We start from the raw sequence: 138,025 nt of genomic DNA, 5'->3' as shown, positions 1-138,025 counted from the left end.
TGCAATCTCGGATCATGTATGATCTGATGATCATGCCAAATTTATACCATGTCGGATTATGCTGTGATTCTGAAGTGCGCGTACTTCCTTAGTAAATCGGTCAACATCCCTGCGTACGATGCTGTGTGTTCCGCTACAGCTAATCGCCCCGCTCATCCTACGTACGGGTCTTTGCAGGGCTGTGGTGAGCGGGGCGATTAGCTGTAGCGGAACACACAGCATCGTAGGAAGGGCTAGGTCAACATAAGCATGCACACACTCAGACTGTCTTTAGCGATCGGAGTCAACAATGATGTCAAAATCAATGCACAACTGTCGAAATTACCCAAAATAAGCAACAGAAAACTAAAAGTTATCGCTATGTCGAAAGGACAGTACATCAACATAAAACGACGCTAGTTTGTTATGACATGGAGGTAGAAGGACAGAGCGTTCCCTCGCTCTCACCCAGCTATTAGTACGGGCCGCCGTTGGGATTGCCTCGCTGAAGCAATGGTACTGGGGTCCAGTGGGGAGTACCGAGTACGGAGGCCACCATTCTTCAGTCTATCGAAGGAGCGTTTCGTGCCAAAAAATACATGACAGCAACAAAAGTACCATCACTGTGAACTTCATATTTACAAAACAGAATCAAATACACGCTAAAAACCCAAAAAAACGTCAAGATTCGCACCAGACGCGAGAAACAAGATGGCGTCGGTTTGATTTTTAAAAACAATGCTAACTTGTTATATGCGCATGCGCATATTAAGGGGAGACCCATTTGATTTGGGGGGGGGGTATGCAGGAACTTTTTTTTGTCAGAGAGACAGCATTTTTTTATTTCTACTGTCAGACCTGCATCAATTTTTTTTTCAAATGGAGTAGCAGTGAATTTTCAAATTTCAGCCACTGTTTCATATATCACAGGATGGTTTTATGTATTCATTTTACATTCCAACAAATGAAAAGAAAATGGAAAGTCTAGAAGTCTAGAATATATACAACTTTCAATTGTAGAACACTTTTTTGGCAAATCAACTGTGATCAGTACTATACCTGCTTTTCTTTAAAATAGTCAATTCCTTTTAAGTTCTCGGGGGGGGGGATGTTATCTTTTGTGGTCAGAGAAACAAGGCTCACACATTGTATTTCTTTATATTTGTTGTTCCTCAATTTTTCATTGTCAACTTGTAATCTTTCTAACATATTTATATTGAGAGAATAATGTATTGGTTTTAACACTAGTTTATTGACTCCTGTCTTGTGTTTTAAATTTTCACAATTTACAGAAGTCAAATAGTCCCATCTAGATATTGCCTATACCATTGAGATATTGCAACGGAAATCCTGAAATATGATTTCTTGGGTCAGAAAAGGGAAGGGAAACATTGAGTGCACTGAGGTGTAAAGTAGTGAATGCATATATCGTAAGCGCTGAAAAAAAAAACAAAACATAAGAATTGCTTGTGCTGCCTATGGCAGCATGCCAGCAAAGAATACATGAGGATGAAGTTTCCAAAATTTTGCTCATTTCAACTGCATTGTGACAATTCCTTTTTTATTTCTGTCTGTTATGAGAATTTTTTTTTCTCAAGCCATTAACAGGCTTAATTTTTTTCTTTTATTTGACCTGGTGACATTTTTTTTTCTCAAAATCCTCCATACCCCCCGGAAATCATGTGGTTTTCCCCTAAGTGAGCCCCTGACCTATACGGGCCAGTGGATTGCTTCCTCAGTAGAGCTGATATGCCTGCCGGTACCGGTGTTTATCGCCTACGGAGGCCATCATTCTTCAGTTGATCAAAGGCGCCTTTCGTACCAAAAAATACACGACAGCCGCAAAAGTGCATCACTGTCAACCTCATAACTATAGAACATATTGAAACACACAGTGAAACGTTCACGACGTAAAAAATGTACCCACACCAAGAAACAAGATGGCGTCCGATTCGATTCTTCAACTCAGAATTGTCCTAGAATTGTGCGCATGCGCAGACGGTAGCTTTAACGAAAGCGAGGCAAAATCAAGTAAATATAAAATAAAAATGGATAAAAATATTGTTTAAAAATAATACAAGGCATGTATCACCAAATTTTGAACATTTCTGACGGCATTGCAACTATACGAACACCCATGCCAAATATCACAATAATCAAATCAGTGGTTTTGAGGAAAAATTGAAAATAGTGGTTTCAGAAAAAAGCTAAAAAAGTGACTTTAAAATGATTCAATCAAAAAAGAAAAAAGACCGTTTGAGATACGTGCCCAAGTGACCACTAGACCAAATTTCAGAAAAAGTTACTGAAGCGTTTCTGAGATACCTGCGTCCACAGCATACGGCCCAATGTATGCAACAACAGAGGCCGCGTCATCACATTAGTACTTTGTGCCTACAGGGCACAAAGGACTAAAAACCAAATGCCGAAAACACACTATCTCTTCACTTATTAACCCTTTGCACCCTATAACCCCCCTGGTACTCTGTGACGTCATCGGACATTTCTGTCTGAGCCGGGTTCAAAGGGTTAAAATTACATGTTTTGACCAAATGATAAATGGCCATATGATTTATATATTGGTAAATCAACATACTGGTATCTCAACAATAATCTAATTTCCAATTGGATTTTTACACTTGCATTTTTGGTTTATCACTATATATACTGATGTATCAGTATCCCATATGATGATTGACATATTGGACATTCTTGGTCATCATGTGTTTCTAATTTGCAAACCAAACTCCATAAAGCTAATTTTCAGAATTAACAGCATGTACAGTACCATAAATTCTTGCAGCAATCAAATTATTTGAATATGAAACCTGATAATTCTTATTTTAAGTAATCTTGGAAATGTGATTCAGTAAACAGCAAACAACTGAAACATACCTTTGTGTTCCTATATATTCTGAAATTCTATGTAAGGTAGTATGCGCCTTGAGAGTAAAAGACTTAAACTTTTGCTAAAATTCCTGAAGGAATATGTTAACCATTCTCTCTTCAAAATCAAGAATAAAAATCAGGGGGCACCGTGCAATGTTTGGGGCTTGAGAGACAATTTAACCAAGATTTACCAATATTCTAAATTCAAAATGGTCACCATCCTTGTGTTACCTCTATGGAAAAAAACACAATTTTCAATTTTCAAAAAACTAAGACAGTGGCGTTTTCTTACGCCAAGAGCTTATAATGAACCATCACAAGTGGTAGATCAGAAAAGAATTGTAAAAGTTTGAGAGTCAGAATATCTGTCCCGAAAGCACATTCTACCTTAAAGTGTTTTTATTATGATATTTTGCATAATTGACATTGTATATAGCATAAACACAAACTCGTATATTTTAAAGAGACACTCCCACTTGGTAACATTTTTAAAACACATGTTTTTAATGCCAACGGTCGATATTTGACATGGCGGCTGTGCACGGATCGGGAGATATCGATGAAAATATGTCATTTCCCGAGCGTATTTTTAACATCCCAAAGTTTCTGATTTTGACCCGAAGCTGAATAACTTTAGGTGGGCCACCGGAATTCAAACTTTTACTTGTTTGAGGACATGTTTTTATCAATATCTCGCGATCCGCACACAGTTGCCACATCAAATATTGACCGTTGGTATTAAAAAATGTTTTTTTAAAATGTTACCAAGTGGGAGTGCCACTTTAAGACAGAAATATGTTCATATAACAGTAAGAAATGCGGTCTGTCAAAACAATGTAAGTTAATACTTAGCTTTGCTCTTTTGTAGATGACTGCTGCAAACTTGAATACCATTGATGAGTTAGTCAGATTCTTGCTAACCTAGTTCCAGCCTAAAGAATGCAAACAAGTGGATTTTGTCACTGTCAATTAGCAATAAAAGTGCTTTGTGTTGAACTGTGGTTATACTTGGAGGAGGTGTTGACAACAAAGTCAATTGTAACCGTCAGCAAAGCCATGATTGCAATTACTTAAAAAATCAACTCTGTGTAATTTGCAACATTTTTATGGATGATATTAGGCTAAACAAGTCATCGCTGATGACACAGTCCCCGCTCGCACCATTAGTTGATATGCACATGCACACAACAATACAATGTTTGTGTGCTAAGTTTGAATGAAATCTGTGCAGGGATAGTTAAGTTGTTATTCAAAGACATGAAAAAATCGCAACAAAATGGCTGCCCAGCAACATATTGGATTGTATCGGAAAATAAATTAAGGTGCATATGTATGCCACAGTACTTTATTGGTGTACCATCATTGAATGAAATGGGTTCAGGGAGAGTTGAGTTATGGTTCAAAACCATGAAAAAAATCGCAACAAAATGGCTGCCTGGCGGCCATGTTGGATGGTATCACAAGATAAGTTGACGTGCATATGTATGGCATAGTACTTTATCTGTGTACCAACATTGAACAAAATCAGTTCAGGGATAGTTGAGTTATGGTTCAAAAAAGTGAAAAAATTTCAACAAAATGCAAACTTGATAGCACTTACACAAGTGATGACATGAGTAAAATTGCAGTTCAAAAGGTGTTTTGGTTCTGGATCTTAAGATTTTTGTAGATTAAATTGGATTTTATGAAAAATCCAATATGGCGGCCATGTGACTCATTTTTAGCCTTTCGCAAAAAATGATAGTACTGGTACTCACTGTAGTGATGACATGAGCAACGAAATTTCAGTTCAAATGGTGTGTAGGTTCAAGAGCTTAAGATTAAATTTGAATTTACAAAAAAATCCAATATGGCGGCCAAACCACTTGACCCATCCAAAAGCCTTTCGCAAACTTGATAGTACTCACTTATATAATGACATGTTTAAAATTTCAATTCAAAAGGTCTGTCGGTTCTGGAGTTCAAGATTTGTAAAGATGAAGTTGGTATTTTTTGAAAATCAAATATGGTAGCCAAGTTCACGTGACTGCTAAAAATTTTATTTGCAAATTGTCAAAAAGAGAGGGCATTCTTGCTACATACCAAATTTCAAATTGACAAAACCCCTAGGTTACCAGGGATAGCCACTTTTAGGTTTTCATAAATCCAATATTACCACCGGGTAAGGTGACTAATAAAAAATTCAGGGGTTAGGTGCACCACTTCTTGTTGGCCCTGATTACTGTACCAAGTTTGAGAAGTGAACATGCAGTGGTTTTTCAGATATTGGCTGGCACAGAATTGACAGAAGAAGAAGAAAGAAGAGAGAAGAAGCAGCAAAACCACAATAAAACAAACAGGGGCCCAGTTAATAAGCTTGGGCCCCTAATGACCCCAATGAAAAATAATAGGGGCCCAGCTGATATGCTTGGACCCTAAATACCCCAATGAAACCTATAAGGGCCCAATCAGAGGTTAAAGTACAAGTTTAGGACAAGAGAACAAAATTTACCAAGATTTACCAATATTCTAGATTCAAAATGGCCACCATCCCTGTGTTAACTCAATGGAGAAAATAAAATTTTCAATTTTCAAAAAAACTAAGATAGTGCAGTTTTCTTATGCCAGAGTTTTAAAATGATCCCCCATAAGTGGTAGATCAGAAAAGAATTGTAAAAGCTTGAGAGTCAGAATATCTTTCCCCAAAGCACATTCTTGTCCTTAAATTGTTTTTATTATGATATTTTGCATAATTGCCATTTTGTAAACACAATCCAATATATATTTTTAGACAGAAATATGTTAATATAACAGTAAGAAATGCAGTCTGTCAAAACAATGTAAGTATATTTAATACTTAGCTTGGCTCTTTTGTAGAAGAATGCCGTACCTTTGAAGACCATGGATGAGTCAGTCTGCCTGTTGCTTGTTAGATTGTTGCTATCCTAGTCTCCCACCTAGAAAAATGCAAAAAATGGATTTTGTCACTGTCAATTTGCAATAAAAGTGTTTTGGGTTGAACTTTGGTTACACTGGAAGAGGTGTTGAAAACAAAGTAAATTGTGATCGTCAGCAGAGCCCTGATTGCAATCATTTAAAAAAATCAAGTCTGTGCAAGTTGTAATATTGTGTGCATGATATTAGGTGAAAAAACCAAATGCCGAAAACACACTATCTCTTCACTTATTAACCCTTTGCACCCTATAACCCCCTGGTACTCTGTGACGTCATCGGACATTTCTGTCTGAGCCGGGTTCAAAGGGTTAAAATTACATGTTTTGACCAAATGATAAATGGCCATATGATTTATATATTGGTAAATCAACATACTGGTATCTCAGCAATAATCTAATTTCCAATTGGATTTTTACACTTGCATTTTTGGTTTATCACTATATATACTGATGTATCAGTATCCCGTATGATGATTGACATATTGGACATTCTTGGTCATCATGTGTTTCTAATTTGCAAACCAAACTCCATTAAGCTAATTTTCAGAATTAACAGCATGTACAGTACCATAAATTCTTGCAGCAATCAAATTATTTGAATATGAAACCTGATAATTCTTATTTTAAGTAATCTTGGAAATGTGATTCAGTAAACAGCAAACAACTGAAACATCCCTTACGGAAAATTGAGATCTACATCTAGTCCACATTAGATCTACAGTAGACTTTATTTTAATTGGGCAGTAGATGAACTGCTTCATCTACTTTTGTGCATACTAATGAGGTCATAGTTCAGAGAGTAGATGAAATGTAGACAAAATGTGGATGAAAAATTAGATGAAATGTAGATCTCAGGTAGATGACATGTAGACAAGATGTAGATCTATTGCTTCGTCTACTTTTGTGCATATTAATCATCAGGTCATAGTTTAGAGAGTAGATAAAATGTAGATGAAAGGCAGACAAGATGTAGATGGAATAAATTACGTATAAGATGTAGCTAAGACAAAGAACAAGAAATTAGTGAGGCATGGAGATCTTGCAAAAGTGTTGAAAATGAAAATGTAAGTATGTTAACATGTCAATCAATTTTTAGACTTTAAAAATTGACCAATGGTCATGGTGTAGCACAGGCTAGGGCTGCAGTTCATGATGAGTATCACAATATTGCATATCACAACAACATCCTCTTGATGTAATTTGGTGGCAACTTCACTGAGCACCATGGTATCGATGGACCTTTGCATAAGATATCTCACGCTGGAAAAATCAATCATTAAATGACCGATCATGAGTGGTTCAGGTCGAAATAGAGAGTAGAACATTGTGCATGCTTAGGCCTACTCAAATTTTTCAAAATCTTTCTCAACTGTACATACATCATTACATGATTAACAGAATAAACTGCATACAAAGCATTTCAGTACATTCAACGACGCTTTATTAAAAAATTTAGAACTGAAATATTCTACATGTTACACAATCAAAATTCATATGGTCGTGGTATTAAAACAGGCGATCAACAAACCTTGCCTACCTCAAGCTCACGGGCCTACCTTACAAGTTGCATTACAATTACCGCAGTACCAGTACAGCTGCTGGCAGTGTAGAGGCACTGCCATCGTCAAGTTATCGATGCCAACCTATGTCTCAACCCGATGTAATTCTCGATCGGAACACTTTCTATGCATATCAGAATTGATGTCACATTGTTTCCAAGGTGTACAGATGACGAAAATGTGCTTGAAAAATAAGATTTGTTGAAGTACGAATGGTGAGCAGGCTGGCTTCTCTCCCTATATGCATTGATATGATGAACCTTGAAAACATGGCGCCTTCTGATTGCGCATGCGCATAAGGTCAACTCTCACAGTTGACCCGGAAATCGAAGCCAGTTACAAGGTCATTTGCTCTAAAAGAGCAAGAGGTGGAGGCTGAAAGGTGGTGGGGAGATCAGTCCATGCGCGAACTCTTCATGAAAATGCAAGAAAATACGTCGCTCAGGTGAAGAAATTACTTAAAGCAGTACTGGTAATTTTAAAGCTGACTCGTGTTATGCATGTGTATTGAAATGCCATTGCCAAAATAACACTGTAACGTAGTCTTATCTGTTACGTGGCAATGATAACAATGTCAATACAATTATTTTTAAGTTGACAGAGAGATAGGGCCGTGGCTGCTGATTTTCACACGATTCAGAAGTGACTTAATGATACTCAGAAAGTTTTATACGAGGATAGTTTGATTTTATTTTTACAATTAAAAGCAGCTGGGATATCAAACAGGTTCGTTTGATTGTTTGTTGGATATGAAGCCGAGGAAATAAAGTTGCAGTTAACAAATAACTCACTTGCATATTTATGAAGTTTTGTAATAGTCACATAACTAAAAAAAACAACTTATGAATTAGATCAGGGTCGGCCCATGGTTAGATGCTACTGTATTGACCAATCTGAGGAAAGTATCAATGAAAACATTGATTTTTTTTATTCTTTTTATTGTGATTCACTTTAAAGTCACTTTTTCAAAAATTAATTACTGGATAATCTTTACATTTTTAACTTTACCACAAAATTGTAGTTTGATCCCTGTGATATTTTGCATTTGTGTTTCTCGAGTTAAACAGGAGTGCCTTAGGATGAAATGAAAATTAATTCACTAATTTCTTCTCTCTATTGTTGTACAGTATATATTCAAATCACTAGGTAAAATGTCTTGTCTTTTACTCATGCCTTCTCGCATGGAGCCTGCAGTTTGCCAATCATAGAATTTGAAGAGATTGGATTGTTGGACATAGTATACAGCAAGAAACAATACATTAGATTAAATGTAGACAAGATGGTGATTTTTGAATTAGAAGTAGATGAGTCTTTGTTTGCCTAAGTGAATTTTGTAGATGAAACTCCCTTAGATTGGATGGTAGATCAGTGTAGATCAAGCGTAGACGAAGTTAGTGCGAAATGTAGACATAGTCATGTCTGGTGTGGACAATATCTGTAGACAAAGCTTCATGTAGACAAACTTCTGTGGCTGTTCATCTACAAAACCCTGATGTAGATCTACATAAAGTCTACTGCAGACGGTCCGTAGATCTACTCTCATCTACTGTGGACATAGGTTTTCCGTAAGGGATACCTTTGTGTTCCTATATATTCTGAAATTCTATGTAAGGTAGTATGCGCCTTGAGAGTAAAAGACTTAAACTTTTGCTAAAATTCCTGAAGGAATATGTTAACCATTCTCTCTTCAAAATCAAGAATAAAAATCAGGGGGCACCGTGCAATGTTTGGGGCTTGAGAGACAATTTAACCAAGATTTACCAATATTCTAAATTCAAAATGGTCACCATCCTTGTGTTACCTCTATGGAAAAAAACACAATTTTCAATTTTCAAAAAACTAAGACAGTGGCGTTTTCTTACGCCAAGAGCTTTATAATGAACCATCACAAGTGGTAGATCAGAAAAGAATTGTAAAAGTTTGAGAGTCAGAATATCTGTCCCGAAAGCACATTCTACCTTAAAGTGTTCTTATTATGATATTTTGCATAATTGACATTGTATATAGCATAAACACAAACTCGTATATTTTAAAGAGACACTCCCACTTGGTAACATTTTTAAAACACATGTTTTAATGCCAACGGTCGATATTTGACATGGCGGCTGCGCACGGATCGGGAGATATCGATGAAAATATGTCATTTCCCGAGCGTATTTTAACATCCCAAAGTTTCTGATTTTGACCCGAAGCTGAATAAATTTAGGTGGGCCACCGGAATTCAGACTTTTACTTGTTTGAGGATATGTTTTTATCAATATCACGCGATCCGCGCACAGTTGCCACATCAAATATTGACCGTGGTATTAAAAAATGTTTTTTTTAAAATGTTACCAAGTGGGAGTGCCACTTTAAGACAGAAATATGTTCATATAACAGTAAGAAATGCGGTCTGTCAAAACAATGTAAGTTAATACTTAGCTTGCTCTTTTGTAGATGACTGCTGCAAACTTGAATACCATTGATGAGTTAGTCAGATTCTTGCTAACCTAGTTCCAGCCTAAAAGAATGCAAACAAGTGGATTTTGTCACTGTCAATTAGCAATAAAAGTGCTTTGTGTTGAACTGTGGTTATACTTGGAGGAGGTGTTGACAACAAAGTCAATTGTAACCGTCAGCAAAGCCATGATTGCAATTACTTAAAAAATCAACTCTGTGTAATTTGCAACATTTTTATGGATGATATTAGGCTAAACAAGTCATCGCTGATGACACAGTCCCCGCTCACACCATAGTTGATATGCACATGCACACAACAATACAATGTTTGTGTGCTAAGTTTGAATGAAATCTGTGCAGGGATAGTTAAGTTGTTATTCAAAGACATGAAAAAATTGCAACAAAATGGCTGCCCAGCAACCATATTGGATTGTATCGGAAAATAAATTAAGGTGCATATGTATGCCACAGTACTTTATTGGTGTACCATCATTGAATGAAATGGGTTCAGGGAGAGTTGAGTTATGGTTCAAAACCATGAAAAAAATCGCAACAAAATGGCTGCCTGGCGGCCATGTTGGATGGTATCACAAGATAAGTTGACGTGCATATGTATGGCATAGTACTTTATCTGTGTACCAACATTGAACAAAATCAGTTCAGGGATAGTTGAGTTATGGTTCAAAAAAGTGAAAAAATTTCAACAAAATGCAAACTTGATAGCACTTACACAAGTGATGACATGAGTAAAATTGCAGTTCAAAAGGTGTTTTGGTTCTGGATCTTAAGATTTTTGTAGATTAAATTGGATTTTATGAAAAATCCAATATGGCGGCCATGTGACTCATTTTTTAGCCTTTCGCAAAAAATGATAGTACTGGTACTCACTGTAGTGATGACATGAGCAACGAAATTTCAGTTCAAATGGTGTGTAGGTTCAAGAGCTTAAGATTTAAATTTGAATTTACAAAAAAATCCAATATGGCGGCCAAACCACTTGACCCATCCAAAAGCCTTTCGCAAACTTGATAGTACTCACTTATATAATGACATGTTTGAAATTTCAATTCAAAAGGTCTGTCGGTTCTGGAGTTCAAGATTTGTGAAGATGAAGTTGGTATTTTTTGAAAATCAAATATGGTAGCCAAGTTCACATGACTGCTAAAAATTTTATTTGCAAATTGTCAAAAGAGAGGGCATTCTTGCTACATACCAAATTTCAAATTGACAAAACCCCCAGGTTACCAGGGATAGCCACTTTAGGTTTTCATAAATCCAATATTACCACGGGTAAGGTGACTAATAAAAAATTCAGGGGTTAGGTGCACCACTTCTTGTTGGCCCTGATTACTGTACCAAGTTTGAGAAGTGAACATGCAGTGGTTTTTCAGATATTGGCTGGCACAGAATTGACAGAAGAAGAAGAAAGAAGAGAGAAGGAGCAGCAAAACCACAATAAAACAAACAGGGGCCCAGTTAATAAGCTTGGGCCCCTTATGACCCCAATGAAAAATAATAGGGGCCCAGCTGATATGCTTGGACCCTAAATACCCCAATGAAACCTATAAGGGCCCAATCAGAGGTTAAAGTACAAGTTTAGGACGAGAGAAACAAAATTTACCAAGATTTACCAATATTCTAGATTCAAAATGGCCACCATCCCTGTGTTAACTCAATGGAGAAAATAAAATTTTCAATTTTCAAAAAAAACTAAGATAGTGCAGTTTTCTTATGCCAGAGTTTTAAAATGATCCCCCATAAGTGGTAGATCAGAAAAGAATTGTAAAAGCTTGAGAGTCAGAATATCTTTCCCCAAAGCACATTCTTGTCCTTAAATTGTTTTTATTATGATATTTTGCATAATTGCCATTTTGTAAACACAATCCAATATATATTTTTAGACAGAAATATGTTAATATAACAGTAAGAAATGCAGTCTGTCAAAACAATGTAAGTATATTTAATACTTAGCTTGGCTCTTTGTAGAAGAATGCCGTACCTTTGAAGACCATGGATGAGTCAGTCTGCCTGTTGCTTGTTAGATTGTTGCTATCCTAGTCTCCCACCTAGAAAAATGCAAAAAATGGACTTTGTCACTGTCAATTTGCAATAAAAGTGTTTTGGGTTGAACTTTGGTTACACTGGAAAAGGTGTTGAAAACAAAGTAAATGGTGATCGTCAGCAGAGCCCTGATTGCAATCATTTAAAAAAATCAAGTCTGTGCAAGTTGTAATATTGTGTGCATGATATTAGGTGAAAAAACCAAATACCGAAAACACACTATCTCTTCACTTATTAACCCTTTGCACCCTATAACCCCCCTGGTACTCTGTGACGTCATCGGACATTTCTGTCTGAGCCGGGTTCAAAGGGTTAAAATTACATGTTTTGACCAAATGATAAATGGCCATATGATTTATATATTGGTAAATCAACATACTGGTATCTCAGCAATAATCTAATTTCCAATTGGATTTTTACACTTGCATTTTTGGTTTATCACTATATATACTGATGTATCAGTATCCCATATGATGATTGACATATTGGACATTCTTGGTCATCATGTGTTTCTAATTTGCAAACCAAACTCCATAAAGCTAATTTTCAGAATTAACAGCATGTACAGTACCATAAATTCTTGCAGCAATCAAATATTTGAATATGAAACCTGATAATTCTTATTTTAAGTAATCTTGGAAATGTGATTCACTAAACAGCAAACAACTGAAACATACCTTTGTGTTCCTATATATTCTGAAATTCTATGTAAGGTAGTATGCGCCTTGAGAGTAAAAGACTTAAACTTTTGCTAAATTCCTGAAGGAATATGTTAACCATTCTCTCTTCAAAATCAAGAATAAAAATCAGGGGGCACCGTGCAATGTTGGGGCTTGAGAGACAATTTAACCAAGATTTACCAATATTCTAAATTCAAAATGGTCACCATCCTTGTGTTACCTCTATGGAAAAAACACAATTTTCAATTTTCAAAAAAACTAAGACAGTGGCGTTTTCTTACGCCAAGAGCTTTATAATGAACCATCACAAGTGGTAGATCAGAAAAAGAATTGTAAAAGTTTGAGAGTCAGAATATCTGTCCCGAAAGCACATTCTACCTTAAAGTGTTTTTATTATGATATTTTGCATAATTGACATTGTATATAGCATAAACACAAACTCGTATATTTTAAAGAGACACTCCCACTTGGTGACATTTTTAAAACACATGTTTTTAATGCCAACGGTCGATATTTGACATGGCGGCAGTGCACGGATCGGGAGATATCGATGAAAATATGTCATTTCCCGAGCGTATTTTTAACATCCCAAAGTTTCTGATTTTGACCCGAAGCTGAATAAATTTAGATGGGCCACCGGAATTCAAATTTTTACTTGTTTGAGGACATGTTTTTATCAATATCTCGCGATCCGCGCACAGTTGCCACATCAAATATTGACCGTGGTATTAAAAAATGTTTTTTTTAAAATGTTACCAAGTGGGAGTGCCACTTTAAGACAGAAATATGTTCATATAACAGTAAGAAATGCGGTCTGTCAAAACAATGTAAGTTAATACTTAGCTTTGCTCTTTTGTAGATGACTGCTGCAAACTTGAATACCATTGATGAGTTAGTCAGATTCTTGCTAACCTAGTTCCAACCTAAAAGAATGCAAACAAGTGGATTTTGTCACTGTCAATTAGCAATAAAAGTGCTTTGTGTTGAACTGTGGTTATACTTGGAGGAGGTGTTGACAACAAAGTCAATTGTAACCGTCAGCAAAGCCATGATTGCAATTACTTAAAAAATCAACTCTGTGTAATTTGCAACATTTTATGGATGATATTAGGCTAAACAAGTCATCGCTGATGACACAGTCCCCGCTCGCACCATTAGTTGATATGCACATGCACACAACAATACAATGTTTGTGTGCTAAGTTTGAATGAAATCTGTGCAGGGATAGTTAAGTTGTTATTCAAAGACATGAAAAAATCGCAACAAAATGGCTGCCCAGCAACCATATTGGATTGTATCGGAAAATAAATTAAGGTGCATATGTATGCCACAGTACTTTATTGGTGTACCATCATTGAATGAAATGGGTTCAGGGAGAGTTGAGTTATGGTTCAAAACCATGAAAAAAATCGCAACAAAATGGCCGCCTGGCGGCCATGTTGGATGGTATCACAAGATAAGTTGACGTGCATATGTATGGCATAGTACTTTATCTGTGTACCAACATTGAACAAAATCAGTTCAGGGATAGTTGAGTTATGGTTCAAAAAAGTGAAAAAATTTCAACAAAATGCAAACTTGATAGCACTTACACAAGTGATGACATGAGTAAATTGCAGTTCAAAAGGTGTTTGGTTCTGGATCTTAAGATTTTGTAGATTAAATTGGATTTTATGAAAAATCCAATATGGCGGCCATGTGACTCATTTTTTAGCCTTTCGCAAAAAATGATAGTACTGGTACTCACTGTAGTGATGACATGAGCAACGAAATTTCAGTTCAAATGGTGTGTAGGTTCAAGAGCTTAAGATTTAAAATTTGAATTTACAAAAAAATCCAATATGGCGGCCAAACCACTTGACCCATCCAAAAGCCTTTCGCAAACTTGATAGTACTCACTTATATAATGACATGTTTAAAATTTCAATTCAAAAGGTCTGTCGGTTCTGGAGTTCAAGATTTGTAAAGATGAAGTTGGTATTTTTTGAAAATCAAATATGGTAGCCAAGTTCACGTGACTGCTAAAAATTTTATTTGCAAATTGTCAAAAAGAGAGGGCATTCTTGCTACATACCAAATTTCAAATTGACAAAACCCCCAGGTTACCAGGGATAGCCACTTTTAGGTTTTCATAAATCCAATATTACCACCGGGTAAGGTGACTAATAAAAAATTCAAGGGTTAGGTGCACCACTTCTTGTTGGCCCTGATTACTGTACCAAGTTTGAGAAGTGAACATGCAGTGGTTTTTCAGATATTGGCTGGCACAGAATTGACAGAAGAAGAAGCAGCAAAACCACAATAAAACAAACAGGGGCCCAGTTAATAAGCTTGGGCCCCTAATGACCCCAATGAAAAATAATAGGGGCCCAGCTGATATGCTTGGACCCTAAATACCCCAATGAAACCTATAAGGGCCCAATCAGAGGTTAAAGTACAAGTTTAGGACAAGAGAACAAAATTTACCAAGATTTACCAATATTCTAGATTCAAAATGGCACCATCCCTGTGTTAACTCAATGGAGAAAATAAAATTTTCAATTTTCAAAAAAACTAAGATAGTGCAGTTTTCTTATGCCAGAGTTTTAAAAATGATCCCCCATAAGTGGTAGATCAGAAAAGAATTGTAAAAGCTTGAGAGTCAGAATATCTTTCCCCAAAGCACATTCTTGTCCTTAAATTGTTTTTATTATGATATTTTGCATAATTGCCATTTTGTAAACACAATCCAATATATATTTTTAGACAGAAATATGTTAATATAACAGTAAGAAATGCAGTCTGTCAAAACAATGTAAGTATATTAATACTTAGCTTGGCTCTTTTGTAGAAGAATGCCGTACCTTTGAAGACCATGGATGAGTCAGTCTGCCTGTTGCTTGTTAGATTGTTGCTATACTAGTCTCCCACCTAGAAAAATGCAAAAAATGGATTTTGTCACTGTCAATTTGCAATAAAAGTGTTTTGGGTTGAACTTTGGTTACACTGGAAGAGGTGTTGAAAACAAAGTAAATTGTGATCGTCAGCAGAGCCCTGATTGCAATCATTTAAAAAAATCAAGTCTGTGCAAGTTGTAATATTGTGTGCATGATATTAGGTGAAAAACCAAATGCCGAAAAACACACTATCTCTTCACTTATTAACCCTTTGCACCCTATAACCCCCCTGGTACTCTGTGACGTCATCGGACATTTCTGTCTGAGCCGGGTTCAAAGGGTTAAAATTACATGTTTTGACCAAATGATAAATGGCCATATGATTTATATATTGGTAAATCAACATACTGGTATCTCAGCAATAATCTAATTTCCAATTGGATTTTTACACTTGCATTTTTGGTTTATCACTATATATACTGATGTATCAGTATCCCATATGATGATTGACATATTGGACATTCTTGGTCATCATGTGTTTCTAATTTGCAAACCAAACTCCATAAAGCTAATTTTCAGAATTAACAGCATGTACAGTACCATAAATTCTTGCAGCAATCAAATTATTTGAATATGAAACCTGATAATTCTTATTTTAAGTAATCTTGGAAATGTGATTCAGTAAACAGCAAACAACTGAAACATACCTTTGTGTTCCTATATATTCTGAAATTCTATGTAAGGTAGTATGCGCCTTGAGAGTAAAGACTTAAACTTTTGCTAAAATTCCTGAAGGAATATGTTAACCATTCTCTCTTCAAAATCAAGAATAAATCAGGGGGCACCGTGCAATGTTTGGGGCTTGAGAGACAATTTAACCAAGATTTACCAATATTCTAAATTCAAAATGGTCACCATCCTTGTGTTACCTCTATGGAAAAAACACAATTTTCAATTTTCAAAAAACTAAGACAGTGGCGTTTTCTTACGCCAAGAGCTTTATCATGAACCATCACAAGTGGTAGATCAGAAAAGAATTGTAAAAGTTTGAGAGTCAGAATATCTGTCCCGAAAGCACATTCTACCTTAAAGTGTTTTTATTATGATATTTTGCATAATTGACATTGTATATAGCATAAACACAAACTCGTATATTTTAAAGAGACACTCCCACTTGGTGACATTTTTAAAACACATGTTTTTAATGCCAACGGTCGATATTTGACATGGCGGCAGTGCACGGATCGGGAGATATCGATGAAAATATGTCATTTCCCGAGCGTATTTTTAACATCCCAAAGTTTCTGATTTTGACCCGAAGCTGAATAAATTTAGGTGGGCCACCGGAATTCAAATTTTTACTTGTTTGAGGACATGTTTTTATCAATATCTCGCGATCCGCGCACAGTTGCCACATCAAATATTGACCGTTGGTATTAAAAAATGTTTTTTTTAAAATGTTACCAAGTGGGAGTGCCACTTTAAGACAGAAATATGTTCATATAACAGTAAGAAATGCGGTCTGTCAAAACAATGTAAGTTAATACTTAGCTTTGCTCTTTTGTAGATGACTGCTGCAAACTTGAATACCATTGATGAGTTAGTCAGATTCTTGCTAACCTAGTTCCAACCTAAAAGAATGCAAACAAGTGGATTTTGTCACTGTCAATTAGCAATAAAAGTGCTTTGTGTTGAACTGTGGTTATACTTGGAGGTGTTGACAACAAAGTCAATTGTAACCGTCAGCAAGCCATGATTGCAATTACTTAAAAAATCAACTCTGTGTAATTTGCAACATTTTTATGGATGATATTAGGCTAAACAAGTCATCGCTGATGACACAGTCCCCGCTCGCACCATTAGTTGATATGCACATGCACACAACAATACAATGTTTGTGTGCTAAGTTTGAATGAAATCTGTGCAGGGATAGTTAAGTTGTTATTCAAAGACATGAAAAAATCGCAACAAAATGGCTGCCCAGCAACCATATTGGATTGTATCGGAAAATAAATTAAGGTGCATATGTATGCCACAGTACTTATTGGTGTACCATCATTGAATGAAATGGGTTCAGGAGAGTTGAGTTATGGTTCAAAACCATGAAAAAAATCGCAACAAAATGGCTGCCTGGCGGCCATGTTGGATGGTATCACAAGATAAGTTGACGTGCATATGTATGGCATAGTACTTTATCTGTGTACCAACATTGAACAAAATCAGTTCAGGGATAGTTGAGTTATGGTTCAAAAAAGTGAAAAAATTTCAACAAAATGCAAACTTGATAGCACTTACACAAGTGATGACATGAGTAAAATTGCAGTTCAAAAGGTGTTTTGGTTCTGGATCTTAAGATTTTTGTAGATTAAATTGGATTTTATGAAAAATCCAATATGGCGGCCATGTGACTCATTTTTTAGCCTTTCGCAAAAAATGATAGTACTGGTACTCACTGTAGTGATGACATGAGCAACGAAATTTCAGTTCGAATGGTGTGTTGGTTCAAGAGTTAAGATTTCTGTAAATTTCAATTTACAAAAAATCCAATATGGCGGCCAAACCACTTGACCCATCCAAAAGCCTTTCGCAAACTTGATAGTACTCACTTATATAATGACATGTTTAAAATTTCAATTCAAAAGGTCTGTCGGTTCTGGAGTTCAAGATTTGTAAAGATGAAGTTGGTATTTTTTGAAAATCAAATATGGTAGCCAAGTTCACGTGACTGCTAAAAATTTTATTTGCAAATTGTCAAAAAGAGAGGGCATTCTTGCTACATACCAAATTTCAAATTGACAAAACCCCCAGGTTACCAGGGATAGCCACTTTTAGGTTTTCATAAATCCAATATTACCACCGGGTAAGGTGACTAATAAAAAATTCAAGGGTTAGGTGCACCACTTCTTGTTGGCCCTGATTACTGTACCAAGTTTGAGAAGTGAACATGCAGTGGTTTTTCAGATATTGGCTGGCACAGAATTGACAGAAGAAGAAGCAGCAAAACCACAATAAAACAAACAGGGGCCCAGTTAATAAGCTTGGGCCCCTAATGACCCCAATGAAAAATAATAGGGGCCCAGCTGATATGCTTGGACCCTAAATACCCCAATGAAACCTATAAGGGCCCAATCAGAGGTTAAAGTACAAGTTTAGGACAAGAGAACAAAATTTACCAAGATTTACCAATATTCTAGATTCAAAATGGCCACCATCCCTGTGTTAACTCAATGGAGAAAATAAAATTTTCAATTTTCAAAAAAACTAAGATAGTGCAGTTTTCTTATGCCAGAGTTTTAAAATGATCCCCCATAAGTGGTAGATCAGAAAAGAATTGTAAAAGCTTGAGAGTCAGAATATCTTTCCCCAAAGCACATTCTTGTCCTTAAATTGTTTTTATTATGATATTTTGCATAATTGCCATTTTGTAAACACAATCCAATATATATTTTTAGACAGAAATATGTTAATATAACAGTAAGAAATGCAGTCTGTCAAAACAATGTAAGTATATTTAATACTTAGCTTGGCTCTTTTGTAGAAGAATGCCGTACCTTTGAAGACCATGGATGAGTCAGTCTGCCTGTTGCTTGTTAGATTGTTGCTATCCTAGTCTCCCACCTAGAAAAATGCAAAAAATGGATTTTGTCACTGTCAATTTGCAATAAAAGTGTTTTGGGTTGAACTTTGGTTACACTGGAAGAGGTGTTGAAAACAAAGTAAATTGTGATCGTCAGCAGAGCCCTGATTGCAATCATTTAAAAAAATCAAGTCTGTGCAAGTTGTAATATTGTGTGCATGATATTAGGTGAAAAAACCAAATGCCGAAAACACACTATCTCTTCACTTATTAACCCTTTGCACCCTATAACCCCCCTGGTACTCTGTGACGTCATCGGACATTTCTGTCTGAGCCGGGTTCAAAGGGTTAAAATTACATGTTTTGACCAAATGATAAATGGCCATATGATTTATATATTGGTAAATCAACATACTGGTATCTCAGCAATAATCTAATTTCCAATTGGATTTTTACACTTGCATTTTTGGTTTACCACTATATATACTGATGTATCAGTATCCCATATGATGATTGACATATTGGACATTCTTGGTCATCATGTGTTTCTAATTTGCAAACCAAACTCCATAAAGCTAATTTTCAGAATTAACAGCATGTACAGTACCATAAATTCTTGCAGCAATCAAATTATTTGAATATGAAACCTGATAATTCTTATTTTAAGTAATCTTGGAAATGTGATTCAGTAAACAGCAAACAACTGAAACATACCTTTGTGTTCCTATATATTCTGAAATTCTATGTAAGGTAGTATGCGCCTTGAGAGTAAAAGACTTAAACTTTTGCTAAAATTCCTGAAGGAATATGTTAACCATTCTCTCTTCAAAATCAAGAATAAAAATCAGGGGGCACCGTGCAATGTTTGGGGCTTGAGAGACAATTTAACCAAGATTTACCAATATTCTAAATTCAAAATGGTCACCATCCTTGTGTTACCTCTATGGAAAAAACACAATTTTCAATTTTCAAAAAACTAAGACAGTGGCGTTTTCTTACGCCAAGAGCTTTATAATGAACCATCACAAGTGGTAGATCAGAAAAGAATTGTAAAAGTTTGAGAGTCAGAATATCTGTCCCGAAAGCACATTCTACCTTAAAGTGTTTTTATTATGATATTTTGCATAATTGACATTGTATATAGCATAAACACAAACTCGTATATTTTAAAGAGACACTCCCACTTGGTAACATTTTTAAAACACATGTTTTTAATGCCAACGGTCGATATTTGACATGGCGGCAGTGCACGGATCGGGACATATCGATGAAAATATGTCATTTCCCGAGCGTATTTTTTAACATCCCAAAGTTTCTGATTTTGACCCGAAGCTGAATAAATTTAGGTGGGCCACCGGAATTCAAATTTTTACTTGTTTGAGGACATGTTTTTATCAATATCTCGCGATCCGCGCACAGTTGCCACATCAAATATTGACCGTTGGTATTAAAAAATGTTTTTTTTAAAATGTTACCAAGTGGGAGTGCCACTTTAAGACAGAAATATGTTCATATAACAGTAAGAAATGCGGTCTGTCAAAACAATGTAAGTTAATACTTAGCTTTGCTCTTTTGTAGATGACTGCTGCAAACTTGAATACCATTGATGAGTTAGTCAGATTCTTGCTAACCTAGTTCCAACCTAAAAGAATGCAAACAAGTGGATTTTGTCACTGTCAATTAGCAATAAAAGTGCTTTGTGTTGAACTGTGGTTATACTTGGAGGTGTTGACAACAAAGTCAATTGTAACCGTCAGCAAAGCCATGATTGCAATTACTTAAAAAATCAACTCTGTGTAATTTGCAACATTTTTATGGATGATATTAGGCTAAACAAGTCATCGCTGATGACACAGTCCCCGCTCGCACCATTAGTTGATATGCACATGCACACAACAATACATTGTTTGTGTGCTAAGTTTGAATGAAATCTGTGCAGGGATAGTTAAAGCCCCCACTCAATTATCAGATTTATCTAATGTAAATATTATTTACTTGATAAAACATTCAATGGAAAACAAAAGAATGACAAACTGTTAATGGGCTGTTGACACATTTGCTAATGCGAGAACCTGGGATTGAGAAGGGCGCCTTTAAGTTGTTATTCAAAGACATGAAAAAATTGCAACAAAATGGCTGCCCAGCAACCATATTGGATTGTATCGGAAAATAAATTAAGGTGCATATGTATGCCACAGTACTTTATTGGTGTACCATCATTGAATGAGATGGGTTCAGGGAGAGTTGAGTTATGGTTCAAAACCATGAAAAAAATCGCAACAAAATGGCCGCCTGGCGGCCATGTTGGATGGTATCACAAGATAAGTTGATGTGCATATGTATGGCATAGTACTTTATCTGTGTACCAACATTGAACAAAATCAGTTCAGGGATAGTTGAGTTATGGTTCAAAAAAGTGAAAAAATTTCAACAAAATGGCCGCCTGGCGGCCATATTGGATGGTATCACAAGAAAAGTTGACGTGTATATGTATGGCTTACCTGTGTACCAACATTGGATGAAATGGGTTCAGTGATAGTTGAGCTATGGTTCAAAAAAGTGAAAAAATTGCAACAAAATGGCCGCCCGGCCGCCATATTGGATCGTATCACATGATAAGTTGATGTGCGTATGTATGGCATAGTACTTTATCTGTGTACCGACACTGAACAAAATCAATTCAGGGATAGTTGAGTTATGGTTCAAAAAACATGATTTGATTGTATCACAAAACAAATCAATGTGGATATGCATGACATAGGTCAATGTCCTTGTACCAAATTTGAATAAAATCGGTTGAGACGTGCCTGAGTTATGGCTAAGGACATGAAGAAACAGTATCAAAATGGCTGCCAATGGCCATATTGGATCACATCTTGAAACAAATTTCATGCATATGTATGATATAGGTCAATATCCTTGTACCAACTTTGAATGAATCTGTTGAGCTGTGCCTGAGGTATGGCTCTGAAAAAAATGAAACAAAATGGCCGCCATGCAGCCATATTGGATCATATCGTGAAACAAATTGACATGCATATGTATGATATAGGTCAATGCCTTTGTACCAACTTTGAATAAAATCGGTTGAGATGTGCCTGAGTTATGGCTCCCTACATGAAAAAATCGTAACAAAATGGCCGCATGGCGGCCATATTGGATTGTACCACAAAAGAAATCGGCGTGCATATATGACATTTGAAGTAATCCTTGTACCAAGTTTGAATGAAATTGCTTCAGGCATTTCTGAGATATCTGCGTGAACAGACGGACGGACGGACGGAAGGACACACGGACATGACCAAACCTATAAGTCCCCAGACGGTGTCCATGGGGACCAAAAATCAACTCTGTGCAAGTTGCAACATTTGTGGATGATATTGAAAGAGGTAAAGTAAATGAAAACAAAACAATTTCATATGCACCCGCTCACTTGCCCTGTCCAAAATGCATTCACCAGTTACAAAGTTAAAACATATTTTTGACATGGGCTTTAAACTTGACAATTTTGTAAATGTTGCACAAAACCCATACACACAAGCATACACATGCATTGATAGTAAATAGGATTGAAGAGTGTGAGTGTTTTCTGACTGTGGGTGTGAATATTTCCCTGGCTGTGAGATGTGAATGTTCTCTGGCTGTAAGGTGTGATGACTGTACCCTGACAGTGAGGTATGAGTGTATTTTGAGAAGAAGGAATGAGTGTACTTAGAGAGGAATATTTGATTCTACTCAGTGAGATGTTAGTGTATACTTGGAGGGTAAGATGTGAGTGTTGACTTACATCACTACCTTGCTGATGGTTACACCTGATAGTGTTGTTATCTCCTCATTTAAGTCATAATACATTAAGTTCATGGTATATCCACACAGTTCAGCACAAAACACTGAATTTCAATATACAGTTATGATATAGTAAAAATAAAGCACTTCAGCAACAGATAATTACAACTTGACCACTTCACTTCACACATGCACTTGCTATCACTCATGCATATATGTTGTGAACTTGTCGTAATCTTAGGGTATACCATTGCAGGGTGTGGTTTAAAGGAGAAAAAGTGGCATCTTGTAATCCCAATTGATTCAATAGTCTACTTGTACTCTTCTGCAAAGGAATGTCAGAAAGTGTTGTTGGCAGCAGATCAAGGAAATCTGCACACTGTTTATGATGGGATTATAAAACTACATAAGAAAGACTTTCAATCAATAAGGACTAGCCTATAGCTAGTTGTGACTCTAACTGTGAGCTACCTTGGTCTAAAATCCTAAAATTAAGTCTCAACAGAGAGTTTGCGAGGAGACAGTAAGAGCAATAATTGTGACTCTGTCTATTGTAACTGCCACGCTCTAATATGAAATGCAATCTGGATCTTAAATGAAGGATGACAATATTACATAATATAATGGAAGAATCAGTCTGCTTCCTATCAGAATTAATTGATCTAAGAGTGTATTTGGTGATATTATCACATCATCAACTTCTGGTACACATCAAAGCAGTATTTATCACATACTCAGAAATGAGATGCAGAAAACTTAACACAGTTTTGGAAAGACTTGTCCTTGTTCAACGAATTTCTGCTGAAGGTCACAGGAACATGAACCACACTATACATTAAAGATGAAAACACCTATCAGTATTGGAAGTAACGGATATTAACATTTTAATAAGCATAAATGCATGGCCAAAATAGGTTCTGATTTACTTATGTGACAGCTCAAATAGATACTTTAAATAAAATTAAATGTCTTTGACAATAATTATCACAAAGCAATAATTATAACCAGAAATTGAAGAAATTGTATTTTGAACAGCAACACTTTGGAAGAAAGATGATTGATGAGAACAGATTTTTTAGTTTTCCTATGACAATTTATTACTTTCACCACACTGTATTTATATTATATCCTTTTCTACTTTTCAAGCATTATCAACTACTGTAGCCCCAAAGGAGGCAGTCTGTGTATCCCTAAAATGATTAAATATGTAAATACAATTCTCCAAGATGGGCACCCCAGTCAAGCAAACTTATCCTGTACCATTATTAGCAATATTTAAGCCCGGTTAAGCACACTTACCATGTACCCTTTCTTCTCACTACTATTATCTATTTCTTTATTTATTTATCTATTTATCTATTTAGTATTTTTATTATTAACAATAATATCCAAACTAAGCTGTCCTAGAGAAAGTTGGAATCTGTAGCATGTACACCTTGCTTAAACAGAGATTTATGCATTGGCAGAGTCATGACATGGGAATGGCCCGATCTCCAAGGATCTTCTTTATGGAGAACTTGTACAAGGAAAACTTTCTGCAGGCAGGTAATAAGATGTCTACACAAAAGAGACCTGATGTCCATTGGCATTTATCTGAACACCTAGGAAGCTATACCTCCAGAACAATTGGCTTGGAGATAAACGGTGCAAAAAGGTCTTTCGAAATTTGAAGAGAAACTTGCTCAACAAACTGAGGCAACAAGACTGAGGAGAAAGGCCCAAAGACCAGACAGACAGACCAAGTTAGCCTTCAACTGCACTGAATATTGATGCTGGTGAAGGATAATCAGGATTTCAAGGTAGTAGCATAAAACAAATTATTTTGTTATGAGTCAGATTGGAAGGAGGGGGGGGGGGGTAAAAGGGAATACTTCCAACAGATCATTGATCACAATAAGTTACTGTATTTTGACCACTTTTTCATATGAGACTGCAACACTTTTGGAGAAAAAAAATTGTCAAGGGTCATGTTAAAAGACATCATAGAAAGGGCAACAGATTGACTCAAGGAGTGGCTGGACTATCTCCTGAAGAAGCTAAGTGTCTTGCTTAGGATAGCTGACGCTGGAATGACAACTTTAATGGATCACAAACAAGAAAGACATGACTTACAGGTCAACAAGTCATCGTTGATGACACAGTCCCCCACTTGTTAATGGGTATTTTGATTACAGGTCCTCAGAGAGGATAGAGTCCTCTTCATTAGGTCTATGATAAAAATACTTTGAATGAATTCGCTTGATACATGTCTGAGTTATGGTTCAAAATGGTCGCACAGTGGCCATATTGGATTGCATCACAAAACAAATTGATGTGCATAGCTATGACATAGGTCAATGTCCTTGTACCAACTTTGAATAAAATCGGTTGAGATATGCCTGAGTTATGGCTCTGTACATGAAAAAATCGTAATAAATGGCCGTCTGGCGGCCATATTGGATAGTATCACAAAACAGATTGACGTGCATATGTATGACATAGGTCAATGTCCTTGTACCAACTTTGAATAAAATCGGTTGAGATATGCCTGAGTTATGGCTCTGTACATGAAAAAATCGTAATAAAATGGCCACACAGCGGCCATTTTGGATCGTATCACAAACAAATTGCCGTGCACAGCTATGTCATTTGTCAATAAGCTTGTACCAACTTTGAATAAAATCGGTTGAAACGTGCCTGAGTAATGGCTCTTTACATGAAAAAATCGTAATAAAATGGCCGCCTGGCGGCCATATTGGATCGTATCACAAAACAAATTGACGTGCATATCTATGACATTGGTCAATGTCCTTGAACCAACTCTGAATAAAATCGGTCGAAACATGCCTGAGTAATGGCTCTGTACATATAAAAATCGTAATAAAATGGCCGCCTGGCAGCCATATTGGATCGTATCACAAAAAAAATTGACGTGCATAGCTATGACATTGGTCGATGTCCTTGTACCAACTTTGAATAAAACCGGTTGGAACATGCCTGAGTTATGGCTCTGTACATGAAAAAATCGTAATAAAATGGCCGCCTGGCGGCCATATTGGATCGTATCACAAAACAAATTGACGTGCATATCTATGACATTGGTCGATGTCCTTGTATCAACTTTGAATAAAATCGGTTGGAACATGCCTGAGTTGTGGCTCTGTACATGAAAAAATCGTAATAAAATGGCCGCCTGGCGGCCATATTGGATCATATCACAAAACAAATTGACGTGCATCTGTATGACATATGAAGTAATCCTTGTACCAAGTTTGAATGAAATCACTCCAGGCATCTCAGAGATATCTGCGTGAACGGACGGACGCACGCACGGACGCACGCACGGACGCACGCACGCACGGACATGACCAAACCTATAAGTCCCCGGACGGTGTCCGTGGGGACTAAAAACATATAATTAATGTTATCTTTATATTTCATATTATCATTATTGTTAGCTATTATTATATTATATTCATAAGAGCTATTATTATTATTATTATTATTATTATTATTATTATTAAGGTGCAAAGACTTCATCTTGACATGACACAAAATATACAGGCACAAGGAGGATGTGAAATGGACAATGTTACTACACTCTATTACACAGTCAAATGTGGCAGTAAGGGTATATTATAGCAACGCATAATATATTTGAATGTCAATTTGTATCAAAATAAATGCCCAGGATCATAATATAGAAACGTCTCAACTGATTATCTTTGTTCAAACTTTACATAAGTATACACATGTGAATGACTAGAGTACAGATATTGCTAAGGCAACACAATGAGAACATTAAAAAAGTAAAAATTAGTTTAAAATTTTCACTACAAAGAAATACTGACAGCTTGCATACACATTATACAAACATGTAATAAAAAACAAAAACCTGAACAAGAATAACTGATAGATTATGAAGAAACTAAATATATTGGTATATGTGTTTCACATATTCTTTTAAGGTGTCCCCACTTAAGAATAGTCTGTCATCCAATATTAGCTTTAAGGTCATCCAAGCAGCACAAGCCCTAGAAGAGTTTTTTGAAGTGTGATAGTTTAGTAAGAATCCTGGAATTTTAAAGTCAACTTAAGTTTACAATCTTGATTGTTTTTACACAAAAGGTGAAGAGCCTTTGCTATCATCGAATGCCTGAAAATCACTAAAATCCTTCATTGAAGGGACTTTGAATGTTTTCTGTACATTATGCTATACAAGGGAGTTGACAAATTTCTGCAGGGCTGTAGCCCATCTTAAATAATCGTACATTATTTATCTACATTTCCTAACCCTTCTTTAGTACATTTTGAGAATGCAACTAGTCTGTAGAGTTTCTATCAGATTCACATTTACCACCCATGGTAATATTAGTCAGAAAGTACAGCAAAGTTCTTTGTACTTCAGGGATGACTGGAGTTACAAGGTAACTGAGTTGTGACTCTGACTAGGACAGAATCAACATTAGGACAGAATCAACATTCAAAAGCCGTTACACCAACCACAGGTACTCATTCAACCACAAGAGACACGCTCACAGCACCGAAATTTCAAAGCACATATGGAAGCTAAAACAAGGAGGACGACCATTCACTATCAGCTGGTCCATCGTCACCAGGGCAACCGCATATACCAACGAAAAAAACGCTGCAACTTGTGCCTCGCAGAAAAACTCTGCATAATCAACGCGGACAAGAACAGTCTACTCAACAAAAGGTCAGAACTTGTCTCCAAATGTCGTCATGAAAAACAAATTTTACTTAATGAACTATTCCTGTAATCCAACCTAGAAAATGGAACTGCCAACAACATATCAACACCTTCGAATTCGTCACCTGCAAGCCAACGAACTTATGTACGCCAGGAGCTATAGGATTGTTCAGTTGTCTGATGACCACATAGAGCGTGAAACTCAGAGTCACAACTCCGTTACCTTGTCACTCCAGTCAACCCTGAAGTGTGTATATATATATATATATATATATATATATATATATATATATATATATATATATATATATATATATATATATATATATACACACACACACACACACACACACACACACACACATCCAAAGTATACAGTATGTCAATAAAATAAAAGCTTTACTGTCCACAGTTGAACATCTAAAAAAGAATGGAATTTATTCTCCTTGAACAATGCTTTAAGGTAAAGGGCGACGAATTCGGACGCGCACATGCTTTAGAACGTTTCTGCGCAGAGTTAACTCTAGCCTGCCGCAAATGGGTTATTTTGTAGCACATATATTTAACATCACCTGTCATTGTTGAAATTTGCGCTTTTACCTAATTTTTTGACCCAGTGTCTTAGAAATACATGTGACCTATAACCTTGTCATATTTTGACCCCCTAGGAAGCTGGTTTTTATTCAATATGAGCGAAAAATTAACATTTCTCTCCCATTTAAGAGGCGCAAATTACCCATTCACCTGGAGATATTGTAAAAAGTAGCCTGGTGACACCCTTTTATTAAAGTGTAAACTAAATGGTATTATGTCAGGAGTTTATTCGCCAAGTTTGGTCAAAATGACACCATTCAGAGCGACAGGAAGAAAGTTCGAAAATTATGTAGTGATATAATTTCGATATCGTCATTTTGTAATCGATAGTTATGTTAAAATTTCTTCACAAACATCATGAAAACTATACCGGTACATTCGATAGATATGGATCTTAAGTCTTGGTATTTATTAAAATTAACTCATTTGCTAAGCGTTTTATAATTGCTTTCTTTAGTTTAAGTGAATTATATCATTTTTATTTATTTCTAACCATGCCATTTTAACGTCTGTTTCCATGGAAACAAGCATGGTGACCCCCTTTTTTTATTTCATTTTTGCACTTGCACAACTTCCAAAAATATTTGTGCAAAGTTTCAAGAAAATGACACCACAACTTAGTTTTGACGTAATTCGTAGTACTTCACCTTAAGCTTTATTGTATTTTGTATGGAATCAATCATATATTGCTTTGGAACTGCATGCCAATTTTGACACTGATCTACAGAGATCCCGTGAGGAGTACGGTGCCCAGAGTATCAGAAATTCGCTATGCAGTTAACATTATGTCCCCATGCTGGCAGAATATTGATAGAGAAATACACTTAACTGAGTTTTAGTTTTCAGGAATTTTTTTTTACTTTTTTTTTTCGAGAATTTTATCCTAATTACTATCAAACTAAATTTAATGGACAAGTCCTGCTTACAATATATTGTTATGCTGGTGAAAGCAAGTTGTAATTGGCATTTTGGTTTAAATATCTCTCCTACTGAAAATGACTTTGAATGACTTCTTTTAGTAGAAAATTCAAACAAAATAATAGCCAGATATGACATTATTTCACTGACATGGTGACATTGTGCAGCGTGGGGACTTTGAGATACAGCAGGTAGTATATACATTGGAAAGACAGTGGTTGATGTCTGAAAATGTTTTTTCTAAAAAACCTCATGTCAGTTTCTACCATTTGTGAACACATCTTAAACAAGGATGATGCCAAAGTACTTTTACTGTGAAGAATTGAAATGGAGTCTATATAAGACTTAAACTGATCCAGGAGTGGACAGTTCAAACATAATAACTGAATAACAGTATCTATGTGTAATTAAAATAACAAGTTGTGTAAATGAAAAACATTTGACTTGTTATTGAATCAATTATATTAAGGATTTCATTTGTCAATCTGTAACCCTAATTCAGCATGATTTAAAGTTGGTAAAACCAGTATCGCCTCTGAAAACACTTCTTATAATGAACTGTACAATTAACAGTAGTAGTACAGTAACGTTCCTTTTCTACACTGTAATATGACTTTCAACTGGTCCAATAATCATTTCCATTTACGGTAATATGCTTATGGTCAGCAAATGTTAGTCAATTGTTCTGGTAATTATTGCAGTAAAAAAATCAATATTTTTAATGAGAAAAAGACAGTGTGTATGTTAATTCAACCTTGTATTTGGAAACTCAAATCAGCTCCAATTTATCTAAATGGTAGATTACTGACTTATGTTAATGTTTACAAATACCTTGGTCACTTAATATCTTGTGAACATAAAGATAATGACGATATTCTGGCACAGACCCGATTCTTATACGCTGAAGTAATGCTATCATTCCCGATTTTAAATTTGCTTCTTTGTTGGTTAAGTGTCATTTATTTTCTGTTTTTTGTGATATTCCGTACAGTTCTCACAGTACTTATAGTGTAATTTTTCTATAAAAATGTTTAATAATGCTGGGAGAGCATATTCTCAGATATTTTGTAAACTAACGAGTTTCAATATAATAGACATGTTCAAAGTAATACTCTTTTACTTGTTAATCTCGATGTTTTAACCTTTGATGAAATACTTAGGAACAAGTACAGTTTTCTGAGCAGATTGCATCTCTCTAGTAATGTGATTGTGTCCTCTGTGCTGATGTCAATTTTTTTCAGATAGTTTGTTATGATATGTTTGGCGTCAAAGACTATTATAACTTGTAGCTTTTTTTTTCCTTACATGCTATGGATTATTTTTTATCCAAAATAAACAATGATAATAATAACATATTACCAGGTCCATGGGACGTTTGTGATTAACAAAGTTAAGTAGGACCATCCTGAACCACAAACAGTTACATGTAGTGGTGGTACCTGGGGCATTTCTCTAGTAATGTGATTGTGTCTTCTGTACTCATGTCAATTTTTTTCAAATAGTTTGTTATGGAATGTTTGGTGTCAAAGACTATTATAACTTGTAGCTTTTTTTCCCCTTACATACTATGGATTATTTATATCCAAAACAAACAATGATAATAATAATATATTACCAGGTCCACGGGACGTTTGTGATTAACAGAGTTAAGTAGTACCATCCTGAACCACTAACAGTTAGTGGTGGTACCTAGGGCCCACCATGGGTAAGTCCAACCTGATAGCATTTTATACCCATCAGAATTGATCCCAAAATGTCTAAATCAGCTGCAATGATACAGTATAAGAATAACTATGATAAGTCAAAGTTTTATGGCACTTTCAAAGGTTTAAAAATAACACTTGCTGTATCTTTATGAAATTTACTATTGTCATTAAAACAACATGCTTCAAGATTTGTCCAATTTACTTAACATTATGTCTGTAAGGATGGTATACTGTTTCTTCTCATGTCGAGACTGCCTGTACACCAAGTGGCATGGATGAGTTGCAAATTCAACATTATACTTCTGCCAGGTCTATCACGTACCCGTTTGATATATACATTGAATATTAAGACTTAAACTCATCCAGGTGTGGACACTTCAAATATAATAACTGAATAACAGTAACTTTGTGTTATTGAAATAATACGTTGTGCAAATGAAAAATATTTGACTAATTATTGAATCGATGATATCCACGATTTCATTTGACAATCTCTAACCCTTATTCTGTAATGGTAATTTATCACCATGATTTAAAGTTTGTTAAGCCAGTATGGCCTCTGAAAACATACTTCTTATGATTCTTATTCAAAATGTATAAAAATAGCTTTTGCCGTTTCCTTATAAAACTTTACCGTGGTTGAAAAGATCCTGCATCAAGGTTGCCTAATTTACATAACGTTATGTCGGTGAGCATGGCATTCTGTTTCTTCTGTTATCAAGATTTCCAATATACATAATTATGAAATGTTACTTCTTCACAAAGACAATTTTCACTGAAATTACATGAAGTTATATATGTTAAAGCTGTACAGCAATATGCTGTTGTAACTAAGACCAATTAATCTACCAAATCCAGAGACAAAGTAGGCTTGTGCACTGTAACCGTATGTTGTTGTTTATGGTTTCAATAACACACAAAGCATCTCTCGTCATACAAAGACAAACTTTGTTGAAGTATGTATCACACTCATACATTTTTATATAATTACAACATACAGACGTCTTTCACAATGTCATCAATAATTTGTAGCCATTTATAAGAGATACAAAACACACATACACACAAAAACGAACTGTTAAGAGTTAAAATCTTTAAACACAGACATACACTGGCTACATAATTTAATCAATGACATTGCAATGCATACTCATACTCACAGACTCACCCAAAACATACATCCACACAGTAGTGTGTCCATTCATTGCAAAAACATGCAAGTTTATGTAAACTTTTGCACTCTATAGCATACAAACTCATCTTACACACTTCTATCAAAGAAGCACACTTCCCCTCATCAACACCTTGGAGACAGACACAGACTCACAAAGGCACAGAAACATACATACATACATACATACATACATACATACATACACACTGAGATTCAAGTTACTTTACAAAGCATCCAGCAAAGAAAACATTTGTTTTTCACATTCAGCTAGGAAATGCCACATACACGTCAGACACACCAAGCAAAGATGTCAGTTCATTGTAACACTTACACACTCATGAGCAATCTCACTTTTACAAACACCTCTTCTCTTCTCTTTGGCAAACATATTTTACACACAGTCAAATACACAACCCACACACACTTGTATGTTAAAGCACATACTCACAACCCACACACACTAATATATTGTTCAAACACATGCAGATATTACACTAAGAGAAATACTTGTTGAAAAGGACTTGCAAAAAGTTAGTTTGAATATGATCTATGGGGACAAATATGTCCCAAAAACAATGCTGAATATGGCAGAACATATTGGTATCAAGATAATTATTATTAAGTATATTCTTTTGCCTTATTCAAAATGTACTTCAAATTTTAAGTCCAGCTGTATGTGAGTTTCTACCCTAAACCAGTGTTCTCCCTGAATAAGGTAACAGGGGCGTGGCGCCCTCTTGTAAATTCCGAGCGCCCCCTTGCCAGAAATGAAAAAGATTTATTTTTTTTTTGAAAAATAAAACAATAAAATGTACGGGAAAAAAGTTGACAGTGATTTACAAGCAAAATGCAAGCGTGATCGTCGATCCTGCAGGCTGCAAACGTAATTCTCATCGATCTTGCAAATCTCACGAGTTTGTGATGTCATCCGAGATCATAAGCCCATGTGCAACTCATCGATTGCAGCCATGTTTGCATGGCTCAGGCCGTAACGTATCGTTTATAGCCACGGTCCCTCCATAGGGACCGTGCATTAGGTAACCGACTTTATAGCTGAGTAAACATGCCCAGGAGCTTGAGCCGAACCAAGGACAGCAGAGTACACTGAAGTTTTTTTAGGAGGTTAGAATTTCGCTTGTTTATTCCTTCCCAAAGCAAAACGACCTATTTTTAGGCTCCGCCGGAGGATGAGAACACGTGAGTGCTATGGTGATAAGAATAAATGTATGTCTGTCGCTAAGCTTATGTTTTCGTTTTCAAAAAATGTAATCTTCATTGAAATCACTGAACTGGAATAAAAGTTGTGGAACACCGTCTTAGATTTCTTTTCCTTTGAGTTTTTTATACGAAAAAAATCTGAAATAAATACTCTCCAAGTGCCATCAAATAACACCATTTTAATCTCTGTTTTTCAAAAGCTCCAACGGTGCTTCGCACCACGTCTTCGCCCTCTTGTCAAAAAATCCTAGGGAGAACACTGCTAAACAATATCTGTAGGTGAAACAGGTAGAAGTGAACTACGTTTATCAAGGCAAATTGTCATCAATATGAAGTATCATCTTGAGGAATTGTTGGCAACAATCAATATCTATTATGACAAAAGATGTCAATTAACCTGGCTTATGTTGAAACTTTCTTATGGATTTAAGCCAGGTTAACTTGACCACTTTTTTTTATTTTTTTTTATTTTTTTTTTATTTTTTTTAAGGGATCCCTGTGAAATCTAGGACCCATATTTCTTTTAAATTGCAGCAGTCATCTCTGACGTTCATGAAGCTGTATGAGAAATTTGACAGCAATATCTGTACATAGCAACAGGAGTCACTACCACAGACAAAGCTCTGATTAAATTTTTATCCTTCAAATTTAGAGGTAATTTTGTATCATATCTGACATAGCTCGCAGTCCTTATTTGCTCTGGCTCAGACACATTACAACAGAAGTATGCATCTCTGTGATCATTCTTCTCCATTGGGACTGGAGCAATATACGTTGTATCCTTCCTCTGTTAAAGGCGTCCTGCTATCAAGAACATATACAGCTGGTTTCATTGTCAGAATATTTCTTGTAATTTGTTGAGCTTAATCAGTACACTCAGCAGTGCATACTGGTTACTGGGCCCCAGCAGAAGATTGGTACTCAGCACATAATGGTGCAGGACTTTTCAAGGAAAGTCAACTGATTGACTTAATGCATTCTAAGTCAGTCTCCTCAAAGAAGTTGCCAATGCTTGTTTTAAACATAATACAAGCTCTTCAGATCTTCTTGTTAACATAATCAACTAGTGTTCTCTCCTTTGTCCAATTTGGTTTCAGCAGTTCAAGCACATGTGTCCACAGGTTGGAAATACATTCCGGTGTCCTGCATATGCTGCATGCATATCCTGTCCACTTGGTTGGTTTCTTGATATGCTCCAATTGAATAGTCTCACTGGTTTGACTTCATATCTTTTGGATGATAGTAATTCCATGGGTTTCATCACGATTTTGTGTTTCACAGTTATATCATTTTGTAATGTTGGTGAAATGAAGACGTCAGATATTCAAACATTATGTTGTTAGCCAATTCCATTACCAATGTAAATAGCCTAATCGCCCAGATATTGCACTTGTAGTCTTTAGACGTCATTGTGTCATCACAGGGTCATGTTTCTGTACTTCATACAACTGTAATTTTAACGTTTGATTTTAGGCTTGTCCAAGCTGTGACCATTTGGTTCTAACTTACATTGCTGATATCCATTACGATACATGTTCTCTTGATAAAGCTCATCAAATCTGCGGTGAACTCAGTCCATTCTAGGGATTGATATAATCGACTTCAGTGTCACTGCAATGTGTATTTTTCTTCATACCATTTCTAAGGTTTTTTGATTACTCATAGATATTGGCAACAAGAGCTGGAAACCCGTTGTTATCACAGTAGATGCTTTACCTCTGCTGCCATCACAAATACAGGAGCCGGTACACCATCTGGCAGAATATCTCCATGATGAGTCATGTTGACCTTGTACTTGAGCTATGTCAGATTTTTTGTGGCCTTTAAAGCACAATTTGTTGTAACCAGATCTAAGGCAAAGCGATTTTTTGGTAAATTTCAAAGGTTTTCATGAATTACTCAGAGAGCTGCTTGATACATTCAGCGGAGGCCATAATAAGCATCCATACAATTCCTTACACACAAACACATACATGTACCGTACATGCATACACAAACAACAGACACATACATATATCATAGGCATATATATAACACAGACACATACACACCTACATACACACATATATTAGTACATATATTTATGCATGCATGCATGCATACACACACATACATACTTACATACACACATACATGCAAATGTGCACACATGCACATATAAATACACACACATACACATATTCACACAAGTACATGCATACCTGAACATACACTTCCTATCTATGCACAACAGATATATAGCAAAAAATAAAATTATGCATAGAGTTGCCCATTCATACAATCCAATAACATACAAAAATACACTCATAGATTGTAGATTGAAACACATACACAAAAATATAGATACACACACATACTGACGTATGGTCCACACATATAAAACCCCACACACACACAGTTCCATAGGATACAAATGCACAAGTAAACCCATGCTTGTCTCTGAATTGGTAAACTGAACATCCACATAGTAAGCCAATTAGAGGCCAGCATATCATATTTTGAATTTGTTATTTTCAGCCTGGCATATAAATTATGGTAATCCTGATGCTTCATGATTTCTAATCTACTGATGTAGAAAAAGACTGAATGGTATCAAAGATTCCATGTAGAAAATGTTTAACACTTGTTAAAGCACAGGTCATGTGTCACCAAGAGGGCAAGTTGGTTAAATTATTGTGGCATAGCATCTACTATAATGACAGAACCCCATGACCTGTGAGTGCAAGAGCGCCGTACTAGCGGTAATTGCATGAGTGCTGAGGTGTATTCGGCAGCAGTCCTTTCACGAGCGAAGCTCATGAAAGGACAGCCAAATACCGCTAGTACGGCAAGCTTGCACTCACAGGTCACGGGGTTCTGTTATTTTTACATATGTTATATCTTTTACTTGCATCATTCATCGAGAGAATTGACAATTTGTTGTGCGTACTACTTGTCTGTCAAAGCTCTAGCTTGACCCTGTGGAGTTATATAACATTGACATCACTGTAATGAGGCATCAAATCAGCTTTCACTTTTCATTGGTCAACGCAGCCACATCCTCTATTTTGATTGGCTTAACTATTGTTTACTTGTTTATCAAGGATGACGTCAAAGGAACGTCGGAGAGCTTGAACTCTGCTTGTGATTGCTCACACATTTGTGATTGTTCAAACAAAGAGAACTTTGAAAATTGAACGCTTTTATTACATTTTGAGCTTGAAATTCTTCTAAATGGTCGATACAAATAACATTTCAAAGATTTTTACGGGAATTGGAAGGGTAAGATACGGCAAACGTAACTAGTCAAATGATCACACAGTTGCGTGTGGTTCGATACATGATGGCCGCTGCGGCCGTGCATGGCCATGGCGGCCACCGTGTATCGAACCACACGTAACTATGGCTTTGCCGACATTGCCCGTTGTTAATGTTTTTGCTTTGCTGACCAAAAACTGCTCTTCCAGATAACAAAATTCATCCTCACACTACGGTAAGTACATTCAATTTTCTTGGTCGTAGTTTTTTATCGGTACATGTCATCCATTTTACAAATAACTAGCATTGAACCGAAGTGAAATGAATTCTTGTAGACCACAATTTTGTGTTTACAAACAAAAATAATTCCGGGTCAAAATTGGTAAATATTTAAAGTAAAGAAGTGGCATAATGTTTTTGGTATTGCACTGCAGTGCAAATACAAGTAGTACGCTCGCATTGATGCAAGTAAACTGTGGTACATATGTAAATGTTATCATACCATACCAAGTAGGCAAAAATATTCATAAATCTTGGCTGCATACCACTTTTACTAACTTTGCATATAGTAAGCAAAAGACGTGGCAGTAAAAGGTTGAAATTGCAACTCCTCCTAGAATTTAAGAAGAGTAAGCGTACAGGCAATTTTCTTATGAGAGAAATAATATGACATGTTGTAAATAACATAGCTATCACAGACATTGTTAAGGATCAACGATGCCAAATCCTTCATTATTTTTAGCAAAGAGTGAAGCAAACCAGGATGTAATGATGCAAATGTTCCCTCTACTACTTTGTAATGGTAAAAATTGAGTGAAGTCCTTTTGCAGCTATTGAGTTCATGATAAGAATGACGTGATCTGTGAAATGTTTTATAAAACTGCAATCGAATCAATCTATGTTCAGTATACATTGAGGGTAACCTTTTTCTTTTATGACCTGATAGTGGTTATGTTATTTGTTAATGACATGATACACAGTACCAACTCCTGTACAAACCTTTACATGAAGATACTGTCAATCAACAGTGTAACTTGAATTCCAGATTTTGTTTTAAGTGATTACCCAATTAAAACAACTTGTGAATAGTGTAAATAAATGAGTTTGCACTCAAGAATTTCAGCATAACTACACTAGGAGTGGTCATAGTTCCAACAAAGTCTTATCAAACTTTTGAATCCCCTTTTGATAAAATCACCGCATAAGTGTACAAAGGTTGTAACTGCCATTTTGGTTGGACTCTATACTCAAAATGACCTAGAATGACTTGTTAAAGTGGTAAATTTGAACACAAGAAAAGGCAGATTACATATTATTACACAAAAGCAATGACATTGTGCTGCCTGGAGAATTAGGTATGGCAAGTAGTAGTCTTTTGTAAAAAAGTGGTTGATTTCTGAACAGACATGATATGAAATTATGTTAAAGCTTTATCAATTCACTCAACGATATAGCCTATTGTTACAGGACTAAGGCAAGAGAAAGTCTAGTGGACTTGATTTGCATATCATGTAATAATTTTGCAATGTGATGTGGCTTTAAATGAAAAGTCAAATAATTAGTGAGTTGATGGTATGAACAGATGGGTACAAGATAAAAGGAATCCTACACCATTCTGTAATTACCACATAAGCATGTCTTTCTGATAAATCTTCGGAAAGCTAGGAACAATACATTTGTTAGAAATTACTTAAACGATGTCATTATTAAAGTGTAATTAATTTGCCATTTCTGCATACTGTGGCAAACAACTTTTAAATCAATTAGTGCATTTTCTGCTATGTGTGTAGACATTCTATTCTATTATTTTCTATTCTATTCTATTCTATTGAAAGTTTTCAATACAATATAAAATTTAATGTTGGCATGAACTTTGATAAGAACTGAGTGACATATAGTTGGTTTCAATATGGAAAAGTCAGTGACATTTACCTAAGAAGAATTATCACATTCTCGTATACCCCATCTCAAAAGCTATAATTTTATTTAGACACATATGCCGTGACTATAAACAGCTGGACCAAGACTCTCAAGTGAGCTGACCTTTGTGTACACTAGAGGTAATAACAAATGCAACGTAACTTCCTCGGTTTGAGCAGAACATGTGGAAATGACATGGAGATTTTGTCGATTTGGACAATCAAAATATTGTTTGGAACTTCATTCTCAAAGAAACTGTCGACACGGAATGCCAAATTTGAAACGTCAATGGTGAGGAGGTGAACGCAAGGATTCAACAGCAGCCCGGAGCCAACGTCACGTAAGACAGCTGCAGAATGAGCGATCCGATTGCAGCAGAGTGGAATGTAAACAAATCATGTAAACAAAATAAACGCTACGAAATTTCCAAACTCAGAAGGAAACAAAATGTTAAAGTACCTCACTAATGTATAAAAGACATGTTTTGTCCATTTAGTTCAAAATGAATACACTGCATTTGACTTTCAAGGTGTAAAAGAGTCTAAACTTCACATTAGCTGGTGGTCGTTTGCGAACTAAGGATCATCCATTATTACGCATTCATCGGATCGTACCTATCGAAAACAATTATCAGTGTCTCATTTCGTGTAACATTTAGATTGCTCAAAATCAAAAAACCACACTTTTGTGACTGCTTTCAAACAACTGTCACAAGTTTGCATACCGGTACTTATTTAACTATAGGACATTTATTGACGAGGTTAAGTTCAGGAGGTACTGCTCACGATAGCCGCCATCTTGACTCCAAACATTAATTACTAGTTCGAAAAAAACACTCGATATTTTAAGCGGCATTATGATATGTAGTCACCAAAAACCTGCCCACCAATTAAAAGCAGGTTTAAGCCATACAATGAGGATAGTAGTAATTTTAGTCTTTAAACGTACATCAAGAAAAGAGTCTAAAAATCGAATACTTTTTGATCACCATACAGGCAAAGGAGATCAAACACGAACGCAAAAATCATTGCAAATGCTACAAGGAAATGCTGCTAACTATAAGGCAACACTCACCCGAGACAATGTACATTTCTGCTCACTGTAAGATGATTCGGACTCAAAAGGTTTGCTGATTTTACAAGAAAATGGCTAATAACTGGCTATAAACACACAGGGCTCGAAAATTCTCGCCGCCCGACGCCCGTGACAAGTGAATTTTGAGTCCGGGCAAGTGAAAACAACATTCTCCCAGCCCGACGGACAAGTGAATTTCAATGAGGCCACTGTACGTATGCGCTGCCACTCTCTAGTTCTTTGAGTGTAACGCTTTCGATATGGCCTGCCGATAAAAAAACTCTGTTCTGCTTGGTTACAAAATGGCAAAATATTGACGTATTTGCATGATCTTATGTTTTTTTCTTCTCATGAAATCATGTCACACGATGCCTCCTCAACAGAAAACTACAGCGTACAATAAAATGTTGTAAGGCGTTGAAACAATTTACCCTCCTTCCTACAAAGTTACAATGTCTTGAAACACTTTACTCTCCTTTCTACAAAGTTGCAAATTCCCTGGTACGTGAAGCAAACATTGTTGCTGTTCGATATGGCAATCACGGTCCCTCTCAGTCCCTCATGGACAGACCGTGCTACAATACATCATGGACGACCATGAATACACTGAGGCCTGGCTTTGCCTTTGTGAGTCCCACGTACCGGTCGTCCTTTTTAGTCCAAGTTTTACCTACTTTGCTTGAATCAAAATTTGGCCTGCAATTACTCAGTTTTATAGTAAAAACGATTATTTCCAAGGAAACTTTCACAAACAGAGTCAGAATACAAGGGAAAAGGAGAAAAACTTGAGGTTTTCTGAAAGGTCAAATCTGGGTCATCTTTGTGATGTCATGAATGACCCTTTAAGTACACAATTATGGTTCAAAAGAAACCACCTAGGGAGGTCTAATAGGTACAATCTTATGATAAAAGGTAATTTCTTGGTGCTTTCCAATTTAATGGCATTTAGCTTGACTGTCAGTGTTAAATTAAATTTTATTACCAGTTATGGCAAGGGAATTGTCAATAGTAGTTGCAGTAAGCATATCCATTTCAAATCATCACATTAATATTTCTGCAGATTCCTCCAGTTTAATGAAGTAATGATCATCACCAGACATTTCTTGATGATATCAAAATATCAAATGAAAATGTTCCTTGGCTTCAATGTTATCATTATCACTAAAACTATTATTACTCTTTAAAACATTGGGAAATGAATTGAACAATATCATTGTGTCTTGTTTTAAAGGATTTTGACCTGACCCTTTTTGTCTCAAGAAAAATACTTATGCTAAAGATGCTATTGAGCCTGCTAGATCACAACTACGACACAACACACAATACTTGTATCTACACTGTCACTATGCTACCGAATGCTTTCTCCTCCATGGAAAATTTGTATTTGTGTGGCTAACAAAACCACATAAGGAGCTTGTAGTGTATATGTATGATAAGTTTTCATATTGTCAACACTGACTCAATGCTGCAGAAGTATTCTGTATCTGTGGTAATATACACTTCACATTGCTACCTGATTTTTAGAATTGCCACCTAATTATTTCTTTTGGCACAAGTTTACCACTAGAAATGAAAAGTATTTCAATCCCTTCAATGTCATAAAAACACAGATAATTAATGTAATAAAAACTAAAATATTTCTTTGATGTTAAAACTGTCATGAACAACATACAAAACATCTTGATTTGTAAATTAGGAACTCCTAAATGCTGAGAAAGCTGTTGCTACACTTGAGATCATAAACTGTTTAAAGGTTGCTCAAAGTGGCTACAAGATTTTTGATTTGGCTAATGAGTTGGCTAATCATTTTGGTGACTTTAATAGGGGAACCCTGCAGTTTATGCACATACCATGAGGTAGCAGTAAACTAAAGTTTCACATGGGCATAATTTGACACAACACCGGTGACCTATTATATACTTACCCTTAGTGCACCTACCTGACTTAACACAAGGTACCAGGTCATGATGACACAATGACAATGTACCGGTGTTGTTTTATTGAAATACACTACATGTCCCCCCAAAATTTAATTTGTCCCCATTAAGACCTACTATGGGTCACTGTGTCCCCATGCTAGCAAAAGCTGGCTGAAACACTGTGCATGTATACATTACATAAGATATTATTTTGGATACACAGAATAAGGACACAAATTTATCAGTAAGTTACAGCTACAGACTTTCTTTACAATGACATGAATAAAACCATACACATTTACTCCTTAAATCATCTGAAATTCAGGGCAAGTGAATTTTTCTTAGGGACAAGTGAAATTGAAAATTCACTTGCCCTATGGCAAGTGAATTTTAAAAAAAATTTTCGAGCCCTGACTTAACAGAGCACTGCATTCGAAAATGGCGCAAAACGCTCAGCTGATCGCGTCGCTATGGACTGACCCAATCGTCACGGTGATTCACACCTTTGACAATGGAAATTAATATGTGCTGCCAGACCGGTGATAGAGGGACCGTGGTTGTATAAAGAGTTGCTGTCTGCTAAAGTCTATAATGTTGAAATGTCACTTTGTAAGCAGGTGCATATGTTCTATTTTTGTCCTGCATTGAACCAAGTTCAGGCAATATTATGCCCGCCAAGTACATCCGTGTCGTGGGGGCAGTATTTCTCAATGCGTATTAGTTTATGCAGTTGTGATTTTTTTGCGTATTTCAGAACAATTTTGCGCAAAATACGCAGGATTTTGCGTTAACAGAAACACTGTTTAAATTTTGTAGTCCCTGTATGTTGCATCAATATTTCTGTTTTGATGAATTGTTAATCTTAATTCCTTTAGAAATAAACTATATGCTTTAAAATTTACTTGTTTTGTAAGTTGACTGACTGTTTGTGAGTTTTGCAGTTAATACATTGCATTGGAACCTAAGGTAATATCATAACCATTCACATGTATTCCTTACTTAATAAATGTTTAACACAATGTTATCATACTTTCTAAGAAGTTGAACTTGTGCAAGGTAAGCAAACTTCGGCACCATTTTACAAGTGGTATAGCCACAAACTGATGACATCAAACTGCAGTACACAATACACAGTGCTGTAATTACAAGAAATTCTATGGCGATTCTATATCACTTTATTGAATTTGTGATCAATTTCAATAGAATTTCTACAGAAAATTTTCATAAGGTAGACAATGCCAAATACATCTGAGTTAGAACCTGGACATGTAAAATTTGGTAAAAAGCCAAGTACATGTAGCCGCCATATTTGATGACATTGTAAAAATCTATAAAAAATAATTATGTGTCTTTAAGAACACCATCCTCTTTTAACTTTTGCGTATAGAATTATGCATACTTTAATATAAACAAATGTATATATTTACATACATACAGATTTATATGAATACATATTCACATATTTACATACATACATATTCACATTTTACATACATACATATTCACATATTTACATAGATTTACATAAATACATATTTACATATTTATATACATACATATTTACATATATACATACATGTACAAATACGTTGAATATATACAAATCAATAACAGATAAAAATATTTGTTTATAGATGGATCAAAAAAGCGAAGAAGATGGCTGGACACAGACAACCTTACAAAACCATTGCCTAAGTAGATAAAGAAATCATCCAAAGGAAGAGAAAAGCTTCCTGTCACAAGCTGCCCCTCCATTATACCATGCTAAATGTTCATCTCTGAAGCTGTCTTTTCGTGTACTAAATTGGACATCACAGTCACTGAAATGGATGGCCCCATTATCAAATGTTCAAGATTGCTGGCAAAACTGTTCAGAAATTTATTACTGCATATACATTGATGAATTAGTCATCCATAGTATGAAGAAAAACCACTGACATCTTCCCTTAATGACAATTTACAAAACTCAGAAAGTCTGTGGCAGATGTCTAATTTTGACCAACATTACAAATCCTGAACAAACGAAGCCAATGAAGAATTTATGATAACCAGCAACCTCTACAGACCGTTTATGTGTGAACAGAATGTCCCTTGAGAATATACAATTAACCATTTGTCACATCTGTGCTAGAAGGTGACTTGCCATCTGATGCTGAGTTAGTATAACCAAATTAATGGGTTCATACAACACAATTAACGTGAACATTAAGGCTGCAATTATTATAATTTCAATAATTTTCTGACACACCTGTCCAATATAAAAATTTCCGTGTGACCTTATTATGCAGATATGGTGAATTGTTGAAATGAAGATTAAATATTCACCCTTGAGGATGTATATTTAAGGCTCTTTTTTTACATAAAAGCAATCTTCCTGAAAAAGTTTACAAGATTACTGTATGTGTGGGCCAAAAGAATGACTATATTAGGTTTTCTGCAAATCAGGGCTACATTAGATGTTAGTATTCTTAATGTTCTATGTCCCTTTTTATACAATATTATTCTATGACACTCTCTCAAAAGTTGAAGGAAGTAATGTTTAACAATAAGTTTTTTCTCCAAAGTGCTGCTGTTCAAAACCTGCAGGGTAAATAAATTTGACATGGATCTCTGCATCCTTGTGAAGTGGATTATTCTAACAATTTTTAACTAGACCAGATGTGATGTTAATGTGTTCCCATGATTTGAAACAAGGGTCATTATCTGAGGTATTATCTGAAGGGGAAATTCGATCATTTCTTTTATTTGGACAACACTGTACATAGTGTTTTACGCAGCACCTATCAGAGTTTAGTCAGCAGACAGGCTCTTTAGTCTAATGAAACCATACAGAGTAAAACCATTTTGTAATGACACAGCTTTGGTATGTATATACAATAAAACTTGTGTTCTGACTCCGCTAGTTTTTGACAACACTTGTAATTAGGTAAAGACAGGCCAAAAACTCACCAAAAACACAGCCCTGACAGCTCATTATTCCACAATGGAAAGAAGGTCATAAGTGTCCTTTGTTATACAATACATAACCCATAGCTACTTGAGTTAATGACTATATCTATGGGAGGTCAATGGAGATACCAGTACACTAAACAGTTGGCAACAATAGCCCTTCTTACTATGACTTGGCAGATGGGAAATTGACACTGTCTGGCAGGAAAATGGTAAACCACAAACTGACTGATTGAGTCAGCTACCACAAATGAGAATCAGTTGTTGATCTTGGTTTAACGACATATGGTAGAGGACTATTGCCAGCGGAAAAAAATATTGTCTTTGATTGCATCAGGTGACAAATATTAGTTAATATGGTGAATTCATCGTTTTGTTATGACATTCAACATTTGAAAATAGAGTAAGATTTTGATGTCGATAATCATGGAAATTTTACCCTCTAAATGTGAAAGTTATCTCAGCCAGGAATTGTGGATTTGTGAATAATTAATGACTGATGTATAAAACATAACCCATAGCTACTCTTGTTAATGACTATCTAGGGGAGGTCAATGGAGATATACTGAACAGTGGGCAAAACTCAACGTACAGAATACAGGGGACATTATTTTTTCCTTATGAGAACTCAAAAAAAAAATTTGGCGGTAGTTTGCAATGATACTTTAAGATATCCAACAAGTAGCAGTAAGGAGTTTACTTTGTATTGGGACAAAGGGGCGCAGAATATTTAAATTGGGGTGATCTTTGACCACCGAGTTTTTTTTTCAAATGGACATGAGATTCAGAAAAGGTAGTCTTTAAGTGCAAACAAGGGCAAATACAGTTTTCACATTGGGATGTTGAAGTAAATTTAGGAAAGTGATGTTTAATAGGTAACGGCAAATTTTTCCTGCATGTAACAGACCAAGTCAAGTGGATGAAAATATACATGCGGTTAAGAGGGCTAAATTGCCTTTTTTTACTATGACTTGGCAGATGGAAAATTGACACTGTCTGGCAGGAAAATGGTTAACCACAAAACTGACTGGATGAATAATTCACCACAATCGAGGGTCAGTTGTTGATCTTACTGTCAAGACACATGGTAGTGGACAATGGCTGACGGAAATCAAATTATTCTCTTTGATTGTGTCATAACAGATGACAAATTCCAGCTCATATGGTGAATTCATCGGTTTGTTGTAACATAACATTTTACAGTGAAATAAGGTTTTGAAGTGGGAATAATTTAATATCTTGTAGGGCAATTTTAAATGCAAATAACATGTTCACACTTAACCAAAATAAACCATGATAAACCAAAAAACTGACTGGATGAATAAACCACCACAAACAAGAATCAGTCGTTTATCTTAGTATCAGGACATATGATAGAGGGCTATGGATGGCAGAAATCAAAATATTCTTGTTTGATTGTGACAGGTGAAAAATAACAGCCCGAGTAATACCGGTATGGTGAATTCATTGTTTTGATATGACATCCAACATACTGCAATAGAGTAAGATTTTAATGTGGGTAGTCATAGGAAGTTGTATCCGTTGAACGCAAAAACAATCTCAGCCAGGAATTGTGGATAATTTAATGACTGGTACATAAAAACAACACAATCCATAGCTACTTGAGTTTATGACTATCAAGGGGAGGCCAATAGAGATACACTGAACAGTAGGTGACACCCAATATACCGTATAGAATACAGGGGATAATAGGCGAAGTTGCCGTGAGTGTGTGGGGTTCGAATCCCGTTTGGGTTATAGTAAAATTTATATTTGTTTTCTTATGAGAACTCAAAAATAAAAAGGGCATTGTTTGCAATGACACTTTAAGGTATCCAACTAGTAGCGGGAATAAAGGTTTTTATTTTGTATTGGGACTGAGGGGCGAAGAATATTTAAATTGGGGAGATCTTTGACCAGATAATTTATTTTGTGGAATCGGACATCTGCAGATTCAGATTATGTTCAAACAAGAGCAAATAGAGTTTTCATATTTTAATGTTGATGTCAAGGAGAGTAATATGTTGAATAGTGAACGGCAAATTCTTCCTGCATATAACAGACCTAGTCAAGTGGGAGAAAATAGTAGTAAATCATGCTCAAAATTTGTTGACTATGAAGTAGGGTTTCAAGACCACGATTGTAGAAAACAATATTAGCTGCAGAAAGGGTAGCTGAAAGTTAATTGACACAAGCGCCATTAGCCAGTTTTCTTGTTCAAATGTTCTACTCTGCTGTAACAGACTTAACCCCTTACGTGCCAGACAATATCACTTCCCCATCTGCCAAGTCAGTAAAAACCAGTATTGAGACAAAACACATGTTTACCCACTTCACTTGGTATGTTATGACATTTTTAGTCTGTAAATATCATGTTTATTGTATTTATGCTTAGGGGCCTTCAAATGTTCTATATTTTGTAATATGAACCATATGGGACATGTTTGCTTCACTGGTTTTCACCAACTTTACCTGATGATGAAATATGAACTTGGCAGGAAAAGTGTTAAAAAAGCTTTGTGGGTTAAAACACATGTAACTTTGTCTCAATACTGCTTTTACTGATTTAGCAGATGGGAAAGTGATACTGTCTGACAGGAAAAGAATTAACCTCAAAACTGACCGGTTGAATAAGTCACCAAAAACGAGGGACAGTTGTTGATCTCAGTGTCACAACTGATGGTAGTGGACAATGGCTGGCGCAAATCAAATTTATTATTCTCTTTGATTGTGTCAGATGACAAATCCAAGTTCATATGGTAAATTCATTGTTTGCTATGACATCCAACGTTTTGCAATTGAGTAACATTTTGATGTGGGGAGTCCATTTTACATCTTGCAGGGCAATTTAGAATGCAAATAACATGCAAACATGTACAGTTAAGTTCATTTGCGTTACGAAGTAGGGTTTTGAGACCTAGATGAGGACAACAATGCAGAGAGGGTAGCTGAAAGTTGAAACAAGCACCATTCGAGAGTTTTTATGACTATCAAGGGAGGCCAATAGAGATACACTGAACATTTGGTGACACCAAATATATAGAATACAGGGGACAATATTTGTTTTCTTATGAGAACTCAAAAATAAAAAGGGCAGTTGTTTGCAATGACACTTTAAGGTATCCAACAAGGAGCAGGAATTAAAGGTTTTTATTTTGTATTGGGACTGAGGGGCGAAGAATATTTTAAATTGGGGAGATCTTTGACCAGATAGTTTATTTTGTTGAATCGGACATCAGATTCAGATTATGTTCAAACAAGAGCAAATAGAGTTTTCATATTTTAATGTTGATGTCAAGGAAAGTAATATGTTGAATAGTGAACGGCAAATTCTTCCTGCATGTAACAGACCTAGTCAAGTGGGTGAAAATAGTAGTAAATCATGCTCAAAATTTGTTGCTATGAAGTAGGGTTTCAAGACCACGATTGTAGAAAACAATATTAGCTGCAGAAAGGGTAGCTGAAAGTTAATTGACACAAGCGCCATTAGCCAGTTTTCTTGTTCAAATGTTCTACTCTGCTGTAACAGACTTAACCCCTTACGTGCCAGACAATATCACTTCCCCATCTGCCAAGTCAGTAAAAACCAGTATTGAGACAAAACACATGTATTTTTACCCACTTCACTTGGTATGTTATGACATTTTTAGTCTGTAAATATCATGTTTATTGTATCTATGCTTAGGAGCCTTCAAATGTTCTATATTTTGTAATATGAACCATATGGGACATCTTTTGCTTCACTGGTTTTCACCAACTTTACCTGATGATGAAATATGAACTTGGCAGGAAAAGTGTTAAAAAGCTTTGTGGGTTAAAACACATGTAACTTTGTCTCAATACTGCTTTTACTGATTTAGCAGATGGGAAAGTGATACTGTCTGACAGGAAAAGAATTAACCTCAAAACTGACCGGTTGAATAAGTCACCAAAAATGAGGGACAGTTGTTGATCTTAGTGTCACAACTGATGGTAGTGGACAATGGCTGGCGCAAATCAATTATTCTCTTTGATTGTGTCAGATGACAAATCCCAGTTCATATGGTAAATTCATTGTTTGTTATGACTTCTAACATTTTGCAATTGAGTAACATTTTGATGCGGGGAGTCATTTTATATCTTGCAGGGCAATTTAGAATGCAAATACTATGCAAACATGTACAGTTAAGTTCATTTGTGTTACGAAGTAGGGTTTTGAGACCTAGATTGTGAATTAGGACAACAATGCAGAGAGGGTAGCTGAAAGTTGAAACAAGCACCATTCGAGAGTTCTCATGATGGCATGTTGATCTCAGGAAAGTACTTACGTTTTGTAGTCAATGGGAAAATCTTCCTGCACAAACCAGAGCAAGCCAAGTGTGGGTAAAAAAACCAAGTGGTAAATTGGCTTATTACCATTAATGGTTTGGCTTATCCGAAGTTGATACAGGAAAATAATTAACCACAAAACTGACTGATTGAGTCAGCTACCACAAACGAGAATCAGTTGCTGATCTTGGTTTAACAACATACGGTAGAGGACTATTGCCAGCGGAAAAAAAAATATTGTCTTTGATTGCATCAGGTGACAAATATTAGTTAATATGGTGAATTCATTGTTTTGTTATGACATTCAACATTTTGCAATAGAGTAAGATTTTGATGTGGGTAATCATGGAAAGTTTTATCCTCTAAATGTGAAAGTTATCTCAGCCAGGAATTGTGGATTTGTGAATAATTAATGACTGATGTATAAAACATAACCCATAGCTACTCTTGTTAATGACTATCTAGGGGAGGTCAATGGAGATATACTGAACAGTGGGCAAAACTCAACATAGAATACAGGGGATATTATTTTTTCCTTATGAGAACTCAAAAATGAATTGGAAGGTAGTTTGCAATGACACTTTAAGATATCCAACAAGTAGAAGTAAGGAGTTTACTTTGTATTGTGACTAAGGGGCGCAGAATATTTATTGGGGTAATCTTTGACCACCGAGGTTATTTTTTTGGAAATGGACATGAGATTCAGAAAAGGTAGTCTTTAAGTGCAAACAAGGGCAAATACAGTTTTCACATTGGGATGTTCAAGTAAAGGAAAGTGATGTTTAATAGGTAACGGCAAATTTTTTCTGCATATTACAGACCAAGTCAAGTGGATGAAAATACATGCGGTTAAATGGGCTAAATTGCCTTTTTTAACTATGACTTGGCAGATGGAAAATTGACACTGTCTGGCAGGAAAATGGTTAACCACAAAACTGACTGGATGAATAATTCACCACAATCGAGGGTAAGTTGTTGATCTTACTGTCAAGACACGTGGTAGTGGACAATGGCCGACGGAAATCAAATTATTCTCTTTGATTGTGTCAGATGACAAATTCCAGCTCATATGGTGAATTCATCGGTTTGTTGTAACATAACATTTTACAGTGGAATAAGGTTTTGAAGTGGGAATCATTTAATATCTTGTAGGGTAATTTTAAATGCAAATAACATGTTCACAGTTAACTCATTTGTGTTACCATGATTAAGGAATAGGACATAAGATGCAGAAAGACTTAGCTGTAAGTAGAAACAAGGGCCAGCCATTTGAGAGTTTTCATGTCAGAACATTGAAGTCAACAAAAATAATCGTGTTTGGGAGTCAATGGTAAATTCTCCTTGCACATAACAGACCAACCAAGTGGGTGAAAAAAAAAGTTCTTACAATTGGCTCAATACCGCTTTATACTGACTTGGCTGATGGGAAATTGATACTGTCTGGCAGGGAAAATGATAAACCAAAAAACTGACTGGATGAATAAACCACCACAAACAAGAATCAGTCGTTAATCTTAGTATCAGGACATATGATAGAGGGCTATGGCCGGCAGAAATCAAAATACTCTTGTTTGATTGTGTCAGGTGACAAATACCAGTCTATGTAATATGGTGAATTCATGGTTTTGATATGACATCCAACATACTGCAATAGAGTAAGATTTTAATGAGGGTAGCCATAGGAAGTTGTATCCTTTGAATGCAAAAACAATCTCAGCCAGGAATTGTGGATAATTTAATGACTGGTATATAAAAATAACACAATCCATAGCTACTTGAGTTTATGACTATCAAGGGGAGCCAATAGAGATACACTGAACAGTAGGTGACACCAAATATATAGAATACAGGGGATAATATTTTCTTATGAGAACTCAAAAATAAAAAGGGCAGTTGTTTGCAATGACACTTTAAGGTATCCAACAAGGAGCAGGAATTAAAGTTTTTTATTTTGTATTGGGACTGAGGGGCGAAGAATATTTTAAATTGGGGAGATCTTTGACCAGATAGTTTATTTTGTTGAATCGGACATCTGCAGATTCAGATTATGTTCAAACAAGAGCAAATAGAGTTTTCATATTTTAATGTTGATGTCAAGGAGAGTAATATGTTGAATAGTGAACGGCAAATTCTTCCTGCATATAACAGACCTAGTCAAGTGGGAGAAAAATAGTAGTAAATCATGCTCAAAATTGTCGACTATGAAGTAGGGTTTCAAGACCACGATTGTAGAAAACAATATTAGCTGCAGAAAGGGTAGCTGAAAGTTAATTGACACAAGCGCCATTAGCCAGTTTTCCTTGTTCAAATGTTCTACTCTTCTGTAACAGACTTAACCCCTTACGTGCCAGACAATATCACTTCCCCATCTGCCAAGTCAGTAAAAACCAGTATTGAGACAAAACACATGTTTACCCACTTCACTTGGTATGTTATGACATTTTTAGTCTGTAAATATCATGTTTATTGTATCTATGCTTAGGGGCCTTCAAATGTTCTATATTTTGTAATATGAACCATATGGGACATGTTTTGCTTCACTGGTTTTCACCAACTTTACCTGATGATGAAATATGAACTTGGCAGGAAAAGTGTTAAAAAGCTTTGTGAGTTAAGACACATGTAACTTTGTCTCAGTACCCGCTTTTACTGATTTAGCAGATGGGAAAGTGATACTGTCTGACAGGAAAAGAATTAACCTCAAAACTGACCGTTGAATAAGTCACCAAAAACGAGGGACAGTTGTTGATCTCAGTGTCACAACTGATGGTAGTGGACAATGGCTGGCGCAAATCAAATTTATTATTCTCTTTGATTGTGTCAGATGACAAATCCAAGTTCATATGGTAAATTCATTGTTTGCTATGACATCCAACGTTTTGCAATTGAGTAACATTTTGATGTGGGGAGTCATTTTACATCTTGCAGGGCAATTTAGAATGCAAATAACATGCAAACATGTACAGTTAAGTTCATTTGCGTTACGAAGTAGGGTTTTGAGACCTAGATTGTGAATTAGGACAACAATGCAGAGAGGGTAGCTGAAAGTTGAAACAAGCACCATTCGAGAGTTTTTATGACTATCAAGGGGAGGCCAATAGAGATACACTGAACATTTGGTGACACCAAATATATAGAATACAGGGGACAATATTGTTTTCTTATGAGAACTCAAAAATAAAAAGGGCAGTTGTTTGCAATGACACTTTAAGGTATCCAACAAGGAGCAGGAATTAAAGGTTTTTATTTTGTATTGGGACTGAGGGGCGAAGAATATTTTAAATTGGGGAGATCTTTGACCAGATAGTTTATTTTGTTGAATCGGACATCTGCAGATTCAGATTATGTTCAAACAAGAGCAAATAGAGTTTTCATATTTTAATGTTGATGTCAAGGAAAGTAATATGTTGAATAGTGAACGGCAAATTCTTCCTGCATGTAACAGACCTAGTCAAGTGGGAGAAAATAGTAGTAAATCATGCTCAAAATTTGTCGACTATGAAGTAGGGTTTCAAGACCACGATTGTAGAAAACAATATTAGCTGCAGAAAGGGTAGCTGAAAGTTAATGACACAAGCGCCATTAGCCAGTTTTCTTGTTCAAATGTTCTACTCTGCTGTAACAGACTTAACCCCTTACGTGCCAGACAATATCACTTCCCCATCTGCCAAGTCAGTAAAAACCAGTATTGAGACAAAACACATGTATTTTTACCCACTTCACTTGGTATGTTATGACATTTTTAGTCTGTAAATATCATGTTTATTGTATCTATGCTTAGGGGCCTTCAAATGTTCTATATTTTGTAATATGAACCATATGGGACATGTTTTGCTTCACTGGTTTTCACCAACTTTACCTGATGATGAAATATGAACTTGGCAGGAAAAGTGTTAAAAAGCTTTGTGGGTTAAAACACATGTAACTTTGTCTCAATACTGCTTTTACTGATTTAGCAGATGGGAAAGTGATACTGTCTGACAGGAAAAGAATTAACCTCAAAACTGACCGGTTGAATAAGTCACCAAAAATGAGGGACAGTTGTTGATCTTAGTGTCACAACTGATGGTAGTGGACAATGGCTGGCGCAAATCAAATTATTCTCTTTGATTGTGTCAGATGACAAATCCCAGTTCATATGGTAAATTCATTGTTTGTTATGACTTCTAACATTTTGCAATTGAGTAACATTTTGATGCGGGGAGTCATTTTATATCTTGCAGGGCAATTTAGAATGCAAATACTATGCAAACATGTACAGTTAAGTTCATTTGTGTTACGAAGTAGGGTTTTGAGACCTAGATTGTGAATTAGGACAACAATGCAGAGAGGGTAGCTGAAAGTTGAAACAAGCACCATTCGAGAGTTCTCATGATGGCATGTTGATCTCAGGAAAGTACTTACGTTTGTAGTCAATGGGAAATCTTCCTGCACAAACCAGAGTAAGCCAAGTGTGGGTAAAAAAACCAAGTGGTAAATTGGCTTATTACCATTAATGGTTTGGCTTATCCGAAGTTGATACAGGAAAATAATTAACCACAAAACTGACTGATTGAGTCAGCTACCACAAACGAGAATCAGTTGCTGATCTTGGTTTAACAACATACGGTAGAGGACTATTGCCAGCGGAAAAAAATATTGTCTTTGATTGCATCAGGTGACAAATATTAGTTAATATGGTGAATTCATCGTTTTGTTATGACATTCAACATTTTGCAATAGAGTAAGATTTTGATGTGGGTAATCATGGAAAGTTTTATCCTCTAAATGTGAAAGTTATCTCAGCCAGGAATTGTGGATTTGTGAATAATTAATGACTGATGTATAAAACATAACCCATAGCTACTCTTGTTAATGACTATCTAGGGGAGGTCAATGGAGATATACTGAACAGTGGGCAAAACTCAACATAGAATACAGGGGATATTATTTTTTCCTTATGAGAACTCAAAAATGAATTGGAAGGTAGTTTGCAATGACACTTTAAGATATCCAACAAGTAGAAGTAAGGAGTTTACTTTGTATTGTGACTAAGGGGCGCAGAATATTTAATTGGGGTAATCTTTGACCACCGAGGTTATTTTTTTGGAAATGGACATGAGATTCAGAAAAGGTAGTCTTTAAGTGCAAACAAGGGCAAATACAGTTTTCACATTGGGATGTTCAAGTAAAGGAAAGTGATGTTTAATAGGTAACGGCAAATTTTTTCTGCATATTACAGACCAAGTCAAGTGGATGAAAATACATGCGGTTAAATGGGCTAAATTGCCTTTTTTAACTATGACTTGGCAGATGGAAAATTGACACTGTCTGGCAGGAAAATGGTTAACCACAAAACTGACTGGATGAATAATTCACCACAATCGAGGGTAAGTTGTTGATCTTACTGTCAAGACACGTGGTAGTGGACAATGGCCGACGGAAATCAAATTATTCTCTTTGATTGTGTCAGATGACAAATTCCAGCTCATATGGTGAATTCATCGGTTTGTTGTAACATAACATTTTACAGTGGAATAAGGTTTTGAAGTGGGAATCATTTAATATCTTGTAGGGTAATTTTAAATGCAAATAACATGTTCACAGTTAACTCATTTGTGTTACCATGATTAAGGAATAGGACATAAGATGCAGAAAGACTTAGCTGTAAGTAGAAACAAGGGCCAGCCATTTGAGAGTTTTCATGTCAGAACATTGAAGTCAACAAAAATAATCGTGTTTGGGAGTCAATGGTAAATTCTCCTTGCACATAACAGACCAACCAAGTGGGTGAAAAAAAAAGTTCTTACAATTGGCTCAATACCGCTTTATACTGACTTGGCTGATGGGAAATTGATACTGTCTGGCAGGGAAAATGATAAACCAAAAAACTGACTGGATGAATAAACCACCACAAACAAGAATCAGTCGTTAATCTTAGTATCAGGACATATGATAGAGGGCTATGGCCGGCAGAAATCAAAATACTCTTGTTTGATTGTGTCAGGTGACAAATACCAGTCTATGTAATATGGTGAATTCATTGTTTTGATATGACATCCAACATACTGCAATAGAGTAAGATTTTAATGAGGGTAGCCATAGGAAGTTGTATCCTTTGAATGCAAAAACAATCTCAGCCAGGAATTGTGGATAATTTAATGACTGGTATATAAAAATAACACAATCATAGCTACTTGAGTTTATGACTATCAAGGGGAGGCCAATAGAGATACACTGAACAGTAGGTGACACCAAATATATAGAATACAGGGGATAATATTTGTTTTCTTATGAGAACTCAAAAATAAAAAGGGCAGTTGTTTGCAATGACACTTTAAGGTATCCAACAAGGAGCAGGAATTAAAGGTTTTTATTTTGTATTGGGACTGAGGGGCGAAGAATATTTTAAATTGGGGAGATCTTTGACCAGATAGTTTATTTTGTTGAATCGGACATCTGCAGATTCAGATTATGTTCAAACAAGAGCAAATAGAGTTTTCATATTTTAATGTTGATGTCAAGGAGAGTAATATGTTGAATAGTGAACGGCAAATTCTTCCTGCATATAACAGACCTAGTCAAGTGGGAGAAAATAGTAGTAAATCATGCTCAAAATTTGTCGACTATGAAGTAGGGTTTCAAGACCACGATTGTAGAAAACAATATTAGCTGCAGAAAGGGTAGCTGAAAGTTAATTGACACAAGCGCCATTAGCCAGTTTTCTTGTTCAAATGTTCTACTCTGCTGTAACAGACTTAACCCCTTACGTGCCAGACAATATCACTTCCCCATCTGCCAAGTCAGTAAAAACCAGTATTGAGACAAAACACATGTTTACCCACTTCACTTGGTATGTTATGACATTTTTAGTCTGTAAATATCATGTTTATTGTATCTATGCTTAGGGGCCTTCAAATGTTCTATATTTTGTAATATGAACCATATGGGACATGTTTTGCTTCACTGGTTTTCACCAACTTTACCTGATGATGAAATATGAACTTGGCAGGAAAAGTGTTAAAAAGCTTTGTGAGTTAAGACACATGTAACTTTGTCTCAGTACCGCTTTTACTGATTTAGCAGATGGGAAAGTGATACTGTCTGACAGGAAAAGATTAACCTCAAAACTGACCGGTTGAATAAGTCACCAAAAACGAGGGACAGTTGTTGATCTCAGTGTCACAACTGATGGTAGTGGACAATGGCTGGCGCAAATCAAATTTATTATTCTCTTTGATTGTGTCAGATGACAAATCCAAGTTCATATGGTAAATTCATTGTTTGCTATGACATCCAACGTTTTGCAATTGAGTAACATTTTGATGTGGGGAGTCATTTTACATCTTGCAGGGCATTTAGAATGCAAATAACATGCAAACATGTACAGTTAAGTTCATTTGCGTTACGAAGTAGGGTTTTGAGACCTAGATTGTGAATTAGGACAACAATGCAGAGAGGGTAGCTGAAAGTTGAAACAAGCACCATTCGAGAGTTTTTATGACTATCAAGGGGAGGCCAATAGAGATACACTGAACATTTGGTGACACCAAATATATAGAATACAGGGGACAATATTTGTTTTCTTATGAGAACTCAAAAATAAAAAGGGCAGTTGTTTGCAATGACACTTTAAGGTATCCAACAAGGAGCAGGAATTAAAGGTTTTTATTTTGTATGGGACTGAGGGGCGAAGAATATTTTAAATTGGGGAGATCTTTGACCAGATAGTTTATTTTGTTGAATCGGACATCTGCAGATTCAGATTATGTTCAAACAAGAGCAAATAGAGTTTTCATATTTTAATGTTGATGTCAAGGAAAGTAATATGTTGAATAGTGGAACGGCAAATTCTTCCTGCATGTAACAGACCTAGTCAAGTGGGTGAAAATAGTAGTAAATCATGCTCAAAATTTGTCGACTATGAAGTAGGGTTTCAAGACCACGATTGTAGAAAACAATATTAGCTGCAGAAAGGGTAGCTGAAAGTTAATTGACACAAGCGCCATTAGCCAGTTTTCTTGTTCAAATGTTCTACTCTGCTGTAACAGACTTAACCCCTTACGTGCCAGAACAATATCACTTCCCCATCTGCCAAGTCAGTAAAAACCAGTATTGAGACAAAACACATGTATTTTTACCCACTTCACTTGGTATGTTATGACATTTTTAGTCTGTAAATATCATGTTTATTGTATCTATGCTTAGGGGCCTTCAAATGTTCTATATTTTGTAATATGAACCATATGGGACATCTTTTGCTTCACTGGTTTTCACCAACTTTACCTGATGATGAAATATGAACTTGGCAGGAAAGTGTTAAAAAGCTTTGTGGGTTAAAACACATGTAACTTTGTCTCAATACTGCTTTTACTGATTTAGCAGATGGGAAAGTGATACTGTCTGACAGGAAAAGAATTAACCTCAAAACTGACCGGTTGAATAAGTCACCAAAAATGAGGGACAGTTGTTGATCTTAGTGTCACAACTGATGGTAGTGGACAATGGCTGGCGCAAATCAAATTATTCTCTTTGATTGTGTCAGATGACAAATCCCAGTTCATATGGTAAATTCATTGTTTGTTATGACTTCTAACATTTTGCAATTGAGTAACATTTTGATGCGGGGAGTCATTTTATATCTTGCAGGGCAATTTAGAATGCAAATACTATGCAAACATGTACAGTTAAGTTCATTTGTGTTTACGAAGTAGGGTTTTGAGACCTAGATTGTGAATTAGGACAACAATGCAGAGAGGGTAGCTGAAAGTTGAAACAAGCACCATTCGAGAGTTCTCATGATGGAATGTTGATCTCAGGAAAGTACTTACGTTTTGTAGTCAATGGGAAAATCTTCCTGCACAAACCAGAGCAAGCCAAGTGTGGGTAAAAAAACCAAGTGGTAAATTGGCTTATTACCATTAATGGTTTGGCTTATCCGAAGTTGATACAGGAAAATAATTAACCACAAAACTGACTGATTGAGTCAGCTACCACAAACGAGAATCAGTTGCTGATCTTGGTTTAACAACATACGGTAGAGGACTATTGCCAGCGGAAAAAAAATATTGTCTTTGATTGCATCAGGTGACAAATATTAGTTAATATGGTGAATTCATTGGTTTGTTATGACATTCAACATTTTGCAATAGAGTAAGATTTTGATGTGGGTAATCATGGAAAGTTTTATCCTCTAAATGTGAAAGTTATCTCAGCCAGGAATTGTGGATTTGTGAATAATTAATGACTGATGTATAAAACATAACCCATAGCTACTCTTGTTAATGACTATCTAGGGGAGGTCAATGGAGATATACTGAACAGTGGGCAAAACTCAACATAGAATACAGGGGATATTATTTTTTCCTTATGAGAACTCAAAAATGAATTGGAAGGTAGTTTGCAATGACACTTTAAGATATCCAACAAGTAGAAGTAAGGAGTTTACTTTGTATTGTGACTAAGGGGCGCAGAATATTTAATTGGGGTAATCTTTGACCACCGAGGTTATTTTTTTGGAAATGGACATGAGATTCAGAAAAGGTAGTCTTTAAGTGCAAACAAGGGCAAATACAGTTTTCACATTGGGATGTTCAAGTAAAGGAAAGTGATGTTTAATAGGTAACGGCAAATTTTTTCTGCATATTACAGACCAAGTCAAGTGGATGAAAATACATGCGGTTAAATGGGCTAAATTGCCTTTTTTAACTATGACTTGGCAGATGGAAAATTGACACTGTCTGGCAGGAAAATGGTTAACCACAAAACTGACTGGATGAATAATTCACCACAATCGAGGGTAAGTTGTTGATCTTACTGTCAAGACACGTGGTAGTGGACAATGGCTGACGGAAATCAAATTATTCTCTTTGATTGTGTCATAACAGATGACAAATTCCAGCTCATATGGTGAATTCATCGGTTTGTTGTAACATAACATTTTACAGTGAAATAAGGTTTTGAGGGGAATAATTTAATATCTTGTAGGGCAATTTTAAATGCAAATAACATGTTCACACTTAACCAAAATAAACCATGATAAACCAAAAAACTGACTGGATGAATAAACCACCACAAACAAGAATCAGTCGTTTATCTTAGTATCAGGACATATGATAGAGGGCTATGGATGGCAGAAATCAAAATATTCTTGTTTGATTGTGACAGGTGAAAAATAACAGCCCGAGTAATACCGGTATGGTGAATTCATTGTTTTGATATGACATCCAACATACTGCAATAGAGTAAGATTTTAATGTGGGTAGTCATAGGAAGTTGTATCCGTTGAACGCAAAAACAATCTCAGCCAGGAATTGTGGATAATTTAATGACTGGTACATAAAAACAACACAATCCATAGCTACTTGAGTTTATGACTATCAAGGGGAGGCCAATAGAGATACACTGAACAGTAGGTGACACCCAATATACCGTATAGAATACAGGGGATAATAGGCGAAGTTGCCGTGAGTGTGTGGGGGTTCGAATCCCGTTTGGGTTATAGTAAAATTTATATTTGTTTTCTTATGAGAACTCAAAAATAAAAAGGGCAGTTGTTTGCAATGACACTTTAAGGTATCCAACTAGTAGCAGGAATTAAAGGTTTTTATTTTGTATTGGGACTGAGGGGCGAAGAATATTTAAATTGGGGAGATCTTTGACCAGATAATTTATTTTGTGGAATCGGACATCTGCAGATTCAGATTATGTTCAAACAAGAGCAAATAGAGTTTTCATATTTTAATGTTGATGTCAAGGAGAGTAATATGTTGAATAGTGAACGGCAAATTCTTCCTGCATATAACAGACCTAGTCAAGTGGGAGAAAATAGTAGTAAATCATGCTCAAAATTTGTTGACTATGAAGTAGGGTTTCAAGACCACGATTGTAGAAAACAATATTAGCTGCAGAAAGGGTAGCTGAAAGTTAATTGACACAAGCGCCATTAGCCAGTTTTCTTGTTCAAATGTTCTACTCTGCTGTAACAGACTTAACCCCTTACGTGCCAGACAATATCACTTCCCCATCTGCCAAGTCAGTAAAAACCAGTATTGAGACAAAACACATGTTTACCCACTTCACTTGGTATGTTATGACATTTTTAGTCTGTAAATATCATGTTTATTGTATTTATGCTTAGGGGCCTTCAAATGTTCTATATTTTGTAATATGAACCATATGGGACATGTTTTGCTTCACTGGTTTTCACCAACTTTACCTGATGATGAAATATGAACTTGGCAGGAAAAGTGTTAAAAAAGCTTTGTGGGTTAAAACACATGTAACTTTGTCTCAATACTGCTTTTACTGATTTAGCAGATGGGAAAGTGATACTGTCTGACAGGAAAAGAATTAACCTCAAAACTGACCGGTTGAATAAGTCACCAAAAACGAGGGACAGTTGTTGATCTCAGTGTCACAACTGATGGTAGTGGACAATGGCTGGCGCAAATCAAATTTATTATTCTCTTTGATTGTGTCAGATGACAAATCCAAGTTCATATGGTAAATTCATTGTTTGCTATGACATCCAACGTTTTGCAATTGAGTAACATTTTGATGTGGGGAGTCATTTTACATCTTGCAGGGCAATTTAGAATGCAAATAACATGCAAACATGTACAGTTAAGTTCATTTGCGTTACGAAGTAGGGTTTTGAGACCTAGATGAGGACAACAATGCAGAGAGGGTAGCTGAAAGTTGAAACAAGCACCATTCGAGAGTTTTTATGACTATCAAGGGGAGGCCAATAGAGATACACTGAACATTTGGTGACACCAAATATATAGAATACAGGGGACAATATTTGTTTTCTTATGAGAACTCAAAAATAAAAAGGGCAGTTGTTTGCAATGACACTTTAAGGTATCCAACAAGGAGCAGGAATTAAAGGTTTTTATTTTGTATTGGGACTGAGGGGCGAAGAATATTTTAAATTGGGGAGATCTTTGACCAGATAGTTTATTTTGTTGAATCGGACATCAGATTCAGATTATGTTCAAACAAGAGCAAATAGAGTTTTCATATTTTAATGTTGATGTCAAGGAAAGTAATATGTTGAATAGTGAACGGCAAATTCTTCCTGCATGTAACAGACCTAGTCAAGTGGGTGAAAATAGTAGTAAATCATGCTCAAAATTTGTTGCTATGAAGTAGGGTTTCAAGACCACGATTGTAGAAAACAATATTAGCTGCAGAAAGGGTAGCTGAAAGTTAATTGACACAAGCGCCATTAGCCAGTTTTCTTGTTCAAATGTTCTACTCTGCTGTAACAGACTTAACCCCTTACGTGCCAGACAATATCACTTCCCCATCTGCCAAGTCAGTAAAAACCAGTATTGAGACAAAAACACATGTATTTTTACCCACTTCACTTGGTATGTTATGACATTTTTAGTCTGTAAATATCATGTTTATTGTATCTATGCTTAGGGGCCTTCAAATGTTCTATATTTTGTAATATGAACCATATGGGACATGTTTTGCTTCACTGGTTTTCACCAACTTTACCTGATGATGAAATATGAACTTGGCAGGAAAAGTGTTAAAAAGCTTTGTGGGTTAAAACACATGTAACTTTGTCTCAATACTGCTTTTACTGATTTAGCAGATGGGAAAGTGATACTGTCTGACAGGAAAAGAATTAACCTCAAAACTGACCGGTTGAATAAGTCACCAAAAATGAGGGACAGTTGTTGATCTTAGTGTCACAACTGATGGTAGTGGACAATGGCTGGCGCAAATCAAATTATTCTCTTTGATTGTGTCAGATGACAAATCCCAGTTCATATGGTAAATTCATTGTTTGTTATGACTTCTAACATTTTGCAATTGAGTAACATTTTGATGCGGGGAGTCATTTTATATCTTGCAGGGCAATTTAGAATGCAAATACTATGCAAACATGTACAGTTAAGTTCATTTGTGTTACGAAGTAGGGTTTTGAGACCTAGATTGTGAATTAGGACAACAATGCAGAGAGGGTAGCTGAAAGTTGAAACAAGCACCATTCGAGAGTTCTCATGATGGCATGTTGATCTCAGGAAAGTACTTACGTTTTGTAGTCAATGGGAAAATCTTCCTGCACAAACCAGAGCAAGCCAAGTGTGGGTAAAAAAACCAAGTGGTAAATTGGCTTATTACCATTAATGGTTTGGCTTATCCGAAGTTGATACAGGAAAATAATTAACCACAAAACTGACTGATTGAGTCAGCTACCACAAACGAGAATCAGTTGCTGATCTTGGTTTAACAACATACGGTAGAGGACTATTGCCAGCGGAAAAAAAATATTGTCTTTGATTGCATCAGGTGACAAATATTAGTTAATATGGTGAATTCATTGTTTTGTTATGACATTCAACATTTTGCAATAGAGTAAGATTTTGATGTGGGTAATCATGGAAAGTTTTATCCTCTAAATGTGAAAGTTATCTCAGCCAGGAATTGTGGATTTGTGAATAATTAATGACTGATGTATAAAACATAACCCATAGCTACTCTTGTTAATGACTATCTAGGGGAGGTCAATGGAGATATACTGAACAGTGGGCAAAACTCAACATAGAATACAGGGGATATTATTTTTTCCTTATGAGAACTCAAAAATGAATTGGAAGGTAGTTTGCAATGACACTTTAAGATATCCAACAAGTAGAAGTAAGGAGTTTACTTTGTATTGTGACTAAGGGGCGCAGAATATTTAATTGGGGTAATCTTTGACCACCGAGGTTATTTTTTTGGAAATGGACATGAGATTCAGAAAAGTAGTCTTTAAGTGCAAACAAGGGCAAATACAGTTTTCACATTGGGATGTTCAAGTAAGGAAAGTGATGTTAATAGGTAACGGCAAATTTTTTCTGCATATTACAGACCAAGTCAAGTGGATGAAAATACATGCGGTTAAATGGGCTAAATTGCCTTTTTTAACTATGACTTGGCAGATGGAAAATTGACACTGTCTGGCAGGAAAATGGTTAACCACAAAACTGACTGGATGAATAATTCACCACAATCGAGGGTAAGTTGTTGATCCTACTGTCAAGACACGTGGTAGTGGACAATGGCCGACGGAAATCAAATTATTCTCTTTGATTGTGTCAGATGACAAATTCCAGCTCATATGGTGAATTCATCGGTTTGTTGTAACATAACATTTTACAGTGGAATAAGGTTTTGAAGTGGGAATCATTTAATATCTTGTAGGGTAATTTTAAATGCAAATAACATGTTCACAGTTAACTCATTTGTGTTACCATGATTAAGGAATAGGACATAAGATGCAGAAAGACTTAGCTGTAAGTAGAAACAAGGGCCAGCCATTTGAGAGTTTTCATGTCAGAACATTGAAGTCAACAAAAATAATCGTGTTTGGGAGTCAATGGTAAATTCTCCTTGCACATAACAGACCAACCAAGTGGGTGAAAAAAAAGTTCTTACAATTGGCTCAATACCGCTTTATACTGACTTGGCTGATGGGAAATTGATACTGTCTGGCAGGGAAAATGATAAACCAAAAACTGACTGGATGAATAAACCACCACAAACAAGAATCAGTCGTTTATCTTAGTATCAGGACATATGATAGAGGGCTATGGCCGGCAGAAATCAAAATACTCTTGTTTGATTGTGTCAGGTGACAAATACCAGTCTATGTAATATGGTGAATTCATTGTTTTGATATGACATCCAACATACTGCAATAGAGTAAGATTTTAATGTGGGTAGCCATAGGAAGTTGTATCCTTTGAATGCAAAAACAATCTCAGCCAGGAATTGTGGATAATTTAATGACTGGTATATAAAAATAACACAATCCATAGCTACTTGAGTTTATGACTATCAAGGGGAGGCCAATAGAGATACACTGAACAGTAGGTGACACCAAATATATAGAATACAGGGGATAATATTTGTTTTCTTATGAGAACTCAAAAATAAAAAGGGCAGTTGTTTGCAATGACACTTTAAGGTATCCAACAAGGAGCAGGAATTAAAGGTTTTTATTTTGTATTGGGACTGAGGGGCGAAGAATATTTTAAATTGGGGAGATCTTTGACCAGATAGTTTATTTTGTTGAATCGGACATCTGCAGATTCAGATTATGTTCAAACAAGAGCAAATAGAGTTTTCATATTTTAATGTTGATGTCAAGGAGAGTAATATGTTGAATAGTGAACGGCAAATTCTTCCTGCATATAACAGACCTAGTCAAGTGGGAGAAAATAGTAGTAAATCATGCTCAAAATTTGTCGACTATGAAGTAGGGTTTCAAGACCACGATTGTAGAAAACAATATTAGCTGCAGAAAGGGTAGCTGAAAGTTAATTGACACAAGCGCCATTAGCCAGTTTTCTTGTTCAAATGTTCTACTCTTCTGTAACAGACTTAACCCCTTACGTGACAGACAATATCACTTCCCCATCTGCCAAGTCAGTAAAAACCAGTATTGAGACAAAACACATGTATTTTTACCCACTTCACTTGGTATGTTATGACATTTTTAGTCTGTAAATATCATGTTTATTGTATCTATGCTTAGGGGCCTTCAAATGTTCTATATTTTGTAATATGAACCATATGGGACATGTTTTGCTTCACTGGTTTTCACCAACTTTACCTGATGATGAAATATGAACTTGGCAGGAAAAGTGTTAAAAAGCTTTGTGAGTTAAGACACATGTAACTTTGTCTCAGTACCGCTTTTACTGATTTAGCAGATGGGAAAGTGATACTGTCTGACAGGAAAATAGTTAACCTCAAAACTGACCGGTTGAATAAGTCACCAAAAACGAGGGACAGTTGTTGATCTCAGTGTCACAACTGATGGTAGTGGACATGGCTGGCGCAAATCAAATTTATTATTCTCTTTGATTGTGTCAGATGACAAATCCAAGTTCATATGGTAAATTCATTGTTTGCTATGACATCCAACGTTTTGCAATTGAGTAACATTTTGATGTGGGGAGTCATTTTACATCTTGCAGGGCTATTTAGAATGCAAATAACATGCAAACATGTACAGTTAAGTTCATTTGCGTTACGAAGTAGGGTTTTGAGACCTAGATTGTGAATTAGGACAACAATGCAGAGAGGGTAGCTGAAAGTTGAAATTGAAACAAGCACCATTCGAGAGTTTTTATGACTATCAAGGGGAGGCCAATAGAGATACACTGAACATTTGGTGACACCAAATATATAGAATACAGGGGACAATATTGTTTTCTTATGAGAACTCAAAAATAAAAAGGGCAGTTGTTTGCAATGACACTTTAAGGTATCCAACAAGGAGCAGGAATTAAAGGTTTTTATTTTGTATTGGGACTGAGGGGCGAAGAATATTTTAAATTGGGGAGATCTTTGACCAGATAGTTTATTTTGTTGAATCGGACATCTGCAGATTCAGATTATGTTCAAACAAGAGCAAATAGAGTTTTCATATTTTAATGTTGATGTCAAGGAAAGTAATATGTTGAATAGTGAACGGCAAATTCTTCCTGCATGTAACAGACCTAGTCAAGTGGGTGAAAATAGTAGTAAATCATGCTCAAATTTGTCGACTATGAAGTAGGGTTTCAAGACCACGATTGTAGAAAACAATATTAGCTGCAGAAAGGGTAGCTGAAAGTTAATTGACACAAGCGCCATTAGCCAGTTTTCTTGTTCAAATGTTCTACTCTGCTGTAACAGACTTAACCCCTTACGTGCCAGACAATATCACTTCCCCATCTGCCAAGTCAGTAAAAACCAGTATTGAGACAAAACACATGTATTTTACCCACTTCACTTGGTATGTTATGACATTTTTAGTCTGTAAATATCATGTTTATTGTATCTATGCTTAGGGGCCTTCAAATGTTCTATATTTTGTAATATGAACCATATGGGACATCTTTTGCTTCACTGGTTTTCACCAACTTTACCTGATGATGAAATATGAACTTGGCAGGAAAGTGTTAAAAAGCTTTGTGGGTTAAAACACATGTAACTTTGTCTCAATACTGCTTTTACTGATTTAGCAGATGGGAAAGTGATACTGTCTGACAGGAAAAGAATTAACCTCAAAACTGACCGGTTGAATAAGTCACCAAAAATGAGGGACAGTTGTTGATCTTAGTGTCACAACTGATGGTAGTGGACAATGGCTGGCGCAAATCAAATTATTCTCTTTGATTGTGTCAGATGACAAATCCCAGTTCATATGGTAAATTCATTGTTTGTTATGACTTCTAACATTTTGCAATTGAGTAACATTTTGATGCGGGGAGTCATTTTATATCTTGCAGGGCAATTTAGAATGCAAATACTATGCAAACATGTACAGTTAAGTTCATTTGTGTTACGAAGTAGGGTTTTGAGACCTAGATTGTGAATTAGGACAACAATGCAGAGAGGGTAGCTGAAAGTTGAAACAAGCACCATTCGAGAGTTCTCATGATGGAATGTTGATCTCAGGAAAGTACTTACGTTTTGTAGTCAATGGGAAAATCTTCCTGCACAAACCAGAGCAAGCCAAGTGTGGGTAAAAAAACCAAGTGGTAAATTGGCTTATTACCATTAATGGTTTGGCTTATCCGAAGTTGATACAGGAAAATAATTAACCACAAAACTGACTGATTGAGTCAGCTACCACAAACGAGAATCAGTTGCTGATCTTGGTTTAACAACATACGGTAGAGGACTATTGCCAGCGGAAAAAAATATTGTCTTTGATGCATCAGGTGACAAATATTAGTTAATATGGTGAATTCATTGTTTTGTTATGACATTCAACATTTTGCAATAGAGTAAGATTTTGATGTGGGTAATCATGGAAAGTTTTATCCTCTAAATGTGAAAGTTATCTCAGCCAGGAATTGTGGATTTGTGAATAATTAATGACTGATGTATAAAACATAACCCATAGCTACTCTTGTTAATGACTATCTAGGGGAGGTCAATGGAGATATACTGAACAGTGGGCAAAACTCAACATAGAATACAGGGGATATTATTTTTTCCTTATGAGAACTCAAAAATGAATTGGAAGGTAGTTTGCAATGACACTTTAAGATATCCAACAAGTAGAAGTAAGGAGTTTACTTTGTATTGTGACTAAGGGGCGCAGAATATTTAATTGGGGTAATCTTTGACCACCGAGGTTATTTTTTTGGAAATGGACATGAGATTCAGAAAAGGTAGTCTTTAAGTGCAAACAAGGGCAAATACAGTTTTCACATTGGGATGTTCAAGTAAAGGAAAGTGATGTTTAATAGGTAACGGCAAATTTTTTCTGCATATTACAGACCAAGTCAAGTGGATGAAAATACATGCGGTTAAATGGGCTAAATTGCCTTTTTTAACTATGACTTGGCAGATGGAAAATTGACACTGTCTGGCAGGAAAATGGTTAACCACAAAACTGACTGGATGAATAATTCACCACAATCGAGGGTCAGTTGTTGATCTTACTGTCAAGACACATGGTAGTGGACAATGGCCGACGGAAATCAAATTATTCTCTTTGATTGTGTCAGATGACAAATTCCAGCTCATATGGTGAATTCATCGGTTTGTTGTAACATAACATTTTACAGTGGAATAAGGTTTTGAAGTGGGAATCACTTAATATCTTGTAGGGCAGTTTTAAATGCAAATAACATGTTCACAGTTAACTCATTTGTGTTACCATGATTGAGGAATAGGACATAAGATGCAGAAAGACTTAGCTGTAAGTAGAAACAAGGGCCAGCCATTTGAGAATTTTCATGTCAGAACATTGAAGTCAACGAAAATAATCGTGTGTGGGAGTCAATGGTAAATTCTCCTTGCATATAACAGACCAACCAAGTGGGTGAAAAAAAAAGTTCTTACAATTGGCTCAATACCGCTTTATACTGACTTGGCTGATGGGAAATTGATACTGTCTGGCAGGGAAAATGATAAACCAAAAAACTGACTGGATGAATAAACCACCACAAACAAGAATCAGTCGTTAATCTTAGTATCAGGACATATGATAGAGGGCTATGGCCGGCAGAAATCAAAATACTCTTGTTTGATTGTGTCAGGTGACAAATACCAGTCTATGTAATATGGTGAATTCATGGTTTTGATATGACATCCAACATACTGCAATAGAGTAAGATTTTAATGTGGGTAGCCATAGGAAGTTGTATCCTTTGAATGCAAAAACAATCTCAGCCAGGAATTGTGGATAATTTAATGACTGGTATATAAAAATAACACAATCCATAGCTACTTGAGTTTATGACTATCAAGGGGAGGCCAATAGAGATACACTGAACAGTAGTGACACCAAATATATAGAATACAGGGGATAATATTTGTTTTCTTATGAGAACTCAAAAATAAAAAGGGCAGTTGTTTGCAATGACACTTTAAGGTATCCAACAAGGAGCAGGAATTAAAGGTTTTTATTTTGTATTGGGACTGAGGGCGAAGAATATTTTAAATTGGGGAGTCTTTGACCAGATAGTTTATTTTGTTGAATCGGACATCTGCAGATTCAGATTATGTTCAAACAAGAGCAAATAGAGTTTTCATATTTTAATGTTGATGTCAAGGAGAGTAATATGTTGAATAGTGAACGGCAAATTCTTCCTGCATATAACAGACCTAGTCAAGTGGGAGAAAATAGTAGTAAATCATGCTCAAAATTTGTCGACTATGAAGTAGGGTTTCAAGACCACGATTGTAGAAAACAATATTAGCTGCAGAAAGGGTAGCTGAAAGTTAATTGACACAAGCGCCATTAGCCAGTTTTCTTGTTCAAATGTTCTACTCTTCTGTAACAGACTTAACCCTTACATGCCAGACAATATCACTTCCCCATCTGCCAAGTCAGTAAAAACCAGTATTGAGACAAAACACATGTTTACCCACTTCACTTGGTATGTTATGACATTTTTAGTCTGTAAATATCATGTTTATTGTATCTATGCTTAGGGGCCTTCAAATGTTCTATATTTGTAATATGAACCATATGGGACATGTTTTGCTTCACTGGTTTTCACCAACTTTACCTGATGATGAAATATGAACTTGGCAGGAAAAGTGTTAAAAAGCTTTGTGAGTTAAGACACATGTAACTTTGTCTCAGTACCGCTTTTACTGATTTAGCAGATGGGAAAGTGATACTGTCTGACAGGAAAATAGTTAACCTCAAAACTGACCGGTTGAATAAGTCACCAAAAACGAGGGACAGTTGTTGATCTCAGTGTCACAACTGATGGTAGTGGACAATGGCTGGCGCAAATCAAATTTATTATTCTCTTTGATTGTGTCAGATGACAAATCCAAGTTCATATGGTAAATTCATTGTTTGCTATGACATCCAACGTTTTGCAATTGAGTAACATTTTGATGTGGGGAGTCATTTTACATCTTGCAGGGCAATTTAGAATGCAAATAACATGCAAACATGTACAGTTAAGTTCATTTGCGTTACGAAGTAGGGTTTTGAGACCTAGATTGTGAATTAGGACAACAATGCAGAGAGGGTAGCTGAAAGTTGAAACAAGCACCATTCGAGAGTTTTTATGACTATCAAGGGGAGGCCAATAGAGATACACTGAACATTTGGTGACACCAAATATATAGAATACAGGGGACAATATTTGTTTTCTTATGAGAACTCAAAAATAAAAAGGGCAGTTGTTTGCAATGACACTTTAAGGTATCCAACAGGAGCAGGAATTAAAGGTTTTTATTTTGTATTGGGACTGAGGGGCGAAGAATATTTTAAATTGGGGAGATCTTTGACCAGATAGTTTATTTTGTTGAATCGGACATCAGATTCAGATTATGTTCAAACCAGAGCAAATAGAGTTTTCATATTTTAATGTTGATGTCAAGGAAAGTAATATGTTGAATAGTGAACGGCAAATTCTTCCTGCATGTAACAGACCTAGTCAAGTGGGTGAAAATAGTAGTAAATCATGCTCAAAATTTGTTGCTATGAAGTAGGGTTTCAAGACCACGATTGTAGAAAACAATATTAGCTGCAGAAAGGGTAGCTGAAAGTTAATTGACACAAGCGCCATTAGCCAGTTTTCTTGTTCAAATGTTCTACTCTGCTGTAACAGACTTAACCCCTTACGTGCCAGACAATATCACTTCCCCATCTGCCAAGTCAGTAAAAACCAGTATTGAGACAAAACACATGTATTTTTACCCACTTCACTTGGTATGTTATGACATTTTTAGTCTGTAAATATCATGTTTATTGTATCTATGCTTAGGGGCCTGTCTGGCAGGAAAATGGTTAACCACAAAACTGACTGGATGAATAATTCACCACAATCGAGGGTCAGTTGTTGATCTTACTGTCAAAACACATGGTAGTGGTCTGGACAATGGCCGACGGAAATCAAATTATTCTCTTTGATTGTGTCAGACGACAAATTTCAGCTCATATGGTGAATTCATCAGTTTGTTGTAACATAACATTGTACAGTGGAATAAGGTTTTGAAGTGGGGAATAATTTAATATCTTGTAGGGCAGTTTTAAAAGCAAATAACATGTTCACAGTTAACTGATTTGTGTTACCATGATTGAGGAATAGGACATAAGATGCAGAAAGACTTAGCTGTAAGTAGAAACAAGGGCCAGCCATTTGAGAGTTTTCATGTCAGATCATTGAAGTCAACAAAAATAATCGTGTTTGGGAGTCAATGGTAAATTCTCCTTGCATATAACAGACCAACCAAGTGGGTGAAAAAAAGTTCTTACAATTGGCTCAATACCGCTTTATACTGACTTGGCTGATGGGAAATTGATACTGTCTGGCAGGGAAAATGATAAACCAAAAAACTGACTGGATGAATAAACCACCACAAACAAGAATCAGTCGTTTATCTTAGTATCAGGACAAAGGATAGAGGGCTATGGCCGGCTGAAATCAAAATACTCTTGTTGATTGTGTCAGGTGACAAATACCAGCCTGAGTAATATGGTGAATTCATTGTTTTGATATGACATCCAACATACTGCAATAAAGTAAGATTTTAATGTGGGTAGTCATAGGAAGTTGTATCCTTTGAATGCAAAAACAATCTCAGCCAGGAATTGTGGATAATTTAATGACTGGTATATAAAAACAACAAAATCCATAGCTACTTGAGTTTATGACTATCAAGGGGAGGCCAATAGAGATACACTGAACAGTAGGTGACACCCAATATATAGAATACAGGGGATAATATTTGTTTTCTTATGAGAACTCAAAAATAAAAAGGGCAGTTGTTTGCAATGACACTTTAAGGTATCCACAAGTAGCAGGAATTAAAGGTTTTTATTTTGTATTGGGACTGAGGGGCGAAGAATATTTTAAATTGGGGAGATCTTTGACCAGATAGTTTATTTTGTGGAATCGGACATCAGATTCAGATTATGTTCAAACAAGAGCAAATAGACTATTCACATTTTAATGTTGATGTCAAGGAAAGTAATATGTTGAATAGTGAACGGCAAATTCTTCCTGCATATAACAGACCTAGTCAAGTGGGTGAAAATAGTAGTAAATCATGCTCAAAATTTGTTGCTATGAAGTAGGGTTTCAAGACCACGATTGTACAAAACAATATTAGCTGCAGAAAGGGTAGCTGAAAGTTAATTGACACAAGCGCCATTAGCCAGTTTTCTTGTTCAAATGTTCTACTCTGCTGTAACAGACTTAACCCCTTACGTGCCAGACAATATCACTTCCCCATCTGCCAAGTCAGTAAAAACCAGTATTGAGACAAAACACATGTTTACCCACTTCACTTGGTATGTTATGACATTTTTAGTCTGTAAATATCATGTTTATTGTATTTATGCTTAGGGCCTTCAAATGTTCTATATTTTGTAATATGAACCATATGGGACATGTTTTGCTTCACTGGTTTTCACCAACTTTACCTGATGATGAAATATGAACTTGGCAGGAAAAGTGTTAAAAAGCTTTGTGAGTTAAGACACATGTAACTTTGTCTCAATACCGCTTTTACTGATTTAGCAGATGGGAAAGTGATACTGTCTGACAGGAAAATAGTTAACCTCAAAACTGACCGGTTGAATAAGTCACCAAAAATGAGGGACAGTTGTTGATCTCAGTGTCACAACTGATGGTAGTGGACAATGGCTGGCGCAAGTCATATTATTCTCCTTGATTGTGTCAGATGACAAATCCAAGTTCATATGGTAAATTCATTGTTTGCTATGACATCCAACGTTTTGCAATTGAGTAACATTTTGATGTGGGGAGTCATTTTATATGTTGCAGGGCAATTTAGAATGCAAATAACATGCAAAAAGTTAACTTTGATTCATTTGTGTTATGAAGTAGGGTTTTGAGACCAAGATTGTGAATTAGGACAACAATGCAGAGAGGGTAGCTGAAAGTTGAAACAAGCACCATTCGAGAGTTTTTATGACTATCAAGGGGAGGCCAATAGAGATACACTGAACGTTTGGTGACACCAAACATATAGAATACAGGGGATAATATTTGTTTTCTTATGAGAACTCAAAATAATAGGGCAGTTGTTTGCAATGACACTTTAAGGTATCCAACAAGTAGCAGGAATTAAAGGTTTTTATTTTGTATTGGGACTGAGGGGCGAAGAATATTTTAAATTGGGGAGATCTTTGACCAGATAGTTTATTTTGTTGAATCGGACATCAGATTCAGATTATGTTCAAACGAGAGCAAATAGAGTTTTCATATTTTAATGTTGATGTCAAGGAAAGTAATATGTTGAATAGTGAACGGCAAATTCTTCCTGCATATAACAGACCTAGTCAAGTGGGTGAAAATAGTAGTAAATCATGCTCAAAATTTGTTGCTATGAAGTAGGGTTTCAAGACCACGATTGTACAAAACAATATTAGCTGCAGAAAGGGTAGCTGAAAGTTAATTGACACAAGAGCCATTAGCAAGTTTTCTTGTTCAAATGTTCTACTCTGCTGTAACAGACTTAACCCCTTACGTGCCAGACAATATCACTTCCCCATCTGCCAAGTCAGTAAAAACCAGTATTGAGACAAAACACATGTTTACCTAGTCAAGTGGGTAAAAATAGTAATAAATCATGCTCAAAATTTGTTGCAGGGCAATTTAGAATGCAAATAATATGCGAAAAGTTAACTTTGATCCATTTGTGTTATGAAGTAGGGTTTTGAGACCTAGATTGTGAATTAGGACAACAATGCAGAGAGGGTAGCTGAAAGTTGAAACAAGCACCATTCGAGAGTTCTCATGATGGAATGTTGATCTCAGGAAAGTACTTATGTTTTGTAGTCAATGGGAAAATCTTCCTGCACAAACCAGAGCAAGCCAAGTGTGGGTAAAAAAACCAAGTGGTAAATTGGCTTATTACCATTAATGGTTTGGCTGATCCGAAGTTGATACAGGAAAATAATTAACCACAAAACTGACTGATTGAGTCAGCTACCACAAACGAGAATCAGTTGCTGATTTTAGTCTCAGTACATATTATACAGGACAATGGCCAGGGGAAATCAAAATGATCTCTTTGATTGCATCAGATGACATATTTAAGTTTTTATGGTTAATTCATTGATTTGTAATGACATTTAACATTTTGCAATGGAGTAAGAAATTGGACCAGGCACGTCTGAGATATCGTACTAGAGGGACAAATTGCTGGACAGACAGATGCATGGACAGACAAAGCCAAACTAATAAGTCCCACTGGAAAAAATTCAAAAAGTTAAAGGAAATTAAAACTACCTTTTGGAAAGGTAACTGAAGTTAAAATTTGCCAGGAGGCCGAAGCCACTTGCTCCTACAACTGAAACAAGATAAATTTCCCTATACAGCCGCTACGGAAGCAAGCTTGGGTTACATTACCATAAAGGTTAGCCTGGCCGGCGATGTAAAGAGACGCCTCCCCAAATAAATTTGGTGGGAACAAACATTGCTGTACAACATGTTTTCAATCTGAGTTGAACTCACAACCTACGCTTATCCAGTCATATAGGAGAGATGCAACAGATATAACAGCTGAATTTCTTCGACAGACATTACATTTTATAAATCACAGGGCAGCATTGAAGGCATATAAAGGCAAATTAACAATAAACTTCATTTGTGTTTATCATGATATTGTGGAAAAGAGGTAGTTTTACTTGAAAACCAGGGACATTAGAGAGTTTCAAGTTGGAGTGTTAAAGTCATGGGAAGTAATTATTCTGGACACACTGTATTTAGTCTGGACACACAATCATAAATTGTTGCAAAAAGGTACTGATTTCCATTGCCCTGTATTATCTGTCCAAAATATATCTGTGTAGTTGGGCAATGTTAGAATGCATGTAAACATGATGTTTATGGACTTACGCTGCTGTAACAGACTTAACCATTAACCTGCCAGGCAGTATCACTTCCCCATCTGCCAAGTCAGTAAAAAGCCAATGGGCTTGGTATGTTGTAGCATCTAGTTTTCACCAACTGTACTTGATGGCGAAATATGAACTTGGCAGAAAAAGAGTGAAAGCCATGTTGGTGAAAATACATGTAGCTTTGGCTCAATATCACTTTTACTGATTTAGCAGATGGGAAAGTGATACTTTCTGACAGGAAAGCAGACAATACTTGCCAGATGATAAACAACTACAAACTAGAATCAGAAAGACAAAAATATGTGGACAATATTCCAAGAATGACAACGACACCAAATTTTGTGGACTTTTATATGGACAGATTGTAGAGGATCCTTATCAGGGCAATAAGCTAATGTATTAAGAGGCTATACAATGTAAAATTGAATGTAGACATTGCTGATAATTGATGTAATTTGTTGTATGACCTTTAAAATTGAAGCACCTTTTCATGAATAATTCCTCAAAAATTACACTGTCAATTGGAAAACATTCTGTTTCAAAAGTATATGAGCTGTTGATCAACAATTTCATAGAAATGCTGAGGATTTAAAGAGACAAGTATTATGGGGGTCACTAGAGCTAAACAGCTAGTCATAAGTAATTTGCTCAAGAATAGACAGAGACGGAATCTTGTAAATAATTCATTGTGGGCCAAAGCAAGATTTTGAAGCTTTTACTGAAAGGTTAACATAATCTTTTAAACAATAAAACTTACAAATATATTGATGGCATCAAGAGAGTATATTCAGGTTTTATGCTGGACACTAGGAATAAAGCATGCAATGTGTAGTAGTTGATTTTTGCTAGGTTTTAGGAATACAGGGCATATAATATTTAAAGTGGGAAGATCCGAAAAGTGATCTGATAATCTGTTATCATTAGAAATTGGAGAAGTCGGGCAATGATTTATTTTTGAATGGAAGTCTATCTATTAGAGAGTATTCTTTGTACTGAATATATCACATTCACATTCAGGTTTAAATTCAGTCACATAGGAACGGACAGACCAACAGAAATAATAAGATAGTCTGTCAGTGTCTCTCTATCTCTGTTTGGTCTCTTTGTATCAACCTTGACTCTAATTCTAGGCAATTAAACTTACAGATATTTAAACCATGCCATAGGTGTGCTTAAAATTTGAGCCAGGGGAATACGCATAGAACAGACAGAGATAGTAAGACAGGCAAAGAGAGACAAAGACATACTACCTCTGTGTGTTCTCTTTGTATCAACCTTGACTCTAATTCTAGGCAGTTAAACTTACAGATATTTAAAACATGCCATAGGTGTGCCTAAAATTTGAGCCAGGGGGGATACACAGAGAACAGACAGAGATAGTAAGACAGGCAAAGAGAGACAAAGACATACTACCTCTGTGTGGTCTCTTTGTATCAACCTTGACTCTAATTCTAGGCAGTTAAACTTACAGATATTTAAAACATGCCATAGGTGTGCCTAAAATTTGAGCCAGGGGGGATACACAGAGAACAGACAGAGATAGTAAGACAGGCAAAGAGAGACAAAGACATACTACCTCTGTGTGGTCTCTTTGTATCAACCTTGACTCTAATTCTAGGCAGTTAAACTTACAGATATTTAAAACATGCCATAGGTGTGCCTAAAATTTGAGCCAGGGGGGATACACAGAGAACAGACAGAGATAGTAAGACAGGCAAAGAGAGACAAAGACATACTACCTCTGTGTGGTCTCTTTGTATCAACCTTGACTCTAATTCTAGGCAGTTAAACTTACAGATATTTAAAACATGCCATAGGTGTGCCTAAAATTTGAGCCAGGGGGGATACACAGAGAACAGACAGAGATAGTAAGACAGGAAAAGAGAGACAAAAACATACAGAAAGAACAGACAGAAAGACAGAGACAGAGACAGACCCAGTTTTATTACAGTTGGTCTGCCTTCCCTCCATCTTGCCATGCAATATGCGCCTCTTCAATAATCTACCAGGGGACCGAAGGGGATATTTTATGGTTGATTTGCTAGTTTTATTGATAGGCATAATGCTGGTTTGAAATCGAGCTTAACTACCTCTCACAAGTGATTTAGAGGGGGTAAATAGGCAGCAAGTTTGTAAATATTTGAGATACTTGTAAAACCTGAAAATACTCTCTGTGTGATTACCGTAATTTTAATGTAAATAATTCAGTTATGGGGTAAAACAATATTTGGGAGGTTATTATGCAGGACAAACTCAAATGTTTAAGCATATAAAACGAACAAAATACTGAAGGCAATAGCAACAGTGTAGTCAGTTTGTTGCCATGTATTAGGAATATAGGGCACACAATAATTGAATTATGAAGATTTGAAACATTTGGTCTTCATGGGCAGGTTGACAGCGGTGAATGGTGCTGACAATAAAAGGACATGAAGCTTACACATGCTAATATCTACTCATTCTTGTAATGTCATTAATGTTTGGGGAAAAACTTTGCTTGGACATTTTGTCTTTTTTTAGGAAATGGGCCAAAGGAGAGTTTTCTAGTGTGTGGTGGGCAAAAATAATATATGAGCTGACAGTGCAATTTTGGAAAGGAAATTTGGCATCCACCGATTAGGATTCGCTTTTCTCAGGGAACTTGCCAGTCGGAACCAGTAAAAAAATGGAAGAGTTTCCAAGTTTGTGTTGCGAGACCAATTTACAGATAAAAGGTAGAATGTTTAATGATTTCACAAGAAAAAATGATTGGACTGCAAGAGCCTTAATTACCACAATGATGGAGTTCTTTAAATGATCATCTACAATCTGTCCATTAACTGGTAAATGTGACAAAAATATTCTTTGTAGCTTGTGGGAACTAGCCTTATTCAACCTAAAGGTTAAAGTATATTTATCAGCACTTTTGAAAAGATATCATGAAGACATTTGACGTGCTCATGTAGGTCACAGAGTGTTGTTCTCGCAGAAAGTTAAAAGGAAATTTATCAAGGCATGTCTTCCTAATGGCTCTGGACATTGTGGTAATATGGGATAGTGACAGAAAACAAATTGAAGTGCACATGCATGCTTTACTTTATTATCCTTGTGCCAAGTTTAAAGAAATTGGGTCATGTGTGTCTGACATATCTGACAAGATGGATAAACAGATGGACAAACAAATGGAAGACAGACGTAGGGGAACAGAGCTGAATGTATGTCCCCAAGGACTTTGTCCGTAGGAAGTTAAAACTACCTTTTGGAAAGGTAACTGAAGTTAAAATCTGCCAGGAGGCCGAAGCCACTTGCTCCTACAACTGAAACAGGATAAATTTCCCTATACAGCCGCTGAGGAAGCAAGCTTGGGTTACATTACCGTAAAGGTTAGCCTGGCCGGCGATCTAAATGTTACGCCTCCCCAAAAATTTCCAGTGGAAACAAATATTGCTTGTATGAATACCTTTGTCATGAATACAGACATAATATTTTATAAATCTAAGGCAGCTTTGAATGTATACAAAGGCAAGCAAACATTTATTTTTTCATTTGCGTTTATCATGATATTGTAGAAAAGGAATTCATATTTAGAGAGGGAGTTGTAACAAGGGACATTAGAGTTTTCAAGTCGGAGTGTTGAAGTCATGGAAACAAACTAGAATCAGTTGACATTAGTGTCAGGACAGATGGCTGAGACCATTGGCCAGTTTAATTTATAATGCTCTCTTTGATTTTAGCCAGAAAGGTACATTGTAATTGAGAAAATGCCCGAGTTTAGATGATACGAAAAGATCATGAATGATTCCTCAAAAAATGTTTGGCACTCAAATAACAACACAACAAGGAGGGGATTGGCAACAGAGCACAACAGCAGGTCACAACAAGTTTGATAGTGGGTAGATGGATAGCAAATTTGTAAATGATAGAACAACCGTTTTCATTTTCTTTGTCATCTTGCAGATATGCAATTTATTTATTAATTACTATCAAGATTATTAAGCCTGTCTGCAAATTTTTAATAATTAACAGTAACTATACTTGCATTTAGCAGATTGTCAGGGTAGTAGTAACAGGATATGGGAACACATTAAGATCACATCAGGGTATGTAATATTGTCATCCATTTTTAACTATAGTTCCTGACTTGGACTTGTTGACTCATCAGACTAGGTATTGTTATTTGAATGATCTTCTTTCCACTCAACTTACCTTTGCTGACTCGTCAGACTGGGTATTATGGATCAAAACAATCATCTTTCCAGTGTACAAGTGACATTTTAATTCATGCTAGCGCTGAATCACAGATTACTAACATATACATATATTGATAATTTGTCCAAAGCAAGTCATTCACTTAATTCTTTTAAACTTCTGTCCTTAAAATTGTCCAAGGGTGGTGGGTATGAAGTTCACTATCTGCAATATCGCAATATAATCTACTACAACTAAATTTGTCACATTTAATTTAATTCAAGTGTGAATGGTTTTTGATTTGAAACTACTTGGAAACTTTACTTAACCCAAAATATCCAAGATAATGTTAAGTCACTTATGATATCCATTTGCATTGCCATCTTATGTTATTTTCATTCTGAACAGCACATTTGGAGTCCAAAAATGTAACGATGTACGAACAGCTTCAATTTGTATATAGGCCATCTAAGACACATATTAAGTGGAGTATCAAAACAGTGCACACAGCAGATTTCAGGAAGTCTCATCATTACAAATCACACAGGTCTGTGTTAACGTTACCATCCATGAGACATCAACTACCAGTTTGGTAGTGGTTCCTCTTCTTTGCACATGCTATCTGGAAGTCCCTGGCTTAAACCAAGTGGTGTAAATAGAACCCATTGTGTGGCTTGATAGGAAACATATTAACCAGGGAGCTATACCTGAATGGCAAAGGAAATAATATTGCTTTTTACAACAGCAGCATCTTATACAATGTAAAGTACAAACTTAGGAAATCACACTGCTCTTGGCCAGCAGCACAAATAGCACATAATCATGTAAAAGTGTAAACACAAGTATTTGTTCAGTGTTAATTAATTAAAGCACCAGTAATGCTAATTTTCTACCATTTTTTATGTTGTGTTTGAAATGGTATCTTCAACTTATAAACATATGATGCTAAATAACAATTTGCATATTCAACCAGCAGTGTTCAAAAATAATTGTTGGCAATGGTGGGAATTGCCACCTAATTGTATTAATTTGCCACAAAAAGATCAAGCTGGAGGTAATTTTTTAGAACTAATTTTCAGCAGACCTTCTGGTTGCATTAAAAACAATGCACAACATTACACTGTATATCGAAAACTAACAATAAACAGTTGTAAGCTACTGAAACAGTTTACTCTCTTTCCTACAAAGTTACAATGTACTGAAAAGTTTACTCTCCTTTCTACAAATTCAAAGATTAATTGGTATGTAAACCAAATAATCACAATCACACCAATCCGTAATCCGATTAGACTTGGTCAAAATTCATAATACAATAGTTGTAAACATAGACACAAAACAGCACATAACAGACAGTAAATAACAGGTACACAAACAAAGTCAAATTCATGAAAGAAAGATATAGGGACCTCTGGTCAAAAGACCAAGAAGCTGTGCTCTCGCTGTCACTCGTAACGTTCGTTAATTACCAAAAAAGAAAAAGAAAATTTTATGAAAAAAAATAAATGTCTGATCGGCCATTTACGAATAATTTTGTTATTTTTGAAGCCTAATTTTCGGTTAAGATCGTGAATTTTGGGGAAATACTGTCATATCTTGTCTTTCAGAAACTGCTCTGCCCCTATCATCGGCGCATCAATACATGGTGATAGCTTTGGACTTTGACCTGTGCTAACATGAGCATGCGCAAAAAGGTTTCAAGATTCCCGGGTCATGTACTCAGATACTGGTGTCATGCATTATGGTAGTTTTGAGACACCCAAATACTCACATGCTGTCAACTTTCTGAATGGATGGTTGAAGCGGATCAAGGGAGGCAGACAGTTACAAATGCTTTAGATGGATAGTATCCTCAGCTGGGAAAGAAAGTTAGGGATAAAACGGCAACTGATAGGAAAAAATAGCGTCAATGACACTGTAGCTCCCATCCTGGACTATTTAGTGTTTGTTCTCTGGTCAGATATTTGAACATGTGTGAAAGGGATAAAGTGCGTGAAGTGAAAATACTTAAATGTAATGTACTGGAGACAGTGAAATATGTTTAATGTATTTATTCAGAATATAAAATGGAAAAAATACAGAATTAGAAATATCGAATACTGTGACACAACCGTTAACTCAACAAGTCATTAACAATGACATAGTCCCCACTTGTAATAGGAGTATTAGTCTTGATGGGGCAGGGAAATGTGGTCATTAAGAAGTATCACTGGAGTGTATATGTTGAGATCTATGGGCACATAGGTCTATGTCGTTGTTCCCAATTTGAAACACATGAGGCATGTCTAAGTTATGGTTCTAAATCGGGAAAAAAGATCAGACCTCTAGCAGTATTGGCCAGCCAAGAAATACATATGCGCATAATAAATGAGGTACAAGATGTGACATCTTAAGGTCTAATATCCTATCAAACTTGGAGGGTATAGAACTTGTGGTTACTGAGATATGCATATATATGTATAATCAAGGTCAAAGGTAATCGAGGTCACATAACATTTGAAAAAAAAATTATATTGCTAATTAATCCCTATATGCCAAAAAATCAGATCTCTAGCTCTATTCGCTTGCCCAGAATTAGATGTGTGCATAATTAATGCAGCAAAGCGTGTGTTGTCATAAGGTCTCCCATCCTACTGAATACATTTAGGACATAGCACTTGTGGTTACTTATTTATTGACATAAACATATATTTTAGGTAAAAGGTCATCGAGGTCACATGACATTTGGTCAAAACATTTCTCTCCTATAGTTATCCCTATACCGGTATACCAAAAATCAGACATCCAGCCCGATTGGCTTGCTCAGAATTAGATATGTGCATAATTAATGAGGTACAGTATGTGGCGTCATAAGGTGTCCAATCATACCAAATATGAAGGGTGTAGCACTTGTGGTTACTGAGTTATGGACAAATATGTATCTTTGAGGTCAAAGATCACTGAGGTCACTTGACATTTTGTCAAAAAAATTGTATTCCTAAGTTATCCCTATATACCAAAAATCAGACCTCTAGCTCTATTGGCTCGCTTAAAATTAGATATGTGCATAATTAATGAGGTACAATATGTGGCGTCATAAGGTGTCCCATCATACCATACATGAAGGGTGTAACACTTGTGGTTACTAAGTGATGGACAAATATGTATATTTGAGGTCAAAGATCACCGCGGTCACTTGATATTTTATCCAAAAAATTGTATTGCTAAGTTATCCCTATATACCAAAAATCAGAACTCTAGCTCTATTGGCTCGCTCAAAATTAGATATGCACATAATTAATGAGGTACAATATGTGGCGTCATAAGGTTTCCCATTATACCATTATGAATATATGAAGGGTGTAACACTTATGCTTACTGAGTTATGGACAAATATGTATATTTGAGGTCAAAGGTCACCGAGGTCACGTTACATTTTTTCAAAATATCTGAGATATCTTCATGAATGGATGGACTCACGGATGGACAAACGGACGGACATGACCCAATCTATAAGCCCCCTGGGGACTAGAAACTGTGTCACTGCATCCTTTTTGCAATATGAATACGATGAGAAACTAAATTTTTATTTTTCCTGGCCTTATACATGGGAGTCTATGGAGAACTGCCTTATACATTGGAGTCTATGGAGAACCGCCTTATACATTGTTTGAAAGAAATTGACCAGGGCATGTCTGAGATATCTGCGTGAACAGACGAACGCACGCACGCACGCATGCACGGACACAGACATAACCAAACCTATAAGTCCCCTCTGACACCTAATGAGGCACATAATCTGGCACCATGCATAACGTCTACCATCATACAAAATATGAAGGCTAAAAGTTCCTGTGGTTACCTGTTTATAGACATACCGTATATTTGAGGTCAAAGGTCATTGAGGTCATGTGACATTTTTATTGTAAAAAATTTGCTCACATAGTTATCCAGTGTACCAAAAATCAGACCCCTAGCTCTATCTGCTAGCCTAAAATTAGATATGCACATAATTAATGAGACACGTCATGTTGCAACATTTGGACTACCATCCTGCAAATATCAACTGTTTAGCGGTTGTGGCTACTGATTTATAGGCACAGAAGTATTTTTGAGGTCAAAGGTCACATGACATTTTATCAAAAATCTTTGCTCTCATACTTATCCCTGTCAACCAAAAATCAGAACTCAAACTATTTTGGCTAGCCCAAAATTACATATGCACATAATTAATGAGGCACATAATGTGGCACCACAAGGTCTACCATCATAGAAAATACGAAGGCTCTAGCCCTTGTGGTTACCAATTTATTGGCATATAAGTATATTTGAAGTCAAAGGTCAATGTGACATTTTGTCAAAAAAATTTGCTCACATAGTTATCCGTGTGTACCAAAAATCAGATCCTATAGGGCTTTGGCCCCTAATTACCAAAAAAATTACAACCATGCAAAGTTCACCAAAAGTTGTCGACACCTAAATAGAATTGCCTTTGGTCAAGTCCTTCAAGCTATATGTGCACAACTGCAAAAGCTCATTAGATATGCAAATTATAAATTAGCGTACATGAAAATCCGAAATGACTTTCACTATTGTTCTGACCTAGTATCATCAATGTCCACAGCATGTTTCACCAACTTTGATAAAGTAAATCCAGGTATACCGGTATATCCCTATAGGAATACAAATCAGGAATTGGCTTGTACAGCAGTCCTAAGTTACCTGATTTTTTTTGTAGTGATAAATTATGCAAATATATGCAAATAATCTGATTTCTTGGCTTATCTTTTCTTCCAATTTCAAGATTTCCAAAGAATTTAACTCCACTGTTGCTGGATCAAATTTTCTGAAATTCTCACATTATTTCTTTAAATTCAGTACAACAAAGGGATTATTTAGTTTGGCAATACAGTTCTTAATTTTTGAATAGAGGCATTTTAATTTTGCTGATCATTGTTTTAATCATTTTTTTCTAGTGTCAGTCTTTCAACCCATGCCATTTTAGAATGAGGATTAACAATGCAAAATAGAATACATTACGGGAAACCTCTATTAACTTTGAAATACGCCATTTCCCTACTTTGTTACTAGGGGATTAATTTCACAGACCTGCCTTTCCTACAATGGCACCAGCTGGATAAGATCAACGTAACAATGGAACATTAACACATTGGCGGATTAAAAGTCTTCTGTTTGTCACCCGAGTTGGTCAGCGTGGACCCGGGTCTCAGGTACCATGCAAGTTAACCCTTTTCCTGCCAAGTCCATATTTCACCATCAGGCAATATGGTGTATTTTAACATAATACTGTACATTTGAAGGCTGTTGAAAACATAAATACTTTAACCCTTTTCCTGCCGAGCACCCTTGTCCGTTATTTTGCCAAGTCCGTAGAAAACCGCCCCATAATATGTGCCTGCAAAAGATTGGCTCTCCTGCATGTTATCCTGCCAGCCATTTTGGCAGAAATCGCCCATTTTCAGGGTTGTTTTAGCCGTACTTATACGTGTTAGACTTCGATAATTTCTACATGCCCGTAGACAGGGGAAGGAGCTCAAGGGTTACTGCAGAAAAAAATTGAGGTCACCGGCTTTGTTTGCCCCTGGGAGTGCATCATTTTATTGCCGTTTCATGTTTATTTTTTCTGAAATAAACTCTTTCAGTATTGCGCACGTCCGCTAGGCACAAACATCACCTCACTCGTCTGTTAGTCAGAGACCCTGGGGGTCGTGCTAGGGGTGTGGCAGCACCGGCAAACCTGTCCTGTTTCCCCAGGGTAGGGTCAATTGAATACGTACCTTCAACGACTTGGCAGTGTGGCACAAAAACTACGTTTTTGCCATTGTATTAACGACATGGCTGAGCCATTGAAGCACAGCTCCATGTAGTTTAGCCAGCTCATTTGGGAGTTGGCTTACGAGTGTTACCGTTCATTACCGACTTAATCGAGTGGTCCTCAGTCAGGTACGGGTTTGTACCTACATGGATTGGGCTGCAGCTAACCAGTGATAACCAGTCACTGCACCCAAGTTGTCAGTCTCACTTTTGCGATGCATGGGTACAACGCAATATGCTTCCATTGTTCTAGCCATGGACGTGTCCACATGCCTGGCAGCCATATTGTACTGCTAGCTGGTTTGCATAACAAAAGCAGTCCCTGCTAAATGCAGGCGGTATCCCCGTACAGCATATTGACCTTATGTCACCTTTTGAATTCTCTGTACGCAAACAGCGTACGTATAGTTGCCATGCGTCGGCAAGAGGATACGTTTGCCTGCAAACCAGAGCCAATACTTCGGACGATGGAATAAATAAAAAATCCAAAGCTACGTCCATTGAATGGCACGGCCAAGGCGGTGAAGGACGTTACCTGGCTTGAACTTGCAGAGCTGAAGCCCAGCTTAGTACGTCGGACACCAGTCGTTCATATCCGTTCCATCGGAGGAACAAGTCGAGCCGTCCCATAAAAAATACGTTCTCATTTTCGGTCACGCACAACTGAATAAGTGACTTTCGTCTCGCACCATCGGCATATCTGCCAAGTCGTTTGCAAGAGGTAGCCTTCTAGATTAGCATTGCCGAGTTGGTCAAGTTCGGCAGCAATCTCTATAGTGCCAGGCAGCCAAGTACATCCAACTCCGCCAGAAAACGTCACCATGCTATCTTGCCAAGTCCGCTAAAAAGCGGTAAAAAAAAACCAGCCCCCCTCGGGTGTGGGGGACTGGCGGACAGGTTTCTGCACCTTTCCCTGTCTATCGACTCCCTGCGAACCCATTTCGAGGGGAAAAGGCGTTCCTTGTCAGAAAACCTCTCCTCGGATGACCCCTAAACGCACAGGGGATAGCAAAACGTAGTGCCGTCGACTTGGCAGGAAAGGGGGTAACGGTTACCAGTGCTTAGATTCTGGCTACACCGAATTTCAAGCGGATTTTCACCGACTTGGCAGGAAAAGGGTTAAACTTGATTTTTTTTACTAAAGATGCTATAACACACCAAGCCAAGTGGGTGAAAATACGTCATGTTTTGGCTCACTACCACTTTTTATTGACTTGGCTGATGGGGAAGTGTCACTGTCTGGCAGGAAAAAGGTTAATGCAGTCTTTCCCTAATAAGTCGTTTTTTTTCTACATACACTCTTGTTTCAAGTGAAATAATACATTTCAAAAAATAGTGTCAAGCTTTTGATTTCAATTAATTTTTATCATCAAAACCAAACTTGAGGTTTTACCCCTTCATCCTTAAAGTGAACTTCTGCTACCATATTTAACATTAGATTTTCTGCTATTTGAAAATATAAAGTATGGGGGGGTTTGCTTATCATCTTAGATAATAAATATTCTTTGAAAACATGGCGTCAAAGTGACACTGTGCTCACATTTGTTACACATGGCAAGCCAGAGTGAGTGTATACACAATATTTATGGACCTTGAGCTTGTAATATTCATAGCAAAGTGCATTTGAAAAAATTTTGATGCACTGTCCAATGATGTATGAAAAGGTTGGCAACTGTTGCAACTGTTGATCGCATACACTTAGGCAATACCATGCAACCTAGTATATCATAATTAGTGATACAATCTGTCATACGAAAGTAAAGGTGTCCTCTTATAATATTGTATTGCATAGAATTAGTGTAGACAATATTTGGTTTCTCTAAGGTCTATGGTTGCACAATGCAAGACTATTACAGGTAACATGTAAGATGCAAGACTATTACAGGTAACATGTAAGAATGGGCATTTTGTAGAGCTTCCACTGGTCATGATGCTGCCACACCTACATGATAATGGTATATCCCAAACTGCCACCACATTAAACAAGTATTGCAGTATCATAGACAAATGGGGCAATTTCCAAGCACAAACCTATCAAGGAGCCTGTGGCATCACATATGTACATCTGTTTTAAAGCCAAAGTCCAACCGAATTTTAAAGCATCAAACCAGGAATTTGTATAGAAGCCATTACTTGACTTGTAAATGAAATGCAGGTTGTTTAAAAGAGCTGTATACCACTTCTTGTAGATACACTCATGGTGACTTCAATGCAACACGTTTTGTAAATATGGTACGTCGGCTGCCTTGCCAAGACAATCTGACCGATGTTTACTGAGATTTTCACTAAGTTTACACTTTTGTTGATCATTTGCATTTTATTTGGTAATATTGTTTCATTTGACAAATACTCATTTACAGTTGAGCATGTATCTACCACAAATACACAGGTAAAATGTGCAGCAATTCTCAATTTGTTGCAACTGGACCAGTGACTTCATAATATCATATTTGGCACATTTTTCAATCAAACAGGCAAAAGTTTACCAGATCTATACCCCAAAACGTCTTTTAAACACAACAAATAGATATTTCCATGACAATTTTTTTGTAAAACAGTGTGTCAGCTGCACTGGTTAATATTACATGTAACAATAAACTTCTGTCCTTCTAATTCGCTCATATTTACTTAGCCAAATTTCATCAATATTTTGAACTTAAAAATTCAAAGTTGACACCTGCTAACTGATTTGTAATTCCTGAACACAATACTTTAGACCAAAAATTGAAAAAAACCTCAAACTATATACATAACATAAGCATAATCAAGGTCAAAGATCATCAAGGTCACGTGACATTATGGAAAAAAATTGTATTGCTAATTAATCCATATATGCCAAAATTCAGACCTCTAGCTCTATTGGCTTGCCCACAATTATATATGTGCATAATTAACGAGGTAAAGCATGTGTTGTCATAAGGTCTCCCATCCTACTAAATATAAAGGACAAAGCACTTGTGGTTACTTATTTATTGACATAATTGTGTATTTTAGGTAAAAGGTTATTGAGGTCACATGACATTTTGTCAAAAAATTTCTATCCTATAGTCTATCCCTATATACCAAAAATCATACATCTAGCTCTATGGACTCGCTCAAAATTAGATATGTGCATAATTAATGAGGTAAAATATGTGGCGTCATAAGGTGTCTAATCATACCAAATATGAAGGGTGTAGCACTTGTGGTTCCTTAGTTATGGACAAATATGTATATTTGAGGTCAAAGGTCACCGAGGTCCCATGACATTTTTTCAAAAAAATTGTATTGCTAAGTTATCCCTATATACCAAAAATCAGACCTCTAGCTCTATTGGCTCGCTCAAAATTAGATATGAGCATAATTAATGAGGAGCAATATGTGGCGTCATAAGGTGTCCAATCATACCAAATATGAAGGGTGTAGCACTTGTAGTTACTGAGTTATGGACAAATATGTACATTTGAGGTCAAAGGTCATTGAGGTCACGTGACATTTTGTCAAAAAAATTGTATTGCTAAGTTATCCCTACATACCGAAAATCAGAGCTCTGGCTCTATTGGCTTGCTCAAAATTAGATATGCGCATAATTAATGAGGAACAATATGTGGCGTCATAAGGTGTCCCATCATACCAAATATGAAGGCTGTAGCACTTGTGGTTACTGAGTTATGGACAAATATGTATATTTGAGGTCAAAGGTCACCAAGGTCACGTTACATTTTGTCAAAGTGTCTGAGATATCTGCGTGAACGGGTGGACTCACGGATGGACTCACAGACGGACATGACCCAATCTATAAGCCCCCTGGACTTTATCTGTTTGGACTAAAAACTGTGTCACTGCATCCTTTTTGCAATATGAATACAATGAGAAACTAAATTTTTATTTTTCTTGGCCTTATACATGGGAGTCTATGGACTGCCTTATACATGGGAGTCTATGGACTGCCTTATACATGGGAGTCTATGGAGGTGAAAACTAAAAAGTCCTCTAACACGGCCAAATTTGATTGCATTGTGAAACAAATCGACGTGCATCTGTATGAGGTAGGGTACTATCCTTGTACCAAGTTTGAACGAAATCGCTCCAGGCGTCTCTGAGATATTTGCGTGAACGGACGGACGCACGCACGCACGCACGCACGCACGGACATGACCAAACCTATAAGTCCCCCCGGACGGTGTCCATGGGGACTAATAACGTTTGTACTTTATTATCCAAATGTTGGGCCCGGGCTGTTGTACATACACTTTAATTCCTCAACAGATAAACTTCTGATCACATTTTCTGCCAATTTTATAGTTGCAGATAATAGTGACCAGGAGCACAGTAAAACTCCAGGTCCTTAGTGAAAGTTGTCTGTCCTTCAATTGAAAAAAATATGTATTAACAAATATTGGCCGTAACTTCCTTTCAGATCTATATTATATGAATGCTGGTAAATAAATTGACCCTTCTCTTTATAGACAGGGACAAACAAACTTTTGTTTGTTTTTAACTTTTATTATGACACAAACAACAAATAGATCTACTAGAGTTCTTGGAACAAAACTTGCACAACATGTCATGAAAAAATCATCGAAGTCTAATCATTGGCCATAATTGTTCCTCTTTTTTATTTTTTACATGATTTAAAAACTGCTGTATATACCGTAATCTGGTGATCTTCACAAAATTACAGTGATTGCCTGACTAGCATGTTCCAAAAAGTATCAAAGAAAACTATTGGTATTAAAAATTGCTTAGGTTTTAAGACTTAAGGTTTTGAAAATAAATGAAATTCGCAAAATCAGTGAAAAATCAAAAGAGCAGTTCTACAGTACGACAAATCTATGATCAACAGACTCGTCAGTAGTCTCACATTTATACTTCCTTGCACAGACAAAAACCTTGTTCGACCATGGTCTAGGACCGTGGTTCGTCTGTCTTTGTTCTATTCATGGTGGTTTTCTTATTTCCATATTTTTTTTAAATTAGAAGCTATTTTAAACCCACTACTTTCCCAGCTGAGAACAATCAATAAACTCTTTGTAGTTTGCAACCGTAGCTGCCCGCAAGCCGCATCGCATCGTACCATGCATTTGGTAACACATTTGCATTGTTTGTGTGTCTCGAAACTACCCAAACCGTACATGGACCAAGAGTATACAAACTGGGGATCTTGAAACTTTCGCGCATGCTCATTTTCGCCCTGGGCAAAGTCCAACGCCATCACTTCAGTCTCATACTCAAGAGCTCTGCCGTCGATCATCGGTCGTCGACTAACAACAGAGCAACAAATTATTTTGTTCAAAGGCTAGATATTTGAATGATTGAATGAATGACTGAATATTTAGATAATTGACTGATCTGAGGGTTATGTTGAATCGTTAAAAGTGACAGAACCAGCGTGATTAACGATGATGCACGCTGTTTTGTGCTGCTATGCTGGCGTGAACTCACAGTAACCCTTCACCCTTGCACCCTGACGCGACGTACGTCATGTATGTGGTTAAATGTTTCGTACGATGCTTGAAGCGTTTACAGTGAAAAATTTGGATAGTGGAAAATAACGTACACTTATTTGTAAAAACGACTAGTTGTTAGTATAGTAGGCTCCATAAATAATCCAGTACATATTTTGGATCGATCACAATAAACACCTGCATGTCAAAATTCTTGGCCCTTCGGGAAAACAGTCGGTCTGGGATCGCAGGACTGACGCGACTTTTGAAGACAACGTCTTGGGTCAATGATCCCAAAACAGCACCCGTTCTCGAGCTTTTGACACGCATGGCGAAGGCGTAGCAATTTTTTTCGCCACAACGGACATTTATTCGCAATTTGCGACTGTGGCGAACGTTAGCGCGAACCCTGAATATTGCAGATTAAAGAAAAATTAAGTTTTTTCTAATTCTTTTATCAACATCTACAAGATTCCATTCTGTTATAGATCACAATCTAAGCATTCCATATATTGAAGATGGCCAAATTTAATGTGGAAAGTATTAAGTTATAAGCTCAAAAACTTTGTCTTGGCCTCCTAGTGTGTGTTGGCCCGTGGGTAGTGATAAAGATATAACAAACAGCTGGTATACAGGCACTCAGGGTAAATATATTACATCAATTTGATTAGTTTCTTGTCCTCTTTCCACTTATGTGATAATTTTAAGACAATCAACCCGCAGGGCAGTTTATATTCATTGACCAATATTTTATCTTTTACAGGCACCTAGCAAACTTTTCTTGATTACTCATGAACCTGTATACCAAATATCAAAGGTTTCTGATGAGCAGTCTCTGAAATGCAAATTTTTTTATTAAAAACGGCAAAAAATCGCCCCAAAAATACAAATTTGCAGATGTCATCATAATTTATCAGCATCACATTTTGAACAGATTTTGAGAAACAAAGATTTTGATCAAAAAAGGCAAAAATTTCAAAATTGCAGATTTCATCAATATTTCAATACATCATAAATAAGGTAACCTCTTGGAACCAGTATACCAACATATCGAAGCTCTCAGACAAGCAGTTTTGGAGAAACAAATGTTTTGACCAAAAATTGGCAAAAATTTCCTTAAAAATACAAAACTGTAGAGTTCATCATAATTTGTATAGCCCATATACACCACATTTTGATCATCCCTATGCACATTTATACCAAATATCAAAGCTGTCAGACAAGCGGCTTTGGTAAAATAAATTTTTGACCAAAAAAATTGCCTTAGAAATACAAATTTGCATATTTCTGCAAAATTTGAACACATTATGTAAGCAGGTGCATTCATTGTGTCTGTATCAGTTTTTCTAAATGATCTTCACCATAGTACCATTACATGCAGCTGCCCTTTCTAACAAACCAGGCCCTTTTTAGATAATGATAGTTGTAGATGGTGATACTCTAAAATACATTTCAATATGGCCTTGTTTTCTCATGATCAACATCAGCATCCATCAGGGCTGCTTTCCTAGTTTTATGTACAAGTTATGTAAATCCTGTCTCTACTTACCTCTCTTATCGGTGTCCCAGGAAACGGTTGCACACATCTAGTTTTACTGTCCATATTCTTTGCATTCAGCCGGTCTGTAACCTTGTCCTAATGAGGAAAATGGAGTATGTCATAATGTTGGTATTACACAGACTACTTTGTAGGGTTAAGCAATTATAGTAACAAGTATACACAACAATGTCACGCTTTTATTTCCAAGAAGTAAAGTGACCAGAAAACAGTTCACAAATATCGCTCAGTCATTGGCCTGTTGCATCAATTTATACTATTTTATACCTAGAAAAGGCAATGCCTTACCAGCTATGGTAAATTCTAAAAAAATGCCAAAATTGACAAAAACTGCTCCAAAATTACAAATTCCAGATTTCATCATCATGTGAATATATCATATTTAGTTAATCTATGGGCAATATCAAAGCTATCACACCAGTACTTTTTAAGAAACAATTGTTTTGACCAAAACTGTGAAAATTTTCCAAAAAATACATAATAGCAGATTTCATCATGACTTGAATACAGAACTTTTGATCATTCCTGTAAACCTGCATACCACATATGAACGCTATCTGATGAGTAGTTTTGGTAATACAGTTTTGCATATTCCTGCACAATTTGAATAAATCTTAAATAGGTCATCTGAGGGACCTGTATCCCAAATATCAAAGCTGTCAAACCAGCAGTTTTGAAGATTTTTCAATATTCTTTTTAACCAAAAATGACAAAAAATTGCCTTAAAGATACAAAGTTGCATATTTAATCATAATTAAACAAATCTAAATAAGGTCATCCCTAGGGACCTGTATATCAAATATTAATTAAAGCTGTCATATCAGCCGTTTAGGAGAAGATTTCTGTCCAAAAGTAACAAAATTAGCCTAAAAAATACAAATTTGCAAATTTCATCACCACTTGAACAAATCTGGTTAAGGTCATCCCAGGGGACCTGTACCTTTAATATTAAGGGAAATGGACTGGCTATTTTAAAAAACAAGCAACCTAGTGGCCGATAAAGCTCCGCTGTGTTTATGTAGAGAATAACTATTTTTGACACATGGTAATGAAGAAGGTGGAAATCTTTGATAGCTCAATGCAGTGGCCAGAAAAAAGTGGCTAAAATAGCTGCAAAAATACACAATTGAAGATTTCATCATACTTATCGGATCATCCCTATGAACATGTCAACCAAAGATATCTGATGAGTAGTTTTTTGAGAAAAAAATTTTCTGACCAAAAATGGAAAAATTTACCCCAAAAATTTAAAATTGCAGATTTCATCATAATTTCAATAAAAATCATTTAGTTCATCTATAGAAACCTGTTGACCAAATTTCAAAGCTATCAGATGAGTAGTTTTGCAAATACACATTTTTTGACCAAAAATGGCAAAAATTGCCGCCAAAATACAAAATTACAGATTTCATCAGAAATTCATTATATATTACTTAGCTCATCTGTAGAAACCTTTAAACCAAATTTCACTGCTATCAGGCCAGTACTTTTTGAGTAACACATTTTTTGACCAAAAATGGCAAAAATTGCCCCGAAAATACAAAATTGCAGATTTCATCATAATTTCAATAAATATCATTCAGTTCATCTGTAGGAACCTGTAGACCAAATTTCAAAGCTATCAGATGAGTAATTTTGAAAATACACATTTTTTGACCAAAAATGGCAAATATTGCCCCAAAAATACAAAATTACAGATTTCATCAGATATATTACTAAGTTCATCTATAGAAACCTGTATACCAAAATTCAAAACTATCAGACCAGTACTTCTTGAGAAATACATTTTTTGACCAAAAATGGCAAAAATTGCCTTAAAAATGCAAATTTGCATATTTCTGCACAATTTGAACAAATCTCAAATAGATCATCCCTAGGGACATATGAACCAAATATCAAAGCTATCTGACAGGTAGTTTTGAAGAAGATTTTTAAAGATTTTTTTACCAAAAATGACAAAAATTGCCTTAAAAATACAAATATGCAAATTTCACAACGATTTGAACAAACTTAAGTGAGATCACCCCAAGTGAACTGCATATAAAATTTCAAAGCAGTTGGACTTGCAGTTTCAGAGGAGAAGGCAATTGTTGACGGACGACGGACGACAACGGACAATCAACCTATTTGATAAGCTCCGCGTCGCTGACAGCGGAGCTAAAAATTGAACTGGAGAAATTTAATGGACACAGGATGATAGGCGATGCCACACAGCCACCTATTACGTAAGTTCTGCATCACTGGCAGCACAGCTGATTAGGAAAGTTCATTAACCCCTTGACTACCTATGGCGCCGGATATATCCGGCGCCATATTGAATTACCATATACCTTGAGTGCCGGAAATATCCGGCACAGTTAATTAGACGTATTTGCTTCGTTTTTGTCGCTAAAAATTCCGTAATTTTGGCGTCGGCACGCAGCGCGACTAAGATTGATGTATTCCGACCTGGCCTGAATGTGATTGTGCCCCCGTACGTCCGAGTATGGCCAAAATCCGGAAACAAATGTCATGACCCATGACCTCGACCCTAAAAGGTCAGGCTGATCACAGAATCGTGGCGCTGATTGTTTACAGTTTTCAGAAGTACTGACGATCGCAAAGATGTTTATGGTTTGTTTTTTTTAATGAAATGAAATGTTTATTTATTGAAAACAAATGATTTATATGTAAATATGTTCTATTAACAGCAATATTTGTGAATGAAACCAGAGGAAATACAATATTTTACTATAAGCCAGTGAAATTTTATAGCAGCCATATTATCAATATGACTGGTCACATGACTGGCCATATGTTTGGTCATGTAATATGTTGTTCCGTAAAATGTATATTTAAATATTGTGAATTATTTTTTGATTAATCTTAACCATTTTCGATGCATGTTTCTGCAAGGAAGACATAAAGCAGGTGTTTACAAATATAAAATGTGTTGATTTTCAAATACAGAATCATGTCAGATGCTGATGTTTGTGGTTCATTTACTCTGCCTTTTGTGAGAAAAATCTCAAATAGGTACATGATAACATCTATAAATAAAGTAAAGGGTAGTTATTATTACATATATGTAAAGATAATGCCAGGAAAATTGCAACTGTATTCAAATTTGCGTCATTTTATGGATTCAAAACACGTCCTGATGCTTCAAATATTCCTAATCTTTGCCAACACCGGTCACATGATGTGTCATGTGATCAGTCACGTGACCTGGAAATACAAAACGTATGCATGAAAAAGTGGGAAATTTCATGCTGATTCAGAAAATATATGGTTTATTGGTACTTACTTAATTTTTACTATAAGCAGTGTTCATGCAATGACCACACCTAAGATTTTATCAATATTTCCATAAGGGCCCTGGTATATAGGATTACATTGGCCTTGGTAGTCAAGGGGTTAAATATGCAAATTAAAAATTATTTAACATGACACTGAAACATGTCTTCTTTCACTGTTAAGGCAATGTGAGCTCAACATCTTTACCACATTTGATGAAAGTTGATGCAGTATTCTTTATATATCAGCCTAATTATGAAATTCATTAAAGATGCAAATCAGCAGCTAATTGAGTGATAATGCAAAATGTGTTTGCCTGCTATTACAACACTTTGAGATCAATATTGGTATCAAGTTATATTGAAGTTGCTGCAGTATTTCTGGACATATTTCACCAGTTATGGTGAAATTATTCAGTGTTTCCCCTGGGTTCCAAAATCTTGTAGCAAATTTGGCTAGAAGCCCTAAAAATTTATTCGCCAAACCAGATATTCAATTAGCCAAGCCGATACCGCTGATCAAAAATGACGTCATTTCTTTCTCATTAATATGCAAAAATAAATATTTGTCTGCATTTTCCATAAGAATGACGGAAATAAACCCTGTTAGTGCTACTATGGATACTAAAACTAACACCAATTTATGGTTCAGATTACAATGCCAACATCAGCCACGCATACAACATAAAATTTGTCCGAATTTCAAGCGACACTGCACTTGTCCAAAGTTAGGCGTATGCAACTATATTCAGCCTAACAAACCTGAAATCGCTATCGTGCGCGACTGTACATATCGCTACAGACAACGGCACGAAACCTGGTTCAGCATACTTGTTTTTTGAAACTAATCAGATATCCATCCTCGTAGCAGTTCAAAAGTAAAATACTCTCAGACTTGAGAAATATGTGCATTTTTTTAGACTTCCAATACATTTGCTTTACACTTGAAATTTAGCAAGAGAAGCTCGGACAGCGCACAGCGTATCAATGGCGCTTGGGTCAGGGGTCATCATCAAAGACGTCAGCGTGTATTCACAGCCAGCTTGAATCATGCCATGGATCGCGGAAATCACGGATCATAAATCCAAATGTTCACGTCTATTATGTAAACAGAACTGTCAAATATCAAATATATACCCTTTTGATATGGAGAAACATCTTTTTGTTTCACTGACGATCAAGTTTAATGTTCAAATATCGCGACATGACTTTGCGTATTTATTTGCACGATGTGAACGCGGAACTAGGCAGACTCGGCGGACGAGCGAGCGCCTTCTCTAAAAGTCTGTGTACGATGTCACGTCACAATACACCACGGTCCGTGATACACCGAAAATTGTCGCGAATTTATATTTAAGGGAGCCAATTCACACAAGTTTCTAACACCAGTAAAGGTATTTTCTCGTTGGCAGCAATACACCACGAACATTTTCGCTATTCAGGAGTGCCTTACTCGCTCTACGTTCTAAAAAATGCCATGCGTATGCTTTTGACCATGCATGCCGCTACCTTCCTTTCCAAATTCACGGTCGACTTTCCTACATTGATCATAATCTTTCTTTCCATTTCATAGCTTTACTTGCACTTAGAGTGTGTGTTGTAGGGGTGGTTCCCCCCATATTGGTGGAGCAGCCAAAGTCAAAAAGGAAAGTTTGCCGTTTTTGCTTAGTTTCAACGTCACTTTAATACCCTACTACGATCCTTCATTTCAGTGTGTACAATGACATGGCTGTCACTAAAAGGAGTTATCTGTAGGCACACATTGCACGTAGTCAAACCCAAAACTTCGCAACATTTTAGTCAACTAGTCATGATATACATGCGGTACTATTGATTTGTGAGTTATTTCGTTACAATTTTATTCATACTGTATGTGTTACAAATAGGATCTCCTGACGCGTAAGGTCAGGGTGGCTGATAAAGTATTACGTCTCAAGTTGAATGCAGGACATTTGCGCCCGGACAGACAAAGTGATGACGTCATAGTGCAATTTTAGATTCGCAAGTTTGGCTAACTTTTGCCAAAATCTTCTCGCCAAACGCTACTTTTTTCTCGCATTTGCGATTTGGCAAGCGGCAGCGGAAACACTGTTATTGAATATGCAAATTAGCAATTCATTGAAGTGATACTGCTTAATATCATCACACAGAGCTACAGTACTGAGTTTCATCAAATTTGAGTCAGTGTTTCTTGACATGTTAGCAGAATTATGAAAGTTCAATAAATATACAAATTAGCAATTAATTGACACAATGCTGAGATATGTCATTCTGTACTATTAGAGCCCTGTGTGACGTACATCTGTATAATGTCTCATCAAATTTGGCACCGACTATCCAGAAACAGCTATTTTTCATAAATACTTTATTATGCAAATTATTATTACTTATTATGCATGCCTCACCCAAAACAATGGATGAGCATATGAATGTCTTAGTATATTATCAATGTACCAAGTTTCAAAGATATCAGCCATGGCATGTCAGGGCTCGAAATTAACTTTTTCCCCTGGTAGTCCACTTGGGCTACCATTTTCTGAAGTTGGTAGCCCAGTGCCAATGGCTGGTAGCCCAAGAATATTTTATGACTGACTGGATAGCTGGTAGTCCATGAATAATTTATGATATTTTATATCCCTGTTCAGGGATATCTTTTTTATGTGAACTAGACAAGAACAGGATTTTTTCAAGACATCTTTAACACACCTTTAATTACCCACAGAAACAGGTTTAAATGGACGATAGTGATACTCAAAAATTTGGTGACCTATTGATACCCCCTTTCACTCTCCGAGTTTCATTCAAAAGTTGATGGTCGTCATGACAACAACACAACCTTATCAGCACTGAGGCATACTGTAGCAGGGCTAAAAATAGACCATGGGCTTTCTTTCTGTAGGGAGGAGGCATAATTTTCGTGTAATTTTGATTGATAAAATCATGATCAAAATCACGGTCCCTACGAAAATGCAATGAAAATTAGTTTTCATTGGTCATCATTTCCTGTGCCTGTAATTCAAGTACGTCAGAGTTTAGATACTGAAACTTGGTTGCAAAGTTCCATCGCACGGTCATCTTCAAAATTTGCCAGTCATGCCCTTTCTGTGTCCAGCTGGGTTTGACTGCATAGCTCATCCCGAAATGACGGGCCCAGGCTCTGGTAGTCCGTGTGGGCTACCATTTCATAGATTTTGGTAGCCCCAGAGAAAAGACAAATTCATAGACTAGTTGTAAAAATTCTGAAAACGTACTTTTAAGAACACCATTCTTCTCAATTCTCACTTTAAATGATTTGGAAAATTATGCAAGATTGAGAGAGGAGATAGCATTTTTGTAAAATTTTCCACTGATTGTGTCTTCAGCCATACAGAATAATGTGATGGAAAGTAGGGAGACCAGTTGCACCTGTTTTTTGGAACAAAAGGATATTGATTTTTTCCAATGGAAATGACAAAAGGAATTTGCATTCTGAGTTTTCTCAGAGAATGACCCCTTCAGTTCGTCATAACTTGCTGCCTAAAAAGTATGGCATTTGTAGTACCTACAGAACATGACTTCCATGGTTGTTTAATGGTTATTTTGAAACTTTTGCTGAAATTTCTAAACGTACTTTTACTGGATATTATTTAACAATTATTCTGATGCTGAACATTAGTGCTTACATGCAGAACTTAAAAAGTTTTTAGGAAAGTAACCTTCATGGATACAAATCAAAGAGAATTGTGGGTAATTTATTGTACTGTGCGATGGTGATTGATGAAAGTTAAAACGTGTCTGTCATAATCTACATCGTATAGTTTAAATGATACAGCTATGATGAGGTACATCTAGATATCGTGCACAAAATACATTGCTTTTGAACAAAAAACTAGCACAGGCGAGTTCCGACGACTGTATCCCTTTAATTTCATTGAAGACTTTTTCTAAAGAGGATTGTAGCTCACGTGCTCTGCGCTGGCTTTTTCTGTTGTGTTGGCTCACGGGCATTCTGTTGTGTAGATGGTGGAGGCCTAATGACATGAGTTGACATGAATACTCCAAGATTTGGTGAGGTAGCTTTAATTCAAATACATTCAGTCGTTGGCATTTCAATCTGAATGGCATTCAGTTATCGATTTTCTTACACATGATCTATCTGTCAGCATCAATTTAAGTTCGCATAACCATATAAGCTTAGCTTTAGTTTATTTTTATTTAGACTATCTGAACAACGGAGTGCCCGTTGTACGCTGTGTAGCGCCGCCTACACGGCTAACTCTAGCTCTGTGTGGCAGGGTTGTGTGTTACCGGCGTTATGTTATACGGTGGGAGTCCGTACAACGCCGGTAACATACAGCCCTGCTACGCTAAGCTAGGCTAACTCGAAAAAGTTGCACGGTCGGCAGCCGGCAGTGAAATTATTGCTGCCTAGGTTCGCGGTGCATAGAGATACACTTTCTAGTAAGCCCGCCGGGAATTTCGAAAAATAGCAGCTTATCTTACCAGGCTCTTGACATTAGTTGCCACATCGTTTGGTCATCACGCTTGGTTATGGAGGAGCTACCAACACGGTTATGTCGCCCGTTGCTGTTAGAGTAGTTGTCACTGTCCGAATAACGTGCACACCTGGTTTTCTATTGCGTCACACAATTCATAGTCATGCAACAAATGCGTATCTGAGATTACTGTAGCAGCGGGCAGGAGACAACAATGCGGGTTGGTTGGTAACTCTTCTGCTTAATGTTGCAACAGCAACGGGTAAACTTGGTTTCCGTAGACATTTCGGGGATAATTTTCGAATTTCTATTGAGCGTGAGACGTGTATGTCCTCCGAGGTCGCCATATTGAAACACTTGGGCAAAACCATTTGAAAAGGGGGTAGAGGGTTGGGCTAGTGTCCATGCATACTCTCACTGTCAAGGTAGATGACGCGTCGTATGTAAATTAAACAGCAGTCATTTCGTGGTTGCGACAGGTGCAGGTGTTTCCTACTTCAAACAACAGCATTTCTCGCATCGCATGCGTCGCATTCGCCACAAACTTGGAGGTTGCCAATTGATCAGTGCAACTGTGTATTGAAAAAGGAGATAACTTTGAGATCAATTTACTGTAATACGTGTTAGAATTCACTAAGGCCTAAGCTTATGGGAAGCAAAAAAATTATTTCGTATACATTCTGACAACATACAGTATGTTTTATGAAAAGCAGTGTGTCAATTTCCTACAAAATTCATATTTATTTATTTATTTATCTATTTATTTATGCATTTGTTTACATATTCTACATATTGATTATTTGATTTTCGTTGGCAGTGTTCCACTGTATTCTATCTACAATGTCGAATTTTAATATGTCTGCTCTGTGAAAAGTGAGCCGTCACTGAATGTATGTCATCATCTGCCTTCTTTTTCCCATTTACTGAAATTAATATTCAATCAATGGACGAAATAGTCAACTCTTTGATGAGCAAAGTCGTCGCCAGTTTCCCCAGCTTGACCATTGAAATCGTTGCACGTTTTGGAGGGTAGCTTCGCTTCGAAGTCCCATAATGGTATAGGGCTTACTTGTCACCTATTGCCCGTTTACACAATTCTAATCCTCGCATTTTTTGTATGAATTGCCGGCCTCTCATCCACCCCGGAAACCTGTCGCCCCATGCTGACTGATAGATTTTCAACCACAGTCACCTGTGGTCTTTTCCGCTCCGCGTCTATGCACCCCCATAGACGTGTGTACATATGCCGGAGAAGATGATGTACACATCTATGGGGCGCATCGCTATCGTGCGCAGTAGTTCATAGGTAGCGAGTTCAAGAGTGGCTTTCACATTCGGAACGCACATCGCGTATCGGTTTGCAAAGTTTCTGATTTAAGATACGCCATCTTACATGCATTTTCACACAGTCCCTTTGACAAGAGAATGTTGCTTTTATGTCTGGTTAATGGCACCAGCAATGTTAAATTTATCAGTCAATGATTGTTGTGCTAAATTACACACTGCAAAGAACGGATACATTGATTTACGATTTTATTACTACATGTAACTAAGGGGATCGGCAAATTAAAACATTAAGGTTAAGGTGTTGCCCCCCCCCCCCCAATATAGTTTCCGGAAGTACAATTTTTAGTTTGAAGGTAAAATCCCTCCAATTCATTATATTTCTCTTAGCCTTCTGACTAACACTCTGTTTTACGAGATCTGTTGCATGTACCGCTCCTGCGTGGTCAAACCAAGTGTTGACAGAATGGATGTAGTATCGGGAATTAGGCGACAAATGTGCTCGGTAAAAGTTTGGCAATACCGAACACTAAAAATTGCCGAGGACTAGAAAAGTCGGACGGTGGGAATTTGATGACAGGTGTACCCGATAAAGAGCAGAAATTTCCATACATAAGTGCGTGAATAAGAATGACAGCGGCGGGCGCGGGATGAGAGTAACTGATTGTCCGGTAAAGACCGACAATCTTCGATACCACAAGTACGGGTATTTGAATGTCGGATGGCGGCGATTAGACGACAGGTGTGCTAATTTAAAGGGCGACAATGGCCGTCAGCGGACAGTTAGCGAAAGCTTTACCCGAAAAAGGATTGACAAACTGCCGTACCCAAAGTTCGTGAAATTAAGTGACTCTGAGCGGGCAGCTTGCGATAAGTGTCCGATAAACAGCTGATTATCTTTCGTACCTAAAGAGAGGGAATTTCAATTTCATAAACGGACAGAAGCCGAAAAGTATGCCGCTGCAGTACTGCCAATCTCCCGTCAGAAAAGTAAATACAGATAAAAATGTTCAAATTTTATTGTGCATCTACATTTTCCGCAGGTAGTAATATCTCTACCTGCCAAACATCAATTTAGATTAATTTTATATTCACCTTTCAATTAGTCAGCAAAATTAAATGACGGAAATGCCTATTGATGTGTGGTAGTGGCACTTGTACTTCCCTGCGGCATGCAGTTGACGGCCCGTGCTGATAGAAGCTTAATAAAGTCTCGTACTGCTCTGAGTGGTCAAACCGAGTCTTGACAGCATGGATGTAGACCTATGTTGTCTTGTATGTTGAATTAGGCGACAAATGTGTCCGATAAAGGTTTGGCAATACCGATCAGTAAAATTGCCGAGGACTAGAAAGTCGGATGGCAGGAATTTGGCAACAGGTGTATCCGATAAAGACCTGACAATTTTCCGGACATAAAGAGCGTGAATATGCATGTCAGGCGGCGGGAGCAGGGTACACAAGTGTCCGGTAAAAGACTGACATCTTACGGGAATACGAATGGCGGATGGAGGCGATTTAGGTGCGCTAATTAAAGGGGCGACGAATTTCCGGTACTTAAAGTGCGACGAATGGAATTACATTCATTGCTGGAAACATGTTTCTTAAAAAGAGGTTGAAAATTTCCCGTACAAAAAGCGCGTAGATAGGAATCGCTGTCAATGGCACAGAGTAATATCATAGACAGAGTGGCAACAGCTATCGTTTAAGGCGTGAAGCGGTTACGTAAGCAATCCATGTTTGCCTCGCCTCACGAAGCTCTTGGCTCTCTTTTCCGAAGAGTGCCGACCATGCACCCTTCGGTAATTTTCGGATTTTCACCAATTGTTAAGCGAAAGTATGTTCTACAAAGCTTGTGTTGTTGTTGTCGTGTGGTGCTGATCTGAATTGATGTGCTGGCGAAAACGGGAGTGTTTTGAGCTTCAGGAAAGTGGGTTTTACCGTTTTAAAAATTCCTCTCATATTTTTATGAATATATAATGAGTGTGTTTGAACCAAATTTGAAAGTCTTTTATCGATACTGTCTGGTTTTACTCAATGGTTTACGGTCAGTCATACCGTTTTTACACGTGCGCCAAGAAAGGACATGTTTATGAAACTGCTGGCGTGTTATGTTTTGATTGGCGTGAGGCAGTGTTTCTGGCCTGAGAGCTCACAAAGTAACTATGGTTGCTACGCGACTGGCAGTACGATGCCATCTCGTCGTATGTTTCGCATAATCTCGTGTAATTATCAACCACAAACCAAGCCTCCAAAAAGTTTAACACCTTTTAAGCTCATTTTAATATGAAAAGCCAATAGTCTACCGAGACGACCATGGAACAAAAGGCATGCAAGTGTTGCCACTCTGTCTATGATATTACTCAGTGTCAACGGGCAGCAGACCACAGGTGTGCCTGGAAAAGGGTCGACATTTTCCGTACCAAAGAATATGGATTGCCAATGGCCGTCAGCGGGCAGTTAGCGAAAGATTTACTAGAAAAAGGATTGACAATCTGCCGTACCTAAGGTCCGTGAAATTGAATGACTCTGAGCGGGCAGCTTGCGATAAGTGCCCGATAAACAGCTGGCTATCTTCCTTGCCTAAAATGCGCGAATTTCAACAGTCGCAAACGGGCCAGAAGCAGACACAGTATGTACAAATGTACAAATTTTATTGTGCTCTTCTTCTTCAAGTCCTTTTAATATTGTTTTCCCGATTGTATCCCTCATATGTAGAAGTGACATCATGGTAAGTAGCACATCGTCTCGATAGCGTCAACCTATAGCGTCAACCTCGGATAACTGGACTCAAGCATGAGGAAGTATTAATATCGTACATGATCTGGAACAGAGAGAGAATAAACTCCTCACGTTTGGCGCCCCCTAGCGTTTAAGCAAATGCCACATATGTGTCTTACAACTCTTAGAGTTTGATATTAGTAGTCAACTTGAAGTCTGGATTCTTGACTTTCTAACAAATAGATCACAAGGGTTTTTGTCAATGGTCCCATGTCCCCTTTGATAAAAACAAATACCGGCCGGTTTTCCTCGGGGTTGCGTTCTGTCTCCTTTGTTGTGATGATTGTAGAAGTACACATGAAGGTAGCCATCCTGTAAAGTTTGCCAACAACAATGCTCTGTTTTCACTTCTACAGGGATCAGAATGCCATCATGTTCCCGCTCTTCGCGAGCTTGTTGAGTAGTGTGATAATTCTTATCTTAACTTAAATGTTAGGAAAACTAAGGATATGATAATCGATTTTAGAAAGCAAGAACGCAACCCTCCGACAAGCATTGTTCACGATCAAGAAGTTGCGATCGTCTCTAAGTATACATACCTTGGTTCCATACTTGATAACAAATTAAAATGGGATTTAAACACCGATGCTATCTTGAAGAAAGGGCAACAACGTTTGTATTTTTTAATTAAGGAAACTGCGTTCATTCATGGTTGATAGGGAAATCTTATCCCTTTTTATATAAGTTACATTGAAAGCGTTATTTTATTCTCGTTCATATTTGGTTTCAGAATCTAACAATTAAAAATAAAAGTTCACTTGATAGAATTGAGTCACTTAGCTCAAAATTAATTGGTATACCCCAGAGAAGTCTGTCATCATTTTATGATCCGCAAGTACTTAGGAAAGCCCGCTCAATTGTTTCATCCATACTATCGACAGAATTCGACATACTTCCCTCTGGTTGGCGTGTTTTGATACCCGGCTTGCAGGTCAAACCGGCGCAAGTTGTCATTCATTGCCATCGCTCTGCGGCTTTTAAATGATTCGTAAACTGTTTTGTGTGATTTTTTTATAGCGTTCTGTGTCAATGTACTTTTTGTATATTTTTGATAATTTGATGTATTGCATTCGAGCTACACCTTTTAATTGCCAGTGTTTGGGATGAATAAAGTTCTATTGAATTGAATTGAATGCTGCTTTGAACGTTATTGAATAGATACACGTTGATAAATACTACGTTGGTGTACTGCAAATTTACATGTAAATTGATATGTCCAAATGCAAGGACTTGAGTGATAGCAATTTGATGCTGAAACAATATATAAATTGCACAAATTCGTCTTGAATAAATACTGTATAAAAGGGCTTTTCATTTATTCCCAAACTTAAAGCTAAAGCCGTAACTTTAATATATTTACATTTCTTGCTCGTATTCTACTCGAAAAATCGTGTGTTCAGCTTCCTAACACAGCCCTGTATGTGACTATGGAAGAACAATGCTCTTTTGACTATTCATTGCGTAAATATGAACTATATTATGACTATGATAAAAGCATTCAATGTGCATATTCGATCAATGTGAAGTGCTATGGTAACCTCCATCAGCAGGAATAAACGTGATATCACAAGTCCGAAATTGAGATGTTTGCGAAAAGACGACGTTTTAAACAAGATAAAGCTTTAACCGGATTCAGAAAACGGCTTTTTCCCTTGATATGTACAAATATATTAGTACAGCGCTTGCCAATCATGATGAAAATTGCACAAATTAACCAAATTCAGAAGACAAACGGGATGTTTTATCACGTGGTCCAACCTTTGCACACCGGCTACTTCCTTACCTCTTTTCTGAGAGTTTGGCTTTGCGAGAGAATGTAGGAGACGTGCAGAGAGATCAAACATACCACAGCGACTACCTTGAATATTCATGTGGACTGTGTTAGTTTGTGAAGCAGTTATAGGAATCAATCGAACAGGCAGAGAAATGACAACGTCAATTGACATTCACTCTTGAACTCACAAATCTTGATTATTGTAAACTTTAAAATGACGTTTACAAGTTGTTCAGGATTGTCAAATCGTACCTCTACGACCTACCTTGAATTAGGGAGCCGTCATTATTTACGGCCTGGGGGGTCGGAGGAATTGCTTTCGAAACTCCAAAATTTCGAGTAACCCCCCCTGCCAACAATGATGTGTTTGAGTAACCCCCCCTCTCTACTACAGAAATTTTGAGTGACCCCCCCCCCACACAAAAAAAAAATTGGGAAAGTTAAATATCTATAAAGTAAAATTGATTGCTGCTGCTGCGACAGGCCCTGTACAGACCCTGATAAAACCCTGTGGTACAGGTCTGTGTCGGAAATAGGTTCTATTGCTGTGACAGGGGCTGATGTACAGGTCTGTAGGATTTGTTTACAAGAGGAGGAAAATGTGGAGCGAAAGCACCACAAGCGACAGCAAAAGCGGTCGGGGGGAGGTAAGGAGGGGGGTGTCCCCCCTCCTGCCATTGGAGCTTTTGAAAAATAGAGATTAAAATGGTGTTATTTGGTGGCACTTGGGGAGTATTTTTTCAGATTTTTTTCATATAAAAAACTCAAAGGAACAGAAATCTGAGACAGTATTCCAAAACTTATATTCCAGTTCACTGATTTCAATTACATTTTTTGAAAACGAAAAAATAGCGACATAAATACATTTATTCACATTTATTTTTTATTATTATTTTCGTGCAATAAAAGATGGGTTTGTTGTCAAGGCATTCCACTGGTTTTAAACTTTATAGAATCAGAATTAGCTTGCTTTACACATTTTCCCCCATCGGTAACCTATACAATGTAGAATATAGAAAGCAGACGTTTCTCACTAATTATCAGGCAGGTATATCAATCTTTAATCAGGAAATACTGAAAAATGTACTCAGTACTAGCCTCTAACATAAGGCTTGCCATGTCGAATAGCTGATCATTCTCGTCTGAAGATAACAATAACGTGAAACACATAGTGTAATGAGATTTTAGTTTCTACTTGAAACCACCTGTATTATGATATATATATATATATATATATATATATATATATATATATATATATATATATATATATATATATATATATATATATATATTAATTATGTGTGTGTGTGTGTGTGTGTGTACACAAATACCGGGTATGAATATACATATCTTTACTATTATTGTTGTATTAATTCGTAACTCCACTAAATGCTTCAGTACATACCAACAAAATTGAGTAGCCCCCCTTTCTTGTTCTCCACTTTTGAGCAACCCCCCTTGTAGCTTTCGATTTTTTGAGTGACCCCCCCCCCTCAGATTCCTCCGAACCCCCCCCCCAGGCCATAAATTCTGACTGCTCCCTTAGTCCACAAAATCAGCTTCACCATCTTGTTGATTTGTTTGAACAAAGTGGGGTCAAAGGTTGTGATTTTATCAACCTAAGATTACCGATTGTAAGCAAAGAGTAGCTATTTGAATCCTGCTTATGCTTATGTAGCCGAGCTGATGGTTTGCAACTTTATGAACACTTCATAACAAATGTTATTACCTAAAATTTAAGTCTCATTATGTTTAACGGACTTCCTGAACGCGATTTACTTGTTTTCTTTGCAACAACATTAAAATTAAAGATTGACTTATACAATAAAATGCACTGTAGCTGTCTGTGTTTTGCTAAAAAGTCAGTCTAACAAAAGTGTCCTTCATTCACTTTATTACAAAGGGAAACGTTACAGGGATAGAATAATACTACAACTTTGGATTCAATGAACTTTCCGTTTATTAATCATTTACAATACTCACTGTTTGTAAAATGGTTAAAGATAAAAACATCTCTAGGGTAACGATTGTAAACATATCAGGTCACTGCATAATTAATATCATAAATTGCCGGATTTCTCAGATGTTATGAAATGTTTCGTCAGAAATCCACTGATACCTGTGGAGCAGTAAATATACTGATCATGTCTGTGAATAAATTATCAATTTGATGACGATATTTCAGGCAAATTTCCCACAAGCGTTTTCAGTTTCTGTGACATGTCAGTAATCGGTATAACGTTGTCGAGCAAGCATGATCAGTGAATTTTGAATTAATCGCATGAACAACTACATGTTCAATGGGAGATACAATCATTTTTCTCATCCAAATAAGGGAATATTTCAAATAAATCCCATCTACCCCTGAAAGAGAAAGGGGGTCCAGACACTTCGCACCAAAACCAGTTCGCCCCACACAACTTCGTCCCAAAACCATTTCGCACCAAAACCACCTCGTCCCAAATACTACTTCGTCCAATGCCACTTCGCCCCAAGTATCACCTCGAAATAAAACCACCTCGCCCCAAGTATTGTACCATCAACTCGTCCTAAAACAACAATGCCACGATGTATCATAACGTTGTTTTTACCTGCAACTTGGAAGCATTAATGTGTCAGGACATTTTGGCTACCACGACCCATTTATTGTTGCATGTAACCATAAAAGGTACATTAGAAAAAAGAAACACGCAATGCTACAACACAGTCCCTCCACAAAACCTCCTTTTGTGGAGGGACTGTGGCTACAACTCAGATGCGGTGCGCGTATTTCCTCGAAATTTGTACTCTTTCAAGATTTCAGTCCTGGGTTGACAGAAAGGTTATGAAAACTTCGATGGTAGTGGTTGGTTATTTTCAGCTTTGCCGGTTGGCGATAAGTTTGGGGCAAAGTAACATTGTTTCAGTTGTTTTGGGGCGAAATGGTTTGGGGCGACTAGCTGTGATATCGCAGCGGTACTTGTGGCGTATCGGACGCGCTCGGTTTGGGGGTAATCGCCACAGTCGGGTTCGTTAGCAGGAGTAGAGGATGAGTCGTAGATAGTCAGTGATACAGTAGGTATAATTTTATTTATTGCAAGCTTTATCTATTTTATTATTTTGCGAGCTAAATCTACGACACCGGTCGGTCTCGTCGTAAACTGCCAACGAAGCCTATGGTTTGGCTCGCAGCGGGACTGTGGCGATGACCCCAATGACCCGAGCGCGTTCGATATACGCCACAAGTACCGCTGCGATATCACAGCTATGGGGCGACGTGACTTTTGGGGCGAAGTTGTTTTGGTACGAGGTTGTTTTGGTGCGAAGTGGTTTTGGTGCGAAATGGTATGGGACGAGATGGTATGGTGCGAAGTGGTTTTGGTGCGAAGTGTCTGGGAACCAAGAGAAAGCATTAATTAATTGTCAACTTCAGCATTAGATAAATGAGTCGAGATAATAAATGGCACAAGGTAACAAATGACACCAGGTAATACAATCCATTCGAAGTAGTTCAAAGTATTCGACCATGTCAGATATTTAATCCCATCGATTGAACCCCCTCTCAACGTTCAAATTAGAGGACATAATGTTAAGATGAAAAAATGCATACCTGTAATGTGCAATTCTCTATTCGTATTGTTGAACCATTATAGAATGAAGGAGATCAAGCATGCAGTAAACTCTCTCTCTCTCTCTCTCTCTCTCTCTCTCTCTCTCTCTCTCTCTCTCTCTAACGGTGAACTTATGACGTGAAAGAGAGTTCTGCCTTTTCGAACCGATTGTGCGGTATTAGGACTTTTCTCCACATCGGCCTCGTAAGGTTGGTTTCTGAATTGGACTGGTAAGCCTTATCAATATGGCTGCCGCCACGTCTGATTCGGTGGACGATGACGATCTTGATCAGGTTTTTCAAAACTATCATCGAAACAGAGCGTTAAATTCAATAGTGTAGAAAGGGAAACACTTGATGAATATATTAAGTGTCTTGCCAATATTATCGATGCTCGTGACATTCTAGCTGCCTCAAGGATGACAAAACTGTTTTTTTTCTCAAAAGACTCAACAGGTTACACAGGTTTGTACTGAAGGTGTGCATGTCGGAGAGTTGTTTGCTTAACCATTTCAGATGATTCAATCTGCTGCGAAAGTAATTATTTCAAATGTCGCCCCTTTCGTTCATTGGCAGAGAATGTATGGATTACGGTCAATTACTCGGCAATACTTTCCGTTACATTTCACTCCGTCGGCTGTCGTAGGCCAGATCTCAAATTTGTTAAATCCATTCGCAGACTCGTGTCCTGCGTATCAAGGGAAATACTATGCTGTTATATATCGACTGATGCCCTTAGATTCTTTCTTTGTAACAGCAAAGGGCACGTCCGCAAGAATTATCCTAAAAACAATGCTTCTGAAAGCTTGGAACGTCAGATAATGCTGAACAAGGGGATGAGCAGGAACTTGAAACTGAAGGGTTGACTTCACTACCTGGCGTTGATGGAGATAACAATGAAACTGTGAATGTCTCCGATGAAAATATTGACAGCCTCAAAGTGTTTCTGACACTGCTAATCTTGACTCCTGTGAATGTGTCAATGTGCCGTCTAATAATAATGATTCAGACATAGAATTAATTGCTGATGAAACAGCTGCATCGTTATACACTATACACTGCAACTCTAGAAACAAATGAGCAAATCAAAAGAACAAGACACAATGTCGATGATGACAGCGGAGATAAAACCTTGCATATTAAAAGTAAATTTCAGGCAGTATCGGACACAGATGATGACATTCTTGAAAGTCCAACAAAAATAAACCAGTCCAGACAACATAATTCAAACAGGTGCTGGAAATGTTGTTGACCGTGATAAAAATGATGAAGCTGATGAAAATACTACAGCGAATGCGAATATCGTAGCAAATTCTGGTCGTTATTAAGTTCTCAGTACAGTTAGTAGCGATGATTCTGAAAGTGAGTCTGATTACAGCGATCATGAAACTAACTCCGTGGAACAACCTTTGTCAAAATGTGACACGGTCCCTTCTCAAGAAAAGCGTTTCATTTTTCTTGAAAATATCAAAAAGTTAAAAAACATGTGAAGAGATGTCGTGATTTTTGTCCCGATTTTGATAATCTGCTTCAGACGCTATTGATCGCTTTGAAGGTTCCTTCAACTGATAAACAATTGAAGCAAAGAATTTGTAAGTTGATGGACAAATTAAGGAATGATATGGAAAGGAGGTGTCTAAAACCCTGTCTGTAATTTTGTCTGGTTTTTATATTTCTCTTTCATGATGAGGTTATATTTCACACTGATTACCTCTTTACTCCTTGTTTTGACTCAGTAGTCAATTCTCACAACACTGATCAGGGGTTGCAGAGATCCTCTGAAACGTTACAGCATTCGACTCGAGACTTTAAAAAACCAGTTTGATTGCGACTGAGTATTTCTGCAAGGGAACACATACTATGTTGAGAGAAGAGCCTCTGTGGAGAGTGTTGTGGCGAGGTCATATTGAACTCTCTGTGCCGTTAACCCCGCCATGATAGACACATTGACCGAGAACGTTAACCTCATAGTCAATCTTCAAACTTTCATCTGAAATTACTGAAACGGTTCAAATTAGTTGACACATGGAGACATCTTTACCCTTATAACTGTAATTACTCCTGGCATGGACATAACGCGCATGCGTGAATCGATCGTTTTCACATAAATAAACACGTCTCTAACATGATTCAATCTGTAGCGATTAAGCCTGTTACGCTTCCGGACCATAGTGTTGTTCATCTTCACTTTACCCAAAGAGAAAGAAACACAAAAGTGTTTGTTGGGCGCTGAATACATCTTTACTATGATGCTTATAAAAAAAGCCTCTGATCACTGAATTTTGGCAGGATTGGACGATTAAAAAAATCAGAACTCCACTCATTACAAGAGTGATGGGATTTTGGTAAATTTCAGATTAAGCGTTTGTCACCTAAGTATAGCATTGGCCGTCGACAGAATAAATTGAAAGTCAAACAAAACCTTCAAAAAGATCTTCTCAATCTTGAAAACATGTTCTCGTCCGGGAAAATGAATTTTTCAGAATATGAACAGAGAAAGGCACAGCTTGATGATTTCTTCAGAAGAGAAACCAAAGGTGCATGATACAGTCCAGATTTCAATACATTAACGAAAATGATAAATCAACGCGCTACTTCTATGATTTAGAGAGACGCGGAAGTGCAAGGAAAATGATCACTCATGTCAAACTTCCAGATGATGTTATTAACGAGGTCCCTTCAGAATCTGTCATTCGCACCGCCACAAGGGATTTTTATAAAGCCTTGTACACTCCTGAAAAAAACAAGCCCTGATAGTCTGCAAAAACAAAATTGACCGGCGTTCAAAAATTAAAGGATGACACTGAACAAGCAGTCGACTTGCCAATTACTTTCGAAGAACTTTCTTAAGGCAGTTGGTACTTTACAGAACCATACGTCCCGTGGTATTGACAAAATTCTACAAATGTTTCTGGAATATCATTGGTACTGATTATTATGATGTTTTTTTAAATTCTTTGCAAACTGGACAGCTACCGCTACCGTGATCACTAATCACTTAATTGCCAAAGAAAGATGATAATGGTCTTCAGAAAAACTGGAAACCAGTCTGCCTTCTTTGTACAGACTATAACATTTTTTCAAAAGCGCCCTCGCTCTCTGAAAGATGTATTTGGTGAAGATCAGATTTATTGTTCCAGAAAGATCAATATTTGATGATATTCATCTTAATCGTGATACACTCCATTATGCAAATGAGCAACAAATACCATCGGCTATCATTTCACTGAATCAGGAAAAAGCTTTTGATAGAATACATCAGGATTATTCGTAAAATATTTTACAAGCATTTGGTTTTGGTGAAAACTTTATAAGATTCTCAAATAGCTATGATACTCTGACTTGTCCGTTAGGTAACTTCTGAAAGCAGTAACATCATTATATGAAGCTAGAAATGTATGTAATCGCCTTTACTGACATTCAGATTCTGCTCGATTAAAGTCGATGTGCCGCACTGTACCCATCAGTAAAAGCCAAGTCCAGGAAAGCAATCCTATGCGTGACAATTTTTGAAGAGAGCAAAAAGGTGTGCGCTGAACTGAAATTTATCTCCAACAGGCAATATCACCTCATCTTGCGGGCGATGAAGCGTCTTCAAATTTGATATATAATATGTACTGTCGCTCTGGACTGAGTCTCAGACCGTCACCATAGACGGACAACACAAGCGTTAATTTTGACTGTGTTTTCCTGCATGGTATCCAGTACGTATCAAACTACTGATCCCGAATAAAAGCCCATTAAATGTTATTTAATTAACACCCCATGGTTGTTGTCTCACTGGTTCCATAACACGGAAACTTACAATGTCCAACCTGCGTCATCCTACACATTATTATTTACCACTAGCCCTAAGTCACCATAAAGTGGCGTTGAACCTTTCCAAAACACAACTACCCTTCTCCACTCCACTCCCTAGTCTAGTGTATACCATCTATACAGCGCATGACATAACCGATTGGTTCTATTTCAGGTGGGGTACCGCTGATCATGCTAGCATTTTCAATATCACATTTTCAATATCACATTATATCCCAGGAGATAACATGACAAAATCTGCATTGATCTTATTGTGCGATGATAATCGACTGAATTAACTGAATTTGCATTACTTTGAAGAACATATTTCTTCAGACGTAGAACGTATTGTTTGGCCAGAAAGCCCCCCGCAAAAGCTGAAATTTATGTTTCTATTGATGTGTCAACACATCACCGCCCATGCCTGCTGCAATCATGAAGTTCATCGAAGATGAAAGTATAACTTTAGAAGATCTTGATTGGATATTTCTTGTAAAAATTGCAAACAAATTATGCAGCATAGATACGATTATTACAATCGACACTTTGTTAGTATACACACACACACACACACATAAACACAAGTATTCAGTTCCTTTTTTATTGTTGTTGATTAGAGCCTGTCATTCTACACACAACTGATAGGGCCTTTTTGCAGCTTGCTGATTCACTTTTAAAATATACACGTATACATCCATACATACATACATACATAAATACATACATAATTTTATATACATACATACATACATACATACATACATACATACATACATACATACATACATACATACATACATACATACACGCACAACCACACACACACACACACACACACAACCACACATACACACACTATAAATAGATAAATATGTATTCTGAGAGAGAGAGAGAGAGAGAGAGAGAGAGAGAGAGAGAGAGATTCATCCTCAGCAAATATCCGAAGGTTTGATGACGTCAACTTAAACAATATTTAATTGCTGAATTCACGATTGTTTCTTCTTTGGTAAAAAAGGACTCATTGTCTGACAAATTATATCACCAGGATTCTCACCTCACAGCTGCATGACTGATTATTATCATCATTGAGTGGATTGCGCCAAACAAGTTTTGCCATCTCCCCAGTCCCTTTTACGAAAATTCAATTGCAAAATGTCCTCTAATTACCTCCACTAACCTGCCCTTTCCCCATATCTTAAGTTATTCTGCCTTTTCATTGACTGCCTTCCCATCGGCAAAAACCGATAACTCTACTACTTGTTTACTACCCCGGCTCATAAAATGAGGCTAATAATTTGGAACAGAGAAGTTTAATTCAATATACCGCTTTACTATTAGCAGGGACAACACACAGCACATGAAGTTCAGATTAAGTGAAACCGCTCGGAAAATAGAAAAGATTTACTATAGAAGGCAAGATAAAGCCCAGACGTACCATGACTATGGGAAGAACAGATCACTGAAAGCAACAAATTTATTCAAATGCCCTGATCAATCGAAATCATCGATAAGATTCACGCAGTTGCCTGCCTAGAATCGTCATTCTTTACCTATCTGGAGGGAACGCGTAAAAGGAAAAGGTTGTTTTATTTTACAGTAATAGCTTCAGTCCAACTTATCTTGACCGTGTATGATTTGCATATGTATTGTTTACCGTCAAGAGTGATTTCAATAGAGAAAGGAATTTTCCCCGGCAAAACGAGTTTGAATTCATCGACTTCTGTGATGGAGAGTGCGTTAGGCCGGATAGCTTCTAAAACCTTCGGCAAAGGTCATAACAAGTGATAGAAAAGTTTTAAGGTAAAAATAGACCACTTTTCCTCTTTGATTTGAAGAACGGTGTAGGATACAGCTCAAATATCACTCTGATAAATATTGTTGTCATAATAATTTTCATATCTTATTCATAGTATTTTTAATAAATCTAATAGCGTTCTATTTTCCAAAAATTGAACATCTGTTAGCGTTTACAGTTCACAAAATCCTAAGACGACACACTCAACATCAGGAATCCCCCCTCCCCGGAGAGGCGATACGGACTCTGCCCTTAAAAGCAGCCTGTTAACTTTTTCTCTCCAAAACCCCTTTCACCAGTCCAATCGGAGTCAATTTTGACCGTTAGAGGAAAAGTGGATAAAATACAGGTTTTTGTTTAATTGCGCTTGATTTAAAGCCTGTATAACCGCCAATGCCCTACAGATCATCTGGGTTGTACTTATTTTACAAATCTGTTGACTTAACGACACCCTTGGTTTGCATTTTGAGGAGAAATTGACAAAAAAAGATGATATTTTTCAAATTTTTGACTGAGAATTTCTTACGTTGAGGGCGCACTTTCAGTTCTCCAAACTAAGGAAGTCGCCATTGAATCTGTAGGAGGGGTTTCGGAAAGTATGGGTGGGATATCAGGTTTTATTCGCGTTGTCAAATACAAACGTTCTTTTAAACATGCCACTACCACAGGGAAGCGGAGGTAGGAGGTGTGTATTTTAGTTATAAATTTATGGCGCAAAAAGTGACAAAAAATTATATTTGTATTATTCATTACTAAAGCAACTTGAATGTTTTATGAACTATTTGAGCAGTAATTAGTATTCCCGAACTTACATTTTAGCAAATGTCACCAAAGTGTGATCGATTAATGGGGGCTTCGTGACATTAATCACCAGAGACTACAGCGTCCATGGAAGACAGCTGCATGACTGATAATGATTATGACTGAGTGGCTTGCGCCAAACAAGTTTTGCCATCTCCCCTGTCCCTTGCAAATGTCCACTGATTACCCCCACTAACCTGTCTTATCTCCACTCCTTAAGTTATCCAGTATGATCCTCTTTGTGTAGAACCACTCTGTCGTCTTGATGCATGATACCCAAAATTGTTGGATGTAATACTACAAATAAAAAACACAAATTAAAATATCTAAGCCGCTTCAATGCATTTGACTTTCGTTTCCTTATTTGGCTGTATCGCGTGGCACAAACAAGAATACTTAGCTTATACTACAGCAGCAGACATGCTAGAGACCAACGGCTGAATGAGGCAACAATCCATTACAAAAAACCATGTGTCCTCCTCAGAAATTCTCGTGTGTGCCCTTCCTAGGGCAGTGCTCCACTTTACAATAGAACCAGTAACTTTTTTCGTAATCATCGTGTTTGTTTTTATATATTTAAATGATATGGGGTTATTACTAATATGCCGCAAAGGATGCTAGGGTATCAACAGTTATGGCTAGTTAAATAAGCAAAATATTGTCTATAAGATGTTTATTTACAGAAACGTGCATTTGCTATTCAATAAATTTCTTATCTCGCATATCAGCACGATATTTTAACAAACCTGGCTGACGTAACGCGACATCATGGCGCGGGCCACAGGAACATAGACCCGTCCAGACATCATGGTGAGAAGATGCTGTGACTCTAATGAAGGGCCAACTAGAGATTTGAATTCGTCATGGTATGCAGGGAGGTGATTGACACGATAGTTATACAGGTTGTTATAGCCTACACCATTGATAAACACAGAACCTTAAGGGTAGAACTGTTTTTGAGTAGCTATGTTCTGTTATTTTAAATTGATATTAATATCACACGAGTAAGATAAGATAACGCAACCTTTTGACTTCATAATCAAAGTACACTTCCGTTTGAACAATCGATAAACTCACGTGGCAGCAATATGAGACGTACGGTAAGTAACATAAATTCTTCTGTATCAATAACATTCTATCTGGACTAGCCTGAAAGACAAACAAAACAATAACACTCCCCATTTGCCTCTATTCCTGATGCATGTAAGGCCCACACTACAGAAACAATCGCTATTGCCGTTCGAAAGACATGTCGTTTTAACATTTACTGGAAATTGATGAGAGGTTCCATGCAATTGCAAATATTACACTGCAACTATTATAAAACAGTCCTTCAAAGCAGACATTTTTGAAATGTATATCTGTTTCAATCTAATATTCCTACTCATAGATCAAGCGCACAGTAATACATAAACTGCAATTGATATCCAATGTACACCAGTACAAGAATGCTTCTGAGTAGAATATTGTCGGGATGACTGCAAGTCATTGTTCAGTTAAATTAGCAGAAAATTGTTACAACAATATAATGTAGACCTTCAATAAATTCCATCTAATGTTTTAAACGTCCGGGCCGTCTGAACAGCAAAGGCGATAATTCCAATAGTCTACCTAAAATTCCACACTGCAGACCCTACAAGCGTTCAAGACGAAGAGTTGAATTGCCCCTTGAAGAAACAACATCGTACCTATTATGGATGGAAAATGTCGCCACCAAAACAAACATCTGAGATTGTTTACGATCAGTCAAATTTCGACACAACCTTAAAATATTTTTAAAAGTTCCCTCAATTATTTTGACGTCACTTCCATAGTCCCACTATCATTGTGGATGAAAAGAAATAATATCATCTTGTACGATTTCATCAATATATTTGACAAGTGCGATCTGCATAGTCGATTTCCGTTTGTGCTGCTATGTTTTGGAAGTAGTTCGATTTTTTGGGCAAAAAAAAGACTCATAACCTGCAGCTGCGACGAAGGCATTTTGCGTACCTAGAACAACGTACCAAGACTCATTGTATACGTGTGTATCGGAAGTCGTCTGCATGCGTCAAATAGCGTCTCTTTCAAAGTCCGTCACGAACGAGAAACACTGTCGTTCACTTTAAACATTGGCTTTGGCAGTGATGAATACCGTCGCGGCAGGGGGCGCTACCCAACCACCTGTTGATATATTTACTGGTACATTCAATACTAAAAGTCCCATGAAATGATCTTACACACCACGCAAATTACGAACGTTTAATAAAATCCAATCGTGGTTGTCCCTCGACATTACAACGCATTTGTTTCCAAGATCTATCACCCAAAGAATAAAAACATTAAAATTTGCTCTTCAGAAAGTTCGTCTTGTCATCGTCCCTCCAACCAGACCGTGGTACCACATCCACCTAATGTTTTACTGCCTCATCAATCAATTCAGCTGCCTGTCACTGAAATACATGTTTACAATCTGCAGTATAAGCAACTGTGGGACTACACTGAGTTTCAAACTATCGGAAGAATTTTCAAGCTTCTTAGCTAGTAGCCGTACAACAGAACTAGCGTCATGAAGAGTACAGTCGCTTGTAGTTAGGCAAAGGGCAAAGGCCCTGAATAGAATAGAAAACGTTGTTTTCCGTGTACCAAATCCAAATCGATCGTGGCACAGTGATAATAATGGCCGTGGCTCAGCGTAGCCCGTCGCGTCGCGTGTCAAGTCGCGTGCCAGTGGTTGGATTGACAAATAAAAGTGGTTAACCTGATATGAACCGCGCACGTGACTCTCTATATGCCCACACGCGTGTCGCAATCTGCGAAAGTAGCCTATCAGCTCATGTCTGGCCAGCGGAACGGAGTAAGTCAAACCATGCCAGTGGATGTAGTAAGCGTGATGTCTTGAGAACAAATTTTCGTCAACAATATTACAGCCTGACTCATTCTTTTTGGTGGGTTTAGTATAAATGCTCTGGCGAAGACGATGTTCGGTAAGGTAAATCACGATGAATCTTTGATCCTTACATAGGCTAAACGTTTTCGCAACTATATTTTACAAAGCTCCTGTGGCCTGGCTCGCCATGTAGCCAACTTGTAGGTTGCATGACTTGGTATGTTGGCATGTTTTCACGAGTGGGGGAGGCCTCCTTAGGTAGATGTTTTCAACTTGAAGTTGTCGACTCCCCGTATGGAAATATGAGGAGTAGGCATAGAGCTAGAAGAGGCCCATGTATCTCCAAATTACAAAAAATACGACTCGTTGTTAGGGCTTTGCTTGACAAAGATGGGGTGATTTTACTTTTATTCCATTACGTGCTAAAAAGTTTTCCTAAGCATTGTAAAGCTAGACTTTGTTAACTATCCATACGTATTGTTTTTCGGATGAAAAAGTGACCAATGGGTAGGGATTTTTTATATGAAAGAAGTGACTCACTCGGGCAGCAAATACTCATACACCTTTCTATGGGAATACCACCTCCGGGGTCACTCCATCCGAAGAAACACTGCTTGGCCACCCGGCCAGCGTATGGTACTGAATAACACGAACGTCTCTGAAGCCACAACATAGAATGGTATATAGGCAAGTGTACCCGCTTGTTTTGATCGATTTACCACATTACACTGAATATCGTTGTTCAAAGCATGGAAGTGGAAAGGCTAAAGGCTAAAGGTTCATGTGTCGCCTATTTATTGTTAGATCGAAGCTGGAGCTCGATATGAAGTGAACTGCAGCATAGCCCCCCCCCCACCCCACCCCGGCGGGTTACTCCCATCGAAATGGTGTACGGATACGTACCGCCCGAATGGGTCACTTTTTCACAAAAATGATCCCTAAACATGGGTCGATTTTTCATCTGAAAAAAACCCTAAACATTGGTCAATTACAAAGCAAATGTCCCATGCTTTAGGGAAACCTTCACATGCAACAGAATAAGGTGAACATTCCCAAAATTTGTCAAAAATTTGTCAAAGAAATCCCTAACAATGGGTCACATTTTTGGAATATACACGAGTAGATGTTTTAAAATTGGGTGGCACGTCCCCATTTGAAAATATCTAGAGTTCCCCCGGGCATAGCCCGTCGAGAAGGATTCTACGTTTCAGCTGTGTATGGGGACTGGCTAGTTTATTATTCTGCGGCCTGAGGGAGTGTGGTGGCTTTGTGGGATTCTCCCTGTTTTTAATGTCGAGGTCACCATGCTTTTTGAACTGCTCATTCAACATGTAGTGGGTCAGTACTAAAATGCGTTTTATTAGAATGCAATGTGCCAGCCATGAAGTGCCTCAATCAGTCGCAGGTTTTGGCATGGCGTCCGCTCAAACAATCTACCAGCCCCTCCCCTTGAACAGAAACTGACTTCAGTTTCCCTTTAAGTAGCAATTCTTTGGCTTGACAAACTCACAGTCACAAACCGATCCACACCACACTACCAGTTTGCAATGTGTCTATCACTTCTTTACAGACAGCATATGTATGTCTCACATATACCTGTTAGATGCTAGTATCTGACAGTAGACAGCTGTTCATCTCCATTCCCTTTACTTGTACATTTTCTCTCATGATTGATTCCTCACGTACCTCGAGTAGCGCAGTAGTCATGGCAATCGCCAGCCTATAGTCTATGTCTCAGTTCTAACTTCTACTCACTCCCGTTCCACCTGCGCAGGTTCCAAATATTTACATACATACGTTTGTGCACCGTTTAAACTCTCTTTTGACAGGAATATATGTTTTACCATCGTATACGACGTTTGCGAGAAAATATGGCGCCTTTTATGCTGTGCTCTTTCACGCGCGCCATCTAAGGAGGAAAGTGTCATCGATCGACTTTTGACAAAAAAGGATATTTACTTTTCCATGATTTAACATAAAAACTTACTCGCAGGCGTATGGCAAACAAAGAACTTTCGTAAAGGCGTCTATAGCATATATATATATATATATATATATATATATATATATATATATATATATATATATATATATATATATATATATATATATATAAACTCAGCTCTTTAATTCTTTCAAATACTCACTAACCCAATCGAAACCAACATGGCTGCAGATAATACATGTTTCTTTACAGTCTGGTTACCCCATCCATTCAGGTGAAAATATACACAAATCAGCATTTTTGGACTTTTAAAACATAATAATAGTCTAAATCTAAAATGAAATATCTAAATCTAGACAATGGAAATAAAGGGGGACTTTTTTGTTTCCATGTGAGAGCGAGTGACAGTTAACTGACTATTATACAAACTATTTGACCACTGTACTGGAATATCCAACCCCTACAGGTTACCTGTGTGGAATATTTGGTCATGAGAAGCACGATTTTGACCGTTAAGCTAAAAAACATAATGTTTCTCGTCTTAGGGTGGATTCGAAAATGATGCATTCATGCAAATTTCTTTTTTTTCTGCAATAAAAAATGGCAAATCCCTCCCCCTTTTGAGGGGGTGATTCAAACATGCCCACCATAAAGTAAAATGGCTGTCACTGAAAGAAACAAACCTGAGTGACATTTCAGAACATTTATTGAACATATCATCTGATCCATAACACGAATTCACATGTAGATGTTATGGTTCTGCTAGTTCCATTTTCACAATTTACAATGTACATTAGTGCAGATAATATATCCTGGGATTGAAACCCTCGACACGTCAAAATTTACATTTTGTTTAATATCAGTGCGTGTTTTTATTTCAAAGTTGACACAGCATGCAATGTTTAAATGGCAATTAAGCGCATTGTTGTCTATTATATCATACCAGTATATTGATGGTGCAAATACAGCGATCTGATTGGTCGAGACGCGAAAAGAACCGTGGTATATCGGCGATATACCACGGCTGGCATGCGCACTGGCTCTCGGCTTGAGGAAAAGTCCTTTTTATGACGTTCCATGCCAGAATTTCAATATACTGTTATGATATAATAGCAATAAATCACACCCAGCGACGGTATACCACTCGATTTTGACCATTTCACCTCATATATGCACTCGCTATCGCTCGTGCATATATGTCGTGAACTGGTCAAAATCTCGTGGTATACCATCGCTGGGTGTGCTTTATCTCTTAAACAGTAACAAGTCTATTGCTCTTTCTATTTTTTCATTTTCATAATATTTCTTTTTTTCAAAACTTAAAAATTGTCACACATTTTTTTCATATTACAAGCGCCAGGATCAAGTTGTATAAGTCCTATTTGCCAAAGCCATACAATATTCATGTAGAAAACGGGACAAGTAGAATTCTGTTGTCGGTCCATTCTCAGTCTATGACGCAAGAGGCTTGACTTCAGGCTGTAGATAATCATTTAGCCTAAAATCTAACGACTCTAGTTATCATATGTTTAGTTATCAAATTTCACGGACTACACGTCTGGTATATGGCCATCTTGTTAAACGTTCCCTCTTGGCGCTGGCTAGCCACCCCTTTGCAATAATTGGTCCCGCCATGCCAGGTAAAACAAATCACAAAGTTCTGGGATGTTGCCATATTGCATACTAATATACATACACTTCGCGGGCCATGTTTTCTGAAAGAGAAAAACTAAAAAGCTTGTTCATATTTCATGATCTCTGATAGGCAAATTAGATCTTCTTTTTACTCTAAACCTAGGAAATTTTAGCCCTGGACATATTAATGGAACATTGTCCCGGACGCTTTTGCACTTAGACTCCCAATAGACAAACCTGGCGATCACACCTATCAGGTTCAACATTTGCAACTAAAAACCTGACCAGAAAAAATACAACAGTGATACGAAATCCTAGACTTTAATAAAACTTCAAAAGCACTAGAGAAAAAAAACACATATTAGCTGATCAAAAGAACCTGATGAACTTACAGCATGGTTTCATCTTTTATTTACATTCATATATACTTACAGGCGGTTGACTATACAGATCTACTCATACAGATACTATGCCTATAGTAGGTTCTCTTGGAGAGATTACTTCAAATGATTGGCCATGTCTCATCAGCTACAGCAAAGTATTTTCAGTATCTCCCTTTTCTGTGTTTGGTATTTGATTTCATTCATTGAGATTTTAAACCGTTAGATTAGGCTAGGCACGGTCCCTCCAGGACCGTGGGTTAGGTTAGATTTTAAACCGTTGTCCATACGCCTGATACAACGCACTGGCCAGGGCAGAGGCGCTTCGATCGTCACTAATGCGAAACCCCTACGATGACGATACAATATGTAAGAAGTTGTATTATAGGGGTTTTGCGAAGCGACGATTGAAGCGCCTGTGCGCCAGAATTTCCATAACATTATGTCATGCCAAGCCTGCTTCACATTCCGACAATGAGTTCGGGGCAAGAGAAGTCCCAGCCGTGGCAGTGCTTGTTGCACACTTCATCTGGACTTAACTATTCTTACAACGTAGTATAACAGAAACAAAATATCAAATAAAGCAATGATCACATTCTATACTGGACTCAAGATAGCCTTCTATCTATTAAAGGCGTCACCCGCACCGAACAGAAAATAAATAACGGGCGACGCGCTGACCATTAACGTTTATTTGTGGGCAAGGGCGAGAGGAAAGCCAAAAATTAACAAGCCTCGCCCGTTAATTTGGCTTTCCTCGAGCCCGCGCCCACAAATAAACGTTAATGGTCAGAGTGGAGTCTATTATTTCCATTATATTATCAGCGAACACAAGAAAATCGTCAAAATTTGCGAAAATTTCAGGAGCAAACGACAACTGGGCCCCAGAAACTGAGCAATACGGGACGCACTATCACCCGCGCTGTAAAAAATTGGCAAATCCGGAGATGTTTTCAGGAAAAAGTATCTCATCTTGACCTACAAGTGCGCCATTTTATTTTGTGATTGATTATGATTTACGTTTGAGGTGTAAAGTTACGATACTTTGAGTTGTTAATCTTATTATTCATATTCACGGGCATGTAAACCAACCATTACTGTGTATTTGTGGTCAGTCACGTGGTTCAGCTCAACCAATCAAAATGCGACTGGGCAGGGCATGGTAATATAATACTCTATCGGACTCATAGTCACAACCCACGGCACCAACTATTCTTCACCTTATATAGAAGTAAACGACCAAAGTATATATTTCGCATGTTACCTATCTCGTTTCGCCTTTTTCTACGTCACGTAGCACTTATACTATTGTCTTTAAAGAGACACCGTCGTCTTGTTTTCTAATTTTGAAATCATGTAGAATGGCGTGTCTGTTAATTTAAAATTCCCCTTGGATCAATGCATCAATGACATTCTGTCTTCAGAATTCAATCAATTCTCTTTATGACCTAGTCGTCAATGAGTAGGCCATACAATGGGCGGGATGTCCCCACCCCTAGATACCTGACATCACTTGACAGTTTTGTGATAAGAAAGATCACATATCTCAAAGTTTATCTCTTGGTTTTGATGATGTCATTCTGTATATTAAACACTTCGTATCCCCTCTTGGCTGTCAGTCGCTTTTTATCCACCTATCATTAAGATTTCGGACGTTCTTTTGTATGTTTGCGCCCTCTCTTCTGCATATGACGCACTTACTTAGACCATAGAGAAAGATAGATAGAGTGGCAACGGGTATTGTTTAAGGCGTGAAGCGGTTACGTAACCCATCCATGTTCGCCTCGCCTCAGGTTGCTCTCGCCTCTCTTTTCCGAAGAGTGCCGACCATGAATCCTTCGGTAATTTTCGGATTTAATTGTGACATGGCTCATACTTGTGAAAAATGCATTGTGCCAGCCACAAATTTCATCATTCAGTTGCATTTTTCGGCGCGCCCTTCGGGCGCATAACTTTAATAATAATAAGACATTTTTCAGAGCCCCGCCCTAGTGCAAAACTTTAATATATCAGACATATATATATATATATCTGACATACTTGTATGTTTAAAATTTTTCGGCGCGCCCTTCGGGCGCATTTCTTTAAAATATCAAACAATATTTTTCAGCATGCCCTTCAGCTACATGACTTTCATATATCAGATAGGTATATATATTAGAGATATCTGGATGTTTAATATTTTTCGGCGCGCCCTTCGGGCGCAGTAAATAAATATATCAGAGATATTATGTCAGATATATCTTGATGTCTGTAAATTGAAAGTCTGTTTTGCAAAGTATATTGATCATTATGAAATCTGCAGTTCATATGAAAAGCATGACAAGTTCCTGATACTTTTCTGTTTCCTGTATGAGAATTCAGTGTTAGAAAGCAACATGCACTAATATTTCACAATCACATTTTTCTTACAACAGTTCTGGACATCTGCTTTATGCATAAAAAGAGTGGAGTACATTCACAGCTCATTCAAAATACTGTATTCAAACTTTAGAATTTACACTGTTAAGTTCCTATCTTACAACTGACATGACAACAATTTCATCAAAATACAGAATGACTGAATGTTTAAAATATATAATATATATATATATATATATATATATATATATATATATATATATATATATATATATATATATATATATATATACTGAATTGTTCAATTTATATTCCAACTTTTGTTTTACCTTTGTCCCGCATAGGGGGAGGGGGGTCACCCTGTTTTCAAAGGTTTGAATAGGGGCGTCACCCTGTTTTCGAAAGTTGGAACAGGGGGGTCGGCCACTTTTTGACGTCGGCAAAAAATAATCCACCCCCCAGGCCGAAGAAACTGACCATTCCCTTAGGGTCACTTGACAAATTTTGGTAATGTGGAGAACTTGAAAGAAATTGCCCAAGATTTATAGATATTTTAAATTAAGCCTGGCCGCCAACTCTGTGTTACCTCTATAAAAAAAAAAAATTTTCGATTTTCGAAAAACTAAGACTTTGATTTTTTTACACAATGAGCCCTTTGTTTCATTGAATGTCTATTGAAATAAGCTATTTACGACACCAAGTGTCTATAAAAAATCGTTGGAAGTCTAACAATGAATTTTTAGTTGACATACTATTTTCGATAATGTTCCGATATCAGCCCGCAAGGAAATATGGACAATATTCGTTGATGTATTGTGGATTTCTTAGAAAGATTAGACTCGTAATTATGTGTAGGGAAATTCAATCAATAATACATGGCAACGCCTTATAAGAAATGCAAAGAATTCTGATAAGCATATGAAAAATCCATTTTAGTCACTTAATTCTTAATATGTGCAACCGCTGTGCGTACAATGTATGTCACAGAGATGACAGTTAATCGTATCTGTCGGAGCAATTTCTTTTCTTTGACGTGCGTCAAACATCAGCTGAACCCATTAGTTTGTTTTTGCCTGCGGCACTTTAACAACATGGCTGGCCCGCACGACTCCGGTCTTGCCGTAATCGTCGCAGAAACGATTTTATATTCTACCATCGCCTTCCTAATTATCAGCACTAACTTGTTGAACATTGCTGTGCTCAGCAGAAACAAGATTTTATCAATCGGAGGTCGCTGCTTCATGATGTCACTAGCAGTTGCTGATCTTGGAGTCGGATTGCTGTTCGGTACAGCTTTGGTCGGATGTGTGACCCGGAAAGCTCTGATTGATTCTGTGTTCTCAGTTTGTTTTGTCTTAGGTGCCCTAAATCAAATCGTATATTCAGCATCCACTATCTCCTTGACACTGATCGCTGTGGACAGATACCTTGCCATCTCACGACCTATTTATTATCTCAATGTAGTGACGAAGAAGAAAGCAATGGTTGTGACTCTTCTAGCGTGGATTGTGTTGACGTTGTACGCAATCGTTCTTGGATTAATCGACGGTAACTTCTACAGATACAATCCTAACACCTACTTATGTACGCCATTCTACGACAGGCGACAAGTGGTGCTCGTCTCTTTGATTACCCTATGGATTATCCCATTTGGACTGATCATTTTCACGTACACTCAGATTCTTGTCTTTCTAAGGAACCGCCGCAGACATGTTGGCAATGAAGTGGTCCGCCATGACAAGCGTGACAACTATCTAGGTAATGGCTCTACAAACCAATCAAGAATAAAAGCAGTGAAAATGTGCATCTCCATAACAGCTGTATTCTTAATAACATGGGTTCCTTATGGAGTGTTTTTGGGGTATAAAAACACGTCTGGAAACAAAGCTGAAGACACGTCTCGCTGGATACATATTTTTGTTGTCTGCTTACTGGCCTCAAACAGTTTCTGGAACTTTGTCATCTACAGTGCCATGAACAGTTCATTCAGGAGAGCAACCTTCGTTCTGTTAAACAAGTTGTCATGTTGTAAGAAAACGTCACATGTAAAAAATATTACCATTGACAATATTGAATCTGCGAGGGGTTTGTAGACATGGCATCGGGAAGAAAATGAGCTACATTATAAATGGAGTTTTCGCTTTCTAATTTTATTGCCTAAATATCAAGGTCAACCCTTTGTTCTTTCATGTCGTGCAAGTAACTTCTTCACATAACGGTGAACGTTTTCTTTTTTGCGCGTTGTGGAAAGCCCACAAGATTTTCCTCGTAGACTTTAGATAGAGATTTTCAGTGTTTAATCGCAAGATCTAAGCGAAGCAATCCAACGTGAAAAAAATTTAAAATCGATTAGCATGGTAACGAGCATTGGTATTTACAACTTCGATTACAGAAAGCATATATCTCTGAAGCAAGTTTTATGCCGGACAAGCTCTCATAGCATTGCTATAACCGCATACCAACGGTGAAACATAGATTCATTCTCCTTTGAGAGAATGAGACACAGTTCACTTGGAAACCAGGTAAAATGAAAAGAATTTACTGAGAAAAACAATCCATTTAGACATTTTTACTGGAGACAATCGAGTCATATTTCAAAAGAAAATTCTAAGTATTGTTTGAACTTGACATTGTAAATGTTTTTCTGTTTCTCTTTTAAGAAACTTTTTCTTACGCTTATCTAAAAATGTTGTGTATTCGGCTACAAAAATAAATAAGACTTTATAGAAGGAAAAGTGGTCGACTGTATGAGTTCTTGCACTTTTCGTGGAGCTTGCATTCAACCATCAAAACAATCTCAGCCTATAGAAAAATAAAAATCTAAACACACTTGATAAAATTCGAGGCGATACATTCATTTACACTGCTGTAGCTATTCTAGATAGTAGGCTACACGGACACAGCTCTGTTTTATCTCATCAGAAAATGTCAACTCTTATACTTGACTAGTGAAATGTGTATTTCTGGGCAAAAAACAAGGCCATTAGAATGTTTTGCAGTCATAGCGTTGTAACTTAGCGGACAGTTCAATTTTGTACGTGGATTACCGCCTATACGTCGGGCTGCACATTTCCGTGTGATATTTTAAATTAATCATAATAATTAATAATTAATAATTTTATGTTTCCTAGATTGATATAGAATATCCTTCCCATCAAGATAATGATCTTTCCGAGAAAGATGAATCTTCAAAATGCTTATCCTGTATTCCAGAGGATCCAGAATCTACAGAAAGTGAGAACTCTTAAAGAAATTTTGAAGGTTAATGAAAAATCACTGCATGACATTAATAAATTACTCTAAACTTTGAAAATTAAAATGAATTTACGACGATAAGGCACGTTTGCTTAATGTTTTGTCCAAGTATTGTACGTCAATTACAATTTATTGAAAAGATAAAACAGCAAGTGTCGCTGTACAAAAGACTGTGACTATACAGACAACTCAATAGTGGGATATGTCGTACTATTGGAAAGATGTGAAGTAAGGACAAGTTCCACTTACCGTAATCTTGCTAGCTGCACTGGTTGCTACACAAGCTATGAAAAGAGGTCAGTCATTACGGGAAAATATTTTCAACATGACAAGCTAGCCCATTCCATAGTATCGTGCTAGCCCTGATATTCAAACCATCAGCAGGGACAAATAGAGAGACAGACTGGAAACGGGTATTGTTCAAGGTGTGAAGGGCTTACGTAAGCCCTCCATGTTCGCCTCGCCTCAGGTAGCGCTCACCTCTCTTTCCGAAGAGTGCCGACCATGCACCCTCCGGTAGTTCCCGGATTTTCGCCTATTTTTAAGCGAAAGTATGTTCGGCAAAGTTTGTGTTGTTGTTGCCGTGTGGCGCTGAGCGGAATTGGCGTGCTGGCGAAAACGGGAAAGTTTTGAGCTTCGGGAAAGTGAGTTTTACCATTTTAAAAATTCCTCTCATATATTTATGAATATGTAATGAGTATGTTTGAACCAAAGTTGAAAGTCTTTTATCTATACTGTCTGGTTTTACTCAATGGTTTACGGTCAGTCATATCGTCTTTTAAAAGTTGGTCATGGAAGGACGTGTTTATGAAATTGCTGGCGTATTATGTTTTGATTGGCGTGAAGCAGTGTTACAGTACAATTGCCAATATTTTCATTTAACATACGCCTATTCAAAAATATATAAATGTTAGAAAAGGGAGATTTTATTGTGCTTTCATCGATTTCGACTTAGTACTCACTGCAGAGAGTGCTATTAAATTTTATTACACATCACTCATTCAGCGAGCACTACTATTGGTTAAACACGACTCACGTGACATGTAAAAGAACGTGATGATGCCCTCTGCAAACGTGATGATGCCCTCTTCATTTGATATTACATGGTGACGTCATTTTACTTACTGCGCAGCCTTTCTGCGCATAACAAATTGTCGTTCGCTTGAACTTGCTACTATCGCTGCGAAACGTCATGCAGAGCTGTCACCGGCAAAGTAAGGGACTGGTCAGTTTCTTCAGCCTGGGGGGGGGCGGTGGATTCATGGGGGGGGTCACCCTGTTTTTGACTTTGGTGATAGGGGGGTCACCATGTTGTTGGAATACCCAATAGGGGGGGGGGGTCAGTGTGTTTTTGAATTTTGACACAGGCTCATCATTGCCTAAAATGCTAGTGGCAGCCACAAATTTCATCATTCAGTTGTATTTTTCGGCGCACCCTTCGGGCGCGTAACTTTAATAATCAGTCATATTTTTCAGCACGCCCAACTTTAACATATCAAGCATACATACATCAGAGATATCTGTATGTTCAATATTTTTCAGCGTGCTCTTCGAGCTCATTACTTTAATATATCAGACATTTTTCAGCATGCACTTCATGTGCATGACTTTAATATACAAGACATATATATCAGAGATATCAGGATGTTTCATATTTTTCGAAGCGCCCTTCGGGCGCCATACTTTAATAAATCAGAGATATCTTGATGTTTGCAAAGTGAAAGTGTACATTATGAAATCTGCATTTCATATGAAAAGGATGACAAATTCCTGATACTTTTCTATTCTCTCTTTTCCTCTCTGATATTAATGATTGACATCCATTTCTGTACAACAGTTCAGGCCATCTGGTTAAGCATAGAAAGTATGAAATACATTCACAGCTCATTCAAAATACAGCTCATTCAAAATGTACTGTATTCAAACTTTAAGATTGACACTTTGAATTCGTATCTTACAACTGACATGTTAACAATTTCATTAAAACATTGAATGACTATTTAAAATATAAATATATATGTAAAATGTAAAATATAATATATATATATATATATATATATATATATATATATATATATATATATATATATATATATATATAAATATATATATAATTTATGTCCACCTTTTGTTTTACCTATGTCGCGCGCCGGAGGGGGGTCACCCTGTTTTCGAAATTTGGAATAGGAGGGTCACCCTGTTTTCAAAATTTGGAATAAGGGGGGTCAGCCACTTTTTGACGTCGGCAAAAAATAATTCACCGCCCCCCCCCCCAGGCCGAAGAAACTGACCAGTTCCTTAGACGATATTTTGATGCAAGTAAACAGCAAACGAACGAAAATGGCAACAAGGAATGCAATTTCTGTGTTCAGCGACTGTGCAAGCAACAAATTTGGATACGCCACCGAGGAAATCGGCAAACTTTCAGCGGCAACCCTGGACTCGGCACTGACAAGTTACGCTGAGGTCCGGACTCAAAAAGGCGAACTGTACTCGAAGAAGTCTTTGTTTTTCTGTCTTTGCATGTTTGCTTGTTCGGTGTAATAAAAATAATAACACATGAGGGCTAGGGCAATATCACGATTTTTGCCTGCCCTCGGGCTGGTGGTCATGATCGAAATACTCATGATGCCCTCGCCTACGGCTCGGGCATCATCAATAGGCCTATTTGGATCATGACCATTATCCCTTGGGCAGGCAATAAATCGTGATATTGCCCTCGCTTTCATGTGTTATTATTTAAACAAAGACTTCTCAACCAACTCCAGTAATATTGTACAAAATTCAAAACTAGGGTAAACCTTGACAAAACAAATATTGTTGCATTTAGAAAGGGTGGACCACTACGCAAGTATGAATGATGGTTTTATGAAGGGAAACAAATATCGGTCGTTTCTTATTTCAAATATTTGGGTGTTGTATTTTCATTAAGTGGTCTCTGGAGTAAAGCGCAGGAAGTCTTGGCTGACCAAGCTACAAAAGCACTATTTATGTTAAATTCAAAAATACATTTTCTGAAGGATGAAGCTATTCAGATATGCTTTAAAATCTTTGATTTAAAAATTCTCCCTATTTTACACTATGGAAGCGAGATTTGGGGGCATATAGAAGGTTACAATATTGAAAAAGTACATGTTACGTTTTGTAAACAGCTAATTAGACAAAAGAAATGGTGATAAATGCTGCAGTGAGAGGGGAACTTGGAAGACCAATGCTGAGATCAATGAGATTAGTCCAAATGGTTAAGTACTGGTTTCGTATCTTAAAAATGATTCGAAATAGATATGTATTTCATGCTTACCAAGACCAGTTTAAAATGGCAGAACAAAATGAAAGATGCTGGGCTACACGTTTAAAATGTATTCTTTTTTTCATATGGGTTTGCAGAAAGTTCGCTCAGACAGGGAGTAGGAAATGAAGTTGTATTTTTATCTCAGTTTAGACAACGTTGCAGAGATATTCATGTTCAGAATTGGCATGATCAGATAAACAGTTCAAATAGATTAGCTACTTATACATTATTTAAGAATTCGCTTTTTTTAGAAAATTATTTTCACATTTCCATAAAAATGTATTTACATCCTTCCGTATATGGTCACATTCATTGAATATTGAAAGAGGGCGACACGAGGGTCTTGCCAAAGAACATAGAGTTTGTATTTGTGATAAAGTGTCAATTGAAAACGAATTTCATTTCCTGGTAGTTTGTCCTATGTACACAGAACTCAGCATTAAATACATACCCGACTGCTATTACATTTTACCAAATATCGACAAATTTATACAATTATTACAAAGTAAAAATTCTGATATCATTAGAAATATATGTAGATTTTTGTTTTATGTATTCAAGAGACGAAGTGAAAACTCCTAAGATATTGTAACAATGTTTGCTTGTCTGATTTGTTTTCTTTTCTAAGTGTTGACCTTTGAGTGTATTATTTGTGTGGTATTTCGTTTGGCACACAGGGCCGGTGGCCTTTAGCGCAAATAAAGATAACAATTCAATTCAAAAAAAAATATGAAGAAATGCCGTGTATACTGCAAAAAAGTCTTCAATTATAAAGATTGATGACAACTGCACACAAGGTCACACTATTCCATTACTTATATAAAGGAACATATTTCAATTACGGTGTCAGTTTTCACTGACTGCAAATATCATTCGCCGAGAGCTGATTGTGAAGTGAAAGAAAACATTGCAATGCTTTTATTATTAATGCCCAATGGCATACATGTACGTGCCAACAATACAAATCACAGCTAGCTTATATATCACAGGATAAAATCGAAACTTTTACATTCAATTGCGTAAATTTGAATAAAGTTGGTCTGCTCATGTACACATCTGTATGCAGTGCATAAAGATGTGTATACAAGAAGTCAGCGATGGTGATGTATGCATCTTTATGCACGTTTTATGAAAGGGTTTAGCGGCACATTAAAATAATGCACCTTTATGCAGTCCAATAAAGTTGAATTATTTTTATTTGTGTTTTAAAGAGTGTGAGATCACACCGGGTATGGCATCTTGCCTTAAGACAGTCTCTACAAATGGGACAGGGATACGTTTTAGAGAATGGCTGGGTGTATAGTAAGAAAGAGCAAATCACTTCTCTGGTTAACGCAAACCGGGATCAAAAACAGCTGGAAGGGCCGAGGGTTTGCGCCGTGCAGTACCTCCACACTTCAGTGGTATACATATATACACATCATCATCCTTTGATTCATAGAATTTTGCAGCATTGCTTTTATAATTTAACTAAAATGACTCTGATTCATTGCTCCATAAGTGTGAATAGCCATGGCCACACGTCATTAGAGCAGTGTTGAGCTCATAAAGGCCCTCTCCGAGGAATAAATATAATCTGTTTTCTTGCGCTTCAGTCACTGTTGCCAGAAAGTTAAAAGAAGAATAGATAAATTTCGTATAGTGAGGTGAGTCACAATTTCAAACCCAAGAATTTACACTTCTCTCGCTTTGCATCATTCATAAGATTGATCCTCATTACCAAAAGTCAATTCCTAAGTTGATGACTTGTGTGCGAGGCCCTGTTGAATCCATAGGATCCTTAGGCAGAAAGATTAGGTAATGAGTTTAGCCAAAACTCACATTACACGCACATGAAATGAAGAGCCCAATCTAAATGATAGGAACGACCACCGTAATTCCGACTGATCCACTAGCTCACTTGGTAGAGCATCCGAAATGTGTGCGGGGGATGTGGGTTCGAGTCCCGCATGGGTCATCTTACATTTCGTTTACTCCAAAGAAATAAAATTCGTATAGTGTTATGAGTCACAATTTTCAAGCCCTAAAATAGACTTGATTCAAGTGTGGCTGTTTTATGTAAACGTGTCTTGTGCTATATAAGCTTAGAGCTCTTTTTAGCTTCATGCTTGCACAGACCCAGCTATGGACACTGCCATTCTTTGACGCTACGTTTTCTTCATCAGTCGCTTAAATTCATTTTAGGAATGTTCGATTGATTGTATGTGGTACCATGATGTTCCGTAGTGACTGAAGTCTGTTCTTTAAGTAGGGAACAAGATTGTCAAAGATTGGTCTGATCACAGAGGTGAAAGAAAAGACTTGTGTATGCTCATGCAATTCGGAGTTCGATCTATTGTTGCTTTTGTAAAGTTTGGCATTTATAGGTGTGTAGCTTATATTTCTGTTACTTTCGTATGCGATTATTGGTTTGTTTTGGAACAGACTTTTAAATGTTTCGTATTTTTTCCAGTTCACTTCAGTTTTCTGTTAGGGCTTGTTATACTCTCACAATTCTGATGTAACTCGGACTGGATGTTGCTACGAAAACTAGAATATTGTCCATGGAATTTTTTTCCGGTTTTTTTTTTCAAGTCGCCTACTTCTTTGTTTATTTCCTATTTCTCCAGTGATGCATTCTATTTTACTCTTTTTGTATCGTCTATCTTGCAGTTTAGTATTGGAACAGTATGAGAGTCAATGCAGAACTCCTGTACGAAAAGTTCACCAAGGGAGGGCGCACTACACAATGCACAATTACCACTGAATCGTCATGTTTCCAATGCACAGAGCGAGGAAATATAGCGGTGGGAGGAGAGAACAAGCAAAAAGGCCCGTACACAAAATGAAGTTTCATAGCAGTACTCTTTATTTTTTCTTATATTTTAATGGACCATCTATGAGTCCTGTTGTCTGAGATGTTTCTGAAAAATACCCTACCCCAGACGACAAATTAATGTCAGTCAATCATGGTCAATGTCCCAGACTGCCGAGGTGACAAGATCATCAATTTACTAAATGTTCTCCTTTCCAACCGAAACGTGCAAATATATGTCATTTTATCCTGATAATTTAGTGTCGTTTTCATTCTTAAATGGTCATGAACCCAGGCCCCGGTATGCATCCCGTAGCCACAATGTATATCCCCCCACATTGATTTACCTTTTAGCATTCTTCATATGCGCCAAGAATGTGATTTCTCGCAAATTCAGAAAAAAAAAGTTATTATGAGCCCTGAAGGAACGGCATAAACAAATAAAACATTTTAAAATAGTACCAGCATACACTTATTTGTTGCAAAGCTTTGAATTATGTGACGCTTTATATCAATATCCTCAGTAAATCTACTTTCTATGAAGGTAAATACTAATATTATATTTTAAGTAAACGTATTTAGTTTGCTATTTTTTAGTGAAAGCAAGAAAATGCTCCTGCATCAAAGCCAGAGTTCAAAAATTGAATAAGAACAAGATGCGCTGCACAATATCTTATGTGCTTAACGGCTAGTATGTGCCAATAGCATGGTTTGCATGATATATATCAAGAGATTTTCTTCTAGCAGAGAGTTTTCTAAACAAAGAGGAAGTTACAGGACCGTGGGCGCACAATAGGGGATCACTGATGACGAAGCCATTGCAATTGCATACACTGGTCGTGAGGTTTTGAATTCATAATGGGCACTTTCGTGACATATGCAAAGAGGGGTGGAATGGTCGTACAGGGAACACAGTTTGGAACATATGCGTTCTCAGACTAAAATGGAACATTTGTTTCAGTTTATTTTCGACTCAAGTTTAGTCGCTATATATTCACAGACATCATATGCAAGATTCAATGACAATGAACGCCTGAAACATGGCAAAATTATGGGATTCTGGGACCAAACATGGTACGTCCGACAAAAAGCGTGGCTATTTTTGGCTAACTTTTGCAGAGATTTACGGGGAAACAATCAAATTGACTCTGGTCTGCCTAGTTAAAAAACTCCGGAGCTGACTCTGGATTAAATTTAAACCGTGTCAGTTAGATGTATCCTCTTTGACTGTCTTTAGAACTTATACCCTCCGTTCTAATATTAATTTTAACGTCATCGTTACTTCAGTTTGTTTTGAATTTGCATACCGACATAGAAATAAAGATTACATCATTTCTCGAAGGTCTATGATTACATATCTGTCACTAATACGATCAAACACAATGGACTTTAGTTCATTCTTTTGGGCAATTATAGTTATGTCGTCTAAAATTTAGGAAACCGATCGGAAAATGTGAATATATATAGCACTATCACCGACTATCGGAATTTGTTAGGGTTAGCTTTGTTACAAGTTATTTGTCTTTTGACGTGTTTGTTTCTAGAGAGATTGTTACCCCCACAGCAAATTTTCGGAAAGCTTTACACACATTTCACGCCATCCGAGTATTGTAGTCGTTCGAAGTTACTAAGGGACGATTCAGAATTTACTTCCAGAGGGGGTGGAGGATTTTCAGGGGGGGGGGCCACCCATTTTTCCCAAGAAAATTTAGGGGGGCCAGACAAAAATACCACAATCTTTTAGGGGGGGCCAAGGAAAAAAAAACATCAATTCAATATTTGCCCAGAATTTCTGATCTCTACAAAAGAGAACCATAGACGCTAACCTGGGTGACAGATAAACTCAACATGTTTAGTTAAACTCCTTTAGCTGCCAAATTCGGTAATATTCACAGTGGTTTGTTTTATGCATCTATAGCAGTATCTTGTTCTCCTCCCTGAAGCGTTATGAAATGTCCAGTATTTAGCATGTCAATACAAACCATACAGTGAACAGTCAGGGTTGTTTTTGTTGAAAAGAGATCTCAGATCAAGTCCAGACTAGAATTCATTTATCAACAATAACAATGGTCATTTATGTTCACACTGGTATGTTGCTAAATACAGCATTGGGTGTTCTATGTAGTGATAGAATAACAAACAAATGCTGATACACAGAGATGAACATTGAACAAATGCTAAAAATTACAGCAAATGTCTTTTTAAGGTTGGGTTTACCTTGTAGCTTGTAAAGCAGTTGAAAGTTGCATGATAAAGAAGTGTTAATTTATGCAAATGTATGCAAATCACCCGATTTCTTGGCTTCTTTTGCCTCCCAATTTCAAAATTTCCAAAGAATTTAACTCCACTCCGGCTGGGTCAAATTTTCTGAAATTTCACATTATGTTTTTTAAATGCTATATAACACAACAACTATCAATTGGTTTTGTTTGGCAATAAAGCTCTTACATTTTTAATAAGAGGCATTTTAATTTGCTGATCATGATTTAATCAATTATTAGAGTGTCAGTCTTTAAACCCCTACAATTTAAAATGAGGATGGATAATGCCAAATAAAATAGTTGTTTTTTCTACATGAATACTCTCCTTTCAAGTGAAATATTACATTTCAGAAAATACTGTCTAGATTTTGACTTAAATAAATTTTTATCATTAATACAAAAATTGAGGTTTTTTACCCCAAATATACACCCACTTCATCCTTTGAGTAAACTACTGCTACTGCTACTCTTCTTTTCTGCTCCTTTTTTCTATGTTTCATTCTCATCAATTTTACCCTTTCTAAATTTTTTAAATGTTCTACATAACTTTTTACAGTGCTTACATCTACTATAAACTTTTTGAAAATAAATTTATGGCCGTCTCATCTTCAAGGTGCTTTTCAGCGAATAGTTTTTTAATGTTGAAAATAAAAATATTATGTATTACTGTCAAAAATATATGGTGAAAAATTTACAAAAGGGTTGATTTTCCAATAATCCTGTATGTGCATCCAGAAGATCATGTGGCACTGCGCCAATGCTATAGTGTCGGATTGTTGAAATATTGTGTACACAAGAAATTTGCTGTATTCCAAGAAGTGATCTCAGTGTGTATGAGGCTAGGAGAAATGTGTGCTTACACATTGTGTATTGATGCTAATACTTATGTGTCCCATTCATTCTGATATTGTATAATCAAAGATTTCACAGTGGCGGCTGGCAGAAAAGGCAAAAAAACAAATTAACATTTATTGTTTCGTGTCATCTGAAAACATGCGCATCATGACTATTTTAAATTAAAGTTTGTTAAAAAAATTTGAAATATGCATGCTCTGTCAATTTTGAAAAATACTGCTGACAAAATGTGAATTTTGACTTGCATAGGGTTGTCTGCATTTTAATACGAACATTGGATTGTGAATGGAATGAGCAGAATAAAATGTGAATTCATGTTTTGGATAAGGTGTTTTGTCCAAGAAATGTTCTAAAATATTCCTCAGCATTTTTGCTTTCAGTGGCAGCTACTTGGTTTTATGATAACCAAATTAGAAAAAAAGAGAAAATTAAAAACAAGTTGGCTTTCACCAATTTTAATTCCTAATGTTTAAAACTTTCACCGTGAGTCTGCAAATATTCAGCATCATCAAATGAAAATGTATGCTGAACGTGTGCATGTACATGTACATCTCACTTTCCAGAAATATCTGGATATCTGCAAATGATGTACCATTATATAAACTTCAAGATATATATCACTTTGCCAATTATCTGCTCCCTGATTTTCTGTTCACCATTTCTAACTGACATCTTTGCTTGTCTTTGTGTGCATCATATGTATCAGTGAGACATAACGAAAAAAGTATTCATATTTAGTAATTAACTTTTCTTTAGAAATTTACAACCAGATATGTTTATTGCTACCCTTTCCAAAAGTGTGCCACTTGCAGTCCCTGCAAATCATTCTTTTTATAGTCACATAACCCTGAAATGATTTGTTATATCATCGATTAATGTCCACTAGGCCCTACAGTTCCTGCAACTTGTTAGACTAGATATGTCTATAATGTACCGTATAAGCATGCATGTATATATTAGGGGGGGCATGGAAAAAAACAGGAAAGATGAGGGGGGCCATAGATTTTTTCTATAATTTACTAGGGGGGGGCATGGAAAAAAATCACCGAGAAAATAGAAAATCCTCCACCCTCCCCCTGGAAGTAAATTCTGAATCGTCCCTAAATAAGTCAGTACAATGAACACGATTATCACCACAAGGGAAAGTCAGAAAATGTTATAACACACCTCATACGCAGTCTGTGTTCTAATACGTCAATTGATAGTCACGTGAGGTGCGTTCTTTTTGTGATGATACACGTAAACGACGTCATCAGGCATCATTTGTCGAACTGTTGCCTGCTAGGCGTTAGTTCATAAAATGATGCCCTCTGACTTCAGAAACAACGTTTGCGCATGCGCGAAATGGAAGCGAACAAAGATGCCGTCTGCGGCCGATCGCAACGATAGTCGAGCAATTTCTCGGTTTATCCTACTTTCCAAAGAAGAACTGAATGCTCTGCTTTCCAGCAAGGACTCGAAACGGACGAAAGCGACAATCAAAGGTGAACGTTTTGAAGAAGTATTGAGACGCTGTCGGGAAAACGTTTTCTTGCCGAACTATATACTCCAAGAACATATTAGCCTACATGCGACAAGTTTTGTAGGCCTATATGGTAAGCTTAGGTGCATGACTGCGGATGAGTGTTATGGACAATGAACACACAGTGGCTGCGTTATGAGGATAAAGTGACGCAATTACAGAAAAATCAATTTAAATACAAAATAAAAACACTTGAACTGAGTGTATGAAAACTACAAAAGCGCAGCATATAGAAGCAATGCACTGTGAAAACTGCTTCCTTTCGTAAATTAGTGTTGTCGTTGGGGAGGGACGGGTAAGGAGGATAATTTCCTGGGCCGTGTAACCCCCACAAGTGTACTAATCTCCATAAATGTAATAATCTCCACAAATGTAATAATCTCCACAAATGTAATATCAACCACAATTGTAATAAAATCAACCACAAATGTAATAAAATAGTCAACCATTAATGTAACAACCCGCAACCACAAATGTAATAAACAAATTAACCATAGATTTAATAA

General features: G+C 36.9%; 1 protein-coding gene and 1 long non-coding RNA gene across 3 annotated transcripts; one reads left to right on the top strand and one right to left on the bottom strand.

The window, feature by feature from the left end:
* Window positions 1-20,449: 20,449 nt before the first annotated feature.
* On the bottom strand, window positions 20,450-98,869 carry LOC139132754 (uncharacterized). Of its 2 annotated transcripts, XR_011552401.1 has the most exons (4): window positions 98,533-98,869; window positions 90,767-90,853; window positions 78,545-78,687; window positions 20,450-20,635 (listed from the first exon to the last, which is right to left on the bottom strand). It is a non-coding gene; the product is annotated as an uncharacterized lncRNA (long non-coding RNA). The 2 variants fall into 2 exon arrangements; XR_011552400.1 differs by lacking the exon at window positions 20,450-20,635 and having other exon boundaries at window positions 72,664-78,687.
* Window positions 98,870-124,631: 25,762 nt separating this feature from the next.
* On the top strand, window positions 124,632-126,788 carry LOC139132649 (beta-2 adrenergic receptor-like). The gene is made up of 2 exons (XM_070698917.1): window positions 124,632-125,298; window positions 126,754-126,788. Exons 1-2 carry the CDS (start codon window positions 124,632-124,634, stop codon window positions 126,786-126,788), a joined length of 702 nt encoding a protein of 233 aa, XP_070555018.1.
* The last annotated feature ends 11,237 nt before the right edge of the window (window positions 126,789-138,025 follow it).

The sequence above is a fragment of the Ptychodera flava genome, chromosome 5 (assembly GCF_041260155.1).
Source record: "Ptychodera flava strain L36383 chromosome 5, AS_Pfla_20210202, whole genome shotgun sequence".
Classification (NCBI taxonomy): Eukaryota; Metazoa; Hemichordata; class Enteropneusta; family Ptychoderidae; genus Ptychodera; species Ptychodera flava.
The sequence above is the reverse complement of the archived record's forward strand: the minus strand, read 5'-3'. Positions and strand labels throughout refer to the sequence as shown.

Bases quoted from the DNA above. Each gene is read 5' to 3' on its own strand.
- LOC139132649 (XM_070698917.1), top strand. From the start codon at position 124,632: ATGGCTGGCCCGCACGACTCCGGTCTTGCCGTAATCGTCGCAGAAACG. The intron at 125,299-126,753 runs GTAATGGCTCTA...CCTGTATTCCAG, and splicing joins CAAGCGTGACAACTATCTAG to AGGATCCAGAATCTACAGAA.